The sequence below is a fragment of the Acomys minous genome (genome assembly GCF_964271855.1).
Source record: "Acomys minous genome assembly, chromosome: 11".
Taxonomy (NCBI): domain Eukaryota; kingdom Metazoa; phylum Chordata; class Mammalia; order Rodentia; family Muridae; genus Acomys; species Acomys minous.
In genome coordinates this window covers 13228488-13372666 of record NC_140492.1, presented here as the reverse complement: position 1 = coordinate 13372666, position 144179 = coordinate 13228488, and the positions used below count along the sequence as shown (strand labels likewise).

Here is a 144179-nt window from a genome sequence, read left to right as displayed (position 1 = left end):
TCCTTCCCCCACATACCCAACGCTTTGCTAACACTGTGGTTTTAATTAGTGTGTGTTACTGGGGTCCTCTGAGGAACAGACACAAAAGCAGAGCTCATTATGAAAGAATGTTAGTAACAAAAAGAATTATGATAAGGAATTAAGGCATATATACCAGTCCTTTCCCCATGGGGACCTGGTGTGCAATGGTTGCAAACAAGCTTCCTTGGTAGTGTATGCAGCCTGTTGCTTAGATGGGTTGCCTTAAGGGACCTTGGAGACAATTTTCTGGCAGTTATTCAAGTCTCAGACTCAATGCTGTCCTCAACCTGTGTGATGCCTTTGGGAAACTCTAGTGGTCAAGATTTACATTAGCCAGGTCATCATGTGTAGAGGAATTTTAGTTCAGAACATGGCCTCTCTGGCAAAAGATCACATTCAAAGACCTGCTAGGCTGTGTGATCTGGCTGGAATACAAACATGTGGGTGGTGCTGGCACATACCTTTATTAATTCCAGGAGGCAGAGGCAAGCTCTGAGTTCAAGGCCAGCCTGGCACAGAGCAAGATTCAGGTAAAGAAAAGCTTAGGTACACATCTTTAATTCCAAGTAATGAAGGTAAAGTTAGTTTGTAGAAAGAAGCACCCGTGTTTGAAAGTGATGTCCAATTGAGTGGCAGAAAAAAACGACAACGCAGAGAAAGATTTCTCAATAGGATACTCCCAACTCTCTTGAGAACAGAGTAGAAAGGGAAGCTACTTAGGGGAGCAGCACAGAGAATGAGGGAGAAAGGAAGCCATTTTTGCCAGGACAGTAGTTGAGAGACAGGTTGCACAGAGAGAACAAGCTAGACTCGGGTGAAGCTAAAATGAACCAGAGACAGAGAAGCAGCCAGAAGATTGGCACAGAGGGCTGGATTTAGTTCAAGGCCAAGCAGAGCAATTCAGAGAGAAGCAAAATTGAATAAGTCAGCTTGGAGAGGAGTTTGAGCCACAACAGCTGAGTTGAACCTGCCAGCCGAGCTCAAAAATAAGTAAAAATAGTGAGTGGATTTAACAGTAACTCTCAGAGGCTGAAAACATTCTAGGTCCAGATTAGATTGTATGGAGGCTAGAAGTTTCCAAGACTAGGCCTAGGTTAGAAGACAAAGGCAGTAAGCCTCTGAGATGACAATTACATCACGTGAATAAAAACTACTTTCACGATCATGTGCATCCACACTAAGCTACAGAATAAGTGTGACCGAGGTTCTGTGTAGAGCCAAGTTCAAGTTTCCTGGCTGCCACGAGATCCACATCTCAGAGAAGCAAGGCTTCACCACGTTTACTGCAGATGAATTTGGAGACATGGTTCATTAGAAGCTATTCATTTCTGAGGGCTGTGGGGTCCAAATATATCCCCAGTCAGCATTCCCTGGATAAGTAGAGAGCCCTACTTTCTTGAGGGCTTCCATGGTGCACTCCTGTGCCTTATCAAATCATGTTCAGTAATGAGTCTCACATCCAGCCATGTCACATTCAGGGTTCAGCATGCCAGGATTTTAATAAGGGGAAATGCCTGTGTCTTAGTTAAGGTTTCTATTACTATGGTAAAAGATGACCAGAAGCAGCTTTGGGAGGAAATGGTTTATTTCATCTTACAACTCTCAGGTCACACTCCATCACAGAGGAAGTTGAGGCAGGAACCCAAAGCAGGAATCTGAAGGCAGGTACTGAAGAAGAAGCCATGGAGGAGTGATGCTTTCTGGCTTATTTGCCCCTGGATTGCTCAGTTTGTTTTTCTTATATACCTTGCCCAGCAATGGTACCACTGGAAATGGCCTGAGCTCTCTTACATCCATCAAGAAAGTTTCCCATTGACTTGCCTACAGGCCAACCTGTGGAAGCATTTCCTCAAATGAGAGTTCCTCTTCTAGGAAACCCAAGCTTGTGTCAAGTTGGCTAAAAACTAAGCAGGACAGGCAGAGAAGGAAAAAGAGCAAGCAGCCAGGAAAGGCTGGCTATGTGTGAAGTTCAGAGGGAGGAAATCAACTAGACACACTCTTGACCATCCAGGAAGTCTAAAAAAGGTTGGTCAAAACCACCATGGGACACATACCTTGAGGCAAAACCCACCAAAAGGGCAGCTTGGTCTAGTTTACCTCAGCATTCCTTCCATGTTCAGTGTTTACTGGGAGCTGCTCCTGAGAACCAGGGGATGTAGCCTCAAAATGCACAAAGCAATGTGATTTAGGATTCATTAGAGGGCTGAGCACCAACCACGGTACCTGTAATTGGAGGTTCGTGAAGCACATGAAATAAGCTGCATTTCAAGTCATTTAAGGAGCAGTTGATAATGAATTTTACATGCTCCCCTCACACACCTCAATCAATTTTTTTCATCAAGGCTCTATTTCCACCTGATTTCAGTGGTGCACACTGCTGTGAAATAACAAAGGATAAAAAGCAATTTTTTTAAATGATGGTGCATGACCCCATGAAGCTAAGTGGTACAGTTCCTGTACTATCATTCTTTATCAAGTCTTTTGTGAACTGACTTGGCTTTGAACCTGCCTGTGTGCGCCGAATGTCTCTGGGAAGATAAAAAGCAGTTGAATGTAAAGATGTACACAAAGCCAGGGAATACAGCTGAGTAGTCGTGCGCATGGCTCTGGGTTTGATCCCAGCACTACAAGAAGATAAACAGAACAAAGATGTGCAATACAACTGACTCCTTCAACTATCGCTCCTATTTTTCAATATCCCTGTTCTTTCTTAAGCTGTAAGAAAATCTAACCAGTTCTTTCTTAACATTAAAGAGGAAATCAAAGTTATATATCATCAAGGCATAGCATCTCTTGTAGATAATATTTTTCAGTTTTAGTTTTAAGTACATACACACACACACACACACACACACATACATATATGTGTGTTGTTAAGGTTCTTCTCTAGATTTTGTTATTTTCCCTAATATAATATTTTTATAAATTATTTGGGGATTTCATACAATGCATCCTGATCATACTTGCTTCCTATCCCTCTCACTCTTGCACCCTTCCTTTCAAAACAAAAACAAAAACAAAAAACACAAACAAACAAACAAAAAACCTACCAAGTCAAATGTATGTTTCCCATATGCTCATTGGATTGGAGTATGACCAAACCCCCCAGTGGCCAGCCCCTTAAAGAAAACTGAGTCAGCTGGGCATGGTGGTCCACACCTTTTAGTCACAGCACACTGCAGGCAGAGGCAGGCAGATCTGGGTGAACTCAAGGTCATACTGGTCTACAAAGGAAGTCTAGGACAGCCAAGTCTACACAGAAAAACCAAAAGAAGAAAAAAGAAAAAAAGAAACAAGAAACAGAAAGAAAGAAAGAAAGAAAGAAAGAAAGAAAGAAAGAAAGAAAGAAAGAAAGAGAAAACCGAGTCCTTCCTTGCGCCTCGCCCTTCTCCTGCCAGAAGCTATCACCCGTGAAGAGCTACACTTCATCATCATTAACACAATTTTTAAGAACTTTCTTCAATAGCTTCCTCTCTGAGATGTTTCTTTTCTTGAGGTAGTGGGTTGTTACAAAAGCCTTCTACATCTCTCATTCTCACTTATGAGTCTGCAGGCATCACTATCCCTGCATAAAAAGCTTCCTTGCCCAAGGCAGCTGGTGGTACCCAAGGCATTGATGGTGGACTTCCGCATAGTGTCTGGTGGTTACAGGGACCACAGACATCAACCCAGCCTCCAGCAGCAGTACGGACCACCGAACCTTCATTCTTTAATATAAATAATGTGTTTTTTTAATTCTGCTGATTCAATAAGTGCTGAAAATTACAGATAAAATCACAAGTTGAAGAGGCGGTGCCGATCTTTCATTCCACCCCTCCCCCTCAGTTAGTAGCCAGAGAAAATGAATTATAAACAGATTGGTATTTGGCTCAAGGTCATCCAGAATGCTAGTGTGGCATCTGGGTTTCTTGGAAACACTAGAGCATGCCAAAAATGCCAGTACTCCTGAAGCATGCGGCATGTGGTCCTTAAACCATTCAGAATTATCTCAGCCTGGGACAGCCACAGAGGCAAGAATCTTTTACTTCATAGTTTGAGGAAAAACGTCCCAAGAATTCCCACTCCCATTTGTTTAGGATTTCAAAGATGTACTAATTTGTCAAACATTTGTTCATAGGAATTTTCTTTGAAGGAAAGAGACAAATATGTTCCCTTGGGATGAGAACGCCAATCCTACTGAGAAAGCCTACCAGACCAATCAGAATACAGCTTACATAGAGTTTTAGGATGGAAGTACGTGGGTCCTGAAGAATAGAGTAAGAGTAGGTTAGTATTTCTTTTCCTTCTTATTCGTGTGTGTGTGTGTGTGTGTGTGTGTGTGTGTGTGTGTGTGTGTGTGTGTGTAAGACATTTCTCTGAATGCCTTTATCTTAGTTTCACGAGGCACCACTTGTCAATTGTCCTTAGTGCTACTGGGGCCCTATTTAGAAAGCCCTTTTCTGTGTCAATAAACTGAATCATGATCCCTAAAGAATCCTTTTTATTCTTATTCATAATTCCTCTTTCATTTTCTTGTTGTTTTAAATTCTTGACCTACTTTTCTTTGATCCTAGACCCTTAACTAGAATTTTCCTGCTCTCTCCACTCTCTCCCCACCATGATATTTTGTGGAAGGAGATTAGGGTAGAAAGGGAGACACGACATATAGCTACAAAAGAAGCCAGTTTTCTGGAAGACTGGAAACCCCTCCCCCCACAACAACATATAAGTGATAGAACATCAGTAAGAAAAGCCTACAATCTCCAAATGCAGAAGTTGGGCGCAATATGAATGACGAATAACAAGTGAAGACTCCTTCCTAGGTCAGGACCTTTGAACTTCTAACCTTTCCCAGTTCTCCAGTTCACCTCCAACCTTGGAAATGCTCTTTTAAAAAACTGTCCCTCTAAGGAAAATAGTCTTCCCCTGGGATATGCTCCCTAACTTTCTATCTAATACCAGGCCTTAAAAACATATACATACAAGCAATACTAAAAGGACTCAGCAGGCTTTTGTTTATATTGTTCCTCTGTGCGTGTGTATTTGTTTCTATGGTTGCATATATATGCAACAATAATAATGAAAGAAAAAGAGGTTATGAATTTGAGAGGGAGCCAAAGGTGGGGCATGGCTGGGAGTAGGGAGAGGAGAGAGGAGGTAAAATGATATAAATATATTTAAACATTCAAAATTGCAAAATAAAACTATCTCTTTTCCCACTGTTGTGCATGAGTTCCTGGCCCAGTTCTTTGTACTGGGACACAAGAGCCTAGAAATTCCAACAGGTTCCCTCACGACCCTGATCCGTTCCTATAACAGAGTCATAGCCACCCAAAACCCAATCAAAACCAGACTCATGAAATGTGCTGTATAAAAGTGCATGCTCAAGAGAATATGAACTTATTCATCATTATAGGAATTCCAAGGTCACCATTAAAGCCACTAAACATACAAAACAAAGTAGAAATGTGTTTATTTCAGATAGTCGTGAATATTAGCCTTGTGGAAAAGATCTATACTTGCTGCATCTTTGAGTTTGAAGTTGAGGTCCCGGATCACACTTTTCCAGTCTTTCTCCGTCCCTGTTTCATATGAAATGGAGTTTTAAAAGTCAGGCTGTCACGGACCCATGGAGGTCATCACAAAACCTGCAAACTTAGCCACAGTCTCTGGTTCAAAGGGTTATATGCTATCTCTAAATTCTCCTGCTACGTTTTGCACCACACAATTACACATTACCCAGCTGGACTTGCTTGGTGCTTCTGTCTAGAGTCTTTCTCTCTGAGGCTTGATTTAGACTTTCTCTCATTGTTTCACTTTACACAATAATAGCTGTCCTATTAAAAGTCTAAACGTTAGGCTGGGTGTGGTGGTACACGCCTTTAATCCCAGCACTCAGGAGGCAGACGCAGGCAGATCTCTGTGAGTTCAAGGCCAGTGTTGCCTACAGAGGAAGTTCCAGGACACCCAGGGCTACACAAAGAAACCCTATCTCAAAAAAGAAAAAAATTTTAAATATATATATATATAATCCATTCATTCCCAATCTCATTTCATTGTATTGCTGGAAATGAACCTCAATCCAAGCTTTAGGACCTAACCACCAGACCATATTTTATTTATATTATTCAAATAAGTCTCCAAGAAGTACCAATACAAGGAATTTTTAAGGACTATGAGAATAAAGCAGTAACCCTCAGAACAATTGTCTCTGTGACAACTGTGGGAGTATTTTGATAAGTGTTGGCAGCAGGGCAGGGCATGTGATGTTGGGAAGGAAACCTTGGCATTCAAACAAGCAAATAGTTTGGCGACAGTTTCTTAAATTTCTGCCATGTTTGCAAATGCCAATAACAATTTCTCAGACTGCAGAGTTGCTACACGTGACAGTTTCAAGAATGCTTTACGTAATTTTTACCAAATAATTCATCCTTCTAAATTAATAATTCCATGAACCCTTTGAATAATTGGAACTGCTAAAGCTAAAGCTGTGCTGGAACTTTCTATATTTAACTTGTGCATTTTGATGTTCTTCGTCAGAATCCAAAGCTAGTCAGGCATCCAAAGGCAATCTTATATAACTCAAGTAGTTTTGTGAGTTTGGTGGGAGGGGTTATGTATGTGCTGAGTGCTGGTGGGAGAGAACAGAAGAGTCAGGTGTCTTCCGTTGTCTCTCTCTGCTTTAAGTCAAAGGCTTTCATGGAACCTGAAGCTTGTCACTTAAGCTAGGCTTTCTGGCCAGTGAGCTCCCAAGGACTTGCCTGCCTCCATCCCAAAACACTGGGCTTGGAGGCACACATGGCCATGCCCCAACTATTTTCCTAGAAGCTTGAACTTCAGTCCTCTTGCTTTCAAAACATGTACTGTTACCTACAAAGCCATTTCACCATCCCTAGTTCAATCTCTTCTTTACACAGATTGCATGCCACGACACGCATGAGCATGTCAGAAGGCAACTAACAGAAAGGAACCTTTCCTTCCACCCAAGAAGTTCCGTGGGCCAAACTCAGGCTTTGTGTCAAGTGTCCTTACCCACAGTTCCATCTTACTGTCCCCTAATTCATTCTTCACGGGTTTCTATAATATTATTAAATCTTCTGGCTAAAACAGTAACCTGTTCCTTCCTAAATATATAGGCATACCTACCTACATTTTAAAAGCAGGCAAGCTGAAAAGATATGTGGTGAGAATCCTGGCCCTTGAAAACCCTCCATGCTGGCACTCATCTCTGAAGTTCCTCCAGGAATGTGTTGGTGTTGCTTTGACTTTATTTCCAAGGAAGAGTTAGTTCTAGTGAATTCAGTTTGGACTTTCCCATACTCTCCCTCCAGAGGTCACAAACCAATGCAAGGTTTCTGTGTGCTGCTATTACATGCATCTAGTCCAATAATACATTCTGAAGAAAGGGACACAGCCAGAGGATATTACTAAACCTACTAGGCCCACTGCTAAATGCACTCAAGTTAAATTCTATTCATCTCCTGACACAAGAAGCTCCTATTTTAACAATGTGTGACCAAGTCTCAGGGTAGAACCAGTGACCAAGGTCCATCAGTTTCTCAAAGTTCCAACGACTTATTCTTTCCCAATACTCAATTCCCTAGTAAAAGGCCATTAGTTTAAAAGAAAAAATTATCAGTTCTTTGAGGAAGCTAACAGTATGAGCTTCAGTGTTAGAGTCCTTCATCGAGAGTCCCTCCTGATCACTAAAATGGTTGTGGATCTATTGACAAATCTAAGAATGGATTGAGGTTGTGTATTAGCATTTTTCTCATAGCTGTAACCATACTTGGCCAAGGCTACTTGGTCATGGAAAGATTTATCTTGGCTCACAGGTCTAGAGGGTTTTAGTTGGTCATGGTGGAGCAGGCATGATGGCAAGAGCAGTCCATGGAGGTGGGACTATGAGCTGTCCACCCCTCTCTTCACATCTTGGATCCAAAAGCAGCCCAGAATCAACAGTGGGTAAAACCTTCAAGTCCCGTCCTGGTGACCCACTGTCACCAGGTGGGGCTCTCATCCTAGGTGGGAACAAGTGTTGAAACATATGAGCCTATGGGGGACAGATACTTTACATTCAATCTAGTTTGAGTAGACCTTCCCTGGGTCCAGATCTGCTAACCTTGATGGTCTTCTTGTAGGTTTCTGAGACCCTCTGGATCTTTCTATTTCCCCATTCTCCCATACCTCTCTCATCTGAAGTCCCAATAGGAAGTCCCAGCATCTATCCCAATCTCCTGCTAAGTGAAGAATTTCAGGAGACATCCCTGTTGGGCTAGTGTCCAATTATAAGTGAGTATATACCATGTGTATCTTTCTGGGTCTGGGGTAACTCACCCAGGATGGTCATTTCTAGTTCCATCCATTTTCCTGCAAATTTCAGGATTTCCTTGTTTTTAATAGCTGAGTAGTATTCTGTAGTATAAATGTACCACAGTTTCTTTATCCATTCTTCGACTGAGGGACGTCTAGGTTGTTTCCAGGTTCTGGCTATTATGAATAAGGCTGCTATGAACATCGTTAAGCATATGTCCTTGTTGGGTGGTGGAACATCTTTTGGGAATATTCCAAGAAGTGGAATAGTTGGGTCTTGAGGTAAACCTATTCCCAGTTTTCTGAGAAAGGGACAGATTGGTTTGCAAAGTGATTGTACAAGTTTACACTCCCACAGGCAATGAAAGAGTGTTCTCCTTTCTCCACATCCTCTCTAGCATGTGCTGACACTTGAGTTTTTGATCTTAGCATGCTGAGGGGTATAAGATGGAATCTCAGAGTTGTTTTTATTTGCATTTCTCTGATGACTAAGAACCTTGAACATTTCTTTAAATGTTTCTCAGCCATTTTATATTCCTCTGTTGAGAATTCTCTGTTTAATTCTGAGCCCCATTTCTTAATTGAGTTATTTGGTTTGGTGGTGTTTAATTTCTTGAGTTCTTTATATATTTTGGATATTAGACCTTTGTCAGATGTATGGTTGGTGAAGATCTTTTCCAGTCTGTAGGCTGTTGCTTTGTTCTGTTGACAGTGTCTCCTGCCTTACAGAAGCTTCTCAGCCTCATGAGGTCCCATTTATTAATTGTTGACCTTAGAGCCTGGGCCGTTGGAGTTCTGTTCAGGAAGTTGTCTCCTGTGCCAATGAGTTCCAGGCTCTTCCCCAGTTTTTCTTCTAATAGATTTAGCATCTCTAGTCTTATGTTAAGGTCTTTAATCCACTCGGACTTGAGTTTTGTGCATGGTGATAAATGTGGATCTATTTGCATTTTTCTACATGTAGACATCCAGTTAGACAAGCACCATTTGTTGAAGATGCTCTCTTTTTTCCATTGAATTGATTTGGCTTCTTTGTCAAAACTCAAGTGTCCGTATGTGTGTGGATTTACTACATTCAATCTATAGTGGGTTATGACCATTTTATGATTTACCTCAAAGAAAGAAAGAAGTTATACAGAGAATCTGTTTCATTTTCAGAAACACCATAATCAGCCAGCAGCACAGCAGGTTTGAGCAAGGCAGTTCATTCTGATTGTTGCTTTGACCCTGCCGTCAGTCACATAACTGCCTTCACCACCTGGCCTGTGGTGATGGAGGGCATACCCTTAGCCCTGCTACCCAAGGGCCCAATTATCCTCATTACTTTAGGCTTCCTGAGTCAGTAATTGCAGTCCCCACTGTTAAATCTTGCCAACAGAGAGAAGGGCCATGATCTGTACAAAGTGGCCAGAACTCCCCTCACAGATTTATTTCTCATCGTCATTGTGAAATGTGTAATCTTGACCTTCTCAGTGTGCGGAAGTAGGTCTTAACCTACAGATGCAGTCAGACATTTCAGTCTTTCTAGGCCTGGGAATCCCTCCATCTGCACTGAACTGAGGGGGTTTGAGTATCTACAACTCACTCACAGTGGACCGCCTACAACCAAACTGCTTGGTGTTAGCCAAACAGCCAAACTGCTAGAACCTTATTCATCCATTTGTTCATTCGTTTTCTGTGTAAAAAAAATGCTTCTTATTTATTTCTTAACTAATAGATAATAACTATACATTTTACATGATATAATGCATTTTGGTACATTTGTAGTGATCAATTTAGGATTTTCCCGTATGTCAACCACATAGTTTGTAGGAGAATTCTGAAGATCCTCTCTTCTGGTTATTTTTAGTTCTGGAATACAACATTGTTACTGTTATCCCCCTCCTGTGTAATAACACACCAGAACATATCCATCCTCTCTGGCTTGGTTTTGTAATGTTAATTGATCTCTCTTCATCCCATACCTATCCCGCCTCCAGCATTAAGGAACCACTCTGCTACTTCCTGAATCCATGTACTTAGATTTAATATGAACAAAGCAAGCACTATTTGCCTTTCTGTCCCTGACCCACTTATGACCTCCAGAACCATCCATGTTATTGTAAATGACAGGATTTCATCCTTTTATGCCTGAGTTGCCTTGCATTTTGTACATGCACACTTTGTCTGTTCATCTGCTGGTGTACATTTAGGCAGAATGTGTGATCTGACTATTGAGACTAGTGCCAAATTAAACCTGGAAATGCATATATCTTTTTAGCACATCTGTTCCATATCCTTTAACTATATAGTCAGTAGTAGGATTGTTGGATCATATGATATAGATGTACCTTTAATATTTTGCAGACCTCCATACGATTTTTCTTACTCACTTCATTGATTTACATGTGCATCAAAATACACATGACCTTCATTCTCTTTGCATCCTTGCCAGGATTTGCTATTTTTCTCCTTTTGATTGACACTAGATATTTTAATTTGGGTGAGGTAATGTTGCATTGTAGAAGATTTGCATCTTAATGAGAACTAGTGATATATGTGGAACAGTTTGACATACTTGCCGGCTATTTTATGTGGTACAGTCCCTTTGAACAGCCAGAGCTACAGCAGTGGATACAGAACCTTGTCCTGGAGAGCTCATCTCAATAAGTTTGGCTCGATTTAACCTTCTGTTCTCACCACTATGCCTGGCCCTTAATTTCTATTCCTGCACATGCTTCGCACATTTCTACCTGTGTCAGTTAGAGACCTCAAATATTTTTTGAAATGCAGTGCATGCACGTGGGCCATATTTTGATCCTCACTTTCCAAGAATCTACTGGGAGTTGAGTACAGTTATACAAGTAGAAGGAAAAATAAAGAGGGTGGTGGATCCTGAGGAATGTCAGCATTGCCAGGCAGGCAACTGCCTCAGAGAGAAGCTACTGGAGTGTCTCAGGCAGTGTAGGGATAGTCTTCTCCGCAGGGGATATAAAGGGCATTTAGAGGGAAGAAAATGTACAAATATTGAAAAACAAAGAGGTGTGTGTAATTTGAGTTTTTTAACTTGGCACTTCGTTGTTTACTGTAAGTTCTTACTTGGCATAAATCATCTTAATGTCTCATGATATATTTTATTCTCTTCTCTTTTCTTTATAATCTACAACATTCAGATGCTTAAAATCTGGAAATTCAAATATTTCTTCTTACATTAATAAAAAATCCCTATCATGTTTGTTGATGGGATTTCGAGACTCTATATAGTGACATATAACTGATGTTCCAAGTATGAGTAACTGAATATTTACTATTTAAACAGCCTTGCAGACTGACATTTTATTTCTCCAAGTTTCATGAGATTTTATAATAGTTTGCAGCAGGATCTCTCAAAATATTTCTTACTATATCATTCCCAAAGCTGCCTTTTTTGTATAGATGTAGGTGTCTGCTGCTGCATATATATGAGGGTGTGTGTGTGTGTGTGTGTGTGTGTGTGTGTGTGTGTGTATGTGTGTGTGTGCAACCTAGAGGACAAAAATTCTGTCACTTCCTTGAAGGCAGGATCTTTCTTTGTCCTGGAATACACCAACTAGGCTATGGCTGGTCAGTGAGCCCCAAGGATCTACTTGTGTCCATCCTGCTTGGTGCAGGAATCACAGCACAGGCCACCACACAGTAATTTCTTATGTTGTTCTGGGAATGGGCATTAGACATCACTTTAGAAATCAAGATAAAACAAAGAACAAAAGTGTCTTCTTTTTTTCTCCCTGGCTAACTTGCCCTTCAAGGAGTCCTCAAAAATCAAAGTTGTTTTGGCAGTGATCATTTATCTTGGATGGAGTAAATAAGTACATCCAGAAATATGGTAAAGAAAGTTTACCTCTCTTACTAATGAAAAATAGAAAATTGTTTGTTTTTGAACAAAATATGTGTAGCTCTGACCCAGGAACACATATTTAAATTGCCTGGAGTGACATGTTCCACTATGGAAAAGGTTGCATGAACTTTATAGCCAAAGGAAGAGGTCACCCCTCATTTCACATATATAATAAATTAGGTAAGTAGGATATAGCAAACTTGGAAGTCTTTTCTATGGATTTTGGTTGCCATTGCATTTTATTGTAGCTTTAAAAATACACATCTGCTATGCATACAAGATATGGTTTTACCTATACTCATGTTAGGTAAAACACTAAAATGAGTGCAAACATATTACAGGTCCTATGATAGCTCTCGAACTATTAAACCCAGCTCTCTGCAGTCACAGTGTTCCACGCCAAGGCCATTCTGCAGGATCTTTAATGTAGATGTGATTTATTTCAAAGATCTGCATCTTTATAAGGTTGGCAAGCCAACAAATTAGCATAAGGAAGAAAAGGGCACAGGGTAATCCAGTATATTAAGGTTTCTTATTGGTGAGGATGTGATTAATTACGTAATGATTTTCATGTGTATTAAACATTTTAGACCTATGAAAAGAAGGAATAGATGGAATAACTATTGTGTCCCACCTGCAGTACTAGCCTCTGGATGCTGAGTCCTCATAATTATCATACTGAGCCTGATCCCAAATGTAACAGCATCAGGGAAAGGACCAGTAGGAAGTGATTAGGTCATTGGGTAGATCCTCAAGAACAAAACTGGTTCCTTTATAAACACTGACCTGGGCAGCTGTTCTTCCCCTCCCACTATGCAAAGTTGACATGAAACAGATTCATCAGTACCTCAAAATGTACTTATCAGACATCGAAGCTGCCCTTACCCAGACAGTGAGGTTCTGCTACCTCTACCATTGCAAGAAACATGCTTTTGTTGCTTATAAGCTCCCTAGTTAATGGTATTTTGTTACAGCAACTCAACAAACTAGGGTGCCTGGTTTAGCAGTTTGTCACATTTTGCTGACACATTATTCTTCTGAAGTATTTTAACACAAACTATGGGTAGTATAATATTTCATCTCTGGTTCTTAGCTGTATCTCTTTTTAAAGATACTGTTTTCTTATGTAGGAAGTGATTTTTACTTCTGGAAGCTTTAAGAGTGAAAGAGGACATTTCTAGTGTTAAAAAGCATCCATTATTATTCTCCTCACCATTTCTTCTACTAGCAAGGGAGAAGAAAAAAAATACTTGGACTTGTTACAATAGGTCCAAGTAACAGCGGAGACTTTCTGTTTTGGGGTTTCCAGATAGGACCTGACAGAAGAAAAGCAAGCTCTTTTTCATCTTGAATTGTTGATGATGCCTGTGGTCGCCTAAGGCTAAGAGCTGGAGCTCCCCTCATCGGGACGTGTTATACAAAGATTTGGCTCAATACTTGAAGGTTTTGCTTAATAATTTAGTCAACAGGCTGGGAATATGGCCCAGTCAATGAAGTGCTTGCCACACCAAGTACGAGCACGTGAGTTTAAAACCCAGGACTCATGCAAGAAAAAAAAAATCTGAGGAGACACTGGAAGTGTAAAGATCTAAAAATGAGGAACATGGAAATGACAGAGATGTGAAGATGAGAGGATGGGGAATCAAAACTAAATATGTGTAAAAATGCTCTAAGGAAACCTACTTTCGAAACTAGTCTAAAAGAAAATATATAATAATAATAATAATAACAACAACAACAACAATAATAACAGTCATAATAATAATAATTTTGAAAGCTAGGGGAAGCAGGTCATAGCTGAAATCTCAGATAGGAAAGCAGATGTAAGAACATCCCTGGGGCCTATAATCCAGATAATCTAGTCAAAGCCATGAGCTCCAGGTTTAATGAGAGACCCTGTATCAAAATATAAGGTGGAATGCTGGGCATAGTGGTGCACACCTTTAATGCCAGCACTTGGTAGGCAGAGGCAGGTGGATCACTGTGAGTTCGTGGCCAGCCTGGTCTACAATGTGAGTACAGAACAGCCAAGGCTACACAGAGGAACTCTGTCTCAAAAAAAACAAAAAACAAAAAAACAAAAAAACACAAACGAACAAATCGCAAAACAAAACCAAATGTGTGTGTGTGTGTGTGTGTGTGTGTGTGTGTGTGTGTGTGTGTGTGTGTGTGTGTGGTGGAGAGCTATTGAAGAAAACACCAACATATTACTTTAGCTTCTACATTCACAATGGTCATATGTGCATGAGCAACACACACACACAGAGAGACAGAGAGAGAGGGAGGGATCTGTTAATGTGTTGAAAATTTGAAGGTAAAAAGAAGAGGATATAGAGAAGTCATAAAGAAAGATTTGAAGTGATAAGACAAAGTTAGTCTTATAAAACCTAAGTCATATATCAGTCAAAGCATCCTTTCTTCCGACTGCTTACATCCATTCCTCTTCAAACATTAAAAAAATAAGAATAACTTCTTTTTATGTTATAAGTATGGGTGCTTTGCCTGTAAGCTCCCTTCAAGGTCAGAAGAGAGCATCAGATTACTTGAATTTGGACTTATGGATGGTTGTGAGCCACCATATAGGAAATCAAACCTGGGTCTTCCGCAAGAACAGGTGCTCTTAACCACTGAGACATCTCTCTAGCCCACTTCCTGGTACTGTAAGCTTGGTCAAAAAAAAAAAAAACTCAGCTGGGAAAGTCATAGGTCCTAGGAGAGAGCTAACTGGTTTGTTAGTTAAATAGACACAACATTAAAATGCCTTCTAAATATTTATGTATATGCACATAGACAAATGTTACTGTCAGCCTTAATCAGAACCCAGAGATTTCTGTCTTCTCAAGGTGCTCAGAATGAGTAAGAGTTGAGAGTTTCGCCATATACAAGCTCTCTATACCACCCTCTCTAAGGTTTAAGGAACTCAGAGGATTTGGGGACAGATATAAAATGTAAAAACAAACCAAAAGATAGGGAGAAGAGCCTGAAACACTGTCTCCTAGGCACACCACAGCCATTGCACACCACAGACATTGCGCACCACAGCCAGTACACACCACAGCCATTGCACACCACAGACATTGCGCACCACAGCCAGTACACACCACAGCCAGTGCACACCACAGCCAGTGCAGTTATGAATTGATAGCAACAACTCCACGCTGGACCTGCCAACAGTGAGGAACTCCTGGTGTCTTACTTCTGTCTGCTGAATCATTGACTACTGGAATATTCTGGAAGAAAGGAGTCATTGTCTTCTAGTAGGCCCACTGAGTTCCAAGGACTAGCATAGTTTTGTTATGAGAATTTATCTCCCTATTTGAAGGCTCAAATACAAGGGCAGCTTAGTTTTATACCTGAAAACTTCTTTAAAATTCCAAATCTCAGTCCAGTTGCTTATATAGGATGAAATAAATGTGCAGATGTGCTTAGGGGTGGGTGTAATTAATAGGGTGCCAAAAGACAATTATTGCTTCTGGGGTAGCTTTTAAGTCTTGAAATTCTTTGATTTTTTTTTTCAGAGGCTTAGAACGGCTAGTGCCTGTTCTAGAAAGGGGTGACAAGGACTTCACTGACCCTGCATCTTGTTTGTTAATCATTACCCCCCCACACACACACACACAGCAAAAGTAGACATTCAAGACTTCTTGTGTACAGACAAGCATTTGAATCAACAAACAGGCTTTCTTGAATCAGCAGACAACACATCAGAAGACTGCTCCAACTTCTGTTAAGTCCAGGCCTTAAAAGCAAACAATTAAGTGTTATATGAGTAAACGTCCCCCTTTTGTAGAAATATTTTTTAATTCTTTAAGAATTTTGTACTCTGTATTTTTAACATATTCTCCTCCTAGTCATCCTTCTTAACCCAAATCTCATCCCCCTCATCTTTGAAATTAGTTCTTTTCTTCCTCCCTCTCCTCCCCCTCTTTCCCCTCCCACTCCTCCTTCTCTTCCTCCCTCTCCCCTTCATCCTTGTCCTCCTCCTCCTCCTCTTCCTCCTGCTCCTCCTCCTCCTCCTCCTCCTCTTCTTCTTCTTCTTCTTCTTCTTCTCCTCCTCCTCCTCCTCCTCCTCCTCCTTCTTCTTCTTCAAGTCCAATTTGTGCTACCCATCTAGTCTTGGGATTATGGCCTGCTCTGGTGTGTGGTTAGTCTACTAGGGGTCACATACTGGGAATGTGTTACTTTTTTCCCAGCTGTTGCTCCATGGTACCACATAGATTATAGTAGGTTATTTGTAATTACCCCTGGTCACCCTCCAGAACTAGACTGAGACCTTATTGCTGAAGATATGACATACTTGAGTCACAGAACATGGAAACATCAAACTGATACATACAGACTTTGTCCGTACTGGCTAGTATCTGTCATACTGGAAGATGCCAGAATGAGAAATGAAAGCTTCAGTTTCATCCAGTTATGATTCTAGAAAGTTACAGCAGTGAGAGGCCTGGGAAGATAGGATCCCTGGGGAATACTGGCATAAAGGACAGTGGGGAAGTAACTCACTTTCAGATTGGATCAAAGGCCCACTATATGAAGTGGAATTTATATCTAACATTATTATTAAGTGGGGCCAATACCCTGTAGCTAGATAGGTCATGGATCTTAATGGAAAAACTATTACTATTAGTTTGCTAAATAGCATTAATATAACTCCTAATATCCCCCACTTAATTCTCCCAAGAAACAAACATCTCAGCTTATGGGGAGAAGAGAACATTGTCACACTGTTATCAGTTATGAAACTAAGTGTGAATCTTCTGCTGCTATTCTAGTCCGCAACCATTTCATTAGCCAAAAAGAGCATTCCAGAAAGACTAAAATCATCCACCTGTTAGGAGAGACAGATCCAAGAACACAGAAGAATTCCTTCATCTTTGGGAGTGAGACGGCATCAGTATGTTTCATGTCTACAGCACCCAGTTCCTACACATATCCTATTTGTTTATGCTCTGTTGCCCTCTGAAAAAAAATTTCTTTCCAGGTGAAAATGTGAAGCTGGGATGTTAGCAAGCAACACTGTTTTATATGAATATGTTCATGGAAATAGATTAAAGACACAAACCATAAAAACCTATTTTTGCTACATTTACTTCCATTTATCTACTTATTAAAGTCAATATACACATTAAATTTGATTCTTCAACACAGCCTTGAAGAGAAGTTACACAGAAAAAGAGCTCTATCTTTTATTTTAAAGTTATGTTTTCTCTTGGTACAGTAGCAGAAATATCTTCTCAGCAAATAGACAATGTAATAGAATATGTTACTAAAAATGTAAGTATTAATGCTGCTGATTTAGCCACATGCATAAAAAAAACTTTTAAAACTGTCTAGTTTTTCAGTTTATACAGTGGTTTAAATAGGATTAAATACTCTTTCCAAAACTGAGGTTGGGAGATGGGGAAATGACTCAGTTGTAAAATACCTGCTGTACAAGCAGGAGGACCTGAGTTTGTATCCCCAGAACTCACATGAAAAGTCTGGCATGCTGTGGAGTGTGCCTCTGATACCAGTTCCCAGTGCTGGGGAAGCAGCAGACTCTTGGTCTATGCATACGTGCATACACACATGTACACACACACACAGAGAGAGAGAGACACATGTACAGAGAGAGAGAGAGAGAGAGAGAGAGAGAGAGAGAGAGAGAGAGAGAGAGAGAGAGAACCCTTAGGTTGAAATTTAAATTTAACTTGTGTTGTGAAGTACTAATAGTAGGACTTTTAGGAAGTGACTGGGCCATGGAGGTTCAGAATACCTGTAATCTTGTGGCTTTTTCCTTTATAAGTCTTGGACTGATGTGGCCAGTTACTGCATCTTGGGAGCACTCTTGGTTACAGTCCTGGTGATGTGGGTATTCAACATCAGTATTTAATAAAACTTCTTCTTATTAAATTTTGTTTGTGGTCATGGGAATCGTTGATGCATTCCAGAGCCATAACACCTGTCTCCAGAGCCATCATCAAACTCCTTTATCTGGAATACACTGTTATAACAATAGAAACTGAGCTAAGATATGTAACCAGTACCCTGGAGAGATAGTAAGGCTTAAATTTTCTACTGACTTAAAAATGACATTGTTATGTTAAAAACATTATATTCTTGTTACATCTTATTTTCATCCAGTAGCCAAATATTGAATCTATGTTCATTAACTGAAAAATGTAGTGGTAGTTTCAGTTTCTTTAAAAACTCAGTTATGTTATGTAAATGTATTTTTGTTTTAATCCCAAGTGTGGGATATGGGGCTGCCTTAGTTTATCCACAGCTATACACCATAATTGCCTCATGCGAGAGTGGTCTTTGCCAGCAAAAAGTAAGAGCCTGGTCAACCAGGAGGTAACACGCATGCAAGGAAATCGTGATTAAATTGATGCCTTTCAGCTGCTTAAACATAGAGCAGAAAATTCCATTTAAAATATTTTCCTATCGCTTAGTTCTCCATCATGTTGCTAATGAAGACTCCAGCTACTCGGATGATAATAAATATGCTTTCTAAGAGAAAATTTAATTATTAATAGACTGCTAATGAATTTCACTTAAATTTGAAGGTAGACATTTCTTAGTAATAGCACAATAATTTCTCAATAATTTCTCAATAGCTTAGGAATAAAGAATGCAAAAGAATGAATGTTCCTAGTTGTGGTAATTAGAAACAAGTGATGCAACTAAATTGTTCCCGTTCCCCTCTTGGGACTAAATTTTGAGCACAATTGTGTTTCAAGAAACTGGGGAAAGGTGTTGTGCTAGGAGAATAACATAAGCCTTAGATAGCATGGGTTTCTCTAAAGAAGTGTGCTTGCCTAGGAAGAAAGATTGGTGCATGAATTAGTTGCACACTAAAACATAAAGAAAAATATTTTTAATACATTTTATTAATTTATTCATATTACATCTCAATTGTTATCCCATCCCTTGTATCCTCCCATTCTTCCCTCCCTCCCATTTTCCCCTTATTCCCCTCCCCTATGACTGTTCCTGAGGGGGATTTCCTCCCCCTTTATATGCTCATAGTGTATCAAGTCTCTTCTTGGTAGTCTGCTCTCCTTCCTCTGAGTGCCACCAGGTCTCCCCATCCAGGAGACGTGGTCAAATATTTTTTAGGTTACAGTTTTGGAAGCCGAAAGCTCACATAGTATTGAGCTGCTTTGGTAGTTGCTATGTGTATGGATCCCCTCGTGTTACATGGCAAGAGCGTGAGTGTACACCTGGAGCAAGCTAATGATTATGTATTGATTGGGGAGGGAGGAGAGAATAGTACCAGTCAGGCTGAGGACCCCCAAGCCCTTCGAGGGTGCAGCTTGTCTTAGCCAAAGTTCTATGGCTATGAAGAGACATCATGACCACAGCAACTCTTACTTTTAAAGATTTATTTATTTATTATCTGGAGAGCAGTGCTTTGGCCTGCATGTGTTCCTGCATGCCAGAAGAGGGCACCAGACCTCATTATAGATGGTTGTGAGCCACCATGCTGTTGCTGCGAATTGAACTCAAGACCTTTAGAAGAGCAGCCATCTGAGCCATCTCTCCAGCCCTGCAGCAACTTTTATAAAGGAAAACATTTCATTGGGGCTGGCTTACAGTTTCAGAGGTTTAGTCCATTATCGTCCATGTGGCTAGCACACAGCATGCAGACAAACATGTCTCTGGATAAGAAGCTGTGAGTGAGTTCTCCATCTGGATCCACAGGGAGCAGGAAGAAGGAAAGTACCATTCAGCCTGGCTTAGGCCCCTGAGACCTCAAAACCCACCCCCGATGACACACTTCCTCCAACATGAGTACCTGTACTCCAACAAGGCCACATCTCCTAATCCCTCTCAAATAATGCCACTCCCTGATGAGCCAACGTTCAAATATATGAGTCTATGGGTGCCATCCTTATTCAAACCACCAATATTTTCAATGACCTAAAGACATCTTACGTGTTCCCACCTCCTAAAGGTCCACAGCACCTCCCAGGATCATCCCCTTTCAGGACCATTTACAGGGGAACCTTTGAGGAGGGAACAGCAGGCCACGGAAAAGCAACACAAGCAGAAGTGTGTGCCTGAGGGCTTCTCGGGAAGAAAGGTTGGAACAAGGCACACTTCATGTAAGAGATAGGGAACCTGGCTAATGGTGGGGAACTTATGAAAGACTTTGGCTTTTATTCACAGATGGTTACACTTTATCTGTGAGATAGTTGACATTCATGTGGTACTGGGAATGGGAGACTTGTTTCTGCTTCTTAAAATTACAGTGTGGGCACACTTCCCAGCGCCTTCTCCACACCCATGAGGAAAAATAACCCATGCAACACAGAAATACCAACTCCGAGACACTGTGAGAAGTCACTCAGTTTAAACACAGCTCTTTCCTTCATCACGTGTTTTAGGGGATATGCCTCCAAACCTTTTCAACAATATTTGTGTGACGCCCATGCCACCACGGTACTGAGTCGAGGGCGAGGGACTGCGGATTTAACTCATGCACACACACACACACACACACACACACACACACACACACACACACACAATAACACAGTGGGTCCTTCATGCTAAGAGAGCAGCAGCCGCAGCAGCACCTACGGCAGTGGTTTATTATTCTCGGTTTCCAGAGTTCCAAAGAGCCTTCTTATAGGCAGCTAAACAGGAATCCTCCTCCCAGGCGAAATCCCTCAAGAGGTGATTGCACACAGGAGGAAAAGTCTCGGGGAAGGAAGGGGCGCATTCTCAGAGCAGTAAACATGACTAGCTAACCAAGATAAACATAGATGTGGAAGCTGCTAGAAACAGGACATGAAACAGCAAGACAGGCAGGCAGCCCAGTCGGGCCTGGTTCCTACAATTTGAATTCAGAATTAGAGTGGGTAGAAAGGATAAAAAATAAAAAAAATAAAAATAAAAATAATGGCCGAGACTCCCAAAATACCAAGTCTCCATTTGTGTATATGTTAAAGTGAAAATAAATCTGAGAGGTGGGCTGTAGGTGGAGACTAAAGCAGAGGGGCTGGGCCTTCCTGGCTACGTGGATTCTACAGATGTGTCCCCATTTTTCTCCTGTGTTCTCTCTCCTCTCACTCTCTTACCTACAACTAATTGGTAACACAATCCTGCTTATCAGGTTTGTGAAATACAACTGGATTTACTGACTTTTCACTTCCCATGTTCTGCCTATTTCCTTCACACCTTGGTCTCACTCACAGACCATAATAACTTTAGACTTGCCTAATGCTCTGTTTCTCTTCTCACCAACCCACTCTTTATATTCCGTGAGGACAAGAAATGCTTCATTCTTACGTCATTCTATATTGCAGCTCCTTCCTCCCCCAAAGTGCCAATTAGGAACTACAGGTATGGCAAGTAGGAATGAAGAACTGAAATTTAAATGGAATTAAATTCAAACTTACGTAGTCATGTGAGTCTACAGGCTACCACACTGGATGATGCAGTTCTAAAATATAGGTCTTAAATGGATCACAGTAGCAGAGGCGGGAGAATTGAAAGTGTGAGGCAGTAAGTGGTTTTGGAAGACAAAAGGAAGCATTGGAGTAAAGGAGATCAATTAGCAGTGAGGGTGGGGATGGGATGGGGGCCAGAGGTGGGAGGGCCATAGATAACTACAATAAGAAGTAGGCTGAGCTGGGTATAGTGGCACACACCTTTAATCCCAGCACCCGGGAAGCAGAGGCAGGCGGATCTCTGTGAGTTTGAAGCCAGCTTGGTCTACAGAGAGGAAACCCTGTCTCAAACAAACAAACAAGCTGAAGTAGGATGTGAGCCCATTAGGCAGACCCTCAAACCTCTGAGTTATAATTCAGCCTGGTCTACAGAGTGAATTCTAGGACAGACAGGGCAACACAAAAAAATATTGTCTTGAAAAGCAAAAGAAAATGGAGGAGGAGGAGGAAAAAGAGGAGGAGGAGGAGGAAGAGGAGGAGGAGGAAGAAGACAAAGAAGAAGAAGAAGAAGAAGAAGAAGAAGAAGAAGAAGAAGAAGAAGAAAGAAAGAAAGAGAGAGAGAGAAGAAAAGGTGGTGGTGGTAATGGAAATGCAGAGAAAGAGCACAAGATAAATCTATACTGTAAGAAATGAGTTAGAAGCAAACCATCAGTCCAGGTAGCATTGTTAATAGTGCCTGAGTTTCACAGCAAGACACTGCTTTAATAAATATAAGTCTTTTCCTCCCCTATCACATTGCTTTCAAAGGACTCATTTCCTGTAGCATAATGTCCAGTCATAGTATGGTACTGAATAGCATTCATAACCCAATCTCTTGCTTTTCCACAACTATGTCCTCTGTCCAACTTGCTTATATTCTAGCTCTGCAGTCTTGCTTCTCCTAAGCAAAACCCAGTTTTAGATCTCCCATTGCTCTTTGTTCTACCTAAATTGTCCATCCTTAAATTCCTTCCTTTCAAATGTTTTCAAGACCTCTTAAGTAAAGCCCTGATCTCATCTCCATCAGGAAGACCATGCCCTTCTCCTTGACCTTAGGTGAGCCATGTGGCATCTCTCAACCTAGTTTTCCTTCTGTAAAGTGAAATGATAACATTTCCTCCTTGAGGGAGATTAAGTATTAATGCTTTTAAACTCTACCACTGAGAAAGCATGAAATAAAAGCAGCTGTTATCCTTCCCACCCAACAGTGATCATGTGATGTTAGAAATATTAACAAATGGAATTGTCTCTCTCCAGGAGTCTGTGAGTTTATTAACAGCAAAGTTTGGTCTTCTTCAGTGCTCTCCCTAGAGATACACTGTAGCCACTGGGCAGATGTTTTTGCTAGCCTGATAACAATATGAGTCAGTGACTAAATAGAATGTTACAGAATAAGCTCTGAGTATCCCTTAAAGACAAAGCAAAACAAAACATGATTCTTTAAGGAGAAGTAAAAAACACATAGTTATAGCGAAGATCAAGGGGAGGAACTCTAACAACTTTGTCTTATAAAAAGGTATTAAAAATTTGGGCCAGGTGTGGTGGTGCATGGGAGGCAGGGGAAAGCAGATCTTTATGAATCTGAGGCCAGCCTGGTCTGTATAGTGAGTTCCAGGACATCCAGGCCTATGTACAGAGACCTTGTTAAAACAAAACAACAACAACTGTCATCACTAACATTACACTTAAAGTTTAGACTTACTTAGATCAAAAAGCAAAAAATGCCTCTAAAGAAAGCCAGCACCTAGCTTGTATAGGCTGTACCCTACCAGCCATTGTCTCTTTTCCCAGATGTTGAAGGTTATTCTTAAACTGACTGATCTTGTAAACTTTGCTGTTCTAGCAAGACAGTAGGTCATAATGCTATTTCTGCTTTTGTAATCAAGCTTGCTTACTCTGCTCAAAAAGATGACTAGGGCAACTACAAGATATATGTTAAAATTAGACCCTCTCTTCACATATACAGGACACAAATCATCATGTGGGTTTTGCCTTTATAAGCCTTGGGCTGATATATCTAGAGGCTGCATCTTGGAAGTACTCTCAAGGTACTGTCCTGGCCTCACATTGGACACTTTTATCTAAAATTTAAAAAAAAAAAACTCTTCTTATTAAAATGTGTTTATGGTCATGGTGATTCTCTGAGCCACCCCATACCTGTGACACCACCACCACCACCATCACCACCAAAACAAAAAAACAACAACAACAACAATAACCAGCATTCCCCTAAAAGCAGATTAAGCAGTCTAAGCCGATATTTTTACTTCAGTATTCTTTAAAAGGCCTGGAAGAAATTAAAATTATTTAAAGAGAAACATGAGTTTCTCACTCTAAGTGATAAATTCTTAAATGATATTTAGACTATTAAAACAAGGACTGGGAATTTCCCCAGGAATCTCATGCTGAGAGAAGGAAAGGGCACCACCCAGAGGGGCCACTTGTATGCCTGAGAAAGAATCCACGTACTTCTAACAATTTCTCATATCACCCTACAGGATGAGACTGAAGCCCAGATGATGATAGATGTGGAGTTCTTAGATGTGCATATCCTTGGCCCTGAATTCAACTCACTTCAGGACTCCAAAGACAGACTTGGCTTGGGGTTCACTGGGTTTCTATATTCCTTTTCCCAACTGGCCATATTGAAACTCTCTCTCTCTCTCTCTCTCTCTCTCTCTCTCTCTCTCTCTCTCTCTCTCTCTCTCCTTTTCCTCTTCCTCCTCTTCCTCCTCCTCCTACTAACTTGATGCTTTTAATTGGCTTTTGAGGATAATTTCTCTCTCTCTCTCTCTCTCTCTCTCTCTCTCTCTCTCTCTCTCTCTCTCTCTCTCCTTTTCCTCTTCCTCCTCTTCCTCCTCCTACTACTAACTTGATGCTTTTAATTGGCTTTTGAGGATAATTTCTCTCTCTCTCTCTCTCTCTCTCTCTCTCTCTCTCTCTCTCTCTCTCTCTCTCTTCCTCCTCCTCCTACTAACTTGATGCTTTTAATTGGCTTGTGAGGATGGATAACTGACTTAATCTGCCTTGGAGCACAAGATGACACCCCTACTGTTCGTGTGCTTAGACTTTGGACTACCAGCTCCAACATTTTTGCCTTTTTTTTTTTTCCTTTTCTTGACCCCAGGGGTCCTCTGTCCCCTCCTTTTCTCCATGGGGACAAAGCTTTCATCACTGTTGCCAAGGCAACACTGGTGATGCCTCATTCTTCACAGCTCTGCATATCTAAGTATATCTTAGCCTTTGTCCACAAAGCTGGCTCAATTCTTTGTAACTGGTCCACCACTAAATCAGCCCTTCTAGACACAATTACTCATTATTTTACCTTGCTTAAGCCAATCTGTTTCTTTTCTTTTCTTTTTTTTTTTTTTTAAGTGTCTTCACCTGAAAACAGCCCTCACATAGAGGGCTCAATTTTCTCGACCGCTCCAGACATCAGTTTTGGAGAGCAAATGTGAAAACCGCCTTTGCAAGTGCGCGCTTCTGAAGTGCGGGTCAATTTTAAAGCACGCACTGGAGCATTCATAATGGATTTCCCTTTTAAAAGCACAGGAGACCAAAAATAAACCTGACAAAAGGGCAGCTGTGGAGTTTTAACATGTGGAAAACTCCACAGGCGGCAGTTATATAACGGAAAAGAAACAAGATAAATATTTCACACCGTCAGATGAACTTCCAGATGACAACAAAAAATCCAAGAATCCAGAAGACACCTTAACTCTCTAAGGGAGGGGAAAAACTTGAACCGAGAAGAGGCCAAGGCTTGTGATAAAAATCTGGGACCTGACTTGCAGGACAAATGATGGCTGTTTTTCCCCTTTTCTGGAGGCTGAGGCTGAACTCAGGAACTATACTTTAAGAGCCCTTTCCCAGCGATTTTGTACGCTAGGTAGAAAATTTCCAAAAATCTCTCAGGCTAGGCAAAACATTAAAAAAGAAGTTTTTTGTGACAAGAAGAGAGACGTGGCAAAGCCGACTGAGCCACCACCACCGCTTCCAACACACACACACACACACACACACACACACACACACACATTTCGGTGCCCATCCCACCCGGCTGTCCTCCGCCCGCCCCCGTCTCCTCGCCCTGAGGACAGCTGGCAGCCCAGCGCGGGACCAGACACAAAGCGGATCAGCCTGGGGGCGGGGGCCGACCTGCAGGGCTGTCCCTTAGGCAGCCAGCCTTCTGCCACCTCTCGCTTAGGACCCAGCGGACACCGTGCCCCGCGTCCACGCCCTCTCCTCAAGCTTCTCCACCCTTAAAAAGAAGGAACATCTGAGACCCTACGTCTTAGGGCCAGAAGACTTATCCCAAGGCAGCCAGTAGAGACACCCCAGACCAGAGAGACTGACATCGCCACAGGACCTTCCCCTCTGCTCCGCCGCCGCCTCGCCAAGTGTTGGGGGGCCCGGCTGCCTGTCGCTCTCCTGCAGGGGGGACCCTCGGCCACGCAGCCAGCTGGCGCCCGCGTAGATGGCGAGGAGTCCCCAAGGCCTCCTGATGCTGCTGTTGCTGCACTACTTGATGGTCGCCCTGGACTGTAAGTCTCTGGGGTAACTCCATCTCGCTACCCACCTACCCACTCTCGGATCCGCCTCTCCGACCCTTGCCTGCAGGCATGGCGCTCAGGGCTAGGTGTCTTTCCTGGGGCACCAGGTTTTGCACTGTGGGAGCATTCTGGATGCCGGCAGGCTCTGAGTGGGGAGACTGAAGTCTTGAGTGTCTTGTAACTAATGTGTTGGGTTTTGTCAGCTATGGTTGAAAATTAAGAAAATTAAGAGTCCCTGCCAGATGATTCTCATCTCCTTTCAAAGTCGGAGGAAGTTTTCAAAGACACTGGGACGTGATCGGAATTCAAAACTCACTAAGTATTCAAGATGCAAAGAGCCCAAGAAAGATGGCATCCGGGGTTAGCAAAGGCCACTCTTAAGTACCAGAGGCCCAGGGGTCAGTGGCAGAGTCCCAGCAAGGGACTTGCGGAACATTTTAGAGAAAGTGGCGGGCAAAGTTTGAGGCTGCTGAGCTACAGTAGCTTTTAGCCTTTCTGCCTGTAAAACCCAGTTAGAGAAGTCTTGTCTGTCCACTCAGGCCAGCTGCCGTGTCCTCAGGGGACGTCTAGCCAACAGGAGGATTGTTAGAAAGGCGCAGGAGATGAATGCGCTAGCTGGCAGCTGGCTTAGCGGCTGAGGCGTCCCAAAGCCAGCTTCTCTGGGTGCTTTTAAAGAGGATTTGCACGGGTGCTGGGCTAATGTGATTTGAAATCTGATTTTTTTTTCTTCGCGTTAACTTTTTAGGAAAATGGGGGAAATTACGATGGATTTTAAGCGATGAAGTCTTCTTAACTTTTGCCCTTTTTTTTTCTTTCCGTGTTGAAGGGGTGGCCGAATGTGTTTTTGACGTTCATGTTCTAGTCACAGTACTTTGTAGGATTTAAATTAATAAAATTACGCTGCCCAATGAACGTCTTAACTCCTCAACACTAAGGCTTTTTCTCAGACTTCCTTAGCCCATCCAAAGTGAAGGGAGCTCACAAAGTGATGTGTCCCTCAGAGCCTGGGCAGGGTGCCTGCTATCTCAGAGAAGGGACGTGTCAAGCCAGGAAGTTGAAGATTCACAATGAAGCCTTTATGCCTTCTGACCTATCAGCTTGTATCAATCGGAACACTCGTGGGTTGAAAGGTGATGTACACAGGAGGCAATCGGCAACAACGGAGCTGAAGTCTGGAGGGAGTGTAACTAAACCTCGGCTGGCAAAGTTGTGTGCTCCTCTGAGCTCTTAAGTCTCACTTTAACAGCAGAGTGACTGTGGTGTAGAATTGTTCATTAAAAAAAAGTTTTTCTCTGTTATTTATTGCCATCTAGTCATAGAAATAGAAACAATAGGTGCTGTTTGAGATTGCAGTGAGGAACCCAGCAGCCAGCAAAGCCTTACTGAATGGTAGAAGAGCTCTTCCATTTACAGGTGGACACTGCTAACTCTGATACCTGTAAGGAAAGAATTGGGAAGCAGTGTGGGGACCTTTTCGATACTGTTCCCCCAGTGCCAGAAAGTCTGTCATTTCAAAAGTATTTTTCTTTCCCTTTAATACATTTAAAACCTTTAAGACAATTAAAATCTAAAGAACAAGTACATCACATAGAAAGTTCCCACATACTCCACACCCAGATGCCACCATTATTGTCCTATTATAGTGTCATAGGGACCACTCTGCTCAGATTTTTCTCATTCTTATGGAACATTCTTTTCCGTTCCAGGATTCCATATTGTGCTTAATAGTCACGTTCCTTTACGCTCCTCTTGGCTGTGGAAGTATTTCAGACAACCCCTTGTTGTTTAACGACCTTGACAGGTGCTGGTCAAATACGCTGTTAAATTTTCTTCAACTGGTATATCTCAGATGCTTTATTTGTGCTTAGATGAGGTCATAGGATTTTATGGTGGAAGAGCATAGAGGAAAGTGCCATGTTCATCCATCACAGTCCAGGGAGCATGTCGACATGGTGTGTCACTATGACACCAACCTTCGTTGCCTGGTGGCGGCAGTGTGTGTCAGGTTTCTCCACAGGCTCTCTACTGTATTGACCTCAATTCCTCACTAAACTTTTTAGAGAGATGTCAATATTTGCAGCTCACACAGACAAGGGCTAGGTTGCTGATACAAGACTATAATCTCAGCAATCAGGCAGGAAACAGAAGGATCATTCAAGCCATAGAGGATTCAAGGACAGCATGAATTCTAGTGAGACTATCTTCAAACACAGTCAAGGAATGAAGATAGCAATGAAGCTCAGGGATAGAAAGCAAGGGCTGGAAATAAGCACTTACATAACACGAACATACACACATACAAGCGCACACAGCACATGGACACACATGAAGGAACGTGTATTTCATTTCCTTCAGGGTGAACTCTCCTCATAAATTATTTGGGGTTTGTATGTATCAGAAATGTGTCTTCTCAAACATATTTGCAAACCTGCTTAATCGCTTATTTTAATATCAGCATGAGCTTATTAATATATGCATAAATGACAAGTATTTAGTTGGTAATAGAATACTGGCTTTTATTTATTAAGGAACTAGAGCAGCCCTTGCACTGAAATCACATCCTCATTTGTTTAATATTCCTCTCAAATACAGCTGTACTGTGGCCTTTGTCCCAATCCAACCACAGATAGTTACAATATTGTACTTATCACATTCTTTCTACTGCTAATTTCTAATGTCTTCCACAATAGTCTAGGGAATTTTTTGTTGTGATTTTTGTTTTTAAAGTGTGACTTCAACATCACCTGCTATATGAACATTTACTTTTGTATTTAGTTGATGTATTGGCGCCCTATTAGCTAAAGAAACAAAGTAGGATAATCACGTTAGAAAGAGCCAAGGTGAGCCAGGCTATAGTGGTGCACAGCTTTAATCCTAGCACTTGGGAGGCAGAGGCAGGCAGATCTCTGTGAGTTCAAGGCCAACCTGGTCTACAATATGAGTCCAAGACAGCCAGGGCTCTGTTTTGCAGAGAAACCTTGTCTCAGAACCACACAAGGATACCATCAAGGCCAGTGGATCTGGACCCAGGGGGGCGGTACAAATTGTTGTACCAACCAAGGACAATGCATGAAGTAAACCTAGACCTCCTGATCAGATCTAGCTGGTGGACAGCTTATTCTCCATGGTTGTTGGGGGGGGGCTGCCTCTGACATGAACTCTGGTGCCCCCAATTTGAATACTTCCCCTTGCTGGGGAGGCCTCGCAAGCTTCCCCCACAGAGGAAGGGGAAGCAGGCTATCAGGATGAGACCTGATAGGCTGTGGTCATATAGTTGGGGAAGAGGTCCCCTTCTGTCAGAGGTTTAGGGGAGAGGAAAAGGGCAGGAGAGATGGGGAGGGTGGGAATGGGACAGGATAACAACCGGGATGCAGTCTGAATAACTTATAATAAATTTAATTAATATTAAAAAAAAGAAATCCTGTCTTGAAAAACAAACAAACAAGAACAACAAAAGAAAGAGCGAAGGTTTTTTTTACCTCCCACTTTGAGAGGTTTCAGTCTATGTCTGGCCTCTGCTTTCGGGTCTGTGTTGACATTGTCCACGGGGAATACAAGGAACAGAGTAATGACTCAGAAAAGAACCGAAAGAGAGGTAGGAGTAAGGTTCCCTCTTCCCCACCCCCAATGATAAGTAGACCACCCGGGAGAAAAAGGGTTTTATCTCTCTCAGCTACAGAAGCTGGAAGTGGACAAGCAAGACAAAAGCATGTTCAGCGTCTGACGAGGGCAGCATCTGGTTCATATATGGCTCCTCACAACATCCTCACATGGTAGAAGGAGCAGGGCAGCTCTCTGGGGGCATGTTTTATAAGGGTTCTAATCTCCACTGCAAGGGCTTCCTTTATGACCCTTACAGTCCCATGTCATAAGGCTGTCCATCAGGTTGGTAATCAGGTTTCCATATAGGACTTTGGTAGACACAAATGTCCACACTATAGAAGAGGATGCGGATAAGACAGACATAGCAGACAGGGTGAACTAATGATAATACCGTGGATCACAAAGCACCAACTTCATGTGGATTAGGTGGAGTGTCACATCTCTGTAAAGCAATAGGCTGTTACTTCTAAAACAAAAAAACAGGAGGAATAAGTGGTCAGTATTAGGAACGGGATTCTCCTGAGTATTGGGTCTCTCAGGCAGCACTTTCAGCCACTTAGCAGGCTGATTGCAGCTGGGCTTTCAGATGTGCTTTCGACCTCCAGCCAGCCACTTAGCTCAAGGCTGTAATCTCTCACAACATCATCAGGGCTATGGTAGGAAAGAACGGTCTGGATCTTCCATAGCATCATAGACTCCAGGGGACCAGTGACAGGAAACTTCCAGGTTTTGGAAACATTGTCAAGAAAAAAACATCATAATCAACTGGCTAAAAGGAATTATTTGAGACTAGTACAGTCTCAATTATCTAAAGCACATAAAAATCAAAATGCGAGTTTGTCGGTGGACTTAACAATCATTTAAAGAGTGTGTCAGATACTACATTTCAAAAAGTCTCAAGCAAAAGCTCCAGCCTTAAACAGAATGGCGAGTTTTCTCTGAACAACTCTCCTTTATCTTTCACCTGTGTGTGAGGACTGGGGGCCTATGGGAGCTTGTGGATGTGGACCACACACACACCTTCCTTTTTGCTGCCTTTCCCCAAGTGGCTTGTCAGTGGAGGAATAGGCAAAAGCTGCTGTCTTTTTTTTTTTTTTTTTTTTTGGTCAAAGACCACCAGGGGTCTGTTAAGGTTGTCATATCAAATGATTTGTCTGTCTGTCTGTCTGTCTGCTTGCTTGTTTTACTCACACAGTGGCAGTGGTAGATTGCTGAGCCCATTTTTCAGCTCTTATACAGGAAAGGGGAGGGTGAATTTAGAGACGAGGAATTAGCACTGGGTCAGTCTTAAAACTGAGTACTGCTCTCTTAGAACGCCTTACTGTGTTCAAGTGCAGGACTCAGAAAATCCAACTCTAACTATTAGTAACCAACGATTAGTTGTCCACTGCTGTGAGAAAAAAAAGAAAAGGTCACAACAATACAACACCAACTCATTATGTTAACACTCTGCAAGTCTGAAACAGACCTCACTGGGAGAAAACCAATTTATCAATAAGTACTTGTTTCTCAGCCTGGGCCAGCTTCTAGAAGTGACCACAGGGCCTATCCAGCTGTCTTCAAACCCAGCAGCAATGACATGCTGCTGCCTCTGTGGCTCCCACCCCTCTGTCTGTCTCAGCTGAGTAATTCAGGCTAACGTACCCATTTCAAAGTCAATTGATTAGCAACTTCAGTTCCGCCACAGCTTTGATTTCTATTTATGGTGTAAAGAAACATTTATAGGTCGGGAGAATGGGATATGGATATATATGCACTGCTGGAGTGTGGTCAGTGTCACAATCAAGAACATTTCACAAGGGGCAGCATAACCTTCAGCTGTAGACTGCTGTTCACAGTGATATAAATATATATATATATATTCTTGCTTTGCATTTGACTGCATGGTACAGCAGTAAAGAACATGCACCATGAGCCAGAGTGATGGCTCAGTCAATAAAGGCACCTGCTGCCAAGTCTGATGCCTTGAGTTTGAATCCTGGGACCAATATTGACAATCCCTATCTATAGTGATGTGGATCTTATAGCAGTTGGATGAGAATTAAGTGTGTTGACACAGTTAGGAAGCTGGAGCTGCCAGCCAAACCTATTATATACATGCGATCAGTTAAAGTTTGGAAGAGGACATACTGGGTGGTTTATGGAGTACACACAGGTGGGGGTGACTGTCAAGTAGACAATTGCTTCTATAATTATTTCTTAATGGGTTGTTAAAATTTGCACATACTTGATTATGCAAATTTATATGCCCACAGAGAACGGTCTTATATTTGAAAAGTAGTTAAATCTTTCTCTCCCTCTTCTTGTCTGGGCATTAACTATCACCTGAAACATAATAAACATTAAGTCTCCAGTGATCTGTTTCTCAAGCCCCTAAGGAATTTTTAGGAATAATGTCTTCCATGGGTATATCCAACTTCCTGTTCACCTCTGGGTATAAAACATTAGCTCTTTGGTTATTATTTACCTTCTTTCAATTTTTGTCCCCTTTCTCTCCCCTGGGTTTATCTTTCTTCAGCATTTGTTTAAATGTTTCTGAATTTCCATGAGTTGCCACCCTTAAGACGGTTATTTTATTTTATTTCATGTATAGTATCTCTTTCTCCCCATTCTCTCTCTCTCTCTCTCTCTCTCTCTCTCTCTCTCTCTCTCTCTCTCTCTTTCGCATGCACACACACACACACACACACACACACACACACACACACACACACACACAGAATATGAATGTCCACATGTTTAAATAGGTAAATGTCTGCTCTTCTCAGCTGGCAAGACCACCAAGCTCCAGCCTTTGGACGGGTGTTGATTCTGACAACCACCAGTGAGGGGGTAAGAAAGTGTTCTCTGGTTTGAATTGTTCCTACTGTTTACAAGCAGCTGAACAAAGGACTGCACTGAGCCAGAGCTGTGAGTGTGAAGTACTCAAGAGTACACTTTTAGCTAGCCACTGCCTTGGCTCCAAAAGTCCTGAGCAAAAATCCTTGTGACCTTAACTCACAGGGAATTTGGCTCTTTGTTAGGAATCTCTCTCTCTCTCTCTCTCTCTCTCTCTCTCTCTATATATATATATATATATATATATATATATATAAAATCTCTCTATCTCTATCTCTATCTCCTCTTCTCTTCTCTCCCTCTCTCTCCCCCCTCTAGGTCTCTGTCTGTCTGTCTCTGTCTCTCTCTGTGTGTCTCTCTGTCTCTCTGTCTGTCTCCCTCTCCCTCCCCCCTCTCTCTTTTATCTCCCCCTCTCCCCCATCTAGGTCTCTCTCTGTCTCTGTCTCTGTCTCTGTCTCTGTCTCTTCATTCTCTCCTCACTAACACCCAGCTTTTAATTAGTTGTATAAACTTTTCTGTATTATTTTAGTTGTCAACATTGCCCTTTTCCAGAAGATTGACAATTTATCTTTTACCCACTGAACTCCTTGATATGAAAATTTTCAGTGGTCAAAACCTTACAGTTTTTTTTTAATAGTAAAAGATTCTACAGTGGACATGGGTACACAATGAAAACACTGTATAAATTACTTTCAGGTTATAAGGCGCATATGAAATAGAAACAGATTTTATGTTGAGAGTTGGATCCTTTCCCTCTGATATCTCATTATGCCTGTGTAAATATGCTAGAATCCAAAACAGTTCTGGTGCCAGCCAAGCCTTTCAGACAAAGTGACCTTCAGCCGATCGAGAGTGAAGACACAGCTCCTAGTCCTCTTCTTGCTTGGAGCATCCAGTTTGCTTGCTCTTGAATCTGCTGAAGTGTTTAATCTCAACTTTTTCCCATCACGACAACCTGCTAAATACTTTACTACAAATAAAACCAAACATAAAAATAAGACTTAGTAATGCATTTACTTACATAATAAGTATGTATAATAACATATACATGTGGTAGAGTCACATATGTGGGAATGATATACAGGAAACTAGGCCTCCATTGCAGCTCCTGACTCCTGTTGCATGATTTATGGGGACTCTCTTAAGTTCTTTCATACAGTTTTAGAAAATAAAAAACAACTGTTGCAGTGAAATATGAGTATATCAGTGTAGTTTCATTGCAAATGAAAGACACAAGTAAGGTGTTGCCCACCGAGACAAATAAATTAACAACAGTTCTGGGCAAGTTTGGTCCACATAAGGAGTTTCATGCCAGTTGGGGCTGTGTATCAGGACCATGTTTCAAAGTAAAGTTAAAATCAAAGTTTGCTGCTTTGTATCCCCTACCATGTAAAACTATACTGTGTAGTGTGCTACAATAGATGGAGTGCTCCCTCCTTTCTACTAAAAAAATATTTTTTGTTAGTAATGAAACCCCTCTCAAAGTTAGGGCTCATGATAACATCGTAGAGAAGCCTTCAGCGTTTTTATGCCAGAATGCAGCAGAAGCAATCTACTGACAAAAGTACTGGCAAAGAGCAATTAACACATTTGAGGGAAATCAACTTCCAAGCCAGTGGCCAAAGCTAAAGAGGGAGGAATGCCAACCTCGATCCAATTAGAGAGTCCAGAGAAGAGGGTGTGTGCCAGACCCAGAGAGAACACCAGCTACAGCTAAGATTCACAGACAAGGGCGAATGGCTGCTATTTAAAGAGACCAGAAAAGAAGTAATGACCACAAATAAAAAGGGAATGTGGTGAGCTGCTGGAGAAGTGCTAATTTTGAAGGGGAAGGTGGTGTTTATGTTTTATAAACTGCTCTAGAGGTATTTTAAAATAGCGATGGGTTCTGGGTGGCAGCAGAAGTGACTCAACGGAATGAACTATGACTCAAGTGTCCTTTTTTTTTTTTTTCAGTAAACCTACACCTGCTGCCATTTATATCACACACACACACACACAAAAATAATAACATACTGAATAAATATATTGGAGCTTGGAGATATTTTCAGTTACATCCAAATAATGGTTTGGTTCCAGAAAAGGTGAGATGTGTGGAATGTGTGGTATGTGGTGTGTGTGTGTGCGTGAGTGTGTGTGTGTGTGTGTGTGTGTGTGTGTGTGTGTGTGTGTGTGTGTCCTGAAGTTTGTTTTTTGCATCATAAAATCACATTTCCTTTTCCAGATAAAGATCCTAGGAAACACAGGTCATATTGTGTTGGGCTAGGAAGTAGAGACAGGAGAATGGCCGTGGTCATTGGCCTTCTTCTTCCTTCCCTCTTATTCTGGCCACATCTGTTATAGAATGGTGACAACCACATTCAAGATGGGTTTCCCATTAAATGATCCTCTCTGGAAATGCCACCCCACCTCACCAGTGCCTTGGGTGTTTATAATTTAATTCCAAGCTCATTGACAATAAAGAATACCCATTACAACTTCCTGGAGTTTAGAAAGAAACATATTCACTGGCCTGCTTTCCAGAGCTGTCAGACATTTCACTGGCTGTCTCACTGTAGAAGCACACTCTCTTGAGTTGCTTAGTTCTGGCTACAAATTCAGATGAATCCACAGCCCATCTCAGTGCAGTTGCCTGAAATTAAACAAAGGATGCTGGAGAGCTGGAAATGTATGCTTTGAAACACGGGACTCAGACTCTTTTCTCGTGCTCTGACCTCTTTGACTCTAACTAGGATTACAGAAATCTGTGTCCCGTAATTGACAAAAGATTGTTAAAAGAGATAGATGATTAGCTGATAAAGTGGCCTTTTGTTTCCAACCCCCTAGTAATATTGTTAGGCACTCTTGTCAAATATAACATCTTCTGGAATCAATCTGCTCCTTAGCATGGGAAACACATCCTCTGATCCATATGACTCAGGAACTGCCAGGTCACTGCCTGGGCAATAATCTTCAAACATTTTTATTACAAAAGACCATAACCCAACATAAACTATGGATATGCATTTACATATCAACATCTACTGTTATTCATAAAAACATCTGTAGATTAAGAACCAGATAAATAAAACGATAAAAGTAAATAATACCACCCTCAGCAGGAGCAGAAACAAAATGGTAATTGATAGTCCTTATTGCAACAAGCTGTAGAATGTCTATAATTAAAACACTGAGGTTGGTACATGACCAGACAGACATACAGACAGAAGCTAGCCTAATAGTGTTTTGGAAATTGTGTGTGTATTCATGTCTGAAACTAGGTGCAATACTCAGTCAATACTGTCTTAATACGTGGGATACATGGGTGGAAAGAGTCCTGGAAACCTTGTTCACTCTCTCTCCTTCTGTTGTGTGACAACCCAGAGACTTGCTTCTAAACTCATCTATGAGGAGCTGGCCCTCCAGACTTCAAATCTGCCCGTCCTTCTGTTTTGGGCTCCCCTGATTCCAGACTAAGAGCAATAAATATCTGTTGTTTATAAACTACCCAGACTAAGGTTATTTATCACAGCAGCAACAATGAACTAACATTAGCCTGCTGGAAATATATGAAATATTTGTACTCGTAAATCTATATCTTCACCTGGGTGGTCTATATTAAAAAAAAAAAAACAAATGAACAAACATGAATTATCTTTAAGGAGTGCTTTAATGTATTCAGTCTATTCTAGACTAACAGAAAAAAAAAACTCCTTTAAAATAGTCCGAATACTATCATCAGTTAGAACTTCACAAGTCTGAGTTTAGGACAAAAGCCGTTAGCACTCACTGCATATCAGCAGGTTGTTGCTGTTATTGTTGTTGTTGTTGTTATTGTTGTTGTTGTTGTCATCATACTTTCCACCACATCGCTTTTGAAAGGGGCTTACACATCTGATTCTCAAAAGTAAAATTGCTATTATGAATAAGGCTGCTATGAACATGGTTGAGCATATGTACTTGTTGTGTGCTGGAGCATCTTCTGGATATATTCCAAGGAGTGGAATAGCTGGGTCTTGAGGAAGCCCTATTCCCAGTTTACTGAGAAAAGTGCCAGATAGATTTCCAAAGTGGTTGTACAAGTTTGCACTCCCACCAGCAATGAAGGAGTGTTCCTCTTTCTCCACATCCTCAGGCCAGAACCTCAGTTCCCTCAATTGAAGAATGGATAAAGAAACTGTGGTACATTTACACTGTGGAATACTACTCAGCTATAAAAACAAGGAAATCCCAAAATTTGTAGACAAATGGATGGAACTAGAAATGATCATAATGAGTGAGTTAACCCAGATGCAGAAAGACTCACATGGTATATACTCACTCATAAGTGGACACTAGCCCAAAAGAGATGTCCCATGAAAGTCTTCACTTACCAGGAGATTGAGATAGATGTGAGGACATCCTATTGGGACCCTAGGTGAGAGAAGTATGGGAGAATGGGAAAATACAAGGGTCCAGAGGGTCCTAGAAACCTACAAGTAGAATACCATGATGGGCAGATCTGGACCCAGCGGGGTCTACTCAAACCACTGTACCAACCAAGGACAAGATATGCAATAAACATTGAACCCCTACTCAGATATAGCCGATGGACAGCACATTCTCCACAGTTGTGTGGAGAGCAGGGACTGACTCTGACATGAGCTCTGGTGCCCCATACTTGACCACTTCCCCCATGGTGGGAAGGCCTGGTGGCACTCAGAGAAAGGATAAGCAGGCTACCATGATGAGACTTGATAGCCTATGACCATATAGTGGGGGAGGAGGTCCCCCCTTGGTCATAGACCTAGGGGAGGGGAATAGAGTGAAAGCAGGAGGGAGGGAGGAACAGGAGGATACAAGTGAGAGGGAAACAATTGAGATGTAATCTGAATAAATTAAATAAATAGTTTTCTAAAATTGTAAAAAGTCAAACTGCTGATTGGACAGTGCATGTGGCATGCACAGACTGATGAAAAGAAAAGTTGATTAGGAAATTGATTTATTTAAAAAAAAATAGGAAAAAAATAAAATAATCTAAAAATTTACCCTTGGTTTGCTAAATAGAGACAGTTTGACCAAGCGTTTCTTGAGGACCCTCTGCTTCTGATCAACAACAACAACAACAAAAATCTGGCAGTCTACAGGGCCAAAATACACCCAACACTTGACATAAACTCAACCACATTTAAAAATTATTTGCACTTCCTGATATAACTCATTTAACATTCAAATCCACTAATACTCAAAAATTTAATGTTGAGTTCCATATGGACACCTCCCCCTCCACCTTTGTGTGTGTGTGTGTGTGTGTGTGTGTGTGTGTGTGTGTGTGTGTGTGTCTGTGTGTGTGTCTGTGTGTGTGTGTGTTCTTATGAGTGCACATGTGTGCATGTGGAAGCCAGAGGTCAACTTTGAGCATCACTCAACAAGAACTGTCCACCCAGATTTTTGAGAGAGGGTCTTACAGTTACCCTGAAGCTCACGTAGTAGGAAATTTTGGCTCCTGACTACAGACCCCTGGGATATCCCTGGCCCACACCAGGCCTGGCTTGTTCACACACACCTGGGCATTGAACTCCAGTCCTCATGCTCACACAGCAAGGGCTTGACTAACTGAGCAACCACCCCAGCTCCATTTGTGCTCTTTATGTAACGCGATTTGACACACTTGCTTTAACCTTGAAGACACACAAGCTCCTAGGAATGCCTTCAAGAAAACAGCAGCTATGGGGAAGAATGGAAGAAGTAGAGGCATTTAGCTGCCGAATTAGAAGCAGCCTAGAGCCTGTGTCAGCAGCATGCACACATTCTCCAGGCATTATGTCGGAAGCTATTTCCACCCTGGGTGCCACTTTCCCCAAATACACTCTGAAATTTTTTCAAAAAGCACAATACCAATAAAATAGAACTAACATTCCAAGATTGACTTAGTTCATCTCCTAGAACTATGTATGTATGTATATATATTCCTATATATGACCTGAAAAAAGTCACTTTAGTTCATTTAGGTGTTGTTTTCCTTACTTGCACAATAAGAGAATTTGATTTAATGGAGATTCATAGTTTCTAACATTTAACTTAACACTTCTGGATGGGAAAATATACCCCAATTAGTCTGTGACAAGTTTATTTCATGTATACACGAACACATTTTTTTTATTCTAAATTGTCTTCATCAGAATTCTTATGGATTAAAACAGAGGATTTTGGATGGAAGAAAAAGGAGTAGGGGGTCACTAAAATATTTTGGTATTTGTGGGCTTGTTTGCATATTAGGCTAGAAAGTCTCTCGATTTGATGCAGAAGCACCAGGAAGTTTCTGGATGTTTTGAAGAATGGCATAGTGTAAAAAAATGGTATTAAGGGTAAATAGTAATTTTTACTGGAACCAAATGAAGCATTAATTGTACTGGAACCAAATGAAGCATTAGGTAATGGGATCCAGGATTAAATGATAGCTGTCCAACTTGGTTTAGCACAAGTTAAAATTGGTCAGCTATTGTGTTCCATGACTGCAGTCCCAGCTGCTGGGAGGACATGAGATTTGAGGCCAGCCTAGGGCCAAAGAGAGCCATTGTCTTTCTACATGTAGATTTATTTAGTCAGCACAAGGATCCTGCAGTGATGTTGGAAAAGCATAAGCAGGACTCATGTTTTCTGTCCTGGTACTAGAGGACTCTACTTAGGAATGTGGTAAATGGCTTACATACCTTAATGCATCCTTAAAATAGTTTTGGAGACTAACTGTCTTTGGACCCTAGTTGTCTCAACGTATATAATTGTCTTCTACACTCACAACCCAAACCAATCTCAAAGCAATATCAAAGTGCAGGATAAGCCATAAACCTGTAATAAATACTTCATTACAGAAAGTAGTTAGTTAAAAATAAAGAAAAATAATCATTAAAAAAGGAAAATAGTCAATTAACTAAATGGAGCTTCTAGTTATAAATAACCCAATATTTGAAGAGATTTATTATTCAATTATGCCATCTAACAGAATCATGGATTATTTTTTAAAGGCAGTACAAAAAAACCATCAAAGAAGATGTTAATATTTTCTTTTTAAAAAGCTATCTATAGATTATTTATGAATTTCACATCCTACTCATCTCTCAACCCCTTCATATTCATCTTTGCTGCCTCCCCCGCAAAACACACTAACTAACTAACTATTTAACTAACAAAATCTCACTGTGGAAGCTGTGGTGTGTTGCACACAGTATTTTGCCCAAACAGCTTTGCTTGTTCATTGCACTAAGTCGTTATCTAGTTTGAGGCCTCTGGCTTCTGCTACACTTATCACCATCTGATCCTCACTGAGACTCCTCTCAGATATCCTGTTGTGGAGATCTTACAGCTTTGGATCTGCAGGACCAGCCCTTTCACATGCTCCCGCAGTTCATAGATGGGGTAGATGTTGGGGTGGGCCAACCCAGAGCACTGGATCTGAGCCTGGGTGGTAGCTGAGGTGGCCAGACTGACAGCTCTCTCACACTCACACCATAGGGGCCAGCTCTCCAGCACCCATGCCACCTGGGCCAGCTCTGCTGCACTGCCCGGATGAGGAGTGGGGATGAGCTACACATAGCCCTCAGACATCAACATATCCCCTGGGCAGCAGCACAGACCAGGGACGTCCGCACAGTCTTTGGTGGGAATATGGACCATGGACTTTGACACAGATCCTTGCTGCTGCTGCTGCTGGGAAGTAGACCCAGACACCATCCTTGGTGGCAGCGTGGGCCAGGACCTCACCATGGTCGAAGGTGGCATTGCAGGCTACTCACATCAATATCCTTGGGCATACAGTTCTGCCTCTCTTCATTATGCCCACACTGTGCCATTTTCCTTTCTCTTCCATCTGTCCCCCACTCCCTTGCTCATCTTAGTGGAGTATAGAGCCTCTGGATGTACTCAGCATGGAACTGTCTCTGGTGTTCTCCACTCTCCAGCACCACATGGCACCTGTTACTATTTTCTTTAAAAAAGTTAAATGTTTTTTTTACCACATAGGTTTCCTAGGTTTACTTCTCCCTTGCCCCCTCCCTTTCTCTCTCTCTCTCTCTCTCTCTCTCTCTCTCTCTCTCTCTCTCTCTCTCTCTCTCTCTCTCTCTGTGTGTGCAGTTCTCTCCTTGTACTGTGTGGGCTCTTAGGGTCAAAGTAAGCCATACAAGTGCCCTCATCCATGAACCATGTCACTGGCCCTCCTACATTTATAAAAGTCTATACATGTGCAAATTTTTACAATTGCAATGTGCTATCTGATGGAAGGGTACAAGCTGTGTTTTTAAACAAAGGATAACTTTTTTTTTCTTACCTATTCCCTTGGTCCTACTTGACAATGTCTTTTGTCTTTTACCACTTCCCAACTTTAGTTTCTATGGCAACTGTATAAATCAGGAAGTATTTGGGACTATTTTAAAACATTGTGCCCAAGGTTTATAACTTGGGTCCAGACAATTGTAGTTTAATTATTATGAGTCTCTCTCTTAAAGTAGAGAAACTCAGTGTATGATTTCCTGATATGTTTGTATTTTCAAAGATTTTCTTAGAGATTTGGATCAAAGATAATATTAAAATATGATAGTGTATGCTTGAAAAAATTAAATATTGAAGGACACAGTAATTATCCTGATTACATTTTTTTCAGCTGAAATGTAATCCCTTATAACACATTGTTCATAACAGGAATTATATTGGGCTTCAGTTTGGAGCAGTGAATGGTTAAAAGTCCAGAGAGGTCAGACAGAAAGTAGGAGTCAAAAGGCCTCAAGCTGTACAAAAAGTAGCCATGAATAAACCCTGTGTCCTCTGCAGTATGCCTTTTGTAGCCGTGAAAACAAGTAGAGCCCATGGAGCATAGTGAGGAGGGAAAGTTTTACTTAAAAATTCACTTAAAATCATGTTATATTATCATGTAGATATAACAAAATTCACAAAACAAATCATTCAAGCTTTTCTAAGTGAAAGTGTGTTCAAGAATTACATCAGGAGTGAGTGTTGTCCAGTGCTAATAAGAACAGGGGAATCCCATAAGGTCTGATTCCTACATGAAGTCCACATGGTGTCAGTGGCTGCTAAAGGGGGAGAATTAGCCTGCTACAGGGGACAAGCTCCCATATGTGAATCCCATATGTGGTCACCCCTGGCCATGTGTACATGCAGGCAACATTAAATGGACTCAGTAGGTTGCATATACATATGTGCACGTGTGTGTGTGTGTGTGTGTGTGTGTGTGTGTGTGTGTGTATGCATATACATTTGTATACACATCTAAGAGTGATCGTGGAAGAGGAGATCATGAATTTGGGGGCACATAGGAGCAATTGGACAGGGGAGGAAGACAGGAATGGTGTGAGGTTCTCAAAGAAAATCAACTAAAGGTAGGGGCTGAAGATACGGCTCGGCAGTTCACTGCACTGGCAGAGGATGGAGGTTCAGTTCCTTGTATTCACATGGGGGTTTACAAGCAACCGTAACTCTGATTCCAGGGGATCCAGGGTCCTTGGACATTCGTACACATAAAATGAAAATGAATAAATCATTTAAAAATCCAACAATGTAAAAAATCAAAATGATTAATGTTTTTTCTTTCAAAGAGAGAAGGTGCTGTGCTTTGTAGAACTATTTGGTGCTGTGATAAGTAGAGGCTGTGGCTCCACTGGGCAACGGCCAGGGCTGTTAGTTAGCATTCGGTGCATCAATCCTGGATCAAAGTGAAGAATTCCCCTCACATGCGCTCAATCTTCATGATTTTCCAAAACCCAACTGCATGCTCATGTAACTGAATGGTGTGTAATTATCTAAGCCTATAATTTACACTATTTAACCTATAAGCAGTTTTTGTAGTCTCCTCTAACTAAATATACAAATTTCTATTTTAATATATGCTATGAGACTCTTTTATTCGGAAGAGTTTTTGATCCTCTTGATTAAATCTAGGTATAACTTTCCAAGTGTCTTCTGGTGTGTGAATGAATGAGCATTTATTAATTAAAATATGTACTGTTTTGTATTCTTTCTAGGTCTACTTAACATTAAGAAACTTCAAATTTAACTTTTGAACATACATATACGTATGATTATATATAATGTTATCAATATATTTTGTTTGAAAGGGGGAAGTCAGCATTTTTTACAGAGACTTTCTGGGAAGGAGAGATAGCTGGGTTGTGCTTACAGGCAAGCATGAGGACCTGAGTTCAATTCCCAGTGACCACAGAAAATGTCGGGTTTGATGATTCACACTTGCACTCCGGGCCCCGGTACAAGAGAGACAGGAAAGTCTCTGGGATGCACTGGTTGGCTAGTCTAGATGACTTGGTGAGCTCTATGTCCCAGTGATAGAGCATCTCTCTAAAAACAAGGCTCACAGTTCCTGAGAACAACATTTGCGGTTAACCTCTGTCTTCCACACTCACGTGCACCCATGTGCATATGCCAGTAGTCCCTCCCTTAACACAGAAAAGTTCTGATAGAGTTAAGAACCAATGAATTAAAATAAATGTGTGCAAGTTATATACATTTCATCATTGCACCAAAGTTTTAAGAAGTTTTTTTTTTTTAATATTCTGTACGTTTTTACTTTCAAGCTTTATTTTTAGCTGATGTGGGAAACGAACTCTATGAGAAAAGTGTTCTGAAACAGTGACTGTAGAATGTGCTGAACAGTCACTGAACGCATACTTTGTTAACATGGGTCAGTACAAGGTCTCACAGCTAAGCCTTTCATGGTGTGACAGCATCAGAAAGGGCCACCCCAGCCAGTGTGGCCAGTTGAAACGAGAGAAGCAGAATACAAGGCCCAGGATACTGCAGCAGTCTGAGCAGGAACTTCTTGTACTCAGACCTCACAAGTGGGAGGGGGAGCAGTGGGAAGCCCCCATATTGTAGATGCATCTTGAAAGTGGAGTGAATAGAGCTTACGAATAGATTAGATTTGTTTTCAATAAGGGGAACAATTAAGGAAAGTGGCCCAAATTTTAGCCAGAGCAACTGCAGCAGTTAGACTGTCACCATCTAGGGTAGGAAAGATGGAGTAGGCTGAGAAGATAATATTTACATATAGGGTTTGGACTGTCTCTTAAATCTTTGAGTGGCAAGGCTGAATAGACATTTGTTTCTGAGCCCAGTGTTCAGTAAAGATGTCTAGACTAGAGACAAATATTTACGAGCTGTTGGCCTTTGTTGGTGCTTAATGTCAGGAGTCTGGATCACATCATTGTGAAGAGAAATATGGGTAGAGAGAGGGGGTAAGCACAAGACCAATGGGGAGAGGACCAGAAAGGGGTTTGTCCTGGGAGCTAAGTGCAGGGCGTGTGTTGAGAAAAGCCTGATGAACCGGGCCCATTAAGGCAGGTTGGAAGCTGTCATTGTCATAAATTCTGTTTCACAGGTGCTGAGGCAGTCCAAAGAGCCAGTAGCTGTTCAAAACATGTCATAACAAGAATGAAAAAGAGAAAGGCTTTCAATATATGCCTTCCCACTCTGAGTAGCCTCTGGAATGAAGATGTCCTAATCATTTCTAGAAACAGAGCAGAAGCCTAACAATTCATCATTTGGATAGTCCACCCTGGTGTGTGATTATTACGGGGTCAGTTTGGAACACTAAGTGTGCATGAGAACATTGTATAAAAACCATCAAACAGTTGGAGGAGAACTAGGCTAAACAATTATGGACTTCGGCTGAATTTTTTCAAACCAGTGAAGGATGGCATCATCAGCTTCATTTTAGCTGGAAGGGAACCAACACTGTATCTTACCCAAAGTGACACGGATCTCACTTTATTTTGTTCCTTCTCAGTTGGTTATGACTTTCTGAAGACCAAAGACAGTTCTAATAAGCCAGGAAAATGCCTCTAATGCTAGATCAAGGGGCTGAAGCCACAGGATTCAGAGTTTGGGGTTAGCCCAGGAAAACAGAAAGACTCTACTTCAAATATGAAATAAATGAGTTCTGTGTAAAGATTCCACTTTGGCTCAGCAAGTAAAACCCATACCACCATATCTAAGTAGTGCGTCCATTATGTGCATAGGTGTGGAATCACTCATTTTTAAAATATGGTGTCACTATTTTGCTTAGGTCTAGTCTGATCCCTCTGCCTCCAGTTCCCAAGTGATTATAGGCAAGCCCTATCATACCTGGTTTAATCTTTTCTGTGAATTTATTTGAATAGAAAAATAATAAAAAGGCTCTTATATACTAAAAAAGTTAAATTAGCAGAACAATGTGGAAAAATATACAAAGATTAAGAGACTTTTTGTTTGTATAGTCTATGCAATCAGTTTTGACTGATACATAAAAATACGTAAGTTGTACCTGTCAGAGCAACATTTTGTTATATATATGCACTACACGTGCCTAAACTAGGTTGAACGCATCATTTCTCCATCATAAACCGTTTGAAAAATCCTGTCTTCTAGCTTTTAAAATTATACAGTGTATTATTGCTGCCTGTAGTCATCATCAACTGCACACCACAACTCCTTGCTCCTTTTAAAAATGTGATTCTCACTTGGTGTTCAGTGTCTCCCCCACCCCTCCCTCCTTTCTACTCTACCCAGCATCTGGTAATGGCCATTCTACTCTCAACTTCCAGGGGGCCAACTTTTGCAGATTCCATAAGTGTCACAGCGTGTAGGACCTACCCTTCTAATTGACTTGCTGCACTTTACACAGCAGTCTCCAGTGCAGGTCCCAGTGCTACACATAACAAAATTTATTTCATATTCCAGTGTGAGTATGCACCACATTTTCTTTATTCATTCATCAGCAGGTAGGCAATTAGGGTCTTTTCGTTTCCTGTCCACTGTGAGTGCTGCTGCAGTGAGCACCGGTGTGCTGATGTCTCTTTGACATGTCAGCTTTATTTCTGTTGGGTACGTATCCAGTACTGAAGATGAATTTGGCTATGTTGACATATAGGTAGTTGTTCTTGGTAGGTAATATTAGTAACTTTTAGGTAATATAGGTGAGACTGGTAGCTATATTAACTTCTTTGGTTTTAAGGACCATTTTTAGGTCCTGTGCTTCTCTTAATCCCACTTACTTAAAAGATTGCTTGCAAATCAAACAAGCGCATTTAATACATGGCCACTTAGATCGAACTTGTGTAAACAGGACAAGTTTCTCATCTAATCTTTAACTTTTAAATTACTGTAAATGTTTAAATATTCTAGCCTTGCCTCAGTCCTTCTCCTCAGGCTTCACTTTTTAAAACCTACACCCAATAACTCTTTTAATCAAGACAAAACGTTGGATTCCATCTCAGCACTCCATCAGCAGATGTCAAGAACAGTCTCTGTTGGCTGCTTTACTGGACCAAGTTTTTCTTTACTTTTTCGGACTAAAGTGAGTAGGAAAATAAACAAAAAACTTATTATGTAGGCCCGATGGTTGAGGCCAGTGTTGTTTCAAAGTCAGCTACAAAACATCCTCAATTCTTATGGACGAATCCCAAAACCACTGGCAGAGGTTCACAAGACAAGGCAGAGATGATTGTTTCCATAAGAGTGAACAGCCCCTGCTCAAGTCCTGCCTCCTGTGAGACTCTCCCTCCTCTCCCTGCCTCGCCCTGCAACCGAAGAACAAAAAGTCTTGGATGTTTCTCTTACTCCCCTAAGATAACCTGCTGAGACTAGGAATAAATAGTTACTTTACACTATAATGAGTTTTAAACTTCTATAAGATATTATTTAAATTACTATGTTTCATTGAAAACAGGATTCAATATATGAAGTATGATGGGGTTTTATTTTAAAAGGAAAATACAGGCAGTATCTTGTATAAAATTATTATAAAATTGGACATAAATTATCTTATATTTTAAAATAAATACTTAAATCACTATGTATTTTTAGAACAACTGATAATGACTGCATTGACTCATAGGACAAAGTGCACAGGGTCTTCAGGAGGACAGTGACGCTCTGTAGAGTTTGTAATGGATTCTGCTTATATGGCTAGAAAGTCGCTCTGTGAGGTATGAATTACAAGTTAGATAACATGGCTGTCTCTCTCAGAGTCATTTGACCATACTAGCTCTAGGGAGGAGGAGGAAAGAAAAAGAGAGGGGAGAGAATGAGACGGGGGGGGGGGGGGGGGGGCAGAGACTAGGCACTTGGCTTGGTAACTGCTGGGGGATGATATTCCTCATTTCCATAGTGTACTTGGCTCCTCCAAGATGAAGCCAACTGCAAGCAAGAAAAAAAAAAAAAGGTCTTATTTGTTTGTTTGGGTTCTTTTTTTTTTTTTTTTTTTTTTCTTTTGTTGTTGTTGTTGTTTTATTTTGTTTTGTTTTGTTTGTGGCAGAGTTTCTCTGTGTGGTCTTGGCTCTCTTGGACTTACTTTGTAGACCAGGCCTGGACTCACTTTGTAGATCAGGCTGGCCTCAAACTCACAGAGATCCCACTGCCTTGTACCCGCTGAGCTCTGGGATTACAGGCATGTGCCACAGAGCCCAGTGCAAGGAAATTACTTACAATATCAAGTATTATAGAGGGACAAGCCTGGGTGTCATGTAAGCAGGAGCTAGCAGGATGGTTTGGCAGTAAGAGTAGCTGCCACTCTGCCAGAGGACTGGGGTTCAGTGCCCAGCACTCACTTGGCGGCTCACATTCATCTGCAGTCCAGCTCCAAGGACCTGTGTGCCCCAGGCACACACAGTTACATATGTATACATACAGGCAAAACACTCATACCCCCCCCCGAAAATCCTAAAATGCAATTACGTATCAGATGCAAGATAGCACTTCTGTTTCCTACTAAACTCTCGGCCCACAGCCATGCTTAGTATTGTTCTAACCCTTCTGTGGCCTTTGAGTTCTACCTCTATGTCTTAATAAGCAATTTCAGGATCACTAACAACAGCTCAATGTTTCAATGTTTTCAGTTTGTTTAAAGCAGCTAAGAATACAAATTGTGTTTTGTAAAGATTAGTATAAAGATGTGTCAGTAGAATCTTTTAATATTGACATGCTGTCAGAATTATAATTTTTGAATGAACATTTATCTTGCATTAGCTTTGTTAGTGTTTTTAATTATGTCTGAAGCAGAGTAATTATAAATATAGAGTAAATTGGCTTATTAAGGGAGGCCCATTGGAGCCAGTCTTGGCCTAGGTATCACCGAAGGTCCTGGACATGAGGTAGGGAGGACCTGTTAATAAGAGTATTTTTGTAAAATTTTTACGAATAGCATTTGTTCTTTTTCTTTTTTCTTTTCTTTTCTTTCTTTCTTCTTTGTCTTTGTCTTCTTCTTCTTCTTCTTCTTCTTCTTCTTCTTCTTCTTCTTCTTCCATTTGTTCTTTTTCATTTCATACTACTAGGAATTAAACCAACAGCTGGCCCTCTGTATGTGCTAGGCAGGCGCTCTCTCACTAAGCTACATCCCTGGCGTAAGAGGGACACTTTCTTGGACTGTTTTCACAGAGCATACAATTATGGGCTTCTTGTTCACAATTTTAGCTTCCCAGTTTGATTACCAGAGGGCTTGGATAAGTGAAGTGATCTCTAAGGGCTGTGGTCTGAATATTCCACCTTTAGAACACTGAGGATCCCACAGGACCAGTGAGTTTATGTGTACACTCATGAGCTCTATCAAACTTCAATCCCTAACAGAGAAGGTTGTAGATATTTTATTTTCCGTGCCTCTGGGGGAGATGACGACTCACAGAATCTGGGCCTTTACATTTCCCACACATGCTCCCAATTACAGTCTGCTAACACAGATGCTTACAGAAGGGATCCGAAAGCCTAGGGAAACCTCCCTGCCTCTTGTTGCTTCAGGTTTCCTTTGCGTAGTGCTCAGGAAGCCGACAGAATAAGAACTGTTTATCTTAAAGTGCAGACGATGGTAACAATGGTCTGGCAGCCTTGTTTGACTGTCATGACTGTGGTTGGCAGCTGAAGATCACTCACATTCAGCTACTCTCGTTTCTTGTAAGTACAAGGATTATAATTTCCTTTTCTTTTGATAAAGGCAGTTCTCTGAACGTACATTTACAAAGTGGTCCTACACTCCCATCTGTGAGTGCACAGAACACGTAGTTGCTTGGGCCAGTCAACCAAGAAGATTTTAAAAGTGGCTTGATGGATATGTGCATACACTTGAATCTCTGGGACCTTTGGATCTGTGTCCTGAAACAGTCAGAGGACATCAGGACAGCGTGTGCAGTAGCAAGAAGGGCTCAATTTTTGAAATTCACTCAAATCAAATATTAAAAGACGGTGACAAAGTTTTTTTGTGCTAAATATGGAATGAGAGAGCCTATGTGTCATAATTCAGGTGAAATGGCTGCCTAGGATGCGCATGGCTGGATCTGTGGTAGAATCAAAGGGACAATTTAAAATCTGGAAGGTTCCAGCCTCAGCACTGTAGTTTGTGACGAGCCGTAAACGAACCCATTTCATACCTCGTAGCAGAAGGACCTGAACAGGTTTTCCACCATTGACACTGTTATCAGTTGGCTATTTTACTAATTATTATCTCCAATCAAAATTATAGCATAAATGAAGTCCACATTTGTGGGAAAAGGACTGTCTATAAATATAATCCAAGTCTATTATAGAACAAAATAAAACTTTTTTCATTTTAGTGTGTGTGTGTGTGTGTGTGTGTGTGTATGTGTGTGTTTATTCTTTCCTTTTACCATGGGGTTCTAGATCAAACTCAGGTCACCAGTTTTTATATATAAACAGACCTACAGACACAGGGCATGAAGTTGGGAAGGGGAGGGATGTGTTTTGGCGATACAGGAAGAGTTAGAGGAGATTAAATGGGGATGGATAGGATCATACTTCCACTTATATGTATATGCAATGCCTTTAATGTATATAATTCTTAAGAATAAATAAAACTCATGATTTAAAATGAAAGTTTTTAATTAAAAATATTTTTTAAAAGAAGTCTTAGTAAGTGGGAAATTGAAATTGACAAAAAGGAAAAGAATTCATGTTCCTATTTTGAGTCATAAAACCTACCTTCCAAACCCCCCAGCCCCATATTGTATTAAAGTGTTCCTGGATAAATGGAAACCTTCGAGCTGGCTGAAGAAAACAAACACTCTCAGTAGGCATGTGCTGTTTGGAGAGTTCAAAGCTAGGACAACTCGAAGGGAGCAAAGATTATCTCTTCCTCTTTTGCTCAGATTTCCCCTTAGCTGGTTCCCAGAGAATATTATTCTTCATTGTTTTGTCTGAAAAGTCCACTAAATTACTTCGCCACTCAACAAGGCCTGTCAGTCACAATCAAGAACCGCTGTGGGACACTGATTCTCAGACATTTCCAAGTGTCCTTTGAAAGTTTCAAAACCTTTCCAGTTTGGAATCATAATTATTACAAAAATATCTAGAGATTTAAGTGGAGGAGAACACAGGAGGTCCTACCTCTTCCTAAGCTCATTGATAAAAACCTGGTTTAGCTGTGGTCTTGACCCTTCTTCTGCTCTCTTGAAGATCAAGGCTCTGTCTTTGAACTCTAGAGAAGAAAATTGGGGAAGAAGAGAAGATGCTGGACAGAGCAGCTCTGGGGAAGGGCAAAGTGAGAGGTTTCAGAGGCACATGGGAGGAAAGAAAAACAGCTTGTGTGAAAAGGAACTTCATGGGAAAAACAGACAGGAGACTTGAAGAGATTCCCTGGACCTTTCTCACAGTTCTTGAAATACAGGACCCAAAAAGGCTGTTTGAAGCGATTCTTCGGTGGCTTTGACTCCTCTCTGTCACTGAGCGCAGTGACCTGCTGCCTTCTGCACCCATTTGCATTTGTGAGCATCAGTGACAAGGACCAGTGGAGGTCGACCATTCTTCTCCCACACCAAGGTTACCAGTGTCCATGGCAGAGACAGTAACAATTTAGAATTAATACCAAATAGAGGAACTAGTTAAGTCATGGGGAGTTTTAATTTGCAATGAGATTTGTTGCAGAGAGAGAGAGAGAGAGAGAGAGAGAGAGAGAGAGAGAGAGAGAGAGAGAAGTTTCTCTTTAATGGCCATGTTCCTTAGGAGTGAGAAGGGCCATCAGATAAATAAGCAGAAAAGAAGATGCCATCTCCCATGAAAAAATTTTTCCCTCTCAGAAACAGAATAATCATTCATCATTATAACATTTCTATTTCACAAGAACTTTAAAACCCTTGATCTCACAATTCTCTGTTCTCCTTTAGTCTGATATTTTATCTCTGTACATGCTTCTTACGTTAGCCTGACAGGAGCAGGACTTTCCAACTAGGAGTGACTTCCACAGCACACTTCCAGTACACATTTATTTGCCCATTTCTACAGTTTTAGATGCCAGGACATGGGCAGAGTGCTACCTGCATCTGGCGAGTAGAAGCCAGCAATGGTGTAACTACACCGTACTGTATAGCACAGCCTCCTACAAGAGACTATCAGATCCCAAAGGGCAGAATGTTAGTATTGAGAAACCCTGGTCAAGAGCCTTCTGAGAGTCTCGTGGTGGCCTTTATCACCACGCATGGTCTCTTCACTTTCTCCCTTCCTGCGGTGCCCAGAGCCAGGTCCTTGCCTTCGTTAATACCAATTTCTCTTCTTCTCAGTCCACCTTCAGTAGAATGAAGGACCTTTCTATGTGACATTTGTATTAACTGGCAGTCTTTGGTCGTACTTCAGCTGGAGGGAGATGGGGCACAGTGTCTAATACAGCACAGTACAATGTAGAACAGAAACGTATAGTACAGTACAGATAACCACGGGAGACTTGGATACTGCATTAGTTACGTTTGCATGGCAGTAAGCAAGATACTTGAGAAAAACCTTAAGGCTGGAACATTTGATTTTGGCTCATGGTTTCATGCTTAGCCTGAGGAGCTTGGGAAGATCATTATGGCAGCCCAATTATGGGGTGAACGACCTTCTTCACCCCATGGTGGACAGGAAGCAGAAAGCAGGAGACAAGAAGGGGCCAAGTTCAAGTTAACTCCAATACCCACCCCAGTGACTTATTTCCTGCAACAAGGCCACACCTTATAAAGTTTCCAGAACTTCTCAAAAAACAACCACGACTCTATCCTGGGAGGGCATTTCATATTCAAATCATAACCACTGATAATTATTATAAGTTAAATGAGTACATATTTAGGAAACACCGGGGATGCTGGCTGATACCTAAGTGCTTAATACATGTTGGCCATATTATTTTACTTGCAGGTATACAAATATCTATGTTGGCCATGTCGCTTCTTCTTCCTACCAAAAGACTGGGAAGCAGGTACATTTTAGTAATGGTGTTTTCTCTCAAAGATGTTGGGGGCTGCGCACAAGGAACAGTAAAACAGCTCTAGAACTCATGGAATACAGTCCACAGGTTAGCATACCCACAATGGGTGTGTCCTGACAAAGCATAACCCGGAGAACTACATGTCTTGACTTCATGCTGTTATGGAGCACAGCTCTGCTTGTTATCCTTGTGGTCCTCATAATGCCCCCAAATATGTGAAATGTGTGAGTACTATAAAGGGGGCTCCCAGCCCCTCACTGGGCAGCATCATTGGCATACGCGATAACAATGCTTGATCTCTTTCAGGCATTGCTGCTGGAGCAGATTAATGATTCAACCACCACCCTTGAAAAGAATCTGCAGATGTAGATTGCTAACAATGACCCTTAGAAACAATCTGGAAAAAATAGATTAGATTGTTCAACAAGGCTAGGTAAAGTTGTTTTTGCTAGTGGCTCTGATGTAGAAAGTCTTAGTGAAAAAAAAAAATAGATTGTTTAGCAACGTAAAAGATGGAGGTAAAAATGCTTTTGCTATTGGCTGTGATGCAGAAAATCTTAAGGAGCAATTTGAAGTTAAGATGTACAATCTTAATAGGAAAGCTAGGGACTTTTTGAGGTTGGTGAGCAAAGACAATACCCCTGTTAGCACTAGCAGACGTGACTCTTGCACTGAAGCTGGACATCAAGGCGACTCGTTTCTTATGTTTATTTTTTGCCCTCAGCTTCCTAATGTGATTTAATAAAACACGTTAATGAGTAGATGAGCATCTTTAAGATTTAAAGTAGAGATGGCTAATGGTTTTTATGTAGAAGTTTAGATTTGTGATTCTTTTGAGATCTTTATAAGATTACTTTTAAAGATAAATACTTCTTTGTAGTTGCAAATTGCAGCCTGTCAGTAAAGAAAAGCTAGCTGGGAAGTCACCTTGCTTGCTTATTCTGTTAATATATTACAAGTTGCTTAGTTATACATGTATATGGGTTCTTGGAAATAACTTGTTTTTCATGTTTCTTTCTCACCCATAACGTAAAACATTTGATCATGTGAAGGTATTGAGGAACATGTTTTTCTTACATAATTCTCATTGTAATCATCCACTTAAAGAAAACAGAATATAACCATGTTGTGATTTTTGTAGTGCTTGGAAGATCTTGCTGGGATATATAAGCTGTGGAAGAAATAATAAGGTTGTTGGAATATTTTTTCATCCATAAAGATGTGTATATGTATGTGTATAAAGTTGTTGGAATAGTTTTCATCCACAAAGATATATGTGTATAATGTTGTTGACCTCACTCTTTGGAGTTTGTTCCATCCACCAAGATGTGTATGTATGTGTGTATGTGTGTTTGTATGCATGTATGTATGTGTGTGTGTACGTATGTATATGAACGTGTAAAGTAAGAGAAGCTTGGAAGAAGCAGCTTGTTGAAACCCACCTGCTGGAGACTGTCTTATTTCATCATCAAGCGTGTGTGTGTGTGTGTGTGTGTGTGTGTGTGTGTGTGTGTGTGTGTTTCTTTTCTCTCCTTCTTTCCCTTTCTTTATTAGATGCTTGCTGCCATCAGTGGAAGCTATTGCCAGTACCAATCAGTTCTTGCCTGGGAGGTTGCCCTCAGAGAAAGTGTGCAGGATCACCGTCCAGCAGCAGGATCCGTGCCCTTGCCTTGGTTTCCCTAGTTGATGTCAAAGCAGGTTCTCAACACAAATGTTTGCCTAAGCTATCAGACTTTCCCATGTCTGTTAAGCCTATTTTCTTTTAAGGTGATGAGGCAAAAAGTACTCTATTTTTCTCTTGCTTGAGTTTGGATAGTTATGTGACCTCTCAAGACAAGAAACACTGGTTAATAGCAAAGGACAAAGAGCAAAAAAGTACAAATAATCAAAAGCATTGTGGTGGGTGGCAGAATTCTCGTCACATATGGATGCAAAGATAGAGGTATCCTAGGAAACGTGTGAGATTCTAGCATGAGTGACCCTGTCTACTGTGACGCCTTTCAGTGTAATAAAATCTGTAGAAATAAGAGACAGTTTGCATCTTAAGCTGGTGTGTTACTTTTGCCGATGAGTTTGTGGTGGAAGCAGAGAAAGGAGATACAGGTGTCTAGCAGAAAGAGAGACTTGCATGTGTCATCCCAGAAGAGATGTCAGAACTAATGATAAAGATTTGTGAAGGATTTTTTTAAAAAGGTAACTGAGTCAATGAGAGTATAAAAGACGATATAAAGAGAAAGAGTTGAGTCTTCTCTAAGAAGCTATTCTAGGATGGATGGATGAGTAGATGGATGGGTGGGTGAATGGGTAGGTGGATGGATACGTGGGTCAGAGGGTGGATATATTGGCTGGGTGGCTGGCTGGATGCATGTCTGGCTGGATATGTGGATGAGTGGGTGGATAGAGGGATGGGTGAGTGTGTGGGTGGGTAGATGGAAGGATGGATAGACAGATGTGGTTAGATGGGCAGGTGGATAGATGGATGATGGGTGGATGGACACTCTATTGCATATAAGGTAAATTAAGGGCATACTTGTTTTCAGAGGTGCTGAGAAGAGTGTGCTTTCTGCTTGAGAAATATATAAAAGCCCAAACCACCATAAAGAAATGAAAGTGACATGTGTGGTATGGTTTCCCTGTTTTGATATTTCATGTTTTATGGTATGAATTATGTAACAATTGTTACTCTGTTTAGGCTGGTTTTGGTGAATTCTGTATCCCAATCGAACATTTGAAAACAGATTTCCATACTGATTCTCCATTGATTTTACTCTTTCAGATCATAAGGCAAATGGATTTTCTGCATCAAAAGACCACCATCAAGAAGTTACAGTAATAGAGTACCAAGGTATGCATTTTACAGGTTTAAGTAGACTGATTTATTTACAGACCTTGTGAGGATGTTATATATATGATGCTGTCTATTTAAGATCTGCTTGCTCTTCTGCCTCTCTCGCTCTGTCTCTGTCTCTGTCTCTGTCTCTCTGTCTCCGTCTCTCTCTGTCTGTCTCTCTGTCTGTCTCTCTGTCTCTGTCTCTCTCTCTCTCATGTGTGTGTGTGTGTGTGTTTAGGAGTGTATCCAGTGTAGGAGAACAACTTTATGGAATCAGTTTTCTGGATGAAACTCAGTTCTCCAGGCTTTTGTGGCTAGTCTTCTAACTGCTGAGCCATCTCACTGACTCTTACCGCCAGTCAGGCTAGGGCTGTTCACCTGAAGAGGAATTTTTGGCCTTCAGACACCATCTTCAAAAGGTTAGCAAGATGAGGGTGGGGTAGAAGCTCCATTAGGTCACCTAGGCAGTACAAGATTATGGTGGAAAAGCAAAAAGCACTCAGATATTTCAGTTAAGGCCTTTAAGTTGTAATATGCTCCATAGTTAAGCTAAGGCAACACACTTTATTGTGAGTTTCAAATACAGGAAGGTGGCTAAGAGGAAATAAAGCCCAGTAGCGAACTGACAGAGCTGGGCTACAGGCCAGAAGGGAGGCTGTAAGGACAAAGAGTGCACACAGCAGGAGAGCACGACCTCCAGAGTCAAAGAAAGTGAAGTTTGGTCTTCTACTCACATCCCAGAGGCACTTCCTCAGGTCAAGCAAGACACAGTGTGCATGCCTGAAGTTGAGCATCTCTATTAAATGTCAAGATTGCACACTTTATTCTTGCACTACAATTCACATAAGGTTAACGCCTGACATCTTCAGCTGTAAACACTTGAGTGGGACCCAGCATATCCAAAATGTTCTAAAATCACAACCCCTCTTTAGACCCAGAACGCTTCCACCAAAGTGAAGTCCTGTGCATACTTGTCATTGCTTTTTAAAGACATGCTTTATTTTTAATATAGAAAATCCTTCCATAATTTATTGCAATCTATGTTAATCCCAAGGATGAAGCTACTAGGCTCAGTGAGAAATTATTTTATGGCAGGCCAGTCTTCCAATGTACAAGGCACTGGGTTTAATGCAACCTGTGCACTTGAGGAGAGAGAGAGGAGAGAGGGAGGAGGGAGGGAGGGAGGGAGGGAGGGAGAGGGAGAGGGAGAGGGAGGGAGGGAGGCAATCTGACACCAGAGAGGGTAGCAATCCAAACCCAGAGTAAATGTTTATTATTTTTTTCTTTCACTTCTCTTTTAATTAGAGTGTATTTTAGTTCTATTTTATCTGTACTCTGCTCTCCATTAAGCAAAAATCAGTGTCTAGTTTCTTCCACATTTTTGTTTGGGGATATATATTTTTTTTTCAATAACTTAAATTTTGTGACATTTTATGAAACACATTTCATTCAGGGTTTTTTTTTTTTCTGTCTCATGTTTCTCTGATGTCAGAAAGTTGTGAACTAATCCTTGCTTCTCAGGGCACTGGTCTGTCTCCCATCCAATGGTGCTGCCAAAAGCAGATTAAGCTAGAAACCAGGGCAGCTCTGCCAGGCTTGTACATCACATGAGCGGCTCTCTGCAGTGCCTAAACCTGAACATTATTAATCAGAGTTTTTAACTTAATACCAACCATTTTCTTAGACAATGTTTTTTTTTCCAAAAGATTAAACAGACAAAACTGACCACATAATCCACCTTAATAGAAAAGGTTGGCACATTTTTGTGTATTAATGCGTCTTGGGTGAAGAAATGTGATTTATATCAATACTGTTTATTTTACTGTCCAAAACAGAGGTAACATGTAAGTTCAGATTTGGGCAATGTAAATGTAGACTTGTGATGGTATCCTGTATGGATTTCTATCATACGGGGGCAAGCTTACAGTTAAACTAATTTTCCCATGGATGAAAATAACAAAGGCCATTTATGGAGTATATGCTCTATGCAAGATATAATGTGACAAGAATGATTATTCTGTGACCTCACTGATATGCCTATGAAGTCCCCTTGTCTAACCCGATGGCTTGTGCTGTGCACTAGCAGGTCACCACAACCCAGAAGCCAGATAAGGACAGTTAGGCCACCTTCGAGTTCTGAATTTTGGCTGAAGGAGAAAAGGGAGAATTAACATCTAGGTTCTTTATCCTGAGATGTTAGCTGCATAGTCCTAGTACGTTCACTGTTTATATTAATATCCCAGGTCTGCCATACCAACATACTAGAGACTCTAAACAGCAAGCTTGTTCTCTGACAGTTCCAGAGGTCCTGATGCCATAGGGCCCTTGATCCACACGATCTCAAAGAATCTTAGAACTAAGTTCCCTATCTTCTAGATCTTTGGTCAGCTGTTATTCTGGAAGGGGTCGACTTTGCTTTGCACGCTGCATCCTTGTCGTGCAGTCCCACGGCTTCCCTGCTGCTGCATCCATCTCGCTCAGTCTTCTGGGGGGCACTTTTTGCTTGTTGCTTGATAGACTGTCAGACCCCAAAGGCAAAGGGTCCTTGCTCTGCTTGCTGGTCACAGGTCAGGAACAATGCTGGCCACACAGTTTACTGAACGTTTTTGACAACGGTATAGATCGCTTCTTCACATTATGTATAATCGGTGAGGAGGAGACAACAGTCAAATCACCTGGGTGGGGAAAGTCATTGATTACATTTTTTTATTTAAAAAACTTTTTTCCATTTTTATTATATTTCTTCTTAGCAGATACATTTATATTATTACACATAAATAAAATAAATTACAGCAGGAACACTGGTTACATTTTATAATAGAATTTCCTCAGGTTTTTCAACAGAACTGTGAGGGAGCAGTCAGGAAGAACTCACCAAAAAGGATGTATTTGTGTGCATGATTAGTTAAATATATAAAAGAATATGGTGCCGGACAAAACGATTTCTTAAGCTGTAGGAGTAAGACAGAGAGAAATGGTGAAAATGAGTGTGGGTGTGTGCATAATTGTTGGAAAACTCAACAAAATACGGGAAGGAAACCTATCTAAAACTCAAGACTCCGGAAGTCACCACCCTTTCTCCTTAATCAACAGAACAGAACTGTTTCCTCAGACAGGTCCCTTAGCACACATTTGTCTTTGTAGCACAGTTGTAAACACCTCTGAAAATGATTTCTCTGTGTGGTGCAAAAACCTAAAGCCTTAAGCATCCTTAAAAGAGCTTGGGGTTCTGTTTTTCCTTGCATTTCTTTTCCCCAGCCAATTCTCTAGTACCTTCCATTTTTACTCCTGTCAATAGAAGTACAGTCGAAATTTTAGAAACAGCACAGGCTACACATAGCAACAGCAGTGAACTCTTATCTGTCACATAGCAACCACCTCTCAGTTACAAATTTCAAACATATGCCCTATTATAGACTCTTTGTCCATGACTGTGCATATGAAATCGAGGCTTTTCAAAAATGGCATTACATGTTCTTAAACATCAAAATCAAACATATGGAAACCACATTCACCTACTTTTTCTTTCTTTTTTAAAAGATTTATTTATTTATGTATATAAGCACTCTGTGGCATGTTTGCCTGCATGACAGAAGAAAGCATCAGCTAGAAGAGGGCATCAGACCACATTATAGATGGTCATGAGCCACCATGTGGTTGCTGGGAATTGAACTCAGGACCTTTGGATGAGCAGCCCATGCTCTTAAGCACTGAGCTATCTCTCCAGCTCCCTACTATTTCTCTTAGTAAAAGATCTTGTGTGTGTGTCTGTGTGTGTGTGTATGTGTGTGTGTGTGTGTTTTAAGCCAAACCCCGTGTGTTATGGTTAAAAATATTCAGAAATATGAAATTCGCACTCCAAAGCACTGGTTGAAACATACTTTTAAACTATTTATAGCTGGAGCTTCTGCTTGGCAGCTTAAAGTAGCACTGAGACCAGTGTTGGCCTACTGTCCCCAGTCATCTTGCTTAGACAGTCAAAAGAGGGGACTCTCTCCAAGATTCCAGAAATTCTTTAATGATGCAACTGTGGTAAATTTACTGTGATAAAAATGATCTTTGCTACACTGAAGTAAAACTGACCAGAATTATCTTGTAATAGTTGAGGCAAAGTTACAGACAGTCATTTTGAAGTAGAAACCTACAATTTATTATAGGATTAAATTAGCTGTATATTAATATATTTATAGAGTGAATCACAAAGGAACCGAGTGGGCATGCAGCCTGTGAGAGACGTCTGTGCATTTTCCCAGCACAGTCTGGAATGGACTAAGTATCTTTCTTAGGTAGAAATATAAAATATTCCCCTAGACCTCCAGACGAGGCTGGCCTCAAACTCAGATATCAGCCTGCCTCTGCCTTGTGTGCTGGGATTAAAGGTGTGTGCCACCATTGCCTGGTCTAGACTACCCTATTAATGCTCAATCATTGCCTGAAGTGACATTATCTTACCTGCATCTTCCAGCAACCTGCAGCCTCCTCAGATGCTGAGATTTAGAATAACAAGTAAATAATTAGTTATGGTTACTGTTTGTTAGTACTAGCATGCTTAGGCCTGCATGTTTCACACATATTGCTGCTTTTGAAGACTCCCAACAGTGTGCTACTATCCCATTTCAATGATGGCAACACAGATTATACAACTAGAGGAAGCGGGATTGTGCCACATAATTATAACAGAAAAGAGCTGTCATGCTCCCATTCATCTTTGGATTAATACAACATGGCAGTTACTGATTGCTGTATTTATGTACATGTGCGCATGACTGGGAAGAGATGATGAATGGATGGATGGAAATGCAGAATATTAATTTAAAGATGTTTTAAAGTTTTTTAATTATATAAGGTGTAAACTCATAGGAACAATTAAAAACATATTTTTCCTATTATTCTTAGAGGCTATTTTAGCTTGTAAAACCCCAAAGAAGACCACCTCCTCCAGATTAGAGTGGAAGAAATTGGGACAAGGTGTCTCCTTGGTCTACTATCAACAGGCTCTCCAAGGTAAGTCACTGTAGACTTGATGAGGCCACAGAGAGAAGACACCAAGTACAGTCCATGTCCTTTAATTTACAAATGGGAACAGGACATGACTGATTACTAAAAATGTGTTTCTGTAAGTGTGAGATGAAACGAATCGTTTCTGAGACTAAAATACAACAGCTACAAAAACTACGTAGAGCAAAAGTAGGTGAATTCCACTGAGTCCTGGGACCCTAGGTTGCTTACCACAAAACACAATTACTTTTGCTGGCCTGGTAAATTTAACTGTTGAGAGAAGGGAAAAAGACTGATCTGAGATTGGGCCAGGAGTGATGGCACATGTCTTTGATGTCAGCACTCCAGCAACAGAGGCAGGAAGCTGATCTCTGTGAGTTTAAGGCCAGCATAGTCTACCCAGCAGGACAGCCAGGACTACAAAGAGAGATCCTACCTCAAAAACAAAACAAAACAATCAAACAAAGGATATAAGATTGGGATATAAGGTTCCTGCTCAGTAATAAGAGCCTCACTCTATTTTCCTATTTCTCTTTAGAAAGCAAATGTACCACTGAGAAGCCTGGAGAGTTACAAACTGGACTATCAGTTACAGTGGTGGCTGGAGAGTTAGACTGTAGTTACAGTAACTGTTAGCCAGTACTTTTTGTTTGCTGTACATGTCTTTCACTCTCAACTCTTCCTGCTGATTATATAATTTACTATTAACTAATATGTGGTCATGGTGGCTGCATTGCTTTGTGTATTGGTAACTTTCCTGTTGCTGTGATAAAATACTATGACAAAAGCAGCTTAAGGAAGAAAGGGTTTATTGGGACTCATGTTTCCAGAGGGGTTGAGTCCGTCATGGCAGGGAAGGTGCAGTAGCTGGATCAGGAAGCTTACTGGTCCCATTTCATCCATCCACAGGAAGTAGAGATGTAAAAAAGGAAGTGAGATGAAGCTATAATCCAGTAATGTACTACTTCCTCTGGCAGGGCTCTATCTCTTAAATGCCCAATAACTTCTCAAAACAGAGGGCCAAGTTTTGCTTTGTTTTTTTTTTTTTCAAGACAGGGTTTCTCTGTGTAGCCTTGGCTGTCCTGGACTTTCTTTGTAGACAAAGCTGGCCTCGATTGCACAGCAATCCGCCTGTCTCTGCCTCAGAGTGCTGGGATTAAATGCGTGCACTACCACGCCCAGCAGAGGGTCAAGTTTTTAAAGACACGAACGAAATTTCTTCTTCAAACCACAATACCCACTGAAGGGCACATGCCTTTCTTTATTCCCAGTCACTCAGGAGGTGGAGGCAGACAGAGCTCTGTGACTTGAAGACCACTCTGGTCTAAGTAATGAGTCCCAAAACAGTCAAAGTTACATGGTGAAACCCTTTATCAAAAATAAATAAAATATGACATCTGATTCTACTCCATTAAGATATGCATTTCAAATACCTAACAGCACTGTTATTTTCACTTTCATTGTCTACAGTTGTCAATTTGGGCACCTGCATATCACACAAAACCCCATTTTATTTTATTTATTTTTTAAAATTTTATTACACTTATTTATTTGGGGGGTTGGGTGGGAGAATAATGCCATGTGGACAACTAGCAGGAGTTGATTCTCTTTCTACCATGCAGAACTCTGGCATGAAACTTAGATTACTGGACTTGGTAGCAAGTGCCATTACCTAATAAGCCATCTCACCAGCCCACTAAAAAAACACTTTAATTCAGTGCTTTTTACTATCAAAATCTAATCAAGAATGTGGGCATGGTGGCACAGCCTTTAATCCCAGAACTTGGGAGGCAGAGGCAGGCAAATCTTTGTGAGTTTGAGGCCAGCCTAGTCTACAAAGCAAGTCCAGGATAGCCAGGGCTACACAGAAAGACCCTGTCTCAGAAAAAAAAAATATATCTAATCAAGATAATGTTTTTAAGATCCGTGCCACCTACTTCTTCTCTGGTATTTGAATGACCATATATAAAGTTACTGTTCTGACACTTAAATCACATTCTTCATTTTTTGAAAGCTGAAATAGATACTAGAAAGGTGGCAAGGTAGGAATTTGGTTGAGTTCTTTAAATCCAAATATGGTGCCAGGTATGGTAGTGTGCACCTTTAATCCCAGAACTCAGGATGCAGAGGTAGGTGATCTCTGTGAGTTCAAGACCAACCTAGTCTATATAGAGAGCTCTAGGCCAGCCAAGGCTAAGGTTATATAGTTAATCCTTCTCTCAGAGAGAGGGGGAGGGGAGGGAATGTGAACCTAAACAGGCTTTTTCTTTTTTTCTTTTTTCTTTCTTTCTGTCTTTTTTTTCTAAACAGTCTTTAATAGTCTAAAAATGTCTTCCAAAATGCACATTTTAGTTTTAGGATGTTTTAGATTTGAGTGAAATGACTTGAGGAAGACACTTCACAGAAAGTTATTTGCATCAGTTCTAATGTTATTGTCTTTTCCCCCTGAAAAGGTGACTTTAAAGACCGTGCTGAGATGATAGATTTCAACATCCGGATCAAAAATGTTACAAGAAGTGATGCTGGAAAGTACCGCTGTGAAGTCAGTGCTCCATCTGAGCAAGGCCAGAATCTGCAGGAAGATACAGTCACCCTACAAGTACTGGGTAATATGCATGCACATGTGTAATGGGTAACTCACATGCACATAGGTGATTGCTGTCACCTGTCTCATCCTCATCCCCGGTCCTGGGGTGGGGGTAAGGGCAGTGATTCGAGACACTAACCAAAGCCCCAACCAGTATAGCCATAGAATCCACATGCACCTTCACAGCCAGGTCCAGACTAGTCCCATCATCTCACTGGATGTCAAAATCACGAATTCATTCCCATAAATCTGTTTGTTGATGACTGACCCCAAGATCCTGATTTTATTTATTTATTTTTTAGTAGCCTAGATAATATCACATAAGTTTCCTGTTACCTCACCCTCTCATCTTCAGTGCAGCAGAGGCAGGATGGATCCTTCTTGTACTTTGAATTGCTAGACATTTCCTTCGGTAATTAGCCAGAATAAGCCCTGCGTTTAAAAGGCCCATGCTGGGGAAATGGGCCAGCAGTGGTTGGGAGCACCTGCTGCTCCCACAGATCCCTCTGGCCCAGGTTCATTTCCCAGCATCTACATGGTGATTCACATTTCTGCCACTTCAGGTCTTGCTACCTTCTTGTGGCCTCCATCGGGATTACATGCACTTGGTGCACATACATACATACATGCATACATATAGATATACATACACACACATACATACATGCAAAGCATTCATACACATTAAATATAAATAAATAACTCATTAAAAGGCCCATGTCGTGTGGCCAAATCCACCTTTCTATATTACATCCAATGGATTTGGAATTTAATTACATCTGTCAGATTTCTTCACAGTACTTTTATATTTTAAATAACTGAGAGATCATACACATATACTAAAGATGGGAATATTGTGTGGTTGTCTTAGAGTTCTGTCTACCATTGTCCTGAGTTTTCCAAGAGATTATTAATAGTTATCAATTGTCTTAGTTAGGGTTTTATTACTGTGAAGGGACACCATGACCATGGCAACTTTTGTAAAGAAAACACTTTTTTTAAAATAAAGAAAACACTTAATTGAGGCTGGCCTGAGATTTCAGAAGTTTAGTCCATTATCATCACGGTGGGAAGCATAGCAGTGTGCAGGCAGACATAGTGTTGGGGAAGGAGCTGAGAGTTCTATACTTGATCTGAAGGCAGCAGAAGGAGACACTGTGTCCTGTGTGTCATACTGGGTATAGCCTGAGCATACGAGACCTCAAACCTCATCCCCACAGTGACACACATCCTCCAACAAGGGCACAACTCCTAATAGTGGCACTCTATCTCTATGGGCCAAACACTGAAACGCATGCCATACCTGCTCAAATCACCACATTCCATTCCTTGGCCCCCATAGGCTTGCAGCCATAACATAATGCAAAATGCATTTAGTGCAACTTCAAAAGTCCCCATAGTCTAGCACAGTCTCAACAATGCTTAAAAGTTCAAAGTTTTTTCTGAGATTCATGCAACCTGTTAACTGTAATAATTCCCTATAAAAATATAACTAAGAAAAAACCCCACATACTTACAAAATACAATGGCACAGGATATACAGCACAGGGAAGGGAGCACAGAGAGGAAATACAGGAACAAAGCAAGAGGGAAAGCCAGCTGGGCAAATCTGAACATTGCATCTCCATGTCTGATGTCACAATGCTCTTCAGAGCTTCAGCTTTTTTCAGCTCTGTTGGCTGTAACACACTTCTTTCTCTTGGGCTGCTTCTACTTCATTAGCAGCTTTCCTAGGCAGGTATCCCCCGGTTCTGGCATCTCTAACAGCCTGGGGTCTCCAAGGCAGTGCACGCTTCACCTTCAAAGTTTCACCTCTCTGGGCCTCCGTCCAGGAATATCCGTTCCACACCCCTGGCCTCAGCCGCTCTCCTTAGTCACGAAGGGAGATTTCATAACCCCTTTTCTTCTATCCTTGACTCTAAAGCTAGAACCATGTGACCAAAGCTGCACAGTTCTGCTGCTTGCTGGGGCTGGCACAAAGCTCCCCTGTTCAATTTCATCCTTTCAAGCTTTCAGTTTTGGATGGTTTCTTTCCTTGACTAAGCCTGGCTGACCTTGAACTCAGAGATCTGCATGGCTCTGTCTCCTGAGGGCTGGGATTAAAGACTTGTACTATCACACCTGAACCTAAACTTTTCTTTAATTCCTTTTCACAAGAAGGAAGTTTAGCTGGGTGGATCTTGCCCTGAGGTCACCTCTCCCTTAATTCATTTAGTGTCTTTAATTTGTTTATCTCCTTGGACATAGAATTTAGCTCCATTCCACTTCCTGGTATCCCTTTCCTCTTAGAAACATATATTTTTGTATGTTTTCCCTTGCTCAGTTTGTTCCATTTCATCAAAATACTCTTCATAAGTGTGAACTACAGGACAAAGTCTATACTAGGCTGTTTTAAGATTTCCTTTGCCAATGCAATTAATCTAAATCTCCTCACCTTAGCCTCAGGCCGACTTTGGACAAGGGCAAAAAGCAGCCACATTCTTCACCAAAATATCACAAGAATGATCTCTAGGCAATATACTAAAAGTATTCTCCTCTAAAATCTCTTGAGCCAGGACCCCACAGTTCAAATCACCCTTAGCACCGCTGTCTTCTATCTTCCTACCGTTAAACCCAACTTAAAGCATCCCACTGCTTTTCTAATTCAAAGTCCCAAATCCACATTCCACCAAACAAAAGCGTGGTCAGGACTATCACAGCAACACCCCAATCCTGGTAACAGCTTCTGTCTTAGTTTGGGTTTTATTGCTGTGAAGAGACACCATGACCATGGCAACTCTTATAAAGAAAACATTTCAATGGGGCTGGCTTAGAGTTTTAGAAGTTTAGTCCATTGTCATCATGGTGGGAAGCATGGCAGAATCGAAGCCTGAGGAGACTTCGTACCATGCTGGGTGTAGGTTGATCATATAAGACCTCAAAGCCTGCCTCCATAGTGACATACTTCCTCCAACAAGGCCAAGCCTTCTGATAGTGCCACTTCCTATGGGCCAAGCATTCAAACACATGAGACTATGGGGGCCATTCCTAGTCTAACCACCACACGTACTAACTAAATTCTGCTTTACTTCAAGTCCTTAAGGCCCACTTTCTCCAATGAGTATTTTATAATAAGACATAGTAAGATAAAAGGCCCCTCTTCTTAAAGCTTCCACAATCTCTCCTAAAGTGCCACCAGCTGGAGACCAAGAGTTCAAACAAACGAGTTCTGTGGGGTCACTTCATATACAAATTGTACTGTTCTGCCCCTGGTCCTCATACACTCACGGAAATTTAATAAGGAGAAATGCATCCAGTCTAACTTCAAAAATTACTAGTCTCATGGTCCAAAGACTGTTCTAAAGTCTTAAGTCTTAAATCATTCAAGATGATCATTTACTAACCTTGAACTCCTTTTAAACAACAACAACAACAACAACAAAGGGTTTCAGAAGAAACATTTCTATTCCAAAAGGGAATAATGGGGCAAAGCAAGGAAAGGCTGGGCCAAAAAGGGCCAAGATAGAAAAGTACCAAACTCCTCAGCTCCATGTCCACTACCTGAGGTTCTTGGTGGTGTCATCTGGCCTCAATGACCTTGGGTGGCCCCACCGTTCAGTCACCTGAGGCACGTGTGGCTTCTCTTTTGCAATAGCTCCATTTGATGCCTGCATGTTTTCTTAGTGGAGGCCCAGAGCCTTGTACAGTTCTAATACCCTGAGGTCTCACTACAGCTTGGCCTTTACCTTCACAGTTTCATACACAGAATCGACACGCTACACAGATGTTGCAATGGCTTTCTGAGATCTTGGCATAACTGCCTTTCTCATGAAACCAGACTGCCTGGGGGGAAAAAAACAAAAACAGAAACAGAAACAGCAGCACAGCAATAATGCCAAGTACTGCAGCCTGCTGAAGATGTGCCCTGACCTTCCTGGACCACATCTCTAACAGTCCCTGGGTGCCTTTGCTACTGAACTCGGAAAACTCCTTTGGTGTTTTACATAATGATGCCTACAAGGCTGTTTCAGGATTTTGAATTCTACATGGATTTGAATTGTTACACCATGGGACTTTCCTTGATAAGTGGGTTTTCCCTGAAGGCACCCTTTCTTCCTTCATGGTGACAATGTGTTTAACAATCACAGCTGCTTTATCTGAACCCACCTGTGCTCTGTGCTTGCAGTTTCAACATCTGTGTGCAACCTTCCTTCCTAACCTTCACTTTTGCATCTTTCTACTTTCTCCTTGTAAATCTGACAAGAAGCAGTGAAGAGTTACCATGGTTACCACACCCAGCCTGCATGCTATGCTGTCTTGACATTTTCTCAGCCAAACAACTTAGTCCACTATTTTAAAAATCAGTTTTTTAGCCCCAGTTTTCAGGACACTGGCAAAAAGAAGCCAGACTCTTTGTCTAGATGTCATAGTAATGCCCTCCTCTCCAATTTCTGATACAAGTAGAGTCTTTGATCCCCCGAAGCCATATAAACAAAGTACAACATTTACTGTTTGCCTGTCTACTGGCACTGTTCCACACTCCCTCCAAAATAACCTATTAGCTTCTGCTTATAGCATTCCAGGACTTCTTTACAGCTCCAAATTCTATGACAAATCAGTCCTCCTGCAAATCAGTTCCTAAGGCTTATGAACTGTGTGGTCACAGAGTCCCTCCTGGCAAAGCTTTCACTTCTTGGTGCTAATTTTCGCTATTAGTTACTTTGCTCTTTTCTGTGACCCCCTGCATGACAAGGAGCAACTTATGGAAGGCTCACGTTTTGAGTGGATGTAAGTCTAGCATGGTTGCGAAGCCATGGGAATGGGACCAGCTCATCTGTGGAAATGAGAGCGTGAGGATGCTTGTTCACACCTTGGCAGACCAGAAAGCAGCGAGGGGCTGGAAGCAGGACTAGGCTGTAAGACTCAAGGCCAGTCTTCAGGCAGTGGCACACTTCCTCACAAGTGGTTCTACAACCTCCCCAAACACCACCAGCAGCTGTGGGCCAAGTGTTGAAACATGGGCCAACCCATGGAGGGTATTTCATACTCGAACCATAACTAATCCTGCTTTATGAAATGAAGAGGCTCAGAAAAATATAGGCTTGGCATCCTCAATACATGGCTTTCCAAATTCAAGTGTACTGACAACTACTTGGTAGTAGGTGAGGATAAGGTGAGCAAATGAAGCATAAATGAAGTTTTAATAGGTAGGATATGGAAATGGCTATGTCACTTTTACTTATATTCCTTTGGCCAAACTACTGTATGTTATCTACTTGGCAGCAGGAAGAGTAAAAAGTGTGGTATATTGTATGTGCAAGAAAAAAAGGAAACGTATCTCAGATGTCCACTTGATACAGATTATTACAACGATGGTCAGCTGATGAATAATCTATACTATTTGGCTTCCATTGTGCAGTGGCTCCTGCGGTTCCTTCATGTGAAGTACCCACTTCTGTTATGAGCGGAAGCGTTGTAGAGCTACGATGTCAAGATAAAGAAGGCAACCCAGCTCCTGAGTACATATGGTTTAAAGATGGCACAAGTTTGCTAGGGAATCCAAAACGTGGCACACACAACAACAGCTCGTATACAATGAATACAAAATCTGGAATTCTGGTAAGGTCATTTCAGGTATTAAAGTGCTGTCTGTCATTGTGATAAAAGGGTTATCAGGACTTTAAATTATATAGACCAGATCAATGTCATTGCTTACTAAGTGCAGAGAGGTGGTAGCAGGAAAAACATGGTACATATACTAAGAAATGATGGGAGATACTACTGTGGGAAGTGGGCAGGTGGTATAGAAAACCAGGGAGCTAAGCAAACAAGGTGGGCACCAACTTAGGGCAGAGCAAACTTTGGCCAGGATAGATCAGCCAGTACTCTATAGCTACTCCTCTGGCTTAGAACATCACTAACCTCACTCTCAATTTAAACCGCTGAGGAAATGCACAAAAAACTCAGTTGGGGAAACCTGGGCAACAGTGACCACACAGAAACCACGTTAGGATGTCTTAGTCATTGAACTGTCCCACGGACCCGGCTCCTTTATGGTAGTCTCTGTGACTTACACATCTGTTACCGTAAACTTAGTCCAGATTTTCCAATTGCCTCTCCCTTTCCTAGATAACTGATACAGCTCGAAATGAGCTGTTCAAACTTAATGACCATTTTTACTTTTTCATCTGTGAATTTTCAGAGTAGGGGGGGCGATCAGAACATTTAATTTGAAGCCTTTTGTTTCCAATCAAGATAATATGTTGGGTTTTTAATATTTTGTTTTCAGCAATGCAAAATCACCACCACAAATATTATGGAAAAAAACTCTTATAGGTAAGGTAGTACTAACAACAGTCTTAGGGATTTTGAAACAGGTATGTTTCTTTCTACTAGCGCAGTGTCATTTAAAAGGCAGATCTTCTGATACCCAGGAAGGCACACTGGCTACATAGCTAACCAAAAACAGAAGTGGAGGCCGCTGTCCTCAGAATAAGGCCATGTCCCAGCATTTCCAGTCAGCAGGAGCAGTCAGCAGGTCCAACGGTTTTACACTGTGAAGCTGGGCACAAAAACTGCCGTCACACACTGCTATATTTACTTTTCAGATTTATTTTTTTCTGAGTGGGTGATAAAAGCCCTGAGGCAAGTCTGAAGTGCTAGGATCCATGCTCCTCAGGGGATCAGCCCTTGGGGTATGTGATAAAGATGCCTTATGCCCAAGGGCAGCTTACACTGGAGTGGCCTCTTCTTCCTTCCCTCTAGCTCCGTCCCTTTCTTCTTCCCTTCCAGAAACTCTCCAAGACTACAAAACTACTGGCACAAATTATAAAGCCTTTCATATGAAATTCTTACCTCTCATTCTATGACAGGGAGAAATAGTAAGGGATGAATTTTTTGTTGTTGTTGTTTCTCAAGACAGGGTTTCTCTGTGTAGCCATGGCTGCTCTGAACTCGCTCTGTAGACCAGGTTGGCTTCCAACTCAGAGATCCACCTGCCTCTGCCTCCCTCCCAAGTACTTGGATTAAAGGTGTTCACCACCACTGGCCAGCAGGGTTGAACTTCTCTTTTCAGTATTTTCAAGTACTCTGAAATTGCTATAATTTACAATCCTGTAAACATCAGTTGAGGTTTCCTGGGTCCGAGCTACTTCTTGGCCATGGCTCTGACTCTGGAGAAAGTGCTCACGATTTGCTCCCACGATGAACTCACTGTGACTAAGAAAGTACACTAGCCCTTTCACTAGGGAATCTTCCTTTATGAAAGGCACTTCCCAGACACTAGAGAGACTGAGGCGGCACACAGCTGTAATGCTGCTTGAAGCCTGAAGGAGGAGGATCGGGTTTGAGACCAGCCTGCTCCACAGTGGCATCCTGGGGAAGGTAAGGAGAGAAGAGAGGGAAACAGACTTCCTCAGGTATACCTGTCTTTTCCTTCAAATTAAACAGGCCTGGCGATTTACTTCTTAAAGTCCTGGCAGCTTCTGGTAGATAGCTCAAGTCACAAGAAAAATACAAAGTTCTGAGTCATTAGAAAGGGCAGAACCACTTCATGACAAAATTCAAAACTAGTGTTTTTTTAGGAGTCTACTCACAGCTTTATAGCTTCAAGATCTATTTATTTTTCCTTGTACAAACAGCAATTTAACATGATTTCCAAGATGGACAGTGGAGAATATTACTGTGAAGCCCGTAACTCTGTCGGATACCGCAGGTGTCCTGGGAAACGAATGCAAGTAGGTAAGCATGGGATAGCGAGAAGAACTGATGTGTGAGTAGAGTGTAGGACATTTGATGGTTAATGGAGCGAGGAGGTGGAAGGGGTTGAGTAATTTGAAGGACAAGTTGGAAGAAATGATATGAGCTTAATATATATATATAAAGCAGCAGTGTTGACTTCAGTTTGTCATCTAATGAAGGCAAGACAATTTAGCCTATACATAACAAAGTTTTTAATATTTCAAATAAGTGTTTTGAAATGGGCCTTTGTAAGAAATCCATCTTTCAAATCATGGCTAAGTGTGCTATAGTACGTATCGCTGGGGCTCCATGTAAACAGCTGCCAACTCGCTACCTGTTTCATTCTGCAGTGGCAGACTTTCTTCATGAGGTTACACTAAAATAACACAGCAGTGCTTATGTGCTGTGAGCCATCTGGGATATTGTCATTTTGTCACTCATGACAATGTCAATGCCCTGAAACACAAAGCTTACACTAATGGCAAGTTAGGTTTTTCCAAAAGACACAGGGATAGTTATGGACCTAGATTGTTCAAAATGTAGCTACAATATATTATATTTCACAAAATGACTTTTAGAATCCAAGAGAATGAGGGTTTCAGGAAATAAGAGTTAAAGAGCATACCCCCAACCCCCACTCCCAAGAGTAGGGATCGAGCCCAGGGCATGAGTAGACGTCAAAGGGTTTCAGGCTTGAACTCAGGTGTTCAGGTTAGACGGCAAGCACCGTTACTCACTGCTCCATCTTGCTGGTCCTAACAGTTAAGATTTTGGTAAAGCTTGGTTCTCTAAATATTTTCAGTTTTGCGGCATGTCTTGAAATTAACTTAGTTAAGTAGGATTCAAAAGCATATGGTTATTCTCAGCACAGCTACCAAGGAGAGCTTTCATGACTGTTGGACTTAATGATGGCATCTGTCCATCTGTGTAACATGAATTCAAACATGCTTTATTTCACATTGCAGATGTTCTCAACATAAGTGGCATCATAGCAGCTGTAGTAGTTGTGGCCTTCGTGATTTCCGTATGTGGCCTTAGTATATGCTACGCTCAGAGAAAAGGCTACTTCACAAGTAAGTTAAACTCACCCTTCTCAGGAACATGAATTCTTGTGAAGACAGATTTTTATTTTAAGTATACTGTTGCTCCTATGAAGTTCTACCAACTCTGGAGAGTGTTTTTACTGCTATTCTGCTGTTGGCAATACCCACAATAACGTGCATTGGGGTTATGATGTACCTTGGCAACCAAAGAATGCTTCTTCTTTGCAAAATTCTGGGCAACTCCATGGAATGGGTAAGAATCATCCTTGGAGTATAACAGCACAAAGTCATTGAATGTAGACAGATATTTATGGTATATTAAGATATATGTGAAGTCCTTATATTTTATGTTAGAAATTATGTGCTTCAGGACAGAGATTGATTTCTATTTTTGTTTATTGTTTATTAATTGTTGGTTTTTGAGACAAGGTTTCTCTGTGTAGCAGCCATGACTTTCCTGGAACTCTCTTTGTAAACCAGGCTGGCCTCAACCTCACAGAGATACACCTGCCTCTGCCTCTCAAGTGCTGGGATTAAAGGTGTGTGCCAACACATCCAGATGAGATTGATTTTTAATTTTAAAAATAGTTTCATTGAAACAACAACCAGTGAAATGTTTCAATAATAATGTAATAATGTTGAGTGTTTAATTTAGTAATATAGTAAGTACAACTACAAGAAAAATTGTCATCCAAAACTAGAAACCTAGTTGGGTGCACTGGTATATGCCTGTAATCCCAGTACTAGAGGGTATAGCATAGAGTCACAGTGAGAATAAAGTTTAGGGTCAGCCTGAGCTATACAATGAGATCCTGTTTCAAAAACATTATGAAACAAAACCGATGAGCACACATAGACCATAATGAATTAGAGATGCTGCCAGACAAAGCTATTAGTTCTTCATGCTTAGAACTCTTATAACTTCAAACTACATCTGATTAGGCAACTGGTTTAAGTTTTTGAGATGTAAACATTTTACTCTCTTAGTACACTCCTTCACTCCCAGTGCTTAAATGGATGAAACCTCAAGAGCTTCCACTTGCTGCACGGGCAAAGGGTATGAAGTTGAAGTTTTAAATGAAATAATAAATTACAGTATGAACAAATTTTAGACCCATCATTTAATAGTGGATATTAGTTTTGGAACTTAGGGTGAAAATGATTCATGTTGAAGTAAAACAAAAGGAACTGCCAATAGCATTTAAAGTAAATTTTATGCATCAAAAATGTTCCCATGAAAATTGATTGAAGATAATTCCTTACACTTAGCTATTGCTGGGCATGGAGCTCACATGTGTAATGACAGCACTCACCAAGGTGGAGGCAATAGGATCATGAATTCAAGGTCAACTTGGTCTACAAAGTCAGACCTTACATCAAGAAAGAAAAAGGGAAAGTTAACTGTTTTGTGAATGAGAGTTCAGTCTGACCTAGCCTAGTCTATTGTAGTAATAGAATCTAGCCAATTCCCTCTGCTAGACAACAGTGAAAGTATAAACAAAATTAGCATGTAAAATTCTTGTCATTTTTACCTACTTAGGAAAAATATCTGATGGTTTTTAAATGAGGAGTCAGTAAAGATAATTCTTAAAATACTGAAAGAGTTGACATGGGTATTAGGAGTAGGAGCTCAGTAGCCAAGATTATTACTTCCATTTTCATAGGACAGAAAACCTGTCAAGGGAACCATATTTTTGAACTTGAGTTTAGGATCAATCAGCATCAGGTCTAGTTCATATATACTTTTCTCTTCCAATTTTTTTTTAAATTAAAGTCTGGTACTAGGGAATGGCCCTAGGACACTAACATGCTAGACAACTGCTCTGCTACTGAACAACACAGCCAGCCTTCTTTTTAATCTTTTGAGACAGGGTCTCACTAAATTAGCCAGAATGGTGCTGAACTTATGGTCGCCCTGCCTTAGCTTCCCAAGGATGTGGGATTACAGGTCTGCATCAACAGGCCCAATCCCTACCTGATTTTCGAGGGCCTGTTAGGTAGTTTTTCACAGAGGCAAACTTGCAATTACTTAATAATAGTAACACTATTGTGGGGGCATTCAAAGAAATGTTAGTCCTCCACCAGAAGACTCCTATTCCTTTAGTTAATAACTTGATGAGACTTTGATTATTATGCTTTACATTTTAATGAATTTTTGAAAGTTTGTTTTCTTCTTGATAATGTAAGTAACTCCAAAGTATCCTTGATTTTACCAGAGCCCTTTAAGCCCAAACATTTGTTGTATGTATGACCAAAAGTTTTATAGGAAAACTTGCATTTAGAAGGTATAAATGTTACAGGTCAGACTCAAAAGGAAATAAAGCCAAAGTCACTGTAGATAGACCTGCACATTAATTCTCGTATTAATTATATATACTTGTTCTTTTGTAGAAGAAACTTCATTCCAGTAAGTATCATTTCTTAATATTCGTGTGTTTCTTCCTATCCGTCTACTTTTTAATCATGTTTAGTGTCAAAAGTAGTTTATTTGTACAGAGAAGTTATTCAACTTTATTGAGAAAAACATACTGCCCCTGTCTTGTACCTACTTGTAGCCACAAGAGAAGAAACATGGGCTCCAATTTCGTAGGTATTTCCATAGTACAACTTTAAAGGCACCTTTCTATGCCTTTCATGAAACTGAACAACTTTAAATGAGCTTTCACTTAGTAATTTTTATACTTATATACTTTTTTATACTTATTTTTATACTTTTATACTTTTATACACCTTTCTATGCCTATCACGAAACTGAACAACTTTAAATAAGCTTTCACTTAGTAATTTTTATACTTAATTGAAATTTAACTAGTTTTGTGCCCAGCAGTGCTCTAGGCACTGCCACTGTATCAGTTTAAAAAGGGGGTGGGGGAGGGCAAGCACCCATAAAATCTCTATTGAAAATCAGTTTCATTTTGGAGCTTACATTCCAGTAGCAGAAAGTAACTAACCCCGCATGCTGTACAGCACTACGGAGGTGACAAGAACTGTGGAAGAAAATAAAGCAGTAAGAAAGTAGAGAATAGCAAGATGGTGGTGAAGACTATCATTTCGATAAAGACTGAGGAAGGAAGCAAGCCAAGCAGATATACACAATGGTGTTCTTGTAGAGAGATGAAAAAAACAAAAGAGCTCAAGGTCAAGATGCCTGGCATATCTGAAGATATGAAAATAAGCATTGTGCCTAGACAGTATGGGAAAGAGAGGCAGTGAACGCACAAAAGTATTGGGAGACAGACCATACGGAGACATTGCTAAGCAGTTTTGAGGATTTTGAGGCACTTTGCTTTGGTTCTAAGTAACATAGCAGTCCATGAAAAGCTGTAAGCAGCTTTACATATTTTAATTCTTTAATGTTTACCTTGGTTCCCCTGTTAATAAGTTTTAAGGGGAAAAAGTAGACCAATTAGAAAATGACTAGTAACAGAGAGAAGACGACATAGCACATGTTGTATGATAACATGCTAATGCTGGAACACTTGAGGGGTTATAGCACAGAGGGTCTATTTTTAAGCAATTCATTGCTCTAAATTCAGGCTGTTAGAAAAAGTTTATTCATTTATTTTTATATGTCTGAGTGTTTTACTTGGATATACGTCTGTGTGCCAAGTGTATACAGTATCTATGGAGGCAAGAAGAGATCTTCTAGTCTGATCTCCAGGAGTTAAAATTACCGATTATGAGCCAGTATGTGGGTACTGGAGATGAGCCCTGGTGCTCTGCAAGATGCGCAAGTGCTCTTAACCACCAAAGCATCTCTCTGCTCATGGGGGAGAATATCTTAACTGTTAATAAAAATGTTGCAGTCATGCATGAGACATGGAGATCATACAAGGCTCACTTTTGCTGCACATGATCTGCAGCTGACCTCTCTTTACACGTGGGCATGGCAGATCCCTTTATATGTCCCTCTTCGCGGTTGCCATGGCTTCTCTTACATCCTTCGAAGACTCGCCTGTCACTGACTTCCTACTGCCAGATGTCTGCCTCAACCTTGGTGTCTCATGATATCCTGGTACAAATACAGGACAAAGTCTAGACACCAGGATGAGCAGAAGCAAGGCAATGCAGAACCTTAGCCCACCCCACCCCCCGCCCCAGACACTTCAATTTTTTATTAAGCTGCAAAGTGACTGGAGGAATTTAAACAGAGTGAAAAATGATCTTAAATAAACAGGAAGATTTATACATTCTGAATTTGGGCCTGTCAAATCAGGCAGGAGTCTTTACAATGCAGGAAGGAGCACTTTATCGCCCTATACTGTACGTCCACTCATGATATCCAGTCTTCAAATTCACTTAGCTTCTATTAGTGCCCCAGTCAACACATCAAACTTTCCATGGACAAATGAAAGTTCAGATGATAAAAATCAAACTTTAAAAATATTTAATGTTAATATATTAGGCTAAAAATGAGTCTCTTGATTGTGTCTTACACAATGTAGGTTACATTTTGTTGCTCAGGGTTTGCCACAAACCTGTACTTCGTTGCATGGCTTCTCTGCATACTGTCTATACCTGTTGGCAGCCCAGGCCGGGCTGCTGCGTTTTCTTCCTGCCTGGCTTAGATAGTCCTGCGGAATGAGGCTGGGGTCCAGGACTGGAAGTGAATATGTAGTAAACACTGTCTTTATGTTCTACAAACAGGAAGGGTAGTCCTGCATCTAAAGCCGCTACAGTGAGCGAAAATGTGAGTACTATTAAAGCATGCTTACAGACTAGGTATATTTAGGGACTATGGCAGGGAAATGAAGCAATGTTTGGATGCTGTGACATTAGACTGGTGTCTACCACTGGTACATTAAAGGATCTAAGTAAATGCCAGCTTTCTTTCCATCTGGGTTGACATGATCAAGATGGTTGACATTTGCAGAGTAATCACAGGATGTGATTTTTATCCTATCATTTCCCTTGGCTCTAAATCTACCTCCTTGATGTGACTGAGCCTGGCATTTTCAGCCATTCTTGACGGATGAGGAAGCAGAAGCACAAGCTCTCACAGGCTAACATTGGCAGAGCCCAGGTACCCTGTGTCTTGGGAGCCTGACCCAGCAGATGGCTGCCAACGTGCTCTGGTTCTAGAACTTGCCATTGGCTGTTACAAGCACTTGGAAATGTTAGAGATAAAGGATATCATCTGCTGCTGCTGGAATAGAGCCTTTCAAAACCCTTAAAAGGAAATTACCATCTAGTTGAGATCATATACAGAGCATCATTTGGGCCTGCTGAACTATTTTTTGGTAATAATAGAGGCGGGACACCCAACATTTTCAGAAACTTAAACCCTTTCCTGAGAAAGGAGGATTCCCAGAACTCCTTAGGAAAGGGAATCTCAGACTTCTTACAGCAAGAACTCAGGCAGTAGTGCTTTCAAGATTTAGGTGATTCTAGTGGGGCCCTGGTGTTTAATGCCCATTTACTGCTCTTTAAAGTGCCCCTCATGAGTTCTTTTTAAATTTACCTACTTTAGCTTCTATGACAGAACTCACTGTATCTTGTAGTTTACTACACTAAGCACATTCTTTTCAATTAGGGGACAACTATCACATCTTATCTTCTATAAATTACAGAAACACTAAAGGGACTTTGTCTCTGAATTAAAAGGAAAAAGGACTCTTTTCTTCTCAGTTGCCCTCATCAGCTCCACACAGCTTTGCAGTTTGGCTTTGTCCTATGGTAGGGTTTCTGCCTCACAGTGTTGGCCACACTACTGTGTGGCCCTGTGCGCTGCTGGACGGGTAGCAACAGTGCCCCAGTTCCTAACAAGCCTCATCCCCCACTGCTTTCGCTTCACTCCAGGTTCTTCACTCTCAGCCAAGTTCAAGGTTCGTGGCTTCTAGCATTTACTTAACTGTCCATAAAATTAGATGTAGTTAGATATATACTGACAGTAACTTGAAGAATCTCACTGTTTGATACTCATTAAGAATTACATAAATGTATTTAAATATGAAGCAGTATGTTGTATTTAAACTTGGTTTTCTTTTTCCTTCTCTAGGATTTCAAGCACACAAAATCCTTTATAATTTAAAAGAATTCCACTTTTGAGATGCACCAAAACCACAGCTGTTACACAAGTTATTAAAATATTATAAAAGTCTGCTTTGTTTTACATTTGCAAAGAGATGAATAAGGAAATGAGCATGATTCATCATAATGTTATGGCCTCTAACTCACATGAAATTGAGGTTTTAAGCAAAATGCTCTTGCTATCACCTAAAATACAATCTGGCACCTCGTGTCTGAACTAAAGAGAAGTGAAATATCTGTTAGTAGTCTGAGTTTAATGTCCTCGGTTTCTGAGAGTTGCAGTGTCATACCGACTGTGAAGGCCGTCTGGGAGGCAGGCCGACACTGCATGTGCTCTCTGTGGAGACCAGCCTGTGTGTTCAGGAAATACCATGCAGAACGGAAACTGCTCTCAATCTTCTCCTTAGCTCTAAACAACCCTTACTCTGTGGTCCTTTGTCTCTAATCTATCTGTAAGGGAAGCCCAGGGCTGGGTCTTCTGCCCAAGGATTTGCACTTTATGTTTACTTTCACTTCTCAGAACCAAAAGCAACAAGAATGGAGCTGCTTGCTGCCGCTGCCGTTTCCTGAGCCGCCTCTGGAGAGGCTCAGTGACCTGACATCACAACGCACTACTAGAACCTACCTGACTTCATAGACACCTTTCTGTGCATGACTAGTCCCTCACTGCTGCAGATAAAAGGTTGTCAATCTGCTTAAGATGAAAACAGGGACATGGGGGAGAGAAGCGTTTGCTCCAAGTACAATGTGAACGCACAAGCTCATTTTGACTCCCAGCATCCATAACCCGCTTGACCCAGTAAAGGCACATGAGAAACCATGGCTGAAATGAGACATGGGTCTAATGGTTCTCAACTGGTTAACCACAAAGGCCACCCACCAACCAGCTAGTGTCAGAATATCAAATTCTCCGAGCTCGCCAGTAAAACCAGTCTTGTGGTTTACCCCTATTAAAAACAAAAGGCAACTGACGATGTCTACTTCTGGGTAATTAGACATGAAAAGGTCATTTACTCCCTTTGTCAGCTTTGAACATGGTCACGTTGGCTTCAAAAGAATTTGTTCGTTTTACCCAAAAGGCAAAGCAGATTCTCAGGATTCACTGTATAAATGGGTAGGCGGCCACTGAGTACTTGGTAGTGATCCGAACCCTGGGCAGATGCCCACTGCTGCATTGCCTGCTCCCCTTTAACCTTGTGGCCTTGAACCCTTCTCAGTAGACTCTTCCCTAAAGGTGTGACTTCTATAAAATGGCTCATCCCTCTAGGTCAGAGTCACACGTAATGGCGCCAGCATGCTCTACAAAGGCGACAGAACACATTTTAATTCACATGGTTCCTGTTGCAACCACTCAACTCTGTCACACAACGTTGAGCAAGTGTGCCTCTGCTCTAAGAGAACAAGTCACAAAAATCAGTGACACAGATGGGATTTGCCCACAGATACAAGCTCCTCAGTCCTGGCAGCAAATGACAAGGAAACACCCATGGTGTGTAAGAAATCAAGGTAAACGCTGCCTATGCTGTGACTATGAGATCTGCTTTGCTAGGGGGAATGCTGTTGTCCTTCTGCAGTGCTAAGGAGACATATAACTCTCAAGGATGCCTCTTCCGGCCCACAGACCATCACAAGACCAACTGCTTCAACTTAAATGACACAAACCCACATTGTGTGAGGACTGTTATGTAGTGCCTTAACTTCACCAATAGATGAAAAGCTTCTTTTTAAGATACTGAAGTCTAAAGATTTATTCTACGCAGTGTAGAGATCTAACAGTCTGTGCCAAATACCTATTCCACATTCTTCACTAAACTACTGTATACAGCTAAGCGGAAATCACTGCTTAAAGATTGCTTCCTTCTACATGGAACTGTGCACACCAATCTTCCAGTTATTAAGTCTGTCTGTGGGTCACTGCCATCCAGACTTGTCCACTTGCTGTTTTATGAGACTTGAACTCTTAACAATGTGTCAAAAATCTAGCTGTGGTTTGTAGAGCATTATGTTCTTATTTTTCCACAGTGAAGTTGATGGGGCTCTAAAAATTTTGGAAGGTTTTTTTTTGTTTGTTTGTTTTTGTGTTTGTTTTTCTTAGTATTGTTGCTGTTGTAAGTAGATTCAACTTATTTCTAGTTGGGATGAGGTTAACTTACCTCCATCTGGATGGTTATTTTTCAATACAACTTTACAAAGAACTTCCTTCATTCTTCAGCGCACTTTGATTAAAGTTCACATTACAAAAATAGCTACACACAGCTAAACTTGTTAGCCCCATTCCACAGGGCACCGGAAGTCACTCACCTATTGTTCAGTAAACCTCAGGAAACTCCTCCCTCTTCCCACCTGCTGCTGTGGGGCAGCTCTCCTCAGCTTGGCCACCTGCCAACATCTAAAGTCAGAAAACAAAAAGGGTGAACTCCTTGATGGATGCTTCTTGTATGTGAGAAGTCGGGAATAAGGGAATTCAAAACCCTATTCCTCTTCCAAGAGGGGCCTAGTGGTTCACGGCTGGTGACTTCTCAGGTTTGCAGCACTGTTTCCTAGAAGAGTTGGGGTCATTATGAACATGTGTCTAGCTGCTCCACAGCTCATACTTTCTCATTTTAAGTTCTCCAGTTCCCTATACTTTCTCTTCACTCTCTGTGACTGCTGCCTCCCCCAAATCCACCCTGGTCCCCAAACTGATCTTTGTCTTCTATTCTCTTCTCCCATTCTGTCATGGTGGGACACATCATCGCCATCCACTCTGAGTTCCAGATCTCTGATCTGGTACTTTAAAATTTACCTTAGAAAATAGTGTATTTCCAAGCACACTTCATTTCGGCCCACATCTCCTCTCTCCCTTTCCTGCTGTACCCTAAGGCCTTCAGTATTCTCCCTTCTACTCTGTCGTATTATCTTCCCCATACCCTGCTCTTCAGCCTCTCTTGTGGTCCCCTTCTACCTCCCTGGGCTCTACTCATCTTCCCTCCCACCCAGCTCCGTATCTGCTGCAGCTAGAGGCTAGAATCCACAGGAGACCGATGGCTTTTGTGTTTCTGAGCCTAATCCTTTCCAGTTCCATCCCTTTTCTGGCAATTTCCTATCTGAATAAAACTCTGTTGTTATCCTTTTGTTTTTAAATGCTAAAGTTGGCCATCATGTAAACCGCACCCCTAAATTTCTCCCATCTTTAACCTCCTAATGATGCCATAAAAAAACTGGCACCTCAGGCTTCCACTATCCTCACCTTTTCTTTTTTTTTTAAATATATTTTATTAATTTATTCATATTACATCTTAATTGTTATCCCATCCCTTGTATCCTCCCATTCCTCCCTCCCTCCCATTTTCCCCTTACTCCCCTCCCCTATGACTGTGGGGGACCTCCTCCCCCTGTTTATGCTCATAGGGTATCAAGTCTCTTCTTGGTAGCCTGCTATCCTTCCTCTGAGTGCCACCAGGCCTCCCCATCCAGAGGACGTGGTCAAATTCTTTCTGGGGTCTTAAGGACTTTTCAATCACCCAATCTCTCCTGCCCTAGGGCATCCCTTCCTAGCCCCATCTGACAGTTTGCCTAAGGACTGTCATGCCCAATGACAACCCTTTTTCTCTTTTCCCCTGACTAAACACCCTGCACTCTTCCTTTATTTATAAGTCTATATTCCACAGCTGGGAATTAAAAGGCTCCCCCTATTCCCTTACACATAAGCTCTCATATTATAACCCACCTGATCAGCCACACCCCACTTCCTCTGGCTGCCTTGTTATTCGCCAATCAAATTGAACTATGGATGTCTTGAAAACTGACTCCGCCCTCCTGGATACACTTGCAATACCTGCCTTGGAAAGCCGGTCCTCATCACAAGCCACGGCAATTCTAGCTACTAACAGACCAAATTAACCCATTCTAGCACAGCCTTCTCATTTCCCAGTGCAAGTTTCTTCTCTGAACCCCGAAGGTATTCGATTCTTCTGTGATATTTATTGGTTTCTGTGTTGTGGTACAGGTAGGTATGCATATGTCTGATACCTCTACCAACCTGAAACCCTGAGAAAAGGACTCATGCTGTACAGGTCTTCATAAACCCCAGATATTTTACTAGTATCTAACATGAAAACAGATCCTAAAAATGTCAGTGAAGCACAAAGAATAATTAAATGTAAAGTGTCTTTAGAATATTAATAAAACATTATATTCTGATACAACTCTGTGTTCTATGAATTACTGCATGAATTAAGGTTGGACAGAAATTACTTTTTTCTTTTAACAATTGTCCATTTCCACACAATTCCCTTTTATGATTTTGAATGGTTTGCCCACATGTATGTCTGTGCATCACATGCATACCTGATGTCATCAGACATCAGGAGAGGGACTCAGATGTCCTGGAAATGGTTGTGAGCTGCCATGTAAGTGCTGGGAATCAAACTCAACTCCTCTGGAAGTGCTCTTAGCCGTGGAGGCATCTCTCTAGCCCTATCCACACAATTCTCAAGACCTTTTTCATCTCCTGCTTCTTGTTCAGTAAGATTTGGCACATACTAGCAGTAAGGAAGCCTCAGGTGAACCATCATGTTTGATTCGTTGGTCCTATTTCTACTTCACTGACAGAAACATGCTTTGATGTGTCTTTCTACAAAGAAAATGCTCTCAAAATAATGAGGTGTGTCATCAAAGGATCCAATTAATGTAAGACTAAAGGCACTTTCTAATATCCATTTTATGATGGGTTTTCTAGTTTTAATGTGGTACCTATACATGTTCTTAAAGATGTACCAAAACTGAGCATGTTTCCATGATCTGTAGTTAACTACTGCGACTCAGTTTCTGTTGTTTTTAAACAGGGTCTCAACATGAGCCAAGGCTGGCCTTGGACTTCCCATCCTCCTATCTTTACTTTGCAATTACTGCGATTAGAGGAACACGCTATCTCATTATATTCATTTTAAACTGACTTGTCCTTCCAAAAAGAACAACTACCACTAAATTACCTGAAGTAACAGAAGATCAAGAAACATTTATCTTTCTAGATTTCGGGGTAACACACAGCAAGGAAATATTCATGATGACATCCTCATTTAACAAGGCGCTAACAGGACTGTTCTGTTGTTGTTCAGAGACTGAAGGGTCACACCTACAGAAAATGGTGACTGCGCTGGTATGAATACCCATTTGTGGCTCAAATACAGTACCACCTTGAAATTCTAGCTGCCCCTCCCACCCATCCATGGAAGCCCTAAGTGTGTGTGCGTGTATTAGCGATGGGAAGAAATGAGGAACACTACCTACGGTTGCTGAAACTTGGATGGAAAAGTTCCTGATTTGCCATTTCCCCAGAAAATAACTGCTGGCTCTCTTCAGGCTGGGCCGAAGATCATTACATAAACAGTTACATCTTTCAGAGCCTTTTGTTCCAAGCCACCTTCCCTCCCGAATCCATACGTCCATCACTGGCAGCAAGCAAGGCTGGAGAGGCAGTGGTTAAGACACAGGGGCGTCCCTGTGCACATGAAGTTACAGGGCTCCTAAGACACAGGGGCGTCCCCGTGCACATGAAGTTACAGGGCTCCTAAGACACAGGGGCGTCCCCGTGCACATGAAGTTACAGGGCTCCTAAGACACAGGGGCGCCCCTGTGCACATGAAGTTACAGGGTTCCTAAGACACAGGGGCGTCCCTGTGCACATGAAGTTACAGGGTTCCTAAGACACAGGGGCGTCCCTGTGCACATGAAGTTACAGGGTTCCTAAGACACAGGGGCGTCCCTGTGCACATGAAGTTACAGGGCTCCTAAGACACAGGGGCGTCCCTGTGCACATGAAGTTACAGGGTTCCTAAGACACAGGGGCGTCCCTGTGCACATGAAGTTACAGGGTTCCTAAGACACAGGGGCGTCCCTGTGCACATGAAGTTACAGGGTTCCTAAGACACAGGGGCGCCCCTGTGCACATGAAGTTACAGGGTTCCTAAGACACAGGGGCGTCCCTGTGCACATGAAGTTACAGGGTTCCTAAGACACAGGGGCGTCCCTGTGCACATGAAGTTACAGGGTTCCTAAGACACAGGGGCGTCCCCTGTGCACATGAAGTTACAGGGTTCCTAAGACACAGGGGCGTCCCTGTGCACATGAAGTTACAGGGTTCCTAAGACACAGGGGCGTCCCCGTGCACATGAAGTTACAGGGTTCCTAAGACACAGGGGCGCCCCTGTGCACATGAAGTTACAGGGTTCCTAAGACACAGGGGCGTCCCTGTGCACATGAAGTTACAGAGCTCCTAAGACACAGGGGCGTCCCTGTGCACATGAAGTTACAGAGCTCCTAAGACACAGGGGCGTCCCTGTGCACATGAAGTTACAGGGCTCCTAAGACACAGGGGCGTCCCTGTGCACATGAAGTTACAGGGTTCCTAAGACACAGGGGCGCCCCTGTGCACATGAAGTTACAGGGTTCCTAAGACACAGGGGCGTCCCTGTGCACATGAAGTTACAGGGCTCCTAAGACACAGGGGCGTCCCTGTGCACATGAAGTTACAGGGCTCCTAAGACACAGGGGCGCCCCTGTGCACATGAAGTTACAGGGCTCCTAAGACACAGGGGCGTCCCTGTGCACATGAAGTTACAGGGTTCCTAAGACACAGGGGCGCCCCTGTGCACATGAAGTTACAGGGTTCCTAAGACACAGGGGCGTCCCTGTGCACATGAAGTTACAGGGCTCCTAAGACACAGGGGCGTCCCTGTGCACATGAAGTTACAGGGTTCCTAAGACACAGGGGCGTCCCTGTGCACATGAAGTTACAGGGCTCCTAAGACACAGGGGCGTCCCCTGTGCACATGAAGTTACAGGGTTCCTAAGACACAGGGGCGCCCCTGTGCACATGAAGTTACAGGGTTCCTAAGACACAGGGGCGTCCCTGTGCACATGAAGTTACAGGGCTCCTAAGACACAGGGGCGCCCCTGTGCACATGAAGTTACAGGGTTCCTAAGACACAGGGGCGTCCCTGTGCACATGAAGTTACAGGGCTCCTAAGACACAGGGGCGCCCCTGTGCACATGAAGTTACAGGGCTCCTAAGACACAGGGGCGTCCCTGTGCACATGAAGTTACAGGGCTCCTAAGACACAGGGGCGTCCCCGTGCACATGAAGTTACAGGGTTCCTAAGACACAGGGGCGTCCCTGTGCACATGAAGTTACAGGGTTCCTAAGACACAGGGGCGTCCCCGTGCACATGAAGTTACAGGGTTCCTAAGACACAGGGGCGTCCCTGTGCACATGAAGTTACAGGGTTCCTAAGACACAGGGGCGTCCCTGTGCACATGAAGTTACAGGGCTCCTAAGACACAGGGGCGTCCCCTGTGCACATGAAGTTACAGGGTTCCTAAGACACAGGGGCGCCCCTGTGCACATGAAGTTACAGGGTTCCTAAGACACAGGGGCGCCCCTGTGCACATGAAGTTACAGGGTTCCTAAGACACAGGGGCGTCCCTGTGCACATGAAGTTACAGGGTTCCTAAGACACAGGGGCGCCCCTGTGCACATGAAGTTACAGGGTTCCTAAGACACAGGGGCGTCCCTGTGCACATGAAGTTACAGGGTTCCTAAGACACAGGGGCGCCCCTGTGCACATGAAGTTACAGGGTTCCTAAGACACAGGGGCGTCCCTGTGCACATGAAGTTACAGGGTTCCTAAGACACAGGGGCGTCCCTGTGCACATGAAGTTACAGGGTTCCTAAGAAAGGCATGACAAAGGATGTACAGCCCACCCTACAGGAAGGTACACAGAACACCCTTCCCTTCACAGCACACAGCCCAGTAGGGCGTGATCTCCACTAGTGGAGAACACTGCACACTGGGAAGAGTCTCGCATGGGCGAGGCAAGGCTACCCAGTTTACCCAACACCTCCATCTGCTTCACTCTAAAAAAAATGAAAGGACTTAGAAACCAATCAAGGCTAGGTACATACTCCATACCACCAAAGAATTTAAAGGACATTTGATAATTGTGAAACGAATATTTATTTGAATTTTTAAAATTAGTTGTACAACTAATTCATGACAAATTACCATATGGATTTTACATTATTCCTCAGGACTGGGGTTTTTCGATGACTTCAAATTTGGGATCTAAAAAGAGGGAAAAATTTCAGACTTAGCTATACTGAAATAACAAGATTAGTTACAATACTTGAAATTTACCAGTTTTAAGATTTTTTAAAAATAGAAAACATCTGTTTTTAACCATGTATAGGAAAACATAATAAATGATCAACTTTCTACAGCACTGTGTAACTAGATGAATCAAACAAGAAACGTGTCATAATTCACATGCTCTCCTGCGCCAAAGTAAAGCAGGGATCTGAGTGCCTTCTAAGGCTGTAGGAACTTCAAATGCCACTGTCATTTAACTTCCACACAATCCAAAAACACAAAAACAAAACAAAAAACACTTAAGGGTGAAATATAGCTCAGTGACGGAGCATTTCCATTTCCACCAACAGATGTAAGGTCCTGATCCTAGCACCACCATCCAAAAGAAAAAACATACATGAATATTATCCACCTACAATAATCTCCAAAATTGAATTTGTGATTAGCCTTACCTTCAAATTTGAAGGTGGGAAACGTATTCATGTCTCCTTTACCAAACATCTGTTTAAGCTTAAACAGTTCTCTGTCCAGGTCTTGCTGATACTCTGGGCCAGTGTCAACAGGTCCTCCAGATGCCCTATTATATAATTAAAAATAATTAACAAAAAAATCCTGATTTATATCTAGCTAAAACAAAACAAACATACCTAAAATTACTCTTTACCATCAAGTTTAAACGATTTTTAAAGGTATACTTGTGGGAGGAAAAGAAGTCTTTAGGAAAAAAAATTAATCTATTTGCATTTCAACTCAAATTATTTTAAGACAAGGTGTCAAAGATGAGGTCACTTTAAACAAATCTCAACACTCAAGACTGTTAGCATCAAAGACACTTACTAATCAGACTCAGGACCTGAGTTGCAGTATATGGAGAATGATGCAGGCCAGATGAAAACAAAGAAAAACCCAAACCAGTAACAAAAAATACAAGCAAAACCCAGACCACTGGAATGTTAAGCCTGGGGGCTGCTAAACAATAAATGACCAAGGGGCTAGAGAAAAGGCTCAACGGTTCAGAACGTGCGCTGCTCTTGCAGAGGACTCCGGTCTGTTCCCATTATCCACATAGTGGGCTCACAACCACCCATCAACACCAGCTCCAAGGGACCCAATGCCCTCATGTGACCTCCATGGATACCATGCACACACTCAAAACACTCATGCGCATTATATAAGAAATAACAAAAAAGTTAATTATTACAAATACATGGTTTTTCAAGCTGTGTGTTGTATGCATTTGTGTATGTGTGTTATATGCATGTGTGAACACCAGAGGGCGATAAGACATCCAGTGACCTCTCTCTCCACTGAACTTGAGCCTGCAAACTGGCAAAACTGGCTGGCCACGAAGACCCCAGGGACATTCCTATCTCTGTCTGCTAATGCTCAGATTATAGGCAAAGGCTGCTGTGGCTACTGCATCTGGCTTCCTACACAGATGCTAGGTCCTAACTCTGTTCCACCTTTATTATGCAGCAAGCACTTTACCAACTGAGCCAGCTGCTGAGTCCTCAAGATATTTAATGACTACATGTTTAGTTAGTTACCTTCAGAGTTGAAAAATAATGATCTGGCACTGAAGCTTCAATCAGGTAGGTCCAACCTTTGACATTAGGGTTATTATTGTTATGATGAAACAGCATGAACAAATCAACTTGGGGAGAAAGGGTTCATTTGGTTTATGCTTTCATATACTGCTCGTCATCAAAGAAAGTGAGAACAGGGCCTCAAGCAGGCAGGAACCTGGAGGCAGGAGCTGAGGAGAGGCCATGGAGGGGTGCTGATTGGCTTCTTTCACATGGCTGGCCCAGACTGCTTTCTCACAGAATGCACAATTTATAGTCCAGGCTTGGCCTCCCACATAATGGTCTGGGCCCCTTCTCATCAATCACCCATTTAGAAAATGTCCAACAGGCTTGCCTATGGTCCTGGTTTACGGATGCATTTTCTCAATTGAGTCTACCTCTTTTCTGATGACTAGCTTGTGTCAGGTTGAAATACAACCAACCAGCACTGCATTGTAACTCAACATTGTCATCTACAAAGTTCATACTTGAAACTGTGCATACTCACTCCTCCCGAGCCCCATATCTCTAGGATATAAACTGTGTAATTCTCCAAGCAAATTTTGTGCTTTCTAGTTTTCATTCCTTATCTGACATCATTTTTCCATCCTAAAAGATATAATCCTCCTACTCCATTTACTTGTCCAGTCTTTAAAACACCTATTCTTAACAAGGCTAGAGTCCTGGGTGTGTCTTCCAAAGTTGATTGAGAACAAGCTATAAGCAAAATTATGAGTAAATTCTTTCCTTTTTTTTTTTTTTTTAATACTGGGGTGATGATTTCTAGGTGTCCATGAGACACCCAAAAGGGCAGAATGACCCCACACACTGCCTTCAAAACCCTAACATGAACTTTTCCAAAATACCTTTCAAAATGTCTCCAGATAAGGAATGGTTTTTTTTCCCCCTTTCAACTCTCCAAAACTGGATGCCACCTTGCACCTAGTATTTACTTGTTTATAAGCTTTCTACTTCTATCAGGTTTTAAGAATCTGCATTTTGTTAAAGCACAACACAGCCCGTACCAGTCAGCCATCATGCTTTTTGTAAATGACAGATGGACATCAATTTCCTAAGATTTAGGGGTTAAATCAGATGATGGAGATCTGGACATTCATCTCAAACGTGTAGTTTTCCTAGTCTTACTTCATGCCACTTTGAGTCTTTTGTCCCTAAGTTGTCTAACACTTCCAGAGATCCATAACCACGAAAACAGCCTTAAAGAGAAAACTGCTGCTTATGCACAACCCTCAAATCATGCCACAGAAAACGCTAAATAAGAGGTGGAATAAATACTCTTTTGTATGTTTTGTCCAATCATTCTTAGTTTTATGATGTTAAGCTAATCAATGTCTAAGGCACTTAATTTCTTAAATAGCTACTAAATGATTTTAAGATCCTACATACTTCTGTGACTTGACTTACTTCATTGTGATGACATTACTGTGCCGGTACCTCAAATGACAATAAACTTACTGGACCTGTCCCTTGGAGCCTTTATAAAGAAGACACAAGGAAGATTTACATCCTTCGCGTATTTCTATTCACAGTGTGATTCATCATCTACCCACTTACTGTCGTTTTGATCTGTACTCTCTAATTTTGTCCACGAAGAGTTTTTGTACAGGATCGAGCTCCTTATTAAACGCCACCGCTGTAACGCCAATGTTCCTCTTCAAATGCACAGAGACTGCCGAGCGAAGGACCGAGGACAGCCTGAAGATCTTCTGAAGAATCATGGTGCGCCTCTGGTACGAGACAAGCCATCAGAAGGTTAGTGTACTTTTTATAAAACTCCAATACATCCTGTGGTGGGAAGCCAAGTCTGTGGATTAGGTTACAGAACACATTACACCTCAACTCAGGCTTTGCCTGGCCAGCTGTGTGACCCTTCCATTACAAGATGTTTACTTTTTACCAAAAAGCTCTGGGACCAAGAAATAGCTGAGAGTTCTACTATGATTAAAACAGAAAGAAAGCAAAAAATATGGGATGGTGCTTTTTTCTCCCAGGAACTTAATCTTGGAGCAGAGAAAACAGTAAGGCGAGGCTGTTCAAGAGCACTGCTTGTCTCTAGCAGGAAAAGACAATTTGCTCATAATGTGCCAGTTTCCATGACCCCTCAAAAGCCAAAAGGGAGTTTGTCAAAAAGAGAGCCAAGACAACTGTCTTAGCCAGGACTGAGAGGCTGGAAGTTTCCACTTCACAGGCCCACAGGAAGGAAAACAGCTTCGCCTGTTAACAACAGCAGGATCCTAGCCACTTAACACTGTAACCAAATCAACTTTTTTTTAAAAGGCAAAGAAAAACAGCAAGCGTGCCAAATGCACCCTGCAGTAATGGATATTGGATACAAGCTCATCAGAGAAAGGGAGTTTGCAGAAGCTCAAAGTCAAAAGGTTAAAAGTCAGAGCCTAGAGCCTAAAGCCTTTCAAGTCCTCAGAACTCCTGAAGCCAAAACAAGTAGTTTAGTAATAACAATTACAAAAGCAGTGGTGGAGGGGGTAGCATTTGATCTGCAGAACCCATGAGTTTTGTCCATCTTGTTTGTTTTTAAAGCCAGGATCCGCAGCAAGCTTATAAGACCAGCACTGGGGAGGCAGACACAGGCAGGTCTTTGGGGCTCACTTGGTAACCAACCTAGTCTTAGATACTGACTGGCCCTGTCTCAAAAGGCAATGTGCATATTACCTGAAGAGAAACAGCTGAGCCTGACCTCTGATACATGCAGAAGTGTGTGTGTACACACACACACACACACACACACACACACACACACACACACACCCCTACATAAACATAATAGATGCACATAGATAAGACAGACAGAATTGCAAAGAGGGATTTGAGTGGTCTTTACCACTTAACAGTTGAATACCCATTAACTATATAAAGGCAGCTGAATGGTGCAATGGTTTGTAAACATATGTGAAGGAGATGGGGCATCACTTCATCTCCACGGCACACCTGCTGTCTGAAGACAATTTTAGTTGTCCTGAATAGGTTGGATGCAGGCAGTCTCCAGTGGGAGAGATCAGGCACACTGCTATACTCCCTACAGCATGAAAAGTAAAAACACTCCCCTCTCTCATCTCAAAGAGTTATCTAAAGTGTCAATAACCCCAACTTCAACACACTTGGAATAATATTTAGTATTGCTCACAGAAATCAAATAAGCAGCAAGTTATCATTCACCAATCAGGATGCAAACAAAACATTTGAAGAAACAAAACACTCAATGACTATGTCATTCATCATCTACCAGAAACTTATACAGGTGAAAGGACTACAAGCAAGCAAACAGTATCTTATAATAAGAAAGCATCTCCCAACTCAATGTTTGTTCTCTTTTCTAGAAATTCGAGGAAAACACATCACTAAGGTAACAACACTTGTTTAGATCTAAAAAATTTTGCAAAATACTTCCATATTGCCCACTCAGGAAATACTTTTTTGTTTTTGTTTTTTTGAGACAAGGCTTCTCTATGTCGCCCTAGCTGTCCTTGACTTGCTTAGAACAGGCTGGAGTCGAAGTCAGAGATCTGCCTGCTTCTGTCTCCCTGAGTGCTGGGATGAAAGGCTTCCGCCACCACATCCAGTTAAAGAGTTAGGAGAAGTTTATCTTGGTGAGAGATGAGAAAAACTCTGTCTAAAGATGGTTATTGGCTACCCAGCATTCTGCAGCCAACCTGCTCCCAGCCCAACTGCAGAGATGGTCATTTCTTTGACAAGACAGACAGAACAATTTTCTCTTCAAAAATGGCACCACGGAAGTAATGATTCCCAGTTCTCATTTCTGATCTATATCCTATTCTGAACCCCAAACATACACGTATATGTATATTCTCCTAACTCCTACACAATCATCCAAGAAAAAAATGAACACATGCTCTTACCAAAACTACTTCTTGCTTCTCCTTTACTGCTTTCACTTTTTCAGATTTAAACAGTGAATATAAACTGTTCACTATCACACAGAAGGCAAGTGTCACTAGAAGTGTCACCATCTGTGACAAATTCTGTCTTTTAGTAATATCAGGTGCTAGCTGCCTGTTAGGGGTCTGATATTAAAATACTGGGGACGTATGGTTTGGGGGGGGGTTAGATCAAAGTCCAAACCCAGAGGTGTAGCCTTGGGAAGGAGCATGGCTCTCCTATTTATAGCGATGACAGAACAGCCCAGCCAAAAGCTAATCGGTTTGCTGGCTGTTAGTATCTAATCATAAAGTCAATCCACCAAGCTATTTAGCACCATCGTTTCTAGATTGAACGCACACTCTTAGTGATATCACCACTATCTTGTTTTCGTCTTAGGAGGCATGATCTGCTCGTGCATAATTCACAAGCTTCTCTTGCCTTGACCTTGGGTTGCCCCACGCAGGCCACAGGGACACCACTCCGCCCTTTCGCCTTTCTAGTTGGCCTGTTCAGCTCTCAAAAGGGTATTAACGGTCTTATTTACTGGGTGCAAGGCAAATTTTAATACCCATCGGGGCCGAGGTCACCTGGGACCCCAGGCCAGGCCATAAGGCGCCAAGGACACATAGCTGCTCTCTCCTACTAGGGCAGAGGTGATGGGCAACCCTTGCCTCGTGAAGAAACCCAGAATCGCGATCCCAAGAGGCCAAGGCAGCCGAGTTACCCTCCCAGTCACCTTGCACTGAGTCCCGAGTTGCCAGAGTCACCGCCGCCGCCACCGTTCTACTTCCGGCCCTGGCTCCGCCTACACACGCCTACCCGCCATCGCAATGCATTATGGGCCACCGCTTCAGTCGTTCGACGCTCACCGGACAGGAAGCGCCTCGGATAGAGTCTGCGACCGGACGCCTCTGAGTGAGACAGGAGACAAGCAGGAGGAGGAAGTGGAGGGTAAGTGCTTCCGGGTCCCTCAGCTAAGTCTCCGCCATCTTTCCTTCATTTTTAACTTCACCCCTTTCCCCCTCTTGGAAACACTGCACTGTACGCATGCGTGCTTTGGCCTCTCTCTTAGTTCAAGCTCCATTCGGAGTCAGCGTCCTGATTCTTGGGGTTGGGGAGGTGAAAGCAGTGTGGGAAAAAGCGACCGCGTAAAAAAAAAAAAAAAAAGCCAAGCGACTTGAGGCGTTTGTGCCTCGTGAGCCCCCGTTGCCGCGGGCGTTCGTGCCGCGCACCCTGCTGGGAGTTGTAGTTCCGGGCCCAGGGGTGCCTGGGAGGCGGGAGAGGGGCTGGGGTTCCTTAGCGCCGATTCCGCGGGAAGGGCCCCGGGGCCTCACACTGCGAGTCGTGGGAGCGGCGCGGCTTACCGGGAGAGGCGCTGTACGTGGAGCCCGCGCTGCCGCCGTTCCCAGCCGGCTCTGGAGCGCTGGCGAGGGCCACGGGGCCGATTCCGGAGCTGGTGAGTGCGGCCGCGGGCTGGCGGGGAGCGCGGGGCCCGCGCGGCAGGCCTGGTTCCGGGGCTTTCCCCCCGCCGCGGCCCCCCCGCGACCGCCTCTGTGTTTTGTTTCCGCTGGTCCCCGGCGCTGTGACTCCCATTTCCGTTCGTGGAGACTTGAGGGAGCCGGGTGGGGAGGGGCGGGAGAGGCTGTGCGGGGAGCCGAGGGGAGGGGCGCGGGGAGCGGCGTGGCCCGCGGCCTCGCTGCGGGACGCTGCGGACTCGCCCAGTCTCCGGGCGCGGTCCCGTGCTCCGCGTGCTGCTGGCTGCCCACCTAGTCCGGGCGTTCCCCGGGCCCTTTGGATGATGCCACCCCAGTCTGTCACCGTACTTGGCGATCCCGGCACTCCAAATTCAGTTTCCCTTCTGGAACTGTTTCAGAATTGTACCGGGGCCGTCATACTGATCTATAGGAGGACTTTCTGTTTCTATCACGAAGAAGTCAATGAAAGTTAATGTAGCTTACCAAACTTTTTCCTTTTGTCGTTGGTGTAGTGCAGTGAACACAACGGTGGAGTTTAAGGATTCCACCCTTAGCATCAACAGCGTGCACAATGGTGCCAGTGCATCGATTCAAGCCGGTGAATAGTCATTTGAGAATACAGCCATTGGTAGGCCAGTGAGATAGTTTGACAGGAAAGGCACTTGTTACCAAGCCTGTCTGAGTTCAGTCAACCCTTGGGACTCACATGGCAGAGATAACTAACCGCCCTCTGACAGCCACGCATGTGGAAGTCCACATTATACATGTGTTTGTGTGTTCGTGTGCATAAGTTACACACCAGCTTGGCTGATCTTGAACTTACTACATAGGCAGACTACGCCGGCCTGGAGTTTAGAGACCTATCTGTTTTCTGAGCACTGGCATTAAAGGTGTACACCACCATGTCTAGCAATAATTAAGTGCAGTTTTAAAAATCACAGAATTAGATTGAGCCGATGATAGGTCTGGTTGCTGGGAAGAGTAAAATATTTGTACAGATTCACCATTGTCACATTCTTAGGTACCCCACAGTCTTAACTCCGCAAGAAACCGACTACCTCATTAGCATGTTTTTCTCCCTTCTCTGTATGCATACCTGGATGCCAACTGAATTTAAGTTCATTTTACAAGTACAGAAGTGTATCTTGGGGAGACATAGACGTGACATAGTGAGTTAAGTACTAAATGAGGTATTGAGAGACCAGGTACTGAACTAACACTAGTCACCGGATTTTCTGCCAACTAAAACCTGCAGAATTGAAAAGTGATAGGAAAACCCATATGCCCATCACCCAAAGAAGGCACTATCAGTACAGATTTGAGTTTTGCTCATTACACACTTTTTCCTAATGTCGATGGTATTTTCTAGGAAATATGCAATACAAGTGACTTTTTAGTTTTAATTTTGGAATTATTTACATCTGTACATTTCTTTCTTTCTTTTTGGTTTTTGGAGACAGGGTTTCTCTGTGTTATCTTGGCTGTCCTAGACCAGGCTGTCCTCCAACTCACAGTGATCCGCCTGCCTCTGCCTCCCAAGTGCTGGAATTAAAGGCGTGGACACCACACCCAGCTCTGTATTTCTTAATACCCTGAATTCTTTCAATTTGCTTTGGTATGAATTTCCTTCTTCTGTGCTATGCTTTGTCAACTTTGGTAGTTTGTCCCAACTTTTTTTTCTCTCTTTTTGGTCATCAGTTGACTGAAGAGTTTTCCATGCTATGCTCCCTTGTCACTTTCAGATGTGGATACCTTTTCTATCTGTAACTTGTACATTAAACAAGAATTTTAATGTTGATGTAATCAAATCAGATTTTTAGCTATACAGTTAAAATCCATCTCCCTCCATGTTAAGATTCAGGTTTGAATCCTAGTTGGTTTGGTATAGTTGATTTCATTTGCTTTTGACTTGAATTAATTTACTGACTTAGACTGGGCTAACAAGTTTCAGTAAATAGAGTAATAAAATCACTATATCAGGCTAATAAATGCCACTTTAAACAAAAACTAGTCTATAAAACCTGTGTGTGTGTGTGTGTGTGTGTGTGTGTGTGTGTATGTGAGGGGGGGCACTTCTGCATGTGTGTGTGTGTGTGTGAGAGAGGGGGGGGGCACTTCTGCATATGTAGAGTACCTCTTCTCCCACTACTCTGACTCAGTTTTGGACTCTTTCCTGCATATCATTTTTGTTCATGATATTTAAAAATCTCTTAAAATTTAACTCTTGCAGGGCTGAAAATTTGAAGTGCTTCAACCATGACTAAGAGAGAAGCGGAGGAGCTGATAGAAATTGAGATCGATGGGACTGAGAAACCAGAGTGCACAGAGGAAAGGTCAGCACTTTTGAATTGATGAGTTTTAAATATTACCAGTACACCAAGTTAAATCAAGAACCAGGCTAATTAGGTGTGTGGTGCACGCCTTTGATCCCAGCACTTGGGAGGCAGAGGCAGGTGGATCTCTGAGGTGGAGGCCAGCCTGGTCTACGGAGTGAGTCTAGGATAGCCAAGGCTACAGAGAGAAACCCTGTCTTAAAAAAAAAACAAAAACAAAAAAACAGGCTAATATGTTTGTCTTTGATCTGACCTCAGTATTTTAGGGGATTGATTTATTGCAGTTTTTATTGTTTGTTTTTATTTTTCCCTCTCTGACTTAGTAGGTCTGTAGTTCAGAGAGGAGGACATTTTGGAAATGCAGACAGTTGTAATGTCTGCACCCACCTCCACCTAAAGGGCACTCTTTTTTTTTTTTCCCTAAGTGCTGGTGACTTTTATTTCAAAGAAAGTTTAATTCAGCCTGAACTTAACAATAGTTATTTATGAATAACTGCTGCATATTGGTGATGTCAGGAATAAATGAGTAAAATGTCTTAGACTTTCAAATGCCATTAGGAAAGCCTCATATTTGAAAAGACATACTTGTGTAAGAACACAATACTGTGTGCACAGTACTGAGCATAATATAGAGTAAAAGTGCTGGTTTGTGGATTTATAATGGAGCCTTACTTGGAAGGAGGGTAATGATGAATTTAGAATAAAGGGAGCATTTCTCGTAGAAACAGATTTGGAAAAAGTCAGTAGAGAGGTTGTGGGAAATGGTAGGTAGTAGGTGCTATTTTATTCTGTAAAGCAGGAAATGAGATAATATACTAAAGTCAGTTGCAACTGATGGGTCATGGGAAGCTTAGGTAGAGCAGCAAAAAGGCAGGGCAGAGTAACTCACGTCGAGAGGATGCTGAATTGAGGAGACAGCTGAAGTGTGAGCTTCAGGGCCTAAGAGAGCTTTCAATTTGTGTGTCTTTTTCTGCAGCAGAAGAAATAGAATGCATGTTTCTCTTGATTAGATAGATAGATAGATAGATAGGTAGATAGATAGATAATGCCAAACCCTAGCAGCTTAGTTAAATGAGCACCTTGAACATGAAAGAGCTATTATTGAAGCTTGTTTCAGAGTTGGGAACCTGGGAGCAGCTTACTTAGCCAGGTGCTTTTGACTTTAAGAGCCTATAGTTGAGTTGTCAAAATGGTCTAAAATCACCTAAGACTGATGTGGAGCTATAAGATTTGCCCCACAGATCACTCTTGATACTGTGGCAGGAGCCTCAGTGTGCTTAGAGAGCCTTTCTCTAGGGCTCTGCAGATCCTCTGAGAGGGTGCCAAGGTAGAAGCCATTGTGTCTCTTTAAGTAACTCAACCTAAGAAACCACACATGATTTCTGCCTTAGTTTTCTTGTCACACACCTCAACATTTGTTTGGGTTGTGGGAAGAGCATTGTGTATTTCCTTTATGCACACAAGCACTCCCAAGTGATCCACAGAGCTTGAAGAATTTAGCACAGGTCCTTTGCAAGTGTCTAGGCAGGGAATGCGTTGCTACCATTGGATCAGTGTAAAGGAGGCTAAACGTATTCCAGCTGTAGCATTTTGTTGCTCTGCTTTGTAGGAAAGAAGAAACAGAAATATGAGATCACCCACATTTATTCAAAAGAAACTCTTTATTCAGATTTCTAGATTTCCCAAGGTTTAGATGAAAAACTTAATGCACAGTATTCATACAGAAGTGAAAACTTAGATTCTATTTTAAAGTAGCATTTGGATCTTTCAAAAAAAGATCATTACTAAAAGGGATAGGCTATTGTGCTTATAACCAAAAAATACACCAAAATTGTTCACTTAGTCAACAAAACAAAACTTTTACATTAACCAAGATTAATAATATGGCATTATTTATTTTAAGTAATATTATTATGAGTGGGTCTGTTTTGTAAATTTTAAACATTTTAAGAAAAAAAAATGTAGCCAGGCGTGGTGGTGCATGCCTGTAATCCCAGCACTTGGGAGGCAGAGGCAGGCAGATCTGATGTGAGTTCAAGGCCAGCCTGGTCTGCATAGAGAGTTTCAGGACAGCCTTATACAGAGAAACCAAGACAAAAAAGAAAAAGAAAAAAGTATAATGTATATATTCACTAAATATTGCACATATGTCATTATGCTTAGAAAATATGTAGAAATAAAGCAACAAGTTGTTTACATGTGCACACTCATGCACTTACGCAAGTTTGGGTTGAATGTGAATGTTTGCATGCCACTGCATACATGGGGATGTCTGAGGTCAGCCTCTGGTATGGGTCTTCATCATTTAGACGGGATCTCTTGTGTTTGCTGCTGCATAGGCCCATCCGGTGGGCCTGTGAGCTTCTGGGGATTTCCCTGTCTTGTCTTCCATCTCACCATAGGAACATTGGCTTTACATGGGTTTTGAGCAAACTCTGGTCCTCAACTTGTACAGCAAGTGCTAGTCTACTGAGCCATTCCCCTAGACATTCACTGGTGTTTTATTTTATTAGAAGCTACTTTCGTTTTTGATGTGTCTCAGTGTGAGTATTTACAGGTGAGTTCAGGTGCCAGCAGAGACAAAAGCATCATATCATGGAACTGGAGCTTCGGGTGGGTGTAAGCCACCTAAAATCAACTCCTGTCCCCAAGTGCTCCTAACCACTGAGACTCCTTCAGTCCCTGCTTCATACTTTTAATGCATATTTTTTTAATAACTGTAAAGAAGTTTAAGTCATATTTAAAATAAGTATTTTCTCAGTTTTTAAAAATCTGAACAAACAGTTCCTTTTGAAGGGATGTTTCCTCTGCCCTCCTATAAGTGTTTACAAAGACATATGTACAATTACTTATCAAAGTTCGAGCCTATTTTAACTGTGAAATAACAATATACAAAAACTCTAAGGATGTTTTAAGGGGCATTATAATTTTCTGAGAATAACATGGAGTAAGGCTAGTTATAATAATTGGTTAGTATTCAAATTAAATTGAAAGCACTTGATTTATATTATTACATTTGTCAATTTATATTTACTCAATTATATTGGGAAGGAAATTGGTTAGTAGAAATGATATACAAAGTTCTGGTTTGTTTCAGCTTAGTTTTGAGATGGCTAATATACCCCAGTGTTATTTTTACACAACTGTTTATTTCTCAGTTTCTCTACTAACCTAGTTACGTTCTTAACCTGGCTATCACACAAATAATGGAAATTCTTTCTATATTTGCTTAATGCATTTGTGTATGTGTGCGTGCACGCACACGCACTGAGCACAATTCAGTTAAAGATGAGTCTGTAAAATAGATTTTTATCTATGCCATTTAAAGAATGGCATGATAAGTCCTGAGTATTTTGTAGCCAAGGATTTATTGGCCATACATAACTGAAGTCCTGGCTGGAGAAATTTTTATATCTTAGCCAGTCTCAGAGCTGTTCCCATGTGAGGGATCAGCAAATTATGTCATGTGTCCTGTTTGTTCTTGATTTCTTTACTTCTGTCTGTAGCCAAGATCTTCAGGAGGTTTCCCCCTGTCAAATCTTATCTCCACCAGACAAGAGCATATTCTCCTCCCCAATGTAACACATTTTCTGTTTTCCATTTTGGAATTGGGACCTTTATATACTGGTGTAATCCAGAACTCCTTTCTAAAAATCCAGTGTATTTTAGCAGGTACACTCATTTAGTAATCTATAATTCTGAGAGTGAACCTATGATAGGCATGGTACATATATTTTAGTTTTCCAAACTCTGTAAAATGGCGCACACAAGCTACTGTATGACTTTGTTTCAAGGCAGTATCTGTATTTCTACTTTAGCACATAGGCCTTCATCCAGTAATTGAGCTGTGACAATACACATAGGGTTTCTAGTCTGACATGTTGGCCTATAGCTGAAGCCTTTCTAGCCAGCGTCTCAATGGGCTACCATTCTGCAGTTTCTAAGAGCCTCTGGATTCTCCTCATCTGAAACTACCTCTTTTGGTGTTAGTGTATGTTCCAGATAGGATTTCTCTGAAGACTTCCTATTTTGATTAAAAGATTCCTATGGCCTTTAATGTAGCATCTTACTTCACACTTCTTTCTTTCTCCAAGTGTGTCTTATTCTGTTCTCTCCCATATTTGTATGCTAAGAGAAACAAACTCAAATGTAGTCCAGAAGCACTGTGTCATTGTGTCTTCCATCCTTTTCAACACAAAAAAATAATCTTCTTTAGTCTCAAAAGCTCTCCTGCCAAGTGGTGGTGGTGGTGCACGCCTTTAATCCCAGCACTCAGGAGGCAAAGGCAGGCAGATCTCTGTAAGTTCAAGGCCAGCCTGGTCTACAAAGTGAGTCCAGGACAGCCAAGGCTACACAGAGAAACCTGTCTCCAAGAAATGAAAGAAAGAAAGAAAGAAAGAAAGAAAGAGAAAGAAAGAAAGAAAAGCTCTCCTGAAGGACTTTACTTTCTTAGACCCAGCTTCCCTTCTAGACTGTAACCAGTTCAGATGCCTGAGGCTTCTCAGTCTGTGTTTGACTTCTGCTTCCAAGAAGAGGCTTTTTTCCCCTGCTAATACGCGCGCGCACGCACACACACACACAGGAAGTTATTCAGTCCACAAGTGTTTGCTACTCTGGCTTGATAACAGTCAGGCCAAGAGCCTGCCTGTTAGCTTCCTGCTTTGCCTAGGAAAGCCTGGCTTCTAGCAGGTTGCTTGTGTTAAAGAGTCAATCCCAAAACACACACACACACACACACTCTCTCTCTCTCTCTCTCTCTCTCTCTCTCTCTCTCTCTCTCTCTCTCTCTGTCTCTCTCTCTCTCTGTCTCTCTCTCACACACACACACACACACACCACAGCACAGGCTTTTTAAAAGAACTGCTTTTGCTTTGCCTCTCTGGGGTTTGTATCAGTTGTTTTTCTGCAGCCTGCTGGAGGCCTTGATGCTTGCAGGGGGTAGGGTGGGGTGGGGGTTCTAATCAGGAAGCTGTGAACCTTATACACTACTGTTGATCTCTTAATGAACAAACAGAACTAAAAAAATTGCTTTCTATTTAAGTTTAGAGTTTATGTAAATTCTGGCTAGATTAGTGTAAATTCTGCCCCATGTGGTATACCAAAATATTAGTTATTTTTATATAACTGTTTCTCAGTTTCTCTCAACCTGGCTATCACACAAATAATTGAGATTCTTTTTTATTTGTTTAATAATAAGCTTCACAACACAATAACTAAGCAATTATTACTCTATACTTAACCCTCTAAGCTCATTTGGTTTCCTCCCAGTGTACATCCCAGAGAGATACGTGCACTTTGTAGCTTTCATTGCTGAGTTCTTTCCTCAACTGTTGAACCTTTCCTGTGGCTGAGTCTCCTACTTCCTCTTCTAACTCCTCCCCTGGCTTGCAGGAAGTTCAGCCCTAGTCTTTCCCCTGCTCTATTAGCTATAAGCTGCTTTATCGGCATAGCAATGGACAACAGGGCAGCAGTGTTTATACAACATTGAGACAGATGATTACAACCATATATGGGGTGTACAGACATCAGCATTTGAATTACTCAATAATCTTATACCTACAGCCCAAGTGTGTGACCTTGAACTACTGATCTTGCTGCCTCTACTTATCAAGTGGTATGATTACAGGCTTCTACCACTATCCCAACAAGTTGTAGTTTCTAAGGACACAATGTATTTTCATGTTTCTGAGAATTCTTTAAATTCTTTAAGTTCTTGAAAATGAGTTAGTATGTAATACAAAGGCACACATTTTCCCTTCAATGGTGTTTGTTCAATATTTATGTGCTAGCACATACATTTGTATGTATGACTAAGCATGTTTTCAAGAGTGCTTTAAATTTTCAAATTAGCTATGAGATTTAGTTTTCACATTGAGAAAACTAGTTGATGAGTCTAACACAGCTCAAAGGAGAAATGAATTGAGATGTAGTAAGGAAAGAATTTCAAAGATCGTCTATGTGTGTGTGTATGTGTTGATTTCGTTTTAAGCATAGTGTTACTTTCACATTGGGTAACATGTAATTATTAACCTTTATTTACATTAACATTTAGCATTGTGGAACAAACGTATGCCCCAGCTGAATGTGTAAGCCAGGCCATAGACATCAATGAGCCAATAGGCAATTTAAAGAAACTTCTAGAACCCAGACTGCAGTGTTCTTTGGATGCTCATGAAATTTGCCTGCAAGATATTCAGGTAAGATTTATCTTCATCGATATCTATAAATAGATTTGACCTAGGATGTAAAATTTGACCATTTAGAAATAAAAATTCTTTCAGCAAACTTCCTATACCTAAAATTTTAAAGATTAGGTAATAAAATTGAAATGAATGAATAATAACTCACTCATTCCTTTTTACTTTTATTAGTAAATAAAACCAAATTAAAGTAGAAATCAAATTAAAAATAGAGTAGTGGGAAGCACATTGACCCCAAAGACTAAAGAAGTTTGTTCTGACTGACAACTTGCTTTTATGTGAGTTTTTTTACCTTTAAAATGAGATCCCTTGACTAAATTGTTTTTATTTCCTTTTTCTCTGGTAGTAAATTTCGAATGCCAGTTGCTGTTTTTTGGCATTGCAGTATTACAGTATGTTTTAAACATCCCCACAGACTTGTTGTAATACTACTTTAATGTATAAGAAATAGGTAGCCTTGCTGAAATAGTTTCTATGACTTCTTAAATTCACAAATTAGTACTGGTATCTGTATACTTTTCTCACATTAACATATGAATGCATATTTTGTCATCTTTTGAATTGTTTGCTTTGCTTTATTCTGTATTGTCTGTAATCCTGTCTTGTGATACCATTTTCCCATTATTACAGAGCTTTGCCTTTTAATTTTAAAAATTCAGATCCTCTGCAGTTACTATTAACCAAGATTCTGTTAGAAAATAAATTGAAACATGTTAATGGAATTTATGCATTAGCTACATTATCCATATTTTCATCTTTTTCATCCAATATATATCTAGTAAACGTTAATGGTGATTGGATATTGCTCTTCTAAAATTAAGGACTATGGTTTAATGTACTTAAAATAACATGTTAAGTTTCTTCTTAGTAGTGAGAAGATAAATTACCCTGATCTGTTGAAAGCAGTTACTGTTTAGTGTCTTATTAGAAATGTAAAATAACCAACTGTTCCACATCAAGAAATTGTTCATATGTGATGCTTTACCTGCAAGAGCAGTGGTATATTCATAAAGATTGTTATCATATTTTTGCAGACAGTTAAAAACAAATTTTTTTAAAAACAGAATTTCAGTAAATTCAGAATGCAAAGTAGTCCTTAAAAGTGGTAAACTAGCACTCTAAAACAGCACATCCAAATGATCCTATTGAATCATATTAGTCTTTTTTAAAAAATGATCATTTTGTTAATTATATTCTACAGTGACAGATAGAATATCTGTCCTATTCATAATGAGACATGGCCTGCAGAGGACTTATTTTATCCTAGTGTCTCAGTAAGCAATTTCTGGAAGAATGGAAGTAAGTGTGGACCATTAACCTGAGGTGTGTGCTTGGATCTACGGGCATTTCACTTCCCTTCTGGCACCTTTCCTCACCTGAACAAACAGTGTGAGCATGGCAGCTCCTGTTACTCATGTCAGTGCTTGCGTGCATTTGGCATCAGAGTGTGGCTCCTGGGAAAACCTTTGTATCCTCAGATAAATGCCTACTTGAAAGCTGCAGGAAGCATCACTGAGTTGTCCTTCTTTGATGAATATATTACATGATCAACCATGTTGGAGCCTTGTCTTTGTCCTCGTCTTAGTGTGCTGTTGTATTTAGGACTGGAATGCTTACTCTTCAAGATATATTATGTTGACCATAGCTTTTAGTGGATAATGCTAGTGTCCTCTAGACACAGAGGACATTCTTGATGTTAAGAGAACTAAGTGCCAGGCAAAGATTCACATTAAGGAGTAAAAACTGCCACATACATCCAGTGCAGTGTGTTTGTTTTGTCTCTGCTCAGTTTGGATATGAAGTCCACTTAATACTGTAGGCTTTATGTATAAGACATTGTAAATGACTGAAATTGTGATTGTACCATGACTGAGTTCTTGCTAATGTGAGTGAGCGGAGATTTGCATGTACCACAGCATAGATGCAGACTCCCATGGCAGCCTATCCCAAGCTAGTAACCCAGTATCAGAAGTAAACACTATTTTCATCCCATTAGTAAGCCATGGTAGAAAATACATTGACTAGAAGGAGAGATGAAGAGAAAAGAGAACCGTTGTGTGTTTTGTTTGGTTAGTTGCTTGGTTTTGGTTCTCAAGGTTTCTCTGTGTAGCATTGACTGTTCTGGACTCGTTTTGTAGACCAGACTGGCCTCAAACTCACACTTGCCTCCACCTCTTCCAAGTGCTGGGATTAAAGGAGTGCACCACCATTACAGCTGAAAAGAGCACCATTATTCCAAGGATATGGAATTATGATAAAAGCAGATCCAGTATTCAGATCATCAATCATTTAATTTTATTAACTTTGTGACCTGAGACTTTAGAGTGAATCCTAAGTTTTAATATGTGACATTAGCTACAAAGGAGATAGGGCATGTTAGTAAACAGATAAATCGTCAGCCACTAGTTAACATCCTTCCTTATTGTGGTAAGCATTGCATTGTCTTGTACTTTAAATGCAGAATGAAGAGTTGCCTGTTTGCATTATTAAGGTCCAAGCTGAGTTTACAGAGCTCTTGCAGAAAACTGCCATGTAAAATTATTTTGCTGTGGCAGAGAATGGCTGCAGACTGGCTGCCTGGGGTGTGTGAGGCTCTGATTGCAGTCCTCAGCACCACCAAAACAGAAAAGTAAATTTGGCAGGGCTTTGCTATTCTCCATTACCTCCTCACTGCTTAAAATAGTTTTAGTTTTAGCATGTAAGTAATGTCACAGATAACTTTGATAATTGCATTCTTATAATTTAACTAGTATGCTCAGAAATTAGCCCCTATTTGCCACATTAATGTATATAAAGCATAGTAATGTATCAGATGACTGAGTTAAAATAATCTTGCTTATCTATGTTTAGCTGGATCCAGACCGGAGCTTGTTTGACCAAGGAGTGAAAACAGATGGGACTGTACAGCTTAGTGTACAGGTAATTTCTTACCAAGGTAAGTTGCTCTATCGGCAGGTATTTAAAAATGTAGCTTATGTTTTTCTGACAAGATAACTTAAAATTGCCTGTTGAAGGTGGTTAAGATGAGTGTTCAGATGACTTGCATGATCTCATATTCATGCTTTTCTTTAGTAGCTCTATCTGTTAGAGTCAAACTGAAAGTATGGCATATTCCACATAAAGTAGATGGTGGTATATACCAAACTCCAATGTTAGCAGAATCACATTATTTTTGGTTGTGAGCCAGAGCCTTTAATGGCTGAGCCATCTCTCCAGCCCCAGAATCACATTATAAAGAGCTATTTTTCCAAAGAATTCTTACTCTTGGAGAATTTCATTATATTTTTATCATATATACTCCTGCCCTTAACAATTTATTTTCTTTTTAATAAATACTATAGCTTTTTACAGCTGTATCTCATTGCTCTTAGGGTATACTTTCTAAATGTAATTGTTATTTCTGAAATAGCTTTAAGTTTTTGCCTGACTAAATCTCCACTGAGGAGTCTTTGTAATGATAAATCATTTACCGTGTATGTTTCTGTCCACAGGAACTACAGTTCTTACTAATATAGGGCTTGAATGTCTTTAGAATTTGGGTTAATTTGTGTGAGTTTAATTGAACAAAGTCAGCCAATATTTAGGGCCAAAAGACAAAAGGCTGAGGAGATGGCTGACTGTCAAGTGCTTATTGTGTGAGCATGAACTTTTGAGTTCAGATCTCTAGCACCTTGTAAAAAGTTGGACACAGTGGTATTAAGCTGTAATCTCAATATTGGGGGACAGAGAAAGGAAAATCCTTGGGGCTTGGTGACTTTCTGGTCAGATGAATTTAAAGTACAGGTTCAGTGAAAGATCCTGAATCAAAAAATAGGTGGAAGAAGACTTCCCACATCAACTCTGATTTTCATGGGCATTCATACACCCGTACACACACACACACACACACACACACACACACACACACACACAACTGCAAACACAATAATGAAGTAAAAAGAAGGCAGGCAGAGCCAAGCACAGTGGCTTGTAAGCCCAGTACGTGGGAGGCAAAAGCAGGGAGATAAGGAGTTACTATCGTAAGCTCTGTAGGGAGTTTGTGACTAACCTGGGCTGTATTGACATTATTTATTTGGAGAGGGGTGTTCTCATTTTAATTTTCTTAGAGAGTTTGTAAAATTTTGAAGAATGTGTAGCACTCATTTATGCACTCTACTATGGTTTCTATTTTTTTTTTAAATTCATGTTAATATGTTCTTTCATGCTCTTTTATATTACTGTTGTAAGAACTGGCACTTTTTCTCCATGTGGTATATGTAGGTAATATATGTCAAGCTTATGTACCCAGGTGCAAATTATTGCTAAAAAATTTCAACACTACATTAAAGAACTTTTGGATATTTTTATGTAGATATTAAATTTTACTACATTTGCTTTTACTTTTTTTTCTTCAAGCATGGATTTTTTTTAACTATTTCAAGATAAATTGCAAACATTATTTTTTTTAGTCTCTAAATATATATCATCAGTATCTGTTTGCTTAAAAACAAGAGTCTAACTTAGGCTGGGAATACAGCTCAGTGCTAGAGAACGCCCCTTGAATGTGAGACCCTGTGTTTGACCCCCAGCATTACCATAAAAGAATGTTCAAGCATTCTCTTATATAACACATTATAATTACCAAGGTGAGAAAGTTAATATTGATATAGTACTGTCCATGTTGAATTATACTTACCGGCAAAAAGGATCTGTTCACTTTCTCACTATTTCAAGAACATCAACATTTTTTTTTCTCTCATTTAGAAAAATAAACTTTATTTTTATTTCTTTGTGACTTGAGGTTTTATTTAAATTTTTGCTTTTGTTTCTATCCACTGTTAGGAATTGAGCCAAAGCTGAACATTCTTGAAATTGTTAAAACCGCGGAAACAGTTGAAGTGGTCATTGATCCAGATGCTCACCATGCAGAAGCAGAAGCACATCTTGTTGAAGAAGCCCAAGTGATAACTCTTGATGGCACCAAGCATATCACAACCATTTCAGATGAGACCTCGGAGCAAGTGACAAGATGGGCTGCTGCACTGGAAGGCTACAGAAAAGAGCAGGAGCGCCTCGGGATCCCCTATGGTAATGAGATAACTGTTGGTTGGGTGCAGCAAGGGCTAAATTAGATGTACAAAACACCGCTGGGATATGATATACTATTTTCTAATGTAGACTTACTTTCTAGAAAGACTTTTATATATCTAGTTAGTTTTGAACTGTAACATAATGAACAAATACTATGCTCATTGCTAGGAATGCAAAGAATTATTAGAAGAAATTCTGGCCTTAGCATGCTCACAGTGTAGTTGAAGAGAAAGAGTGTCATAAAGTTTAAACTAATACAAACAAAGCATGGCTTTAGAACCTCAAAGAAATCAAGCTGAATATTTTGAGGAATGCCACATGGAATTAAAGTAGTAGTTCATGAATTCAGGACAAGCTTAGGCTTATGTAGCAGGCCCTTTCTCAAAAAATAAACAAGACTGTCATAGGGACCATAGTCTGAAGGAAGTGGGAGTGAGTTTATTCTGAGAAACTGTAATTCCATAAAACAGGAAACATTCAGAACAAAGCTTAGACTGGCTTGGAGGCAAGAGTGTTTAGGATATATTGGATCAAGAGTTATCTCAGACACTGTAGAACTGTTTTTGATCAGTGAAGGTGAGAACTAAAAAAAAAATTAATGTTGCCCATATGTCCCATAAGGCACATAGTGGCTGAGTGCAGAGAAAACAAAATATTTTTACCATTTGTACAATATTAATATTGTCCAGATTCGCATAGACTATGTAATTTCTTTGATAGTAAAAAGGAAGAAATATGTGAAAACAGTGGTAAAGACAACAGATTGTGAACATGGAGAGAGAATATTCATGTACTGACCTAACTTCTCAAGCTTGAGTAAATAGGGCAATAGTTTTGAAACAAATCAGTTGCATCTTCATTACATGTGTAATGTAATAATACTGTTTGCCAGACACTGTAGTAAATTCTGGGTTATGATATATAAAAATAGAGCATGCCTTGTGGTGATGATGACAAACCACTTAACCCTTGTAGGGCTAGCCTCAATACCTTATGCTTGCTAGGCAAGCACTTGACAAGTAGACTAGATTCATAACCCTTGACAGACCTTTGAAAGTCTTTGAGGAAGTAGGGATGTCTGGTTTGGGAAAGATTTCTTAAGGGAAAGTGTTGCTAGCACTTGATTTTGAAGTAAACTGCACAATCCTTAACATAGTTTCAGGAGCACAAATCTCAGGCTGGACATGCAGATACTGTATGGACTTTGTTCATACTGGGCTTGTATTTGAAGCCATAAAAGTAATAGTAATCTTTTGAGAGAGAGAATATGGAGATTCTGAGATTGTACCTGTAGGGCAGGGGAAGGAGAAAGGAAACAGGAAACGATAGAGATGCCAGATACAGTGGCACGCATCTTTAATCCCAGCATACAGTGTCAGAGGCAGGCATATCTCTCTGAGTTCCCAGCCAGCCAGGACTGCATAGTGAGACTCTGATGAGATCCAAAACCAATGGCACCACTGAAGACAGAAGAAAATACCTCTATAGTATAGCTGCAATTGAGAGTTGTAGTGGTTAAGACTCTCCAAAAGCTTTTGAGAAAGTCAAGAATACGAGTTAGCATCTAGTTTGGTAATCAGAGAATTATTGTTCAGTTTAGGTTTAAATTATTCTAGAGTTAGATAAGCTGAATTATAGTCAACTACTTAGAAATTGAGAATTCATTAGAGTTTTTTGAGGCAATAGAGAAGAAAAGTGTTAGGGAAATAAATTCTCAGAGTTGGTAGTGTGCTTTTATCACTATTCTCTCAGTACTAATTACTTAACAGTATTGCATTGCATTGGGTATTTTATTTAGACATGGTTTAAGCTATATGTGTTGATGTGCATCCTTTTTAAGGAAATACTGCACTATTTTGTAGGAGACGGTGTCTGAGGAATTTGATATTCCTGAGGGGTGGTGGCCTCATAGAACCAATTCCCCACAAATACCAAGGGATAGCTTCATGCAATCCTTATGACATGTAGAAACTTACTTTAGGCATGTGGGAACTAGTGTGGTTAGTTTATTTGACCTTTGTGAATCAAGTTAGGAATCATCTGAGAAGAAATGCCGAGGAGGGAAGAAAGGGACATGAATACTCTTGAGCAGTGTTTGCTGTATTTCCCTGAGACATCTTTGGCAGCAGAGTTACATAGGAAATGTAGTACATGAAGGTGACCATGGGTAACAAGATGACTGATTCAGTGTGGCTCAAGGTCCTATGAAGAATGTCATGTACTTAAAATTCACTTAAAACACTTGATGAGATTCTTCTTTTTCTATACCTACATGCAGTTCTTTGACTAATTTGCTAATTAATTCCAAGCAACACTGAAATATAATTAACTAGTTACAACTACTATAAATCTTTGAAATGGTGACCCACATTGGGAAATTCCCTGAAGTTCACATGAATATAAACTAGTTTGCTATCTTGATAGCAGCTTAGATACTTCTTCATGCATGTGGTTGTATGTGTGGGTATTTTTTAGTATTGCCCAATAAACTAATCGGAAGAAGAAATTAATAACTGCAGTTAGAAATCCATCCAAAAAGATGGGCTATACAAAATATTAAAACAATTAAAAACCAATTCAGTATCAAATATATATTTTTCCTTTATGAAATATAAATATTGAAATGTTAGCTAGGCTACGATTTGTACTTTTTTAAGTATTTAAATTTTTTTCTTATTGTTACCAGATACTAACATCTAACAACACATGTAGATTCTCAGGTGTAAGCATAGATTTACACAAGAGGTACTAAAGAGCATATCTAACTGGCCGTCCAGTTCTGTAGCTCTGCCTTCTCCACACTGGTGAGGCCTTTCTTGAGTTTCCTCTCACAAGGCTGATAGAAAGAAAGATGCTTCTCACAGCCAGTTGTGCACTGGCTTTCCTGTCGTCCGCTCTGCTCTCTAGCCACAGCTGTGTTACACTGAACTGCTTTTATCCATCACTAACTCACCGTGCAGTAAATGAGACTTACCTAGCTCTGTGTGCAACAAAACGTTTGCTCTTTTTCATGTTGGCAACTTGGTGGTGTGTGTGGTGCAGTGTATATGGTTTGTTTTGTTGTGTTGTTTGAGGTGAAGTCTTCCCGTGTTTCCAGTATGGACTTTTAACTTGTGGTCATCCAACCTAAGCCTCCCCATTGGCTGGATTTGCATGTTTCCCTTTCTGTTTGATTTAGGCTATTCTTACTGCCTTAGGACTACTTGTTTGTTATAGATCTGTTAGTGTAGTTAGACAATTTTTAGGTTTCCTAAGTTGAATATTGACTTCATTTTTTGTTGTTGTTGAGTGATTAGTTGTTTGTAAGATAGTCTCACTCTAGCCCAGGCTGTCCTGTAGCTCAAGTAGCTCAACTTGTCCTTGTACTTATAGCCGTCTTCCTGCTCAGCCTTCTAAGTGTCCTATTGTTAGTTACAAAGGCTTGTGTCCATGTCAAGGCTTTCTCCCACTTTAACTTACCAGCTGTTAGTTTTTCTCATTCTCACATATATCTGGAAGCAGTTTCTACACACTCAGAGCTGTTGTCTTAGTGCTAAGTCCTCTGTTTTCCATTCTTGTAGCTGCAGCCGATTGTTTTCGTCACAAGTCTTTCATTGTGTTTTCAATTTCTCTGGGTTCCTAAAAATCATGTTTGGTTTTACGCTTCCAAAAGTATTTATTTTACTCTGCTCTGCTTGTGGTAGTGTCTGCGTGGCACATTAAACGACACTTTTCTATTAAGTTTAATGACCCCGTTCCATTATTGTTGTCCTGGGAAACATTCACGGTCTTGAGCGCTGGCTTTTTCATCAGCTCTTTGTATCTTAGTTTGGTTATAGTAAGAATCCCTTCCTTTATCATATTATGCATTAGTATCTATTCATTGAATATGTATTCTTAAAAAACCAGTCCTGCCATATAGTAAATGACCCTTCTGCCTTTCCTGCTGTACAGTCTGAACAGTTTATACTGGGGTCCTCCTGGACAGACACTTGGGTCATACTTTTTCTTTCCTGAATTAATAGGTTGTTGCCCAGCTAATTGTTTTTAAGAACTAGTTGAAATCTCCCCTTCAACTCTGACTTTGTATCTGGCTTGCTGTGCTTGTGCATCTTTTAAAAAACTGTTTCTCTGGCATTTTGCTATTACTTTTGAAAAAAGAAAATATACACAGCCAGTTTAGTATATTAAACCAGATGTCCTAGGAGTGTTTGAGGAAAACAAGTCAGACTAATGTTTTTCCTTACCTTCTTTGATCTTGATAGTTTCTTTTATGTTTTTATTAAGATGACCTTGCTTTCTTAACTATTTTAAAAGGGAGTGTAGTTGGTTATAACTTGGCTAACTTAGCGCCATCTTACGTTGTTCTAAAGTAGCAATCCAGAGCTGGGCAGCTCCTGTTGTTGCCATATTCACTCTCACGCCCCTTCATTTACTCTCCCTCACCCTGACTCCCTCTCTCTCATTCGTCTCTCTTTTTTGGCAATAGTAAAGGTTGGCCCCATGGACTCACAGATGCTGACAAGCACTCTACCACTGAGCTGTAGTCTCAGTCCTCTTTTCTCTCTCTCTCTCTCTCTCTTTTTTTAAAGACATCGTCTCCTTAAATTGCCCAGGCTGCCCTTGAACTGTGATGCCCAGGCAGGCCTTGAATCAATGATCCTCCTGCATCAAACAAGCAGGTGTCCAGCTTTATAGGTCCGCACCACCAAGCCCAGAATCTTTTTTGTTCACTTTTCTTTTGTTTCTTTTCTGCTCACTTTTACCTGCATTTCCTTGCTGTCATGTCCTTTTGATTTTCTCTGGTTTGTATTCCTTCCCTGTGGACCCTGTATTCAGCTGCTCCTGCATTCGGAAAACTCTTCTTTAACCCTTGTTCCAATCTTGGATTGCTGAGCTTTCAGTGACTGCATCTTGACTGTTCCTACCTCCTGTGTCAGAGTGAATCGTGCCATTGTGCTTCCCTTTGCACTCTTCCGCACAGGGTTGGAAACCTGGAGCTCTTTGAGAGTTTTTCTCCTCCCTGAGATGAGAGCTGACTATTGGCCAGGTTATCCTCAAGCCTCCTCAACAATTGGGGTTACAAGAGTATAACCACCCCAAATATCTTATAAAAATGGCTTTGTCTTCACCCATCTATATTGTGGAATTTATGGTAGATAATTTTTCGCTTGGGTGTCTGTTTGGTTTTTATAAGCATCTATAGGTTTTTGGTTTTAACCTCAGTTGCTTTTTCTACTTTTCTGTGTATATTCAGAGAAGGTAAACTTTATTGCCATCTTCCTGGGCTTCTCCCCATCTCTTTGTGACTTTCAATCCTTTATGTTTTTCCTTGGGTTATTTTTACTATAAATTATTCCTTGAAAAAAATCTAATTTTTACTTTTTCACACATTTTCTTACTAACACTCATTTATTGGGAATATGATCAGTACTACTTAAGTAGATCATCAGAAAGCAAGAGCAGCAGTGACAGAATTAGCCCAGCATTAAATAACCACAGGTAACATCTTCAATTAGGTGTCATAAATACAGTGATCTTTATATATGCTGACAATCTTCTATTTTTCTATTTGCAAATTTGGGTAGCTTGTAAAAATTAACAGACAAGATGAAATAATTTGGGTATTCTTTGTATAGATTCAACAGATGTCTATTCAAAGCACCGTGATAGACTCTGAAGTCAGATTTACGAGACACAGTCCTCACACTTACAGCCTTAATGCCACTAGGGAAACAGCTGAGTGAACAGGTAGTTAGAATGCCATATATTGAAAGTGCCACCAAGGGTGAGGACAAGATAACTAACTTTTTATTAGAAGGAATGAGAACAGGTGCATTTTGTGTGCAATTTGAAGAGTAAGGCTAGTTCCCTAGGATTCCATTTAATTTTGTAAGGCACTAAACTATACAATGCTACAAAATAGTATTTTGAGCTTGGGCAGTGTCCCCCATTATCTCTAAGATAAGATAGCTAGTGTTATTTGGCCTACCAGAAAAGAATTATAGTTTGTTTTTCTTAATAAAATTCCAGACTACCTGATTTAGAACCAAGTGACTCCACTGGAAACTGAGATTGAGAAATTGAGAATGAATCGAGGAGAAAATGCAGTGTCAGCATAAAAGTTGTTCTTCACAAAATCAGTTTGCTTCACTTGGGAAAAACACCTGTCTGGATTTCATATGTGTATATATGTGTATTAAGAAATTAACTGTAAATTTATCTAAGATGGAACTAGGCTAAAGGCAATATTTTTCTTTCTAGATCCTATACAGTGGTCCACAGACCAAGTCCTGCATTGGGTGGTTTGGGTAATGAAGGAGTTCAGCATGACTGATATAGACCTCACCACACTCAACATTTCGGGAAGAGAATTATGTAGTCTCAACCAAGAAGATTTTTTTCAGCGGGTCCCTCGGGGAGAAATTCTCTGGAGTCATCTGGAGCTTCTTCGAAAATGTATAAAATTAGAGTTATTATCTATTTGCATTCTAACTAAAGCTTAATTTATTTTTTCTAATGTTGTTTTCATTTTATTGTTAATAAGCAAACACTTGAGCTATAATAATTAACATTCATTGTTATAGGTAGTGTGAAAAGTTCTTTCTGTGTTAAATCAGTGCCTATAGTAATGCCATAAAATATTTCTTGATTCTTTAGTTTTATGTGAGATACTGAGGGTGTAAGATCCCTCAGATTAGACCTAGGGAATGTCCAAACTAAGATTCTAAGCCAGGCTTCTACCACATCCCAAGGTCTCTCTGTTTTTGTTTTTCTTTTTGAGATAGGTCTCGCTATACACCATGGCTAACCTCAACTCATGATCCTCTTGCTGCAGTTTCCTAAGTGGCTGGCATTACAGGTGTAACTGGCTAGAATCCAAGTCCTTAGCATCTCATATGATGCTCCACTGTTGGCCTTGTTCAGATATTCTGATCACTGCCTTGTCTTTGCCCAGTCATCACCTGCATTTCTAGAAACTTTTAAGATTATTTGGTCACAGAGATTTCCCTCCTTGTGGGATTAGGCATTTTTAAAAGCCTTTACTAGTTGAATAAATAAGATTATAAGACAGCCAGACAGATTATAATCAAGGGCCTATGGGGAAAACTTAGAAATCACCTGACTGACCAGAGAGTTCAAATAAATGTAAACTTTTGGTTTAGTCCACCCCATAACTCAATAACTTCTAAGGTGAGTTAATTAATTATTAAGTAATAATAACTTCTAAGGTTCTATTAAGTCATCTTACCAGCAACTCATCCCCTAAAACTGTTTTATATGTTGCGATGCTTACCAGACATCCTTAGTTTTGTTTATAAGTGAAGGCAGAGTCTGTTGTTTTGTTAATGGAAAGTCAGGGTTCCTACTTTGCACTAGTATACACCTGGTAAAGTAAGAGGATCATACATAGTAATTTGATGCTTAGCATTTTCATCCAAGGTTCATCCCTGCTATTGAGTGAGAGATGAGCTCTGGAAGAAGCTCTACTTGCTTCCTGTTGAACAGACTTTAGTTGATGTTTTTTGCAATGTTACTAAGAGACTAACTATATTCATTATCCATGTAGGGTTATCACCAGCTTCATATCTTACACATGAGTAAATTGAATGTCTTGGTTGTCATTCAGTGTCATATTCGTTCAAACATTTTCTTGTTGGAATTCTTGGAACCACAGCAAGAATAGTACCTAGAGTAGGCTCCACCAAAGGCAGTCTCTCCCAGTTCAACTCTTTCTTTGTGCTTGTCACTTTTTGATCCACCTGATGTATTCTCTAATTGTAAATGTTATTACTCATTTGTTTTTCCTAGTCAAGAGACAAGAGACTTGTTTATGCTTCCTTTTCTATGTAGTAGAAGGGGTTTTCCTCAGAACCTCTACTAAAGAATTATACACCTTCCATAAATATCTCATAGAATTGCTTGCCTTTCTACCATGGATCTTTGCCCTGCTCTAATGATGAAATGACATTTTGGTTTTAGAATCTAAGGCTCAGTTCAGCATTTACAGAATGGGTTTGATGATCCATATGGCTGACTTTCTATTGTTCCTAAGTCTTCTCAGAATAGGGTTCTGTAAGCAGAAAGAAGAAAGGCTGACAGCCTAACTCTAAATGGTAATGTTTCCTGGGACAGACTGTTACTGGCCAGCCTGCTGCCTAGTCAGCCTTAGTGATCTCTTGTGAAGCTGTCTGGAGAAAGAGGACTCCTTTTGTAACTCAATTACTACTTGGCCCACTTCATGCAGCTCCTAAGTTACAACTTCTTTCAGGTTCTGTTATATTTGAGGAAGATAAATAAGAACTGTTCCAGGGATGCAAATACTTCAGAATGCTTTTAATATGAACATCTATCTGTCAGCAAAGACCAAAGTCTTCAGGAAAAAGAACTGCTCAGCATCATACCCTTAGGCCCTAATGTTTTCTTAAAACTGCTCCATGTTCCCAAGGACTTGGCTTTTAAGCATTCTGTTTCTTTGATGCATAGCCAGAATTTGGGGGACTTTAGAGGAAGTATAGTATTTGAGTTTCCTATATTTTCTTAGATTACCTATCACTTTTTGTGTTCTGCTTTCTGTCTTGAGAGTCCCTGAGAATCCCACCAAGCTCAAGGCTCTGAGAGTCAGGGTTCTGGAGCTTAGTTCACAGGTTGCCAGGGTCTGGGCTGTCTAGCGAATGCTTCCTTTCTAACTTGTCTTCTGTTAGGCTAAGCCACTTATATTAATTTAGTAACAAATTAATTTTAGTTGTATATAACACTTTTCGTCATTGAGACTTTTAAAAATACTGAGGAAAATTGGACCACAAACAAAGCTTTAGTTGGGTGGTGGTGGTGCCTGCCTTTAACTCCAGCACTCAGGTGGCAGAGGTATGCCAATCTACCTCTTGAGTTTGAGGCCAACCTGGTCTACAGAGTGAGTTCCAGACAGCAAGCGCTACACAGAGAAGCCCTGAGGTAGAATGTTCAGAGCCAGAGGTCTGAGTTAAACATACTAATCCTCACTTTACTGAACAGTTAACTTTGTAGTGTGCTTTTTAAAAACAGTTTTCTTTAGCATTCACAACAGCCTTGTGAGATATGTGAGATCTCATTTAGATGTGAAGAATTAATATCAAAGATTGGAATTTTACCTAAGAAGTAGTGATTGCTAAGAGCTAAAGCCATATCTCTCTGAGGCTAGTCCCAAATAATTATTTAAGGCCTCAAACCTATGAGCCCCAAAGAAAATTCCCTGTGGCAGATAGGTTTCAGACCCTATCTTAGTCTCCTAGCTCTTCTCCGCTCTTGTATCTCAAACTGGACCCAGGCAGGACATCCTTAGAGTTTTTTTGGGGTCCCAGTCTTATGACTCACTCAGTCCGAAGATGATAGCTGACAGGTTTAGCTTCAGTAGATAGGCACAGTTATGATGTCTGATGTGCTAGGACTAGGGTGTGTAATTATGGAACAGTAGGGATAGCGTTTGTTCTGGGAAGAGTGGCAGAGTGAATGAAGGATTTTTAGAGCATTCTGTTCAGGCCTGTGTTAGTCAGGGTCCTCTGAGGAACAGACTGATAGAACTAATACATGGCTGTAGAAGCTCTTTCGTTGAGAACAGTATTTTAAACATGACTGATTTGGAACACTTAGAACAACTATGGCTTTATTGAAAATTTAACTTTAGGAATATTATCTTAAGTTCCAGTTGTTTTGCTATTGTGTGTATATATATATATACTGGTTTATGTCACTGGTTTTGGTTTTAATCATGGAGGTTTTTTAAAAGGCTGTTTGCTAAATTCATTTTTACTCTATTAGGAATTATATTTTTGGTTTTAAATGAAAATGATTTTTTTTGTGTGTGTGTTCTTCAGATGTTTTGGCAAGCCAAGAGCAACAGATGAATGAGATAGTTACAATTGACCAACGTGAGTACTTATTCCTATAGAATTTGCCTATTTATCAGTAAGAAATGCTATCAGCTATGCCACCCTAAATACTCCATAGCCATTATTCTGTGCATGCTTGAGGCCTGTTAAGTGTATCTTTGATAAGCCAAGTTGTGGTGAGACTTGGTTTTGTTGATACTTGCAGCGCCATTTCATTTATTTTGACTGATGAATAGCTGTCTAAAATTGCCACAAAAACTACCAGATTAGTAAGTTTAAGACAGTATCAAGGATTTTTATTTCTACCCTTTCAATTCCAGTGAGCGCTGGCTTTCCTCACTTTGTGAGCTTATATCTTGTAGACAAATGTGAGTTCCCACTGGTCTACTCTTTCGCCAGAGTTGAAATCATTTTAGAAGCAAGTATACTGTAACCTTTTTATAATGGATAATTTTCATTTTAAGTTGCTACTTTGGAAACATGAAAAACTAGCTATTCCTAAGCTGAGATTCATAGACTGCAATGGAAACAACTTAACTTCATCCTCTACGTGGGTCTGAAGTCTTTCCTTGACATAGTTACAGGAACATTAATTTTGTTGATTGCATTTATTTTTACTTTCTGTATTAGAAGCTAAATATATTTTCCTTTTCGCCTTTTATATTTTAAAGCTGTGCAAATTATTCCAGCATCAGTGCAGTCGGCTACACCAACCACGATTAAAGTTATAAACAGTAGTGCAAAGGCAGCTAAAGTACAAAGATCCCCAAGGATCTCAGGAGAAGATAGAAGCTCACCTGGGAACAGAACAGGTATTTTTGCATAAATTGGTATAAAACTTGTCAAATTAGATATGTGAAAGCATAAATATGGATTGTCTCTCTAACAGTGCTTACTTAATAGTTGTAAATGAGAAGCTTGTTTTTGCTTTGGTTGAGATTGAACCAGAGGCCTTGTGTACTGTCTTGGTCAGGTGTTAGCTTCTAACATGACCGATGTTTGTTCTACTTATGGATTTAGGAAACAACGGTCAGATCCAACTGTGGCAGTTTTTGCTAGAACTTCTTACTGACAAGGATGCGCGAGACTGTATTTCTTGGGTTGGTGATGAAGGTGAATTTAAGCTAAATCAGCCCGAATTGGTTGCACAAAAATGGGGACAACGTAAAAACAAGCCTACGATGAACTATGAGAAACTCAGCCGTGCATTACGGTAAGCATTTGTTTTTGTTTCTCTAATATCAGACTTTTCTAAAAAATGTGTCTTCCTACTCTCAATATAAACCTGGTAGGTAATGAAATAAAATAAGTTTTTCAAAGATTTATTTATTATGTATACAGTGTTCGTTCTGCTTGTATGTCTGCACACCAAAAGAGGACACCAGATCACATTACAGATGGTTGTGAGCCACCATGTGATTGCTGGGAATTGAACTCAGGACCTTTGGAAGAGCAGCCACTGCTCTTAACCTTTGAGTGATCTCCAGCCCAAAATACTTTTCTTAAGTGTGTGTGTGTGTGTGTGTGTGTGTGTGTGTGTGTGTGTGTCGCACATGCGCATCTACACAAGCTCAGTTGATGAGATGGCTCAGTCAATAAAGGTGTTCACCCCGAAACCTGCCCAGTTAAGTTTCCTCTCTGCATCTACATGGTAGGAGAGGAGAGCAGAGCTAGCTCGCAGACATGTGTAGATACACAGAGTAAACCGCGAATGTGGTTTACATTTTTTTAAGCTAAAAGTTTTATGCATTATGTTAAAAGTGACTTTAAAGAGTTTTCTTGATAATTTTGAGCTACATAAAGCTTTTTAAAAAGATTACTATAAGATTGTCTTATGTGATTTAAATCAAATAACTCCTTATATAAAACTAACCTGCTTATTAATCTTAAATATTTGTATAAGTTGTATTATAAAGAGGCTTTACATATTAAATTGAGTATGTATTATATCAAATAGATGAGTACTGTCCTCTATTTTTAAAATCATATTTATAGTTTTATTCTTTTACATCTGCCTAAATCTGAATATCCAAAAATAGAAAATGGAATGATTTCGCTAAATCGTGTGAATAATCTTAAATGGAAAGGCCTCTGCTACCGAATGGTAGTGAGGCTATGGGAGTACTCCCACACTGTAGCCAGAGCTGTACCGTGCAGAATCGTGTCCAGGGAGGATAGAGCCTGTGCTCTGCTAAGTTACTAAGTAATTTCTTTCAGTAGATCACAAACAGAAATGTCTGAATGTATGCACGCGCGCACACACACACTTATAATATCATAAATCAGAAATCACTCATCCCTGTGTGTGTGAGTGAATGAGTAAACCAGTTGTGATAAGTGTTAAAGATGAACTTCAGACACAAATGATGTCGGGAAGGGGCCAGGTCCAAAGGACTATATAGTAACTGTATAATACAGTATATGAGTGTGTTCACTTAGTATAGTTTGATAAAATAGGAAGAGCAAACTACAGCACTTATGGATTGCATTTAAGGAAAAGAACACAAAGAGCAGGAGTGAAATCACTATCTTGAAGCAGGCTTGCATTTGACCTTTCAGAGTGAGGGTGGTTGGGAGAGAACAGAGGGTCTCTAGGTATTGACAGTCCGATTGTAGACCTAGTGATACGTAATCATGAATTGGCGTTTTGAGTCTCTGGACTGTCTCCTCTATTTATATGATGTAGTTCAAAATTTAAGAGCTTTAAAAAACTAGATTGACAAAGGTCAGCAGGGATAGCCATGAACTGAATGTAGGGAGAAAACAAATGCAGTGCCTGCCCCTGTACGGTGTCTAGTGATGCAAAAGAAAGCATTACATATCCCCTTAAGGCTTATGTGCATATGCTTTTTCTTTTACCAAGAAACGATGATTATACCAATCCTAAGTACATTCTAGTAAAGATGAAACCACTTTCTTATTTTCCTTTTCCCAAATGTACATTTCTCACAAACTTGTATTTTTAAGCTATAGGAAAAGCAGTTTGGTGAGTCATAAAGCAGAGATTCAAATTCTTTGTTGGTGTAAAGTCTGATGTACAAAATAGCTATAAACTCAGCTCCTCTGTCTCCATAGAAAGTGTAGTAAACGAGCCTACTAGCCTGTACTACAGGTCCAGTCTGCAGCTGGACAGTCTATAGCTCTGCAGTTGTAGACTGGGCAGCTGTGGTGCCAGTCTTTATGATGCCCTTCACCTCTTTTCCTGTAGCCTGTTTCTTCTGGCTCTTATGTTTATTATTTTGGGACCCCTAATGCTTCTGGGACCCCAAATTTTGGGGAGCCTTGATATAGTAAATAAAAAAGATGAAGGTATGTCTGTATTATATTAAAATATATCATATTAGATTTTATGTAAAACAAAAGAAGTGGACTTTACAACAATCTGTAACTTTTTGTTACTTGGATTTTTATTAACATAGCTTGTATTTTATAGAGAGTTAACTGTGGCAGTCATTGTATGCTAAGCATTTTGTAAAGGTTATTCCTCTATTCAACAATTCTGTGAGGGTAAGTACTGCTTTAACCTCATTTTATAGATGAGGACTGAAGGGTTAGAGGAAATAGGATGTTCCTACAGGTCACAAAGGCAACAGGTCCATGTATGAGACTTTGCAGTGTGGTCGCTGACTTAAAAGTCCCTGGTTAGGTTATGTTGGCATTTCCAAGGCTCTTTTATTTTGTCTTCTCTTTAGTAATTATGTTGGTTTCTAAATCAATGTTATAGTTGTTAAAAATTCATTTTGAAAGTTACATCTATAAGATTTTAGGAGTAGTTAGGATTAAACATTTTTAACTAGTGTTCTGGAATTTGATTTGTAATGGTAAGTTCTCTGTATGATGTCAGTGTTAACTACAGTAGTTGACTCTGCTATGTTTCTAAGACTTAATGGGTGTATGTACAAACTCTTCATTCTTTACAAGGTCTTAATGTGTTTTCTCTTTTTAAAGGTACTATTATGATGGGGACATGATTTGTAAAGTTCAAGGCAAGAGATTTGTGTACAAATTTGTTTGTGACTTGAAGACTCTTATTGGATACAGTGCAGCAGAACTGAACCGCTTGGTAACAGAATGTGAACAGAAGAAACTTGCAAAGATGCAACTCCATGGAATTGCCCAGCCAGTCACAGCCGTAGCCCTGGCAGCTGCCTCTCTACAAACAGAAAAGGACAATTGAAACCTAGGACCTCCTAGGAATCTAAGGTTTTTCTTAAATATTCAGAGCAAACTTTGCTCTAATCTTTATTACTGAATTTGAATCTTATTTCTAGACTGTACAATCTGATGCATGATTTTTTTTATAAATATTTCATACTCTTGTGAATTTGGATCTTTTTACTTTGAACATATATTTTAGAAAATGTGTGTTAAAAGATCACCACAATGCCTGCAGCGTGAGAGCAGGTTCACTGTGGAGTAGTCTGCTAACAGTCAGGAAAGCTAAACTGGTCAGTATTAATGTCTAGCCCTACCAAAAACAGCCAATAGCGTCTGAAGATGAAAGTAAGGAAGCATGTCCAGGAAACAGCCTGGGGTAGCCACTACTGAGGTGTAGTTGTTTCCTCCCTGCTGCTTTACATAGAGCCCAAAAAAGGAAATTCTCAACTAAAGCATGTGTGCCTGTTTCATCTAATCAAGCAGAGCTAAACATTTATATCAAATAAAATTATATTGATATAATTACTAAACTATCAGGTTATTAATTTATATATTTACAAGTAAAAAATAAGCTAACTAGCATAAAAGTGTTGAATGAGACCCAGGCTTAAAACTGGCTTAACTCAAACATTATTAATGGTTTTCTGTATAGATTATTCATTATGTCAGGCCAAGAACTTAAATTATTTTGAGAGGGGCATTTTATTCTAATAAACCAGCTATTGCAAAAATTCCAAAATGATATCATTCTTTCTCTGAAATTTTAAAAAGTATACCTCAGTCAGAAAAAAATTTTGGTTTTTCTTTTATTTTTATTTTTTTAATAATTAATCTATAGTATCAGATTATTATGCAACACCATTTGTATTTCCATTTCTGTGTTTCTGATAAAATGAAGATTTTAGGTCAGACAGAAGTGTGTAACTTCTGAAGATTTACCCTTTGAAGTAAATTACTTGTGAATAGTTACAATGATATTTGACTTGGCGCTGTGGGCGATCTTCTTTAAATAAACTTTCCCACTTGTTTTACCTTTTTTCTTTTGAATATTGCATATATGACTCTAAAAATACTATATACATGGCCAGCTAACCACTTTCTACATATATGAAAACATAAATATATTCAAAAGGGAGATTATTATTTCTAAAATCTTTAAATAAATCTTATATGAAATGCCTTACTGCTTGCTAACACTAAGAAAAACAGGCTAGAAAATTCTTTTTATTTTAAACTACTTTACGTAAATCATGATATGAGAGACTAGCATGTAGTTTTCATAACAAAAAAGTATTCCTCAGAACAGTATAAAAGTTACTTTATACACCTCTACCACTTGTTTTTCTTTTAATTCATGCCCCCAAATACTTTAGACGAGTGGACTAGAAGGGAACGCAGCACATGTGACTGCAGCCTGATGGTGCTGCCCGGACTGACAGTGGCTGGGAATAGTAGGGACAAGAAAGAAGGGTTGCTTACCCCTACAGCATAATGTCCAGTGCTGCACCATCAGAATTCAACAAGTACTGTTAGTTTGTTTATCTTAAGTCCTTTAAGATTATACAGTAAATACTTAAAAACAATTAAATTGTATCCTTTAATTTTGAATTGTTTTTTGTTGTTGTTTGTTTTGTTTTTCCCAGTAGGCTGGCAAATTATTAGTACAGTTTGATCGTCATGATGTTACAACTGCCTGCCCTATTATAGGCCCTGACTTCAGATAACAAGCAGCTATAGAAAAGGCTTTCCCCATCTTCTAAAGCCTGGGGAGCCATAAGTCACTGCTTCAAAACAGGACATCTCCCTGCTGCATCCACAGCTTGAGACTCTTGAAGAGTGACAGTGTTGGAGACACTGTTAAAGTTTTAGACAGGAGGACAGATTTTAGGTCTCATTTGTAAAAATAAGTTTTTAAGGAAAGGAACTTCCATATTTCTTCTAGGTCCCTAAAATTCATTCCCAAATGTTTTTTTAAAGATCCATTCTGTAGATTTTCTTTCTTTGGTAGCTTTTGTGTTAGCTGTAATCTGAGCAGAGTCCTCTGACGTGAGATGCTCATTCCTCTTCCTCTCTTGCTTCCTATGTACCTGCACACAAGAAATGAGAGGGGTTTCTTTCTCCCTGACTCAAGCTTTTAGTACTCCGTCTCCAGTTAGATATAAAATACTTGCTGTTCTTATTGAGGCCACATTTTGATATCTTTTTAAAAACAACTCACATTTTGAAAGAAAATATTCACTTGTGGTATTCTTGCAGAGTCTCGTCATGCATTTTTCATAGAATTTAAGATACAGTCAAACGAAAAAGACCATAGAATTGTTTGACCATCTTTTGTACCTTGTAAGTTCAAGAATAATGAATAAAATGTTTGTTTTTGTTTTAAAACAGTTCTTCCATGTAATGTTTACATTGAGCTCATTTTATACATGTACTAGCCTGAAGTCTAAACCTTTGTGTTGACATTGGAGAAGTCCAGCTTACTAGGCAGAATTGCTCTGTGTGGTTCATCTCCACATAGTGAACTAACATTACATCCATTTTGGTGTCAATCCATGTAAATAAATTAGGAAAAATTATTTAATTTTTTCCTGCATATAAATGGTGATGCTCTAGTATGCCTATTTGTTTTAAAGAGTGTACTTCCAAATATTTTTGGCAAGTTCTGTCATTTTCTGCATTTGCCATTTATGCTACTGCCTTTTATAATAAAAAAAAAACTAGTATATCCTTGAAATAGCACAAAAATGTTTTAAAATTTATAATTACAAAACAAACATGTGATCTTCAGATCTAAAGGCTATAAAAATGTTGATATTTCAATATTTCACTTATTCCCAAGGGAAAAAATACTCTCAGTCTTTTGTAGAAGGGAGGAGAATTTTTGCATACATTTTTACTCTTTAAATAAAGACACTTATACTACCATAATAACAATTATGTATTTCTTTGTTTTTTTTTGTAATTTTACATAAAACAGTTATTTTCTATTTTTACTCAGATAAAAAATATTTGTGCATAAAATGTAAAAATAGTAAATGAGAAAAATAAAACTATTATACAATAAATTCTTATGTTGAAAGTTTTTTGGTTTTTGTTTTTTTCTGAAAAAAATCAGATACCTGGGATTTTTAGTTGCTTTAAAATCTTGAAAGCCTATTTCTGATAATTATACATATGATTCCTCTATATTTCTTCTCATTACTTAAAACCTGTCAAAGTAGTGGTACCCCAGGAACACACACAAACATACCAAAATATCAGTCTGGAGAGAACAGAGTCTGCTGAGCTGTAATTAGTTGGTAGAAAGTAGGTAGTGAAAAAAGTAGCATGTTCTCATCTCATCCAAGAACTAAGGGTTAGTAACAAGAAAACAAGGTTTAACACCTGTTGGAAAGGCAAGCTAGGTGCTTAAAAGCACTTACTGTTATTGCAGAGGACCCAGGTTTGGTAACTAAAAGATGGATACAACCTCTCCCTGGCCTCCATGGGTATCTATATGCACATGCAAATACCCACAAACAGAAACACGTGTACATAATCGAATAAAAAAATCCTTTTGGAAATGCTATTCCTTAAAAAGAATGATTGTTAAACTATTTTATTTAACTCCTCGCCTCTTTTTAGTCAGGGTCTCACTATGTATCAGTCTCAGTCAGAACTTGTGATCTCCCTGCTTCTGACTCCTGAGTCTGCCTGCAGTGACAGGATGTTTCAGACAAAACCCAGAGGAGGAATCTGGAGACGAGGGTAAGCACAGGTTTCCCCTCCTGTGCCCCAGGTCTCAAAATGATGACACTGAGACTGTATTATTTATGAATAAATGTCTAGGCCATAAGCTTTGGTCCCTGAAAAGCTTATAACTTATTTCACCCACTTATTCTCTTCTGTGTGTGCCACATGGCTGGTTAGCTCTTCTCAGTTTCATACATCCATGTTCCTCAAGAGTCCAGGGTGAATCTCCTGCCTCTGACTCCCAGAGTTTCTCTCTCTCTCTCTCTCTCTCTCTCTCTCTCTCTCTCTCTCTCTCTCTCTCTCTCTCTCTCTCTCTCTCCCCCCACCCCCTCTCTCTCCATCCCTCCCTCCCTCCTCCTTCCCTCTCCTGGAATTCCCACCTCCTATTTCCTGCCTCAGCTATAGGCCATCAGCTTTTAATTAACAGATGATCCTTCTGTACAGTATACAAGACATTCTCTCCATTTTAGTTCAATTTAGTATAATTATTCTCTCCCCTTTTAGTTGAATAAAAGATTATTTCTCTTACAATAAACTAAACAATAAGAAATCTATGAAAACTATCATATAAGAATTATATTCATAATGTATTTGGCAACTTTGGAGAAATTACCCTACTATCAATCCTATCTTAGTGACTTTAGAGTTCTGTACCTAAATTATTTTCTATTAAAGTTGGTACTTACCAACCTAAAAAATATTTTTAAAATATTTAAATCCTAAACAACTTAATTAAGCTTAATCCTGAGACTATAACTATTTACTCTTCAACCACATCAGACTTGAAAAGGAATAAATATTACCTGAGTGTGGAGGAAGTGCAGAACAGGCAGCTTGCAAATTTATAGAAATGATAGAGACAGCTGGCTGCCTGGACAGTCACCCAAGTTTCCTCTATAACATTGGGCCATCATATTCAGCCTCTGGCCCAGAATACCTGGCAGACTTTCTTGTGAAGCAGGAATTATGAAGTATTGCCTATCTTAGCTTGGCAAAGCTGGGCAATCGACTTGTTTCTTGCTTGTCCACAGCAGGTCGCTAAGGTTTTTGAAGACCATCTATTTATCAATAGTATATCTGGGCAAACATTACTCATTTCTAGCTATTTATTATCTCTTAAACATAGGAAACATTCCTGTCATTATTTGGAATAGTATCGAGTTTGACTGCTAACTGGCATTGTGTAATTCTAAACAGCTGGTAATAGTAGCTTTCAAGAACTAGAACTTCACATTGCATAGAATACCTTATACAAGAGTTGGCTAGTAGTAGCTCTATAGTTTCAGAGCAGATTCAATAATCTACCCTTTTATCCTATTATTCCTATATCCTCTTTTTTCTTTTTATCCCCTCTCTGCCTTTCCCCAAACACTAGATGTTAAGAGAGGAAGAATAGAGGGAAGAAAATGAAAAAGAAATCCTTGAGTCTAAGCTCCTCTACCTTCTTTTCTCCCTGACCAAGACCATTTAACAACTTGTAACCAACTGGACAACCAAAAACTATCCACCCCACTTTTGTGGAAATAGGGCATTCTAAAGATTTATTTATTTATTATTATGTATACAATATTGTGCCTGCATGTACACCTGCAGGCCAGAAGAGGGCGTCATATCACATTATAGATGGTTGTGAGTCACCATGTCGTTGCTGGGAATTGAACTCAGGACCTCTGGAAGAGCAGTCAGTGCTCTTAATCTCTGAGCCATCTGTCTAGCCCCAGGGGCATTCTAATAAACTGCTTCCTGCTGTGTGAAGGCATTTTTCTTTTGGGGAGCCCAAGGAAATTAGGATATTGGTCAAGTCCTAGGTGAGTTAGCTGTATCGTTTGTCCAGTCTCTGTGTGCTGTGAAAGCGAAGGGCTTAATTGAAGCCTTGATTGGAACAGTCTATGATGCTATCTAGCTAGCATATAGAATTTTTTCTGGTTGCAGACTTTTGAGGAAACAATTATTGAGGCAGTCTGTAATCACATGCTGGAGTAACTCAGCATCCTTAATGGTCGGGGCCACTTTAACTTCATTGTCGTCTGGTTCTTTAGTTCTGTAAACATAAACCTCCACAGGTGATACACATTTTTGCATTAGCACATGTATGGAATGTGCAGGTGCAGAGTTTAGCTGAAAATGATTCTCTGCTCTTGGAGCAGTTAAAAGGCATCTCTCTTTATAAAGCAGTATGGACTATATAACCAAACTAATACAGATTTTCACCTATGCCATATGAAATGATGTCATTGATGTGCCTAAGAAATCTGTAGCCAACAAGATTTATTGCCTAAGCATATTAAGTCCTGGCTAGAGACATTCTCGGAGATGTTCCCAAATAAAGGATGAGCATATTATTTACCTGTTTCGTTTTTCTTCTTGATTTCTTTCTTCCTGTCTGTAACCAAGATCTTCAAGAGGTCTCTCCTGGTCAAATTTTATCTTTATTAATTTGGAAGGAATCCATGGCATCTCTTCCTGTGAAAACATTTAAGCCTCCCTCCTCCCCTATGCATAACACATTTTTTCCCCTTCATTTGAAAGTTAAGACATCTCTAATACACACAGGCTGCTGTTCAGCAGTTTCCCCCCATAATCTAATGTCTCTCAGTAGCTGTAGTGTTCTGATCATTAGCATTTAAAAAATTTAAAGTTGGCCAGGCGTGGTGGCACACGCCTTTAATCCCAGCACTCGGGAGGCAGAGGCAGGCCGATCACTGAGTTCGAGGCCAGCCTGGTCTACAAAGCAAGTCCCAGACAGCCAGGGATACACAGAAACGCTGTCTCAAAAACCAAAACAACACAAAATTAAAGTTAACACAGCGCTATGTAGTCTGTCTCTGGGGATTGTTGTTGCCCTTTTTGTTAAGCATCTTTAAAGTACAGTTAGATGTCTCTACAACTGCTTGTGCTGTAGGATTGTGTGGTATACCTGTAACATGCTTTATATTATAATATGTAAAAAAGTAACTTTCATTTTACTAGAAATATATGGTGGAGCATGGTTAGCCTTAATTTGTACCAGCATTCCCACAATTGCCATAACTTATAATAAATATGTAATTACAGAACCAGCCTTTTCAAACAGTTGCCAACTGAAATCCTATATATGTGTACATAATATGGTTCACATGTTTTAATTTTCCAAACTCTGCAAAGTGAAACATTTATTTGCCAAATTTCATTTCTTTGGGTACCTTTTGGTTTACTCCCTGCAAGTAATAGAGTTTGGTTATACGAAGAAAAAGTAGGACATAGCCTTATAATTTCTTTGGCTTGTTGCCAAGTGATAGAAAAGTCTTTAATCCTTTGCTGTTAAGATGCTGTTTTTATTTTTGTTTTTTAATGAATTCTGAAGCTTCTAGCACATTTCCTATTAACAGCAAATCAATTTCATCACTACCTTGTGCTAGAGGACCTGATTGACCCATCTGGGATCTGATATGTGTTATATACAATGGGTGATTTCTATTTCTCATCATTTGTTGTAGTTGATTAAAAACTGAAATTCATTTTGAATAAGTTCAGCAGTTTCTATATGCAAAACAACCTTTTCTGCATATTGAGAGCCAGTAACTATATTAAAAGATTCAGGAAATTTTAATAAAAATGGAATACAACTCTGATTTTTGAACTGAATTATAAGGGCTCTGAGCCACCGCATTTATTTTTTCTGATTTATAACCTGCCTTTCCTGATTGATTTATATCCATATAAAATGTAGGGGCTCCAGAAATTGGTGTTCCTTTTACTATATGAGAGAGAATACAATTAGTTCGTTTTATAAGCTGCAGTCTCTTGCTTTGGGGGTACTTGTTAATTTCTCCAAAAAAATTACTGCATGCTCTTTGCAAGTGTCCATTTTCTGCCCATAATGAGGAGATTTCTGCATTACTAAAAGGTACCACAATTTCTGTTGGATCTATTCCTGCTAGTTGACAAAGTCTCATTTTTCCTTTCAGAATCAATTCAGAAACCTTTTCTGTATATCATATTTTTCGGACCATAAGACTCACCTGACAATAAGAGGCACACAATTTTTAGAGCAATAAAACAAGAAAAACAGTAAAAACAGCAATTGGACCATAAGGTGCACCCTAATTTCACACACACACTTTGAGGGAGCATGGGGCGGGGGATGTGTTGTATAGTATCCCCCCAAAAAAGGTAGGTGTTCAATTTTTTACTCTGTTTATGTGCCAAAAATATCCACTCCAAGATATAATCTTACTTTTCCATAAGAATTTATGTTGGAGAAAGAGTAGAAGGGGGAAAAAAAAAAAAACTAAGATACAAGCCATCTTTCAGCCCAAACAATCTATATGTGCACCTTGTAGTTTCTGGGCAATACCTTTTCAGCCTCAGCTGATAATTTTCTTGGACTGTTTAAGTCTTTATCACCTTATAAAGTTTGACATAAATTACTTAACTCTTCAGTAGTTAATACGATTGTGGGCCTTTTAATGTCTCCCAACAATTTCTGAAAATCATTAAGAGTTTTTAATTGGTCTCTCATGATTTGTACCTTCTGTGGTCAACTTTTTAATTTTTAAAACTTTTTTTATTTTTAAGACCTATCTTATATCCTAGATAATTCAGGAGCTATTTGCAATCCCCAGCGAGGCAAAATTCTCTTTACTTCATTAAACATTTTTTCCAAAGGTATTTTTGTATTTGCATCAGCCAGTAAGATATCATCCATATAATGGTAAATTTTGGATTAAGGAAATTTATGAATGTTTTTTTTTATGGTGAAAAAAGTGTGTATTTAGAATTAGCCAGCTAGACTCAGTTTAGATGATCCCAATCTTGTTGGCAACATACAGAGCATCATAATCAGGAGCCAGTCGAACATATAGGCCACCTTCTCTCGGTCAGGCCTTATCAGGGTATTGACTTTGGCCACATCAATGTCGTAGAGTTTCTTCACAGCCTGTTTGATCTGGTGCTTGTTAGCCTTGACATCCACAATGAACACGAGTTTGTTGTTGTCTTCTATTTTATTCATGGCTGACTCGGTGGTCAGGGGGAATATGATGATGACGTAGTGGTCAGGCTTGTTCCTCCTGGGTGGGCTATTTCGAGGGTATTTGGGCTGCCCCCAGAGCCGCAGGGTCTTGGACCGCCGGAAGGTGGGTGACGTGCGGATCTTCTTCTTGTGGCTGTGGACGCCTTTCAGCACTGCCTTCCTAGCTTTCAAGGCCTTTGCTTTGGCTTCGGCTTTGGGAGGGGCAGGAGCTTCCTTCTTCACTTTCAGCGCCATCTTGGCAGAAAAAAAAAAATGAATGATTTCTAATAGCTGTTGCACAAAGTATTGGCACAAGGTGGGACTGTTTAAAGTCCATGTGGCAGGATCTTCCACTGTTATCTCTTAGTTGTTTTTTCATGGTTAAATGTGGGCAGTGGAAGCAAATCTTTATCTTGTTTCTCAAAGGGTACTGAGAAAAATCAATCACTGTAATAGGCCATGCCTTACATAACAGGGAAAGCAATGGGATTCTAGGCTGTAAAGAGCCCATTGACTAAATGATTTTGTTAATTGCTCTCAGATCTGTCAACATCGTCCATTTGACAGATTTCTTTTTAATGACATATACGGAAGAATTCCAAGGGCTGGTTGACTCTTGTATGTTGAGCCTCCAGATACTTGTGGACCAACTGTGCTACTACCTGTAATGTTTGCTTTTTCATACATTGCTCAGTCCAAACAAGTTGGTAAGACACCTGGTGATCTACCAGCAGTGGCTCCCTCATATAAAGTTGAAGAGTCAGCCTCTGCTGTATCCTGCTTATGTACAGCTTGGACAGTCTGTAACTATCCCCAATAACATTTTAAAATTTCTTTATTAGGGACATCTCTTTTTTTACGGTCTGTCTTTATGGTTGCAAGAATGCTAATCTATGTTTCCTACTGTTACAATAGATCTTTTCCCCATAGATTTATGTCAAAAACAGCCACATATGGCCTTGATTTTCCTATTTATCCTTCTGGTCCTGTGCATTCTATCTATTTAGACTTTTTTTTTTTTAAACCTGAGACAATGTCCCAATTCCTTGAAGCTTTGAAGTGGGCAAACTGGATTCATGAACCTTGTGAAATTACTGTTTTATCTGACCTTGTATCCACCAAGCCTTCAATCTCAATTCCATCTAACTGTAATTTTAACTCTGGTTTATTATCATTTATAGTAGTTTGCCAAAATACCTGTTTCTTGTTATCTTTAGAATCTTTTGTTCGATCCACAGCTGCCAGTTTTCTCTGTTAACTGGATTATTTATGTTTTGGGCAGCTCTGTTTGTCCCATCAGGCCTTGATTTTTCTAGTTGTTTTTCAGAATGGTCTTTATTGGTGGACAGGAAATGAATGGCTCATGTTGGTTTTTGTCAAGCCTTGAGCGAAGCCCTTAGTCAGTTTTCCAACAGTAAGAAATTGCCTCGAGTATCTCTGGATGACCTACATTCATGAGCCTTATGTCTGTTCCTTCCACATCCTCTACATTCCTCAGGAAACTGTCTCCCTAAGGATGATGATGATGATGATTGTAGAAGAATTTGTCCTTAGGAGCTGTTTGGCTACAGTTCTCTAGGGAATAACCTCATCTTTCACACTATAGTAATGGGCATTTTGTTTTTATGTCTCCTGTAATTGTCCAACCACAAGTGAATTGTGAGCATCAGATTCTATATCCACAGTAGTTTTAATCCATTCACGAAGAGGTACAGATCTGGCCCTTAATGGTCTACTAGCTTTTTTTTTGTTGTTGTTTATTGTTTTTGTTTTTCGAGACAGTGTTTCTCTGTGTAGCCTTGGCTGTCCTGGACTCACTTTCTAAACCAGGATGGCCTTGAACAGAGATTCTCCTGTCTCTGCTGTCTGAATGCTGGGATTACAGGCATTCGCTACCACGCCAGCTCTAGCATTAGCATTTCCAAAGCCTAAAGATTCAATTAAATTTTCTCTAGCAAGCCAGGTCTAGTGGCACATGCCTTTAATCCCAGCACTTGAAGGCAGAGGCAGGCAGATTTCCGTGAGTTCAAGGTTAGCCTGGTCTACAAAACGAGATCCAGGATAGCCAGGGCTACACACAAAGAAACTCTGTCTCAAAAAAGCCAAAAAATACGTGTTGAAGGATTATTAATATTTAATATTGAGTCATTTTAGTAAAATCAGTGGTTACTCTTTTTTTTTCCCCCTCTGAAGATTCTTTATTCTGAATTAAAGAATCCTCTCATCTCTGTTCTTGGCCTCTGTTTTAGAATTGAATTTATCATTCTTTTTCTTCTCTAAAGTTGTTTTCTTCTAATCTCTTAAAGAGGTTTTATAAAATTGCAGACATTACTAAAAATATGAATATGTGTATGCTGATAAGCATAACAAAATTATACAGTAACCAAATGTTCTCTGTAATTGCATTTTGCACTTGTATTTGTCTTATTACTTTTTAATTTTACTTAACACTCTTTTTAAAGGACTTTACTCTTTTAAGCTATTTTTTATGACTGTCTATCTCCAGTTTCCATTCTTTAACATCTAAGCGCATCTTTAAGCATACTGTAAATGATCAGAGGTTTTTCTGTGCTAGGATTTCCTTTTCTCTGTCTGTGTCTGCATTAAACACAGACCTCAGAGGCTATGATTGACTCTGCCCCCCTCAGGCCAGTGCAGTTCTCCTAATCCCAGCTACATTTCCTGTTTGCTCTCACAGCAGCTGTGCCTCCCGGACTGGCCTGTGACACACCCCCATCTCAGTCTTGGTCCCTCGTGCATTGGCCTTGGGCTGCTGCTTCTGACCTCTGTCTGTCCCAAGCCTCTCTGAGCCACCATGCTTTTCAGAGCAACACCATGTAGGAGATCAGTTGCCTTTACAGGGCTCCACAGACGTGCTATGCCAAGCTTGGGAAAACCTGTAGTGGCTTTCCATCCACAGACCTTTCAGACAAAGTGGCACCGGTGACTTTAGCCACTTCTTTTGTTCTAGGCCTCTCTGCAGCATCCTGCTTTGCACCGGCTTCTCAGTTGCTAGGAAATAAGTTCTTGCCCCAGGTTTGGTACACCATTTGTAAGCGTGGGTTTTCCCTCCAGTGCCTCAATTCCTGAAATAATGACTCTGAGACTTTATTATTTATGAATAAATGCCTAGGCCATAAGCTTTGGCTCACTCCCTGACAAGCTCATAACTTATATTACCTGTTTATTCTCTTCTGTGCACCATATGTCTGGTTACCTCTCCTCAGTGTCACACGTTGGTCTTTCTCAGAGTCTGGGGTGAATCTCCTGTCTCTGACTCTCCCAGAGTTCACCTCTCTCTGCCAGAACTCCCACCTCCGCTTTCCTGTCTCAGCTAATAGGCTATTAGCTTTTTATTGATAGGTGATGCTTCCGTACAGTACACAAGAGATTCTACAGTCTAGAAAATGTCATTGCTTTTAAAATACACTATTTCCCTTCAGTTAGGAATGCTGAGGGGGGAAAAAAAAAAGGAGTGATGAGAACCATTTCATCCTAAACTGGAATTGCTAATATATCTGCTTACAGTAAATAATCATAAGGACCAATGGGGAAAAGTACTCATCAAGAATACAACTTTCTGTCCTGGAAAGTGGAGTTGGTGGTCATCTCATGTAATGGTAAAACAGTAGCATTACCCAAGAAGGTGCTGAGTAAGTGGCTCAATGCTCAATTGAGTTAATCCATCTTAGGTGTGTCAAGAATTTAATTAACCTTTCACTTAGTTTTCCTAACCCATTTGATGTGGCTTTTGGTACCATCACACTTACAGGATGGAGGTGAAGCCTGGATTTGTCAAGGTTACTTGTGTATGGGCAGGCTAGACTTGAAACCAATGATGATCATTTCATCTCAGTGAAGACAGGAAACAGCTTTACTAACCAAGGGAAGGTGTGGCCAATTTGTTTAACAAATAACTCACACCAAGTACCTTCCTTGTGTTACCTGGCTTTGTCTTATCTAAAACGAGATTTTTGTGTTAAATTTTCTGTAAGTCCCTCCGTCTGTAGTAAGTTGAAGTTTTATAAGCTGTAACCAACCTTGAGTCAAATAATGGCTACAAGCATCACCAATGGCTACTAAACCACCAGGGGGACAGTTTTTATGAAGGATGGATGCTTTCGTCTGATGATACCGGAATACATCTATCAGTCTTAGCGTCTGTTGTGTGACAAAACTTCTGGGGTAGACACAGCACACACATCTACTCACCTCAGATAAGGAACCCACAACAGACCAACAGTACAGATACCACCAAAGTCCAACTGGTTATAGGAACATGGGGGAAGAGATTACTTACCGGAATAGAAATGACTCAAAGGCAGCTGCATCACCAAAGCCAACCCCTGTTGGAGGTTGGGCTGGTTGCTGCCCAAATGAGCAGGCTCATGCACCCCAAAATGTTTTCAACCTTACCTAAAACCTTGTTCCTTTTTTGACCAATAAAAAGCCAACACATGCTGGCAGCGCAAATAAATGCGATGGGTGTGGCTAAGGTTCCCTGGCTGCTCAGACAGAGAGATTCTTGGGAAAGGATGCAGTGAGAGACTGGAGGAGGATTAGAGGCAGTGGAGGGAGAAGAAAGGAGGCCCACACCATGGCTTAGGTGGAGGGAAAGCACATGGGCAAGGTGGATGGAGGGTTCAGCCCAGATGAAGAGCATTGGCAAGTGTTTGGGATTATGGATGGGAGGTAGCCCAATAGAAATTATTAGAAGCAGATGGCATGAGATAGGGGCAGGGTATGGGATACCTGCCCCAATATGGGAGGCAGTTTAAAGGATTAATATCTGCCCTGCCCCAGGTGAACCAAGGCAGTTTTAAAGTATAGCAGCTTTCTATGACTTCATGGACTACTAGCAGGTTAGAAAATAGTGCCATAATAATAATTGGCCTAATAATAGCCATTTATTAGGCCATACTTCTAAATTAACTACAACAAACCCCAGCGTAGGTGACAGCTCACAAAGCTGGGAGTCTGAAGCACGCTGCACAGCCTTAAGGCAGCTCAGCAAGTTGGTTTGCTACTTCCAGGCAGCTGGGCTGGTCACAAGACTCTTCCTTGCAGCTCTGCATCCTTCTGTTTAAGAGGAGTGCTCAGCTTTTATTGCTTATTCTGGCAGGAAGGGACCTAGTAAATCTGGTCCATTTCAGGGACTTCCTGAGTCCATTTTTGAGGTGCTTACCTTCCTGGTTAAGTGGCTTCCTACAGGATGGAATTTTTGTAAATAAATTTCTTTGCAATTTATTACAAATACAGGCATAATTTCTTTTTTATTATTAATTTATTCTTGTTACATCTCAATGGTTATCCCATCCCTTATATCCTCCCATTCTTCCCTCCCTCCCATTTTCCCCTTATTCCCCTCCCCTATGACTGCTCCTGAGGGGGATTACCTCCCCCTGTATATGCTCATAGGATATCAAGTCTCTTCTTGGTATCCTGCCATCCTTCCTCTGAGTGCTACCAGGTCTCCCCCTCCAGGGGACATGGTCAAATATGAGGCACCAGAGTACTTGTGAAAGTCTTACCCCACTCTCCACTCTACTGTGGAGAGTGTTCTGTCCATTGTCTAGATCTGGGTAGGGGTTTAAGGTTTACCACCTGTATTGTCCTTGGCTGGTGCCTTAGTTTGAGTGGGACCCCTGGGCCCAAATCTGCCTATCATAATGTTCTACTTGTAGGTTTCTAGGATCCTCTGGATCCTTCTACTTTGCTATTCTCCCATGCTTCTCTCATCTAGAGTCCCAATAGGGTGTCCTCCTCTCTGTCCCAGTTTCCTGGTAAGTGAAGGTTTTCGTGGGACACAGGCATGATTTCTAAGCCTATTTTATATACCAAGATAGTTGGAGTCATGCAAAGATTTCTTGAGTGAAAAGGAGTGGTGAATAGAAAAATTTGAGGGATATTTTTTTCTGGACTAATGTGTCTGTGACTATTTCAAATCTCATTACAAAACACGCTGATTACATCACAGGTATTTGGTAGAAAAAATGAGGAATGTCAGACATCTTTAATATTTTATCTTTCAAGCCTGTTTCTTGGTACACAATTCTAGAAGTGGCTAGATCACCCTCCAGCCAACCCAATTTTCAGGGGTTCAAAATTCACACTCACACTTGTTGCTTAATAATCTGGAAAAAAGCAGTTGCTGAGCAGAATTCTTGTAACATGTTCTTGTCAAAAATCTCAGGATTGCCAAGTGAAATTTTCAAGGAGCTGTAGCTTCTGAGGAGTTTAGCAAAGAGAAGGCAGATAACTCTCTCAGAGTTAAAATCACTTGCCTGAGTAGATTTGTGGTCAGAATATGCTGTGATGTGTATCTGATAGACTTTTACACCTGCAGGAAGAGAATCCCCCTGCCATTTATTTAGCATTGAGAAGCAAGTGTCTTTGGAAAGACATCAAAGTAAGTGGTTTTTGTTTTCTACATATCACTCTTGTCCAGGAACATGCCTGAAATTTTTTTCTTTTTCTTTTTTCTTTTTTTCTTTCTTTCTTTTTTTCTTTCTTTCTTTTTTTTTTTTTTTTTTTTTTTTTTTTTTTTTTTTTTTTTTTTTTTTGGTTTTCAAGTCATGGGCAGTATCTCTGACTCCACTGTTCTCTCTCAGGGGAGAAATAGTTGAATCTGTATCTTCCAGTGGGGCCTACATTTCTTATAAAAAGTCGGTCTTGTTATATATAGTAGTATTCTACAGTTACAAAGGGGGTTAATGTGGAGAGATATTTATGAGATGGAGACTCCACTGACTGAGCCATCTCCCTACCCCCAGCCTTTATCTTTTCTTTTCCTACTCCTCCTATGCCTTCAAAAACCTTATTATCCTTTGCTGTCTTAAATTGACAAGATCCTCCTTGAACGTGATTTCTGAAACCACATCCACCTCAACTTTACCTGATCCTTACCTTGTGGCTCAGTTTTGGGCTCCCCTCTTTCAGCCTCCAGGTAGGTGACCATAGCTTCACAAATCATTGACATGACTTGCACGTATTGATAAAACAATCTTAATGACCTCTCAGAATCGACAAATAGTGTTAAGTGTTTACAAAGATGTATAATAGGATGCTTCATTCAAAATGTGGCAAAGTTAGCATCTTCTATTCACTTCTGCCCTTCCTCAGGGTTCCCTTTCGGTTAACGGAATCTCTTGTCAACCCAAGTGCTCTAAAGAAAGACTTTTAAATGCCTTTGGTCCTGTTTTCCATCCTTGCACACAATCTAACAGTGATGATTCTATCACTAGACATGGCCACAAATCCATCCTCTGTTCTTACCACGTTGCTCAGGCCAGAGGTTCTCACTTAGATTTCTGGACCTATATATTTAGATATGATGACTTCCATTGGATTTTCTCGATAAGGTTTCTCTGTGTAGACTTGGCTGTCCTGGACTTGCTTTGCATGCAGACCAGGCTGGCCTCAAACTCACAGAGACAGACATTGTGTTGGTGTTAACATGCGGTATATTTATGTAGTACTGTTAGAGAATTAAACAATATTTCCCTAGCTTTTTTTAATCTGTCAGCAGTAGAGACTTCTTTAGAATTTGTATATTCTAGATTTTATCCTCTAAACAATTAAACACTGTAGTTACAGTTCCTTGTATGATTAAGATGGCATTGGACAAGAGTAACAGTCTGTTCATACCTTCCCACCTCAAGTAACTGTGAAAACGAAACAAAGGCAAAGCAAGTTTCGCGTGCTGAGTTCAGGCAGCATGAGGCGCAGGGTGTTGGGAGGGCATGAAATAAATGAGATAAAGCCTGCAATTGTCCTGGCATGTGCCCTAGAAGTGAGATTCCAGGGCACAATACCAGGAAAGGGTATAGGCCACTGGGGTCTGAGAGTTTGCCCCCAGAACATAGCTGTCAGGTGACACTGTGAGGTCCATAGAAGCTTCTCCCATACTCTCTGACCAGCACATGATCAAAGGGCCCAGCCTGCTGGGGGTTGGAAGAAAATACTTGAGTAGAGCAGGAAGTGATGCTCAGCAGACACAGGATCCGTGCTCCCACCAGCCACAGGGGAAAACCTGGAATTGTGAGACAATGAATATTACAATCTGAACGTGTTAGTATTAACTGACTATTAATTTGTGGGTTTGGTTTGGTTTGATTTGGTTTGGTTTGGTTTGGTCTGATTTTTTTAAGACATGGTTCCTCTTTGTACCATGGGTTGTCCTGGACTTGTTTTGTAGGCCAGACTGACCTCGAACTCACAGCTATCTGCCTGCCTCTGCCTCCCAAGTGCTAGGTTTAAAGGCATGTGCCACCTCGCCTGTCCTGTGTCATGATTAAAAGAAGTCTACTTTTACAGACCTTGAAAGCTAGCGATCAGCTTCAAATGATCATCAATATGCTTCCCAAAATATATGATCATATCCATTAACATACATCTTTAAAATTATTTTTGTTTTTCTATTGAATTTTGATAACCCCTTGGCCCGTAATCCAACTGGGATTTTTTTTTATGCTACTGATCTGCCTGCTGTTGGGTTATATGTCTAAACAAGAGGAATGGAAACATGTGAATGTGGGGTTTCTGTGATGAGGCGAGGTCCCAGTTCCAGTGTTTTCCAGTTGATGTCACTGTGGCTAAAGTATCCACACAGCTGGCACAAGACCCTGGAGTAAGAAGGCTGCAAGTCTGAAAGGGTGGCTGAAGCAAGGGGTGGTGTGGCTGATGTTCTTATGGAATCAGGGGCTGAGAGAACACGTGTGCCTGATCATTTGAGCAGGCACAGCAAACTCACAGGCAAAGCTGTAATGACTCTGCAGCTGGTGGAGTCACTGGCCTTGCAGTGGCGCAGCATATAAATCGTCATCCTCTCAGGCACAGTCATAGGGGAATAAGGGGAAAATGGGAGGGGGGGAAGAATGGGAGGATACAAGGGATGGGACAACCATTGAGATGTAACAAGAATAAATTAATAAAAAAAGAAAAAGAAAAATAGAACATAAAAAAAATAAAATAAAATAACAAAAGAATCTTCTATTTTTCTGTCTTTTAAGTCACAGTAGTGAATATGTTCCCTGTCTTTTCTTGCCTGTAGGACCTGAGATTAAACTCAAAATGAAACTTTAAATAAATAAATCATCATCCTGTGCTGTGCTGCGGTGACAGGCAGATCCCCGCTTACAGCTCGCCGGCTTGAGTCTGAACTCTGCAGAAAGGTGTAGAGGGACGGGGCTGGGGCACTGTCCTCCTCCCAGCATGTCTCCTGGACATGTGACAGGAAGCCCAAAGCGAGCCCAGTGTTGTTTATTAATTAGAGTTATCCTAGATGACAGTGTCTGAAAATTCTAGGATAAAAAAATATCTGCCTGAACATGTCGTAGCTTCAAAATAAACAGCGTATGCTTGAGTTCCACCAGCTGTTTGGGTAGTCACACATGCAGTCTAAACGGCAAGGTAAGGAAATTTATGTAACTAAAAGCTGTGCATCAACAAGGACTCCCTGGTTTGTTTTGTTTTTTTTCCTTCTTTTGGAATGGGAAGACACGTTTTTCAGAGCCTACTCAGCTGTTCGGGAGGTAAGCAGATGTCTTCCTTAACACTCCCTGCGCAGTACACTGCGCTGTTCACACATTCGATGTGCTGGAGGTGAGGTTACACAAATGTTGTCTGTTATGAAACCTGTCTCCACAGGACCATAATTTCTCATTTTAAAGATCTCATTTAAGACCATTTCTTAGTGTCACACTTGGTGTGAAAGGTGAGTCTTTTCTTATGAACATAGTGTAAATAAGATTTATACCTTGGTTTAATGTAGAAGGATTTAATCCAGCAACATGGCTGTTCTGGCAAAGGATCATATCTAAAGACCTTTTAGGCCTATGTGATCTGGCTGGAATAAGACACACCCTTAGTACACACCTATAATCCCACACAATGAGGGATCTGGCTGGAATGCAGATTTGCCCTTCGTCCATAGCTTTAATCCCAAGCAATGAAAATAAGAATAGTTTATAGACGGAAGCAATGAGGTTTGGAAGTGACATCTCATCGAGGGGCAGAAAGAATGATGAATCAGAGAAAGATTTGACAGAATGAATCGGGGAGAGGATAGATAGCCCAGCTTTCATGAGGGCAGGAAATAGAGGCTACGTAAGAGCAGGCCTGGTGGGGCACGCCTTTAGTCCCAGCACTCGGGAGGGAGAGGGAGGAGGATCTCTGTGAGTTCAAGCCCAGCCTGGTCTACAAAGTGAGTCCAGGACAGCCAGAGGTGTAATATAGAGAAACCCTGTCTCAAAAAAACCAAAACCAAAACCCAAACAAACAAACAAACAAACAAAGAGCAGCACTGGGAGAGAAAAAGTAGGAGGAGCTGGAGGAGGAGGAGGAGTATAGTGGGACTAATGTGTGTGGCAGTTTTACTGGGACAGTTTTACAGAAACAGGCCAGAGAATGAGAAGGTGCCAGAAGATTAGAACACCCTGCCAGAGTTAGTCTGAAGCCACATAGAGCAACTCAGACAGAAGCTGAGAGAGAAGCCAGATTGATTCAGTCACCTTGGAGAGGAGTTTGGACCAGAACAGCTGAGTTGAACCAGAGTTCAGGAAGAGCCAGAAAGTGTGGGTTTATTCCGCAGTAAAATCTCAGAAGCTGAAAACATTCCAGGCCTAGGTTAGCAGATGGAAGCTGGAAGCTGACGCCTGCAAGATTTGGGTTAGCAGAAGATTTGGTTGTATGGAGGCTAGAAGCTTCTAGCCCTAGGCCTAGGGACGGCTAGAACAGAGAAAAGAACTCTCTGGGCTCGGCCCAAGGTGGGTATTCATACAGCTTTTGTACGGCTCTCATCTCATGCCCTCATCTGACGAAATAAACACATTTACAGGTTAACGAGTAGTTGTTCCTCCCCCACTTAAATTTAGAGGATTTTACTTGTTTAAAATCCAACTTCCCCATCAAGATTTTGAATGCCCTCAGTGAAGAAAGGGCCTAGGGAAAAGTTGAAGGAAATTCCATCCATGGGTGCAAGATCAACAGTTCTAAAACCAACACAGAACCCCTTCTTGGAATCTGGGTTGATTACAATGCTTCCCATGGAAAAGGCATTCAGTTGGAATTCTGCCAGAGGATGTCTCTATGTTCAGCACCTCCCTGACATCCGGAGGCTGGAGGAGGAACCTGTTGCTGAGGCTCAGTGGCCCAACAGAAGTCCAAGGAGGGGTTAGTGGAAAAAGGTAACAGAGTTGTGAGTAGTCTTTCAGCAATCCTCCAGGTGAATTGTCCTCTGCTGCTGTGGCTCATGACACAGATACCAAACTTTGAGGATGCCCAATACTCATATGGCAAGAACTTGCAAATAACATAAACACAAACTCCTTAAGTCACCTCTAGCTGAATACTTACTACATTGTAAGCACTAAGGAAATGGTTGTTTAGCTGCGCTCTTTAGGGGTAGTTATAGGAAAATGTTTGTTCTTGTTCACTACCAATGAAATATTTGTTTGTTTTTTAAACATTCTCTTGTTGCCCTGGGTTGGCTTTATATTCATTGTGTAGCTGTAGGTGGCCTTGAACTCCTGCTCGTCCTGTCTTCACCTCCCAAATGCTGAGATTACAGGCTTTTACATCATGATTGGCCAGATGCATTTTTTCAAACTTTTTATGCACAGGTGCTTGAGGCAGCTGATGTGGGAACTGATAGATATGGAAGGCTGACTCTATTCACACCAGTCACTGATGTGTTAAAATGGGCTACAAAGGCTCAAAGGAGCATGATCAGCTAGCAAAATAACAGTAGATTCTACTGTAAGGTCTGGGATTCCCCCAAGCCATGGATTTTTTTAAAAATCAGAATTAAAGTTCCAGATATGAACTTGCTTCCTATAGAACAAATCTCAAATCCAACAAGAACACAGTTACCCCATACGAGTCATGCTACTACTACACCTGTAGGCACACCTTGCCAGACAGGGTGGTATTGTAGCATGAGAAAACCTAAATGGGACATTTTTGTCAACCCCTCCGCATCCCCACTGATGCTCAGGGAACATCCCAGAAAATAAGGCTGAAAGAAATATAAGAACTGGAGCACAGGGAGGAATGCTATGAAGGTCATAATTCTGTTCATGTTCAAGACAATGTCATTGAATACCCTTGGACAGCCTAGAGCTCTCTATACAGACAAGGCTGACCTCAAAGTCACAGAGATCCACCAGCCTTACTTCCAAGTGCCGTGACTTAAAGACATGCCCTTTGTGAATCCTGTCTATTGCATTCATGAGCTCACACTAAGTGTGGTTACCAGCACAACACTTATAAACTCAAGCCAGAAAAATTTCCGGATGGGGGAGATGATCTCTGGGCCACCATATGCCTTAGTGAGAACTGGTTGGCAGTTGATAGTTGCTGAGGGAGAATCACTCTGCCTTGAGGGTGTGGCCACTAGTAAGTTGCCTATGCTTCAGTGGATGGCCCCACAAACATTCGCACATGGGCAGCATTAATTGGGCTTACTGGGCTACCAAAACCACTACCACCACCACCAACAACAACAGTAGCAGCAGCAGCAGCAACAACAACAACAACAACATACAAAGGAGGAAGCAAGGGGAGGGTGGAGCAGAAACAGGTTGTATATATGATCACATTATGTTGCTGGCGTGTGTGGAATGAGCAACAGCACAAGGAGAGCGTGCATGTTTATGCCTCTGACCAGGAAATGGTTGGAAATGAGCTTTCAGTGAGATTTCTTGACTCTTAGGAGTCACTTCTGTTGTCTTGCTATTTTGAAATTTAAGATCTTAACATTCCATTAAGTTTAAGGCATACTTGAGCTGGGCGTGGTCAGGTATGCTTGTAATTTCAACCAGGAGTAGTGCTGAGACAGGAGGCCCGTACATTTGAGACCTACCTGTCTTCAACAACAGTAACAAACAACACAGAATTAATGCTTTCATTTTGGCATGGATTTTTTAAAAAAGGAAATGTCAGAGATATTGTATCTGAGTATAATCATATTGTATCTGACACACTAGTAATCTAAAGCTAATAAGGTTTTCAGAAAAAGAATTGTTCCCTGAGGCAGATTCATTTTACCCCATAACCAGTTGCCGTACAGAGTTATGATTCTGGTCTGTTTCCTCATCAAGGCCCACACTGCGAGCACTCCACCCAATAGCACCAGAACTGGAAGAGACATCACAATAGAGTCCTCATGATTATATTTTTTGTACCTGCTACTAGTATTTTGGCAAAACCTTTTGCTCTTGAAAAGGTGAGAAAACTGTGGGTTTGTGGATAAACATTCCACTTTTTTGAAATTAAAAAAAGAAGAAGAAATGGGACAGTTGAGATGGTTCAGTGGGTAAGGTGATTGCCACCTTGGTTCGATTCCAAGGACCCACTTCTTAGAAGGAAAGAACTGACTCCTGCAAGTTGCTCACTGACTTCCACACATGGGTCATGTAAACGTAACTTTTATTCACCTTACACCTCCATCTGCTCACCTAAGCTTAGTCCTAGAAGCTTCTAGACTCCATACAATCTCATCTAGGGCTAGAATGTTTTGGTTTCTGAGACTTACTGCTGGATAAGTTCACCATTTCTAGCTTTCTCTGAACTCTGGCTGGCTGGTTCAACTCAGCCACATCAAACTCCTCTCCAAGGTGACTGATTCAGTCTGGCTTCTCTCAGTTTCCCACTGAATTGCTCTGCTTGGCCTCAAACTAACTCTAGCAATCTGTTCTAATCTTCTCGCTCCAGGTCATTTTCTGGCTCATTCTGTCTTCACCTGTGTCTACCTTGTTTGTTTTCTCTGCATCCTGTCTCTCTAAAACTCTCCTGGTAAAACTGCCTCTGAATTCCAGGAGCTGAGCTTCAGTGAACTACATTCCACTGTACTGTCACCAAACTGCCTGAACAGAACTGACTAGAACTCAGAGATCTGCATGCTTCTGTCTCCTGAGTGTTGTAATTAAAGGCGTGTACTGAAAGACCCCCGAAGGGAGACCCTCACTCAAGCCTCGGGATGGCGTGCACCCAAAGACAAACAAATGACCGTCTTGCTGTAAACACGAGGCAGTTTATTTGCGGAGCTCCGGGTCGACACGTATCCCATGCGGGAGACAGAGGAGTCGACCCAGAAGCCCAGGGGTTTGGGGTTTATATGGGCAAAGGTTGGGGGGGAGGGGGGAGGAGGAAGTTTTGGCGCAGCCACACACAATTGGTTGTTTCAAACATTTGAACATCAGCAAATTGTGTAGGCAGATCTGGGGTAAGGTCAGACTTAATCTCACGGGAACAGACCTTGGTTCCTGTTTCTCTTGGAACCCGAGGGCGGATGTTTATCTGAGCTAACTAAACGTCTGGTTAAACTCAAACCAGGAACATTGTGTGCGGACCTCAAGGGGGGATTAAGCAAACACCATAAGATCGGATGAGGGGTCTTGGCTCATTACTCACTCGATCATGTCCGGTACCTGTTTCTCTCAGGAATTTGTCTTTGTGTATCCTCCCTATCTTTTATGGCCAGCCGGTCCCTGGAACACTCAATAGGCCTTTGTCTCCTAGCTCCGCATTCTTTGTGACTTATCATCTGGGGCCGTGGGCTAGCAAACCTGCTGACCTGCACTCTCAACTATTTGGGCTTATGAATTAGAGAGCTCTGCTGTTCTGGTTACTTTAATGCTAATTAAAAATTCTCTTTCAGTACCACCACATCTGGACATAAACTTCTCTTTATCTGAAACTTGCTCTGTACCAGGCTGGCCTTGAACTCAGATCTGTTTGCCTCTGCCTCCTGGGATTAAAGGTGTGTCCAGCCAGAGTAGCCATGTTACTGGATTAAAATTCCTCTACAGGTTCATGTGGCACATGTATGCCCACATACATAACACAAATAAACAAAAAAATTTAAAACCACCATAATATATTTACTACAGTGCCTAATGGATTTTTTTTTTCTGTTCATTTTCTGTATCATTGTCCCACGGGATATGGGGTTATCACACATTTATTTGCCAGAGGACATAGCTGTTTTACCCAATACACATCAACACTGCTGGAAAAAAAAATCACTATAAAACATTCTCATCATTAAACCCAAGTTTAAGACCCTTGGGGCCAGCCAGGCAGAGGTGGTACATGCCTTTAATCCCAGTGCTTGGGAGGCAGAGGCAGGAGGATCTCTGTGAGTTTGAGGCGTGCCTGGTCTACAGAGAGAGTTCCAGGACAGCTGGAGCTGTTACACAGAGAAACCCTGTCTTGGGGAAAAAAAAAAAAAAAAAGATCCTAGGGGTTTTTGATCCTGAATGCACAGGGACTCCCCTGCCCCCGCCCCTCAGTAAGAACACTGACTTCACTTTGAGGAAACTCTTTTTGCTAAAAACATGTGTCAATGGCTGACTAACAATGCAAAAAGGGAAATGTACAAGGATGTTCCAAGACAAAAATACGATTTGAACCCTCGTGAGTCTAGAGTTGGGTGGAGGAAGGTGAGAATTTGCCATTGGCGGCGAAAACTGCTCCAGAAAAGCCAACGGCCAGTGTTAATTCACAGTAGAAGGAAAGGCTAGCAGTGGCGCCGCTAGCCTGCATATATCATTCAGAAGTTCTGCTCCTGTTTGACACTCATTCTCACAGTGAGTTAAAGGGCAGAGACACTTCAGCAAGAACTTGTGGCCATTCGCCCTCTAGTGGATCAATGCGGAACTGCAATGCCTCCTGTGAGGTGGTCAGGCAGAGTTGCTGGAGAGCAGTCTACAAAAAAGGAAGCCCCAGGGAGCCTGAAAACCAAACGTCAGGAACGCTTGAAGACAGGTT

At 40.8% G+C, this 144179-nt stretch overlaps 3 protein-coding genes and 1 pseudogene across 8 annotated transcripts; 2 read left to right on the top strand and 2 right to left on the bottom strand.

Moving 5' to 3' along the window:
- Nucleotides 1-25660: 25660 nt before the first annotated feature.
- On the top strand, nt 25661-81174 carry JAM2 (junctional adhesion molecule 2). Its single transcript, XM_084802355.1, has 10 exons — nt 25661-26132; nt 54557-54625; nt 59507-59614; nt 62062-62214; nt 67594-67793; nt 69815-69914; nt 70880-70987; nt 73349-73364; nt 75605-75647; nt 76956-81174. Exons 1-10 carry the CDS (start codon nt 26066-26068, stop codon nt 76986-76988), a joined length of 897 nt encoding a protein of 298 aa, XP_084658481.1. The 5' UTR covers nt 25661-26065; the 3' UTR covers nt 76989-81174.
- A 3786-nt stretch (nt 81175-84960) lies between these two features.
- ATP5PF (ATP synthase peripheral stalk subunit F6) lies at nt 84961-91474 on the bottom strand. 3 transcript variants are annotated; one of them, XM_084802359.1, is made up of 4 exons: nt 91336-91474; nt 88257-88429; nt 85569-85693; nt 84961-85092 (listed from the first exon to the last, which is right to left on the bottom strand). In XM_084802359.1, exons 2-4 carry the CDS (start codon nt 88418-88420, stop codon nt 85055-85057), a joined length of 327 nt encoding a protein of 108 aa, XP_084658485.1. In that variant the 5' UTR covers nt 88421-88429; nt 91336-91474; the 3' UTR covers nt 84961-85054. The 3 variants fall into 3 exon arrangements, with proteins under 3 accessions (XP_084658485.1, XP_084658486.1, XP_084658484.1); XM_084802360.1 differs by having other exon boundaries at nt 88257-88436; nt 91337-91438; XM_084802358.1 differs by lacking the exon at nt 91336-91474 and adding an exon at nt 90578-90623.
- Nucleotides 91431-120714, top strand: GABPA (GA binding protein transcription factor subunit alpha). Of its 3 annotated transcripts, none has more exons than XM_084802352.1 (10): nt 91431-91550; nt 94305-94407; nt 100460-100604; nt 103458-103542; nt 105429-105674; nt 111921-112115; nt 115511-115564; nt 116197-116337; nt 116546-116738; nt 119474-120714. In XM_084802352.1, exons 2-10 carry the CDS (start codon nt 94331-94333, stop codon nt 119700-119702), a joined length of 1365 nt encoding a protein of 454 aa, XP_084658478.1. In that variant the 5' UTR covers nt 91431-91550; nt 94305-94330; the 3' UTR covers nt 119703-120714. The 3 variants fall into 3 exon arrangements, with proteins under 3 accessions (XP_084658478.1, XP_084658479.1, XP_084658480.1); XM_084802353.1 differs by lacking the exon at nt 91431-91550 and adding an exon at nt 91590-92055; XM_084802354.1 differs by lacking the exon at nt 91431-91550 and adding an exon at nt 92343-92672.
- A 7433-nt stretch (nt 120715-128147) lies between these two features.
- LOC311608965 (large ribosomal subunit protein uL23-like) lies at nt 128148-128663 on the bottom strand (annotated as a pseudogene). The gene has a single exon. The product of its transcript is annotated as a large ribosomal subunit protein uL23-like (transcript).
- Nucleotides 128664-144179: the final 15516 nt, after the last annotated feature.

Excerpts from the sequence above, each read along its gene's own strand:
- JAM2 (XM_084802355.1), top strand. The coding sequence starts at position 26,066 with ATGGCGAGGAGTCCCCAAGGCCTCCTGATGCTGCTGTTGCTGCACTAC. Across the intron at positions 59,615-62,061 it reads CTATCAACAGGCTCTCCAAG|GTGACTTTAAAGACCGTGCT; the intron begins GTAAGTCACTGT and ends CCCCCTGAAAAG. Across the intron at positions 69,915-70,879 it reads TGGGAAACGAATGCAAGTAG|ATGTTCTCAACATAAGTGGC; the intron begins GTAAGCATGGGA and ends TTCACATTGCAG.
- ATP5PF (XM_084802359.1), bottom strand. The coding sequence starts at position 88,420 with ATGATTCTTCAGAAGATCTTCAGGCTGTCCTCGGTCCTTCGCTCGGCA. Across the intron at positions 85,694-88,256 it reads GAGTACAGATCAAAACGACA|GGCATCTGGAGGACCTGTTG; the intron begins GTAAGTGGGTAG and ends ATTATATAATAG. Across the intron at positions 85,093-85,568 it reads TCCCACCTTCAAATTTGAAG|ATCCCAAATTTGAAGTCATC; the intron begins GTAAGGCTAATC and ends CCCTCTTTTTAG.
- GABPA (XM_084802352.1), top strand. The coding sequence starts at position 94,331 with ATGACTAAGAGAGAAGCGGAGGAGCTGATAGAAATTGAGATCGATGGG. Across the intron at positions 94,408-100,459 it reads CCAGAGTGCACAGAGGAAAG|CATTGTGGAACAAACGTATG; the intron begins GTCAGCACTTTT and ends ATTAACATTTAG. Across the intron at positions 116,338-116,545 it reads CTCACCTGGGAACAGAACAG|GAAACAACGGTCAGATCCAA; the intron begins GTATTTTTGCAT and ends TTATGGATTTAG.